General features: G+C 40.9%; 1 protein-coding gene across 4 annotated transcripts; it reads right to left on the reverse strand.

Moving 5' to 3' along the window:
* Positions 1-17,425: 17,425 nt before the first annotated feature.
* Positions 17,426-91,880, reverse strand: LOC126242583 (glutathione S-transferase-like). 4 transcript variants are annotated; one of them, XM_049948100.1, is made up of 5 exons: positions 91,780-91,880; positions 61,149-61,332; positions 40,647-40,814; positions 24,321-24,463; positions 17,426-17,885 (listed from the first exon to the last, which is right to left on the reverse strand). In XM_049948100.1, the coding sequence occupies exons 2-5, from the start codon at positions 61,282-61,284 to the stop codon at positions 17,718-17,720; spliced, it is 615 nt and encodes a 204-aa protein (XP_049804057.1). In that variant the 5' UTR covers positions 61,285-61,332; positions 91,780-91,880; the 3' UTR covers positions 17,426-17,717. The 4 variants fall into 4 exon arrangements, with proteins under 4 accessions (XP_049804057.1, XP_049804058.1, XP_049804059.1 ...); XM_049948101.1 differs by having other exon boundaries at positions 61,149-61,287; positions 91,780-91,845; XM_049948102.1 differs by lacking the exon at positions 91,780-91,880 and adding an exon at positions 82,383-82,394 and having other exon boundaries at positions 61,149-61,287.
* Positions 91,881-144,179: the final 52,299 nt, after the last annotated feature.

The following is a 144,179-nucleotide window of genomic DNA, read 5'->3' on the forward strand; positions in this document are numbered from 1 at the left end:
AGCAATGCTTGTGCCAGGAAACCAATGGTGTTGCTTTTGAAGAACAAATGTCATTCATATACCACTTGGATGCAAACACAGTTCCACCTGCTGGGTATGTAAGGTCAGGCACAGCCTCCAGCAGGCCAGCTGCAGTTCGAATTCCAGTTGCAGTACAGTCCAGTTCAGTTGCTCTTTCAGTTCCAGCCCAGGAACTTTCTGAGACAAGCCATGGTGCTCTACGCTATGCAGCGCAGGTCCTCACAGATGCTGCCGTACAGCAATACAGGATGATGCTTCCCAAAGATCTGATATCACGCAAGTAAACTCTGTCTTTGTTATTTCAAGTGACCTTTAACGATCTTTTAGCTGTTGTTTTTGGACAAACATCATTGTGCATTTGTGCAGTCAATAAAGTGTTTTGTATTGCAACTTGAGATTAATCTTTTAACACAGAAAGCAACCGCCTATAAAGTGTACGACAGGAAACTGGCAACAAGTCTGTGTCCACCTGTGTTAAAGTACTTTATCAAAGTTCTTTTCTCTCCCCTCATCCACCTTTTAGTAAAGAGTTGTTACTGTGGCTTTTTGTTACACTTGCCTTGTCCGCCATAAAGCCCATTGGTGACAAGACTTTTCTCAAGTGGTCTATGGCTCTTGCTGTGTGCTAGTTTGTTTGCTGGAGTAGCTGTCTATTTTTTTTTTTCTCACTGGTTATGAAGTTTCAGCAAATGGATTTTCCCTTGTGTGCTGCTTTGTTTTGAGAGGGCAGTGTTTTCCTGTGTGTGGTGTTCTCATAGCCTGTATTCAGTGGCTTTAGTTGCATTCTGCAAATCTTTTGATGGTACCTTTGTGTCCCACTGGTTGTCTTCCATTCATGTGTTGTTGCCAAAGAAATTCTCTTAGTTGATGCTGTTGGTCTGTATTGTTTACAATGGTTAATTAGTGACTTTTTTTGTATTTCTGTGACAGTTCAAGTTCCAGACTTAGCAGTGTATTTTTGTCTCTGGTTTGAGTGCCCTTTTACATTACCATGTCTATCCCATTAGTGAAGTCGTCTCTGTCTCATGTTGTTCACTAACAGGAGCAGCAAATTCAGAAACTGCTGCAGGGCTTAACACAGCTTTTGGCTGCAAAAGCTGTATCTCAGCACGCTGCTCCTGTTTCTGCAACAAAGTTTCAGGTGTTTGACAGCCAGGAGGAAGACAGGGTCATGTACGATCAACAAATGGGACTGCATTTCATAGCTTACGGCATGCCAAATTCGCAGTGCAGTGGTCACTTCCTTGTTGTTGTTGTGTTGTTTGTGTGTGTGTGTGTGTGTGTGTGTGTGTGTGTGTGTGTGTTGTTGGGTTTTCTTGGACTCTCGTCCGGAAGATGTAGACTACGACTTGTTGGAGAAACACTTAGATGTGCATTTTAATTGTAGTGACAGACAAATGCAACATGTGCACACATCAACACGGTGTCTTGGCCTACCACTCTTCACCAAAGTGTTCCAATGAGTATTCTTGAACACTGTCTGGCTGGGGTGTCCAGAAGTGGTGTACTGGACCACCTTCAGTCAGGTTGTTTGCTACGTTGTTGAATCATGTAACATTCCACGAAAGCAGTCCCACCGCTCTCGGCCCAGCCCTCGCTTGTGACACTGTCAGATGCCACCTCTCTCATCGTTGGTTTCAGTCTTGTCATTGCCCGCTCTATTAAAGCTGTCTCTCTTGTTGTAGCCAAGCCTGTCAGCAGCGGCATTAGACTTGTCCACAGTCCGCAGATCGACAGCCCTGTCACAGTCAGCTCACCAGCATCACCAAGTCTGCCTGCAATGAAATCAGTCATGCAGTCAGTCTGCACATCACCAGCCCTGTCACAGTCAACTCTCTTAGTCATCGACACATCTGTCGCAACAATGTTCGTCCTGTTGTAAATCCTGCAAGCTAACATCCCAAAGATGTTCAGGCTCAAATTCGCTTCCTCTTCATTGAAACGTTTTGGCTCAAACTCGTCTAGGGGTTGAACCACATGTGTCGCATTACACACCCTAAATTAGACACTTGTGACCCTTTGGTTAAATTGTCTGGCTAATGGCAAGTTTGCGAAATTGTATGAAACAAAGTTAATGTAACATATAATAACAGTAATAACAACGTTGGGAACCAAATTAACAACCCATAAATGATATAGGCCACACAGCTGCAATTTGGTTAGAATAATGTTTATTCAGAAAGAAAACTAATAGCAAAAGTGGTCGTATTTAAAATTACTATTACACTCGAGGGCATATCCATTTGACACAGTTCGATCATTCACAATCTCATCGAAAAACGCAAGTCCAATACTCCACGTCGATATTTACACGAAAAGTTAGTGCTCACACCAGGCGCGTGGCTGCTCACTGCTCAGACTAAGTCTCACGATACCACACAACGTGAAATTTTCTAAGTCGTTTCACTTTCTAGCTGCCTAAAGACCGACTGTCCGCTTTTGCATCTCAATCCGAACTGTCCCTCTGTCCGTCCCCGGCCACTTTTTCCAACGCCAAACATCCTCACTCAACTGACTAGGGCAGTTCCCTTTCCTAAGGCTGTCCATCTGATTGGCTACACCTTATTCTAAATTATTTTACATTTTATCAAAGCTTGACCTTTTCACAGTCTAAATAAAGTAACAATAATACCCATTACATAATAAACTCTACATTGTTTTACATAAAACCAATACAATTTCCTTTTAAACTTTGAATGTCATGGGCGACAGTCTCGCACCAATGTGTTTTCTGATAAATAAATAAATAACAAAGTACCTTTTATGCATTCAACTTTACAACAAATATTCTATTACCTAATGATTCAATGAGGTGTCATGCTGTCATCGTTCAATGTGTGTTGTGTGGAGGAAATGATGATGATGCTTAACTGAAAATACTGATAATTTAAATTTACTATTATCTTTTAAACAAATAAAGTTACTGAGTTGATATTCACAACATTTGTCATTTTAGTGATGCACTTCTATAAGAAATGTCAATCGGTAAGACCGACCAAAGTGTTCAGATTTTAGCATTGAGGTCTTTGTTACAAAACTTGTTAATTTCACTTTAACAGTAAATCCTAAACTATTATAGATATGATCAATATTCAAATTTTATTGGGATCACTATGATAATTTACGGAGGATGGCAGATTAAAATTACTTGGCTTCATTCCTTGAATTACTACAGAGTTAAATAGTTTCCATAAATGTTTTCCTTTATGACCGATCTTAGGTCCGCCATATTTAACACTGCTACGTCTCCCTGGCAACAAATGCCTTCTACTGGGTTTCTCTGTGACGTAGGTTCTCATGTGTCTCACTTGAACACTGCAGCGCTTAGGCCTCAGTAGACAACAGACGCCTGTGGGTTTCCCCATCTCATGGTGAATCTGCTCCCTTTGTGGCAGACAGTCCTGGACGACAGGGTTCATTTCACAATTCCTGAAGCCTGACTTTCTGCCATATACTTAAATGAGAGCAAAATGCTCGTTAACTCACAATCCTCACACCGCTGGCCCTGTTTCAACCAGCCATCAGCAGCTCTGTAGATGCTGATGCCAGCTGTCTTGTCAATGTATTCATCACTGGCCTGGCCATAGCTGGTCGTATCGCCACAATTGCTATAGCCAGTCCTGTCGTCTCTACTGGCATTGCTGTGGCCGACCATGTGGCTGTTCCCATTGTTGCTGCCAGTCTTGCCACCTGCTCACCATCCCAGTATCCACCACTGATCCTATTGCGTGTTCATGCAGGCTGTGGCTGTGGCTTCTTTGAGGTTTCACCGCAAGCTCTGCCAACACCCAGAGTTCCACGTCACTTCCTGCAATGGTCATTTATGTTCCCCTACACGGACAAGGCATGCTTGTTTTGTTTGGACCATTTTCCTGTGGTACTTAATGGTTCAATTCTATATTTTCATGCAAATTACTCTGAGCTTCTTGAAGTTGTTAAGCAGTGTTTTATGTACTTTTTCTATTCTTGTGTCTCCAATGTAATGGGCCCTACACCTCAAGCTAAGAAGTCTTGTTCATTGTACCTTCTACTCCAAGGTTTATGTCCAGTCAAGAGATCCTGTCCATAGCCCATGTGTCTGGGCTGGTCCAGCATCTCCCAGTCAGGTTCCTTTGCAACATTAGGCTCCAGTGACTTTAATGGCTCTTGTGCCAGCATCTGTTTGAATCCACAAGCTGCAACTCAAAGGGTGTTCAACTGGATTGTCCTGCCTGGCCATCATGCTCCCTCTCATTAGCTGCACCCAATGCAGCTCTGCATCTTCGCCACAATGCAGCAGCCATGGCCGGCCTCTTTCAAGATGGCTTTGCCATCTCCTCCTTAAGTGGGAAGGATATTGTGTATCATCCGTGGACTGGATATATCCACTGCCAGTCCAATGTCTCTGCCATGAGGTGTTTCCTACCCACTGTCTGCCTGTGTGTGTGTGTGTGTGTGTTCATATAAAATGGGCATTGCATGTCATCTACATCTACATCTACATTTATACTCCGCAAGCCACCCAAAGGTGTGTGGCGGAGGGCACTTTACATGCCACTGTCATTACCTCCCTTTTCTGTTCCAGTCGCGTATGGTTCGCGGGAAGAACGACTGTCGGAAAGCTCCGTGCGCGCTCGAATCTCTCTAATTTTACATTCGTGATCTCCTCGGGAGGTATAAGTAGGTGAAAGCAATATATTCGATACCTCATCCAGAAACGCACCCTCTCGAAACCTGGACAGCAAGCTACACCGCGATGCAGAGCACCTCTCTTGCAGTCTGCCACTTGAGTTTGCTAAACATCTCAGTAACGCTATCACGGTTACCAAATAACACTGTGACGAAACATGCCGCTCTTCTTTGGATCTTCTCTATCTCCTCTGTTAACCCGACATGGTACGGATCCCACACTGATGAGCAATACTCAAGTATAGGTCGAACGAGTGTTTTGTAAGCCACCTCCTTTGTTGATGGGCTACATTTTCTAAGGACTCTCCCAATGAATCTTAACGTGGTACCCGCCTTACCAACAATTAATTTTATATGATCATTCCACTTCAAATCGTTCCATACACATACTCCCAGATATTTTACAGAAGTAACTGCTACCAGTGTTTGTTCCGCTATCATATAATCATACAATAAAGGATCCTTCTTTCTATGTATTCGCAATACATTACATTTGTCTATGTTAAGGGTCAGTTGCACCAAGTGCCTATCCGCTGCAGATCTTCCTGCATTTCGCTACAATGTTCTAATGCTGCAACTTCTCTGTATACTACAGCATCATCCGCGAAAAGCCGCATGAAACTTCCGACACTATCCACTAGGTCATTTATATATATTGTGAAAAACAATGGTCCCATAACACTCCCCTGTGGCACACCAGAGGTTACTTTAACGTCTGTAGACATCTCTCCATTGAGAACAACATGCTGTGTTCTGTTTGCTAAAAACTCTTCAATCCAGCCACACAGCTGGTTTGATATTCCGTAGGCTCTTATTTTGTTTATCAGGCGACAGTGCGGAACTGTTTCAAACGCCTTCTGGAAGTCAAGGAAAATAGCATCTACCTGGGAGCCTGTATCTAATATTTTCTGGGTCTCATGAACAAATAAAGCGAGTTGGGTCTCACACGATCGCTGTTTCCGGAATCCATGTTGATTCCTACAGAGTAGATTCTCGGTTTCCAGAAACAACATGATATGCAAGCAAAAAACATGTTCTAAAATACTACAACAGATCGACGTCAGAGATATAGGTCTATAGTTTTGCGCAACTGCTCGACGACCCTTCTGGAAGACTGAGACTACCTGTGCTCTTTTCCAATAATTTGGAACCTTCCGTTCCTCTAGAGACTTGCGGTACACGGCTGTTAGATGGGAGGCAAGTTCTTTTGCGTACTCTGTATAGAATCAAACTGGTATCCCATCAGGTCCAGTAGACTTTCCTCTGTTGAGTGATTCCAGTTGCTTTTCTATTCCTTGGACACTTATTTCGATGTCAGCCATTTTTTCGTTTGTGCGAGGATTTAGAGAAGGAACTGCAGTGCGGTCTTCCTCTGTGAAACAGCTTTGGAAAAAGGTGTTTAGCATTTCAGCTTTAAGCACGTTATCCTCTGTTTCAATGCCATCATCGTCCCGGAGTGTCTAGATATGCTGTTTCGAGCCACTTACTGATTTAACGTAAGACCAGAACTTCCTAGGATTTTCTGTCAAGTCGGTACATAGAATTTTACTTTCGAATTCACTTGAACGCTTCACGCATATCCCTCCTTACGCTAACTTTGACATCGTTTAGCTTCTGTTTGTCTGAGAGGTTTTGGCTGTGTTTACACTTGCAGTGAAGCTCTCTTTGCTTTCGCAGTAGTTTCCTAACTTTGTTGTTGAACCACGGTGGGTTTTTCACGTCCCTCACAGTTTTACTTGGCACGTACCTGTCTAAAACACATTTTACGATTGCCTTGAACTTTTTCCATAAACACTCAACATTGTCAGTGTTGGAACAGAAATTTTCGTTTTGATCTGTTAGGTAGTCTGAAATCTGCCTTACTCTTGCTAAACAGATAAACCTTCCTCTCTTTTTTTATATTCCTATTAACTTCCATCTTCAGGGATGATGCAATGGCCTTATGATCACTGATTCCTTGTTCTGCACTTACAGAGTCGAAAAGTTCGGGTCTGTTATCAGTGGGTCCAAGATGTTATCTCTACGAGTCGGTTCTCTGTTTAATTGCTTGAGGTAATTTTCGGATAGTGCACTCAGTATAATGTCACTCGATGCTATGTCCCTACCACCCGTCCAAAAAAACATCTGAGTGTCCCAGTCTATATCTGGTAAATTGAAATCTCCACCTAAGACATTAACATGCTGAGAAAATTTACGTGAAATGTATTCCAAATTTTCTCTCAGTTGTTCTGTCACTAATGCTGCTGAGTTGGGAGGTTGGTAAAAGGAGCCAATTATTAACCTAGCTCGGTTGCTGAGTATAACCTCCACCCATAATAATTCACAGGAACTATCCTCTTCTATTTCACTACAGGATGAACTACTACTAACAGCGACAAACACGCCACCACTGGTTGCATGCAATCTATCCTTTCTAAACACCGTCTGTGCCTTTGTAGAAATTTCGGCAGAATTTATCTCTGGCTTCAGCCAGCTTTCCTTACCTATAACGATTTCAGCTTCGGTGATTTCTATCAGCGCTTGAAGTTCTGGTACTTTACCAATGCAGCTTCGACAGTTTACAATTACAATACCGATTGCTGCTTGGTCCCTGCATGTCCTGACTTTGCCCCGCACCCTTTGAGGCTGTTGCCCTTTCTGTACTTGCCCGAGGCCATCTAACCTAAAAAACCGCCCAGTCCACGCTACACAACCCCTGCTATCCATGTAGCCACCTGCTGCATGTAGTGGACTCCTGACCTATCCAGCAGAACCCAAAACCCCACCACCCTATGGCGCAAGTCGAGGAATCTGCAGCCCACACGGTCGCAGAACCGTCTCAGCCTCTGATTCAGACCCTCCACTCGGCTCTGTACCAAAGGTCCGCAGTCAGTCCTGTCGATGATGCTGCAGATGGTGAGCTCTGCTTTCATCCCGCTAGGGAGACTGGCAGTCTTCACCAAATCAGATAGCCGCCGGAAGCCAGAGAGGATTTCCTCCAATCCATAGCGACACACATCATTGGTGCCGACATGAACGACCACCTGCAGATGGGTGCACCCTGTACCCTTCATGGCATCCGGAAGGACCCTTTCCACACCTGGAATGACTCCCCCTGGTATGCACACGGAGTGCACATTGGTTTTCTTACCCTCTCTTGCTGCCATATCCCTAAGGGTCCCCATTACGTGCCTGACGTTGGAGCTCCCAACTACCAGTAAGCCCACCCTCTGCGACCGCCCGGATCTTGCAGACAGAGGGGCAACCTCTGGAACAGGACAAGCAGCCATGTCCGGCCGAAGATCAGTATCAGCCTGAGACAGAGCCTGAAACCCGTTCGTCAGACAAACTGGAGAGGCCTTCTGTTCAGCCCTCTGGAATGTCTTTCGCCCCCTGCCACACCTCGAGACGACCTCCCACCCTACCATGGGTGAGGGGTCAGCCTCAATATGGGCAGTATCCCGGGCAGCTACAGCCATAGTCGGGGGATGTGTGGGACGAGGTGGCCGTCCCCGACAAACCCCCATCCGGACCCCCACAGTGATGCCCATTGGCAACAGCCTCAAGCTGTGTGACCGAAGCCAACACTGCCAGAAGCTGGGAGCGAAGGGATGCCAACTCAGCCCGCATCCGAACACAGCAGTTGCAGTCCCTATCCATGCTAAAAACTGTTGTGCAAAGAACGTCTGAACTAATCTACAGAGAGCACAAACAATTCGACACCAAATTTAAACGGTTATTAAAATACAAGATTGCCTAGTAAATGCAGTAATGCTGCTACTTGCGCACTGCTGACACACTGCTCGGCGGCGGAAGGAGACTTCGCGATTTTACACTATTCAGGTACTAAAACGCAGTGCTACAACTCTCAAATACTATAATACACCAGAAATTTATGAATTAAACAATGCAAGTACCAAAAACACGCAAAGAAATTAAGAATTAAACTATGTAACAAATAAGCTGCTGGCAGCTGCTTATCCAACGGCGGCAGGGAGCACACAATGTCACAACATTGTACTGCATACAAACAGTATGGTTATACGCCATTTGTTCCACACTCCACCAAGGGGCACCAACTACACTTCCGAGCAGTGCGCGCACCAGGAAACCGGCAGCATTGCTACCAAAGAACAACATGACTCACACAACACATGAACACAAATAGTTCCGCCTGCTGGGTGTGTAAAGCCAGACACTGCCTCCAGTAGACCAGCTGCAGCTGCAGCTCGAGTTCCAGTTCTAGTACAGTTGCTCCTGCAGAGTTGGGCCAGGAAACATCTACCTCACTGTCCATCTAACGGAACTCACCGAGACAAGCAACGATGATATGCTGTGCTTTGCATCGTCATTGTGCCTATGCTACTCCTTGTGGTGTGGGTCCTCTGGTAATGTGCCAGTAAACATTGTGTTTCTTATTTCATGTGGTCTTGAATGATGTTTCATTTGTTTCTGAACAAATGTCATTGTGAATTTGTGTGGTTAATAATGTGTTTTGTAGAAAGCAACTACTTACAAAGTGCAGGATAGAAAAGATATGACTGGCTACCAAGATGTAAGTGGTGACAGAAACTGTAAAAAATTGTCTTGTGTTGGTGATAAGAATAAACTGAAGGTGCCACATTCATTAAAAAGATAAGAATAAAATCAGTAATGCAGGTGTAAATTCTGTATAGATAAGAGTTGAGTTGTAAAACTACTGTTGGCTACCCTAGACTACCGTAAGTAAGTGTGGGATATGGTAGTTTTTCTAGAAGCATTCGTCAGTTAAGATCATAACTGTGTTACCTGTAAATTAAGTGTGTTGCATACCTAATGGGCATTATCTCATTTTGATCATTTTGTATGCATATGTGATAAGTGTTTTACTAGACTGACCTAGAAATTGGAAGCCGTGAACTTTCTACAAACTGAGGATATAAAAAGGGCCACATAATCTACAGAAAATTTTCGTTCTATGTAGTTATCATCCTGTCTGTAATTTAAAAATATACAATATTTATAGCAATATTGAAACTGTCAATCTTTAATTCAGGTTTTATTCAAAAATTGTTGATTTGTAACACAGAACAGAATTAAACATAAAAAAACGATACAGATTTATCACATAGCGCTAGAAAATGCAATATCCTGAAGAAAGGTAAAGTTTAAAAAATGCAAAACAAAAACCATATCAGAAAATGTTTCTGTTATTCATAAACAAATTTCACATAATTCAACTACTGCCTTTGACCATGATGAAGGATGTTCTATTGAGTACAAAATACCAATAATAATTCTTTTTATATTTGTGCTTGTAAACTGTACCCGCATCAAAAGTAATTGTTTTGGTTACATTCACACACATAGTTTTTATTACTTATAAAAAGCAAAGTATATTTTGTAAGATTATCATATACACAATGGACTAACACAGAACAATAAGCAGTTCTAATTATGTGCAAAACAAACAAAAAACTAAATGAAATTGTTGGCTCCTAGTTAGTCTCTTACACATTCAACTATGTTTCTTTCCCTATTCAGTTATGTTTCTTTCCCTAGCAATGCTACCAATACTATCGGTAATTCTGCAGTTTATTACATCATTTATGTAACCAAAACTAACAAACTGTAGAGATAAAAGTAAGGAAGTGTATGTGGGTTGTTTTGTATTTGAAAAAGAAATATTTGTAAATGTTTTAGTATACAGGTCCCACCAGGTCAGAGAGATATTTTCATGATAAATTTTGATCACTTATTGTCCAGTCAGGCAAATCAGAAAGATTGCCAATTTGTGGAGATTTCACTGTAAATTTCATAAAAGAATCTGATGGAAAACACGATCCAGAGATGCTGTTTAAGGCCATTGAAATTATGTAGTAGTCATGTGTATCAATACTGGATTAACTCAAGATAATAGCACTCAGATAGTGTGTTCTGACAAGTGGAAGTTAAACACAAGGATATTCTGTTATATGTGTGTTGTTAGAAATATGATATGCTGTAAGTTATATAATAACTTCACTGTATACACAGACCAGAAACACTTAAAAAAAACCATATCCTGGTTAATAATTTATCAAACTTTGATTTCGGAGAAAGATTAAAAATATTAACTGCAATGAAGGTTATGATTTATACAATGCTAGCTTTAAAGATGAATATTTGTCAATAACTTGCTGCCCCTCTCCCTCCACAACTCCTTAAAAAAATGCAACATGACACTGTCTTCAAATAAATCCTGGAAGGCTGTAGACATCAGTGTCTTTTCAGGAATCTGTTTGACTGCTAACAGCTGAGCTTTTTTTTTTCATTTAACTTCATTTTAAACTGCAAAGGAATTAAATAGATATAAATAGCCAGTTACAAACAACTACAGAAATACACTTTACTAAGAAGCATGTCCAAGTTTTAGTCAGCTGACAGTGTCCGTACTGTAATGTTTATGTACAATGTATAAAACATGTAACTAAGAAACTCGTTTCCTACTGACACACAACATGGCATATAATAATAATAATAATAATAATAATAATAATAATAATAATGGCGTGTGACGAGGGCCTCCCGTCGGATAGATCGCTCGCCTGGTGCAAGTCTTTCGATTTGACGCCACTTTGGCGACTTGCGCGTCGGTGGGGATGAAATGATGATGATTAGGACAACACCACCCAGTCCCTGAGCGGAGAAAATCTCCAACCCAGCCGGGAATCGAACCCGGGCCCTTAGGATTGACAGCCTGTTGCGCTGGTTTTTTTTTTAATCTCATTTTGTTTGCTTCTGTTCGCAGCATCTGCTTGTGGCGGGCATCATAAGACAACCATTTAAGTTCGTTACTGATCGATTAACTCAGTTTTTTTATTACAGAGGGCACATAACCCTCTGACCGAACACGCTGAGCTACCGTGCCGGCTGTCACTCAGCTACCGGCGGGCGGACCATGGCATATAATATTCTTGACATATTATTGCAGTACTGTTTTATGGTAGGATGATGATAATTACAAGTGATAATCAGATCATGTATTAATGGTGTAGTGTAGTAATTGAAGTTATTCTTGTGATCAAGACCAGAAACTGATAAGTTTTTTGACACTCCAACTCTAACGTTCTCCATAGTTAATGATATCAAATTATTCTGTGTAACTTCCTGTTATTTATTGTACTTATGCCGAAAGGTACACTGGGCTGTTCAATTCACAAAAACACCACATATCACCTGCATTGGGAAAAGTACCAGTGGGCATACTGCAGATTTCAATCATGAGCTCACTACTTTTCTTGCTCTATGCTAATGATTTTATACTTTATTTAAATTGTTTTCATCACTCTCGGGTGCACAGCTAGATGCAGTTGTTTATGAAACACAATATTTCGACAGCACACCTTGCCGTCATCTTCAGGTGATACCTGAAAATGAGTATCCTCACTACATCACACCTCCTTTCTACTGTTATTCCTTCCCATCCATTCCATCACTACCCATTTGCATGTCGTGTCAGGTGGAGTGGTGGTGTAGGGGGGGAGGGGGGGGGATGACTGCCAAATGATAGGTGCAAACACTGTCCCCTTAGTGCTTCTGATACTACCCATCAGTTGCAGAAGACACACATGGTTGACATTGTAACTACAGTTAGCTGAACACTGGGTTTCATGCTTTACTGAGACTGAAGCCACTGTCTCAGGGTTTGGCCACCCACGTTTCAATAGTCTCCTTCAGAAGACAGTCTCAAAATGACATGGTCCATCTCGGCACTTCCGTTTCTTCATATTTTATTGCATTTCTCGGTAGGCAAGTAATGTTTTGCAACCACAGATTTTGTTGGTTTCTTAAATTACAGGTGTCTCCTGCACTTCTTGCACTTTTCTTCGACTGCCCACAATGTCTGCCTGATGTATGCCTTACCACATTTGTGTGGAATGTGGCGGACCTCAGTTTACAGAGCCCCCCCCCCCTCCCCCCTTCATGTTTCACCATACCTAATAGTGCATGCATTTATTGTTGTTGTGGTCTTCAGTCCTGAGACTGGTTTGATGCAGCTCTCCATGCTACTCTATCCTGTGCAAGCTTCTTCATCTCCCAGTACCTGCTGCAACCTACATCCTTCTGAATCTGCTTAGTGTATTCATCTCTTCGTCTCCCCCTACGATTTTTACCCTCCACAACTAAATTGGTGATCCCTTGATGCCTCAGAACATGTCCTACCAACCGAACCCTTCTTCTGGTCAAGTTGTGCCACAAACTCCTCTTCTCCCCAATCCTATTCAGTACCTCCTCATTAGCTATGTGATCTACCCATCTAATCTTCAGCATTCTTCTGTAGCACCACATTTCGAAAGCTTCTATTCTCTTCTTGTCCAAACTATTTACCGTCCATGTTTCACTTCCATACATGGCTACACTCCATAAAAATACTTTCATAAATGACTTCCTGACACTTAAATCTATACTCGATGTTAACAAATTTCTCTTCTTCAGAAACGCTTTCCTTGCCATTGCCAGTCTACATTTTATATCCTCTCTACTTCGACCATCATCAGTTATTTTGCTCCCCAAATAGCAAAACTCCTTTACTACTTTAAGTGTCTCATTTCCTAATCTAATACCCTCAACATCACCCGACTTAATTCGACTACATTCCATTATCCTCGTTTTGCTTTTGTTGATGTTCATCTTATATCCTCCCTTCAAGACACCAACCATTCCGTTCAACTGCTCTTCCAAGTCCTTTGCTATCTCTGACAGAATTACAATGTCATCGGCGAACCTCAAAGTTTTTACTTCTTCTCCATGGATTTTAATACCTACTCCGAATTTTTCTTTTGTTTCCTTTACTACTTGCTCAATATATAGTTTGAATAACATCGGGGAGAGGCTACAACCCTGTCTCACTCCTTTCCCAACCACTGCTTCCTTTTCATGCCCCTCGACTCTTATAACTGCCATCTGGTTTCTGTACAAATTGTAAATAGCCTTTCGCTCCCTGTATTTTACCCCTGCCACCTATAGAATTGGGAAGAGTATTCCAGTCAACATTGTCAAAAGCTTTCTCTAAGTCTACAAATGCTAGAAACGTAGGTTTGCCTTTCCTTAATCTTTCTTCTAAGATAAGTCGTAAGGTTAGTATTGCCTCACGTGTTCCAGTATTTCTACGGAATCCAAACTGATCTTCCCCGAGGTCGGCTTCTACTAGTTTTTCCATTCGTCTGTAAAGAATTCGTGTTAGTATTTTCCAGCTGTGGCTTATTCAACTGATTGTTTGGTAATTCTCACATCTGTCAACACCTGCTTTCTTTGGGATTGGAATTATTATATTCTTCTTGAGGTCTGAGGGTATTTCGCCTATTTCATACATCTTGCTCACCAGATGGTAGAGTTTTGTCATGACTGGCTCTCCCAAGGCCGTCAGTAGTTCCGATGGAATGTTGTCTACTCCGGGGGCCTTGTTTCGACTCAGGTCTTTCAGTGCTCTGTCAAACTCTTCACGCAGTATCGTATCTCCCATTTCATCTTGATCTACATCCTCTTCCATTTCCATAATATTGTCCTCAAGTACATCGCCCTTGTATAGACCCTCTATATACTCCTTCCACCTTTCTGCTTTCCCTTCTTTGCTTAGAACTGGGTTTCCATCTAAGCTCTTGATGTTCATACAAGTGGTTCTCTTATCTCCAAAGGTCTCTTTAATTTTCCTGTAGGCAGTATCTATCTTACCCCTAGTGAGATAAGCCTCTACATCCTTACATTTGTCCTCTAGCCATCCCTGCTTAGCCATTTTGCACTTCCTGTCGATCTCATTTTTGAGACGTTTGTATTCCTTTTTGCCTGCTTTATTTACTGAATTTTTATATTTTCTCCTTTCATCAATTAAATTCAATATTTCTTCTGTTACCCAAGGATTTCTATTAGCCCTCGTCTTTTTACCTACTTGATCGTCTGCTGCCTTCACTACTTCATCCCTCAGAGCTACCCATTCTTCTTCTACTGTATTTCTTTCCCCCATTCCTGTCAATTGTTCCCTTATGCTCTCCCTGAAACACTGTACAACCTCTGGTTCTTTCAGTTTATCCAGGTCCCATCTCCTTAAATTCCCACCTTTTTGCAGTTTCTTCAGTTTTAATCTACAGGTCATAACCAATAGATTGTGGTCAGAGTCCACATCTGCCCCTGGAAATGTCTTACAATTTAAAACCTGGTTCCTAAATCTCTGTCTTACCATTATATAATCTATCTGATACCTTTTAGTATCTCCAGGGTTCTTCCATGTATACAACCTTCTTTTATGATTCTTGAACCATGTGTTAGCTATGATTAAGTTGTGCTCTGTGCAAAATTCTACCAGGCGGCTTCCTCTTTCATTTCTTAGCCCTAATCCATATTCACCTACTACGTTTCCTTCTCTCCCTTTTCCAACACTCGAATTCCAGTCACCCATGACTATTAAATTTTCGTCTCCCTTCACTATCTGAATAATTTCTTTTATTTCATCATACGTTTCTTCAATTTCTTCGTCATCTGCAGAGCTAGTTGGTATATAAACTTGTACTACTGTAGTAGGCATGGGCTTCGTATCTATCTTGGCCACAATAATGTGTTCACTATGCTGTTCGTAGTAGCTTACCCGCATTCCTATTCATTATTAAACCTACTCCTGCATTACCCCTATTTGACTGTGTTTATAACCCTGTAGTCACCTGACCGTAAGTCTTGTTCCTCCTGCCACCGAACTTCACTAATTCCCACTATATCTAACTTTAACCTATCCATTTCCCTTTTCAAATTTTCTAACCTACCTGCCCGATTAAGGGATCTGACATTCCACGCTCCGATCCGTAGAACGCCAGTTTTCTTTCTCCTTATAATGACATCCTCTTGAGTAGTCCCCGCCCAGAGATCCGAATGGGGGACTATTTTACCTCCGGAATATAAGAGGACGCCATCATCATTTAATCATACAGTAAAGCTGCATGCCCTCGGGAAAAATTACGGCCGTAGTTTCCCCTTGCTTTCAGCCGTTCACAGTACCAGCACAGCAAGGCCGTTTTGGTTATTGTTACAAGGCCAGATCAGTCAATCATCCAGACTGTTGCCCTTGCAACTACTGAAAAGGCTGCTGCCCCTCTTCAGGAACCACACGTTTGTCTGGCCTCTCAACAGATACCCCTCCGTTGTGGTTGTACCTACGGTACGGCTATCTGTATCGCTGAGGCACGCAAGCCTCCCCACCAACGGCAAGGTCCATGGTTCGTGGGGGATGTGCATGCATTTATGGAGATGGTTTGTGTTCTGTTTTCTGGGCCTGTACCTTCTGCCTGTCTCTCAACATATCCATTTTTCTTTAATACATCCTGAAGATGGTTGCACTACCTTGGTACAATTTCTTCATTTGATACTGCACATGCCCTGCGGACCAGTTTATGTTGTTCCGCCTCATATTATGGTGCATGATGACAGCTGGAGGCATGGACATACAGATTGGTGTGGCTGGTTTTCCTTTACACACTTTCTCACATAGAGCCATCCACTTTTTGCTTGACTATGAGTACCAAAAGCAGAATTTGCCATTCTCTTCCACCTCCATAGTGAATCTGATAGTGGGATACAGAGTTCAGATGTTGGAGAAACTCCTGAAGCCTTTCACTCCATGTGGTCACACTACATACACATCATCAACATATCTATAAAAGCACATAGGCTTTGGTGCAGCTATTTAGAGAGATTTTTCTTTGAAATGCTTCATGAGTACCTGTGTAGAGGGCACGCTATGGCAGTGCAATATGCTAGTTCATCCTACTACTACTAATAATAATGATGTTGGTGTGAGGACAAATTTAAAAAGGTCAGTCAATGCCAAGTTGATTTTCTCCTTGATCAGTTTGTGAGAATCAGCAGGTAGCACTCTGGTCAAGAGGAAGACCACCAAAATCAAAGCTCAACATAAGGTGCTAGTTACGCTGCTTTCTACAGGTCATGGAGAAATGTCTTGTTTGTGAATCTTATTTGAATTGTCTGTTTTTCAGACAATACTAGTACAGCTGTCAAATGAAAAATACTGAATAATGCTGGTTTTGCACATATGAACTAGCTCTTCAAACTTGTGGCACAGGGCAGCTTATCCAGTTTTATACTGACAGAAATACACCACCACCAGCTAATATACCAAATCAACAAGGCAATTTAAAGTTCTTGTGTGTTCAATGATAAAAACATGAACTGGAAAAATACACACATGCACACACACCTTCTGTTCGATTGCTAACAGCTGAGGTTTTTTTCTTAACTTCATTTCAAACTGCAAAGAAATTAAATAGGTATAAATAGCCAGTTACAGTCAGCTGACACATTCCACATTGTAATGTTTATGTATGATGTATAAGACATGTAACTAGAAACTCATTTTCTATTTGTGTACAACATGGTGTATAATATTTCTATTTATGTACAACATGGTGTATATTCCCAACATGTTACTGCAGTAATGATTGTTGTATGGTAGGATGATGATGAACAGTCAAAAGTGGTAATCAGACAAGTATTAATGGTGTAGTGTTCAGTAGCAAGAGGTAATCAAAGTTACTCTTGTGATTAAGATTGAAAACTGAAAAGTTTTGTGACACTGCAATTATAACGTTCTCTGTTGTTAATGATATCAAGGATTGCCTGAGTAACTTCCTGTTATTGTATTTAGTGATTATTCACTTAATATTTGTTCGAGACTTGTGGTAATAGTGGACCTATAGAAGATTAATTAAAATAAATATCGTACCAAATACCAGACTACTTTTTTGTACATACAAATTTTACTGAACAAATTAGAACATAAAAAAAGTGTTACATTTGTTACACACGAGAAAATGACACATTGCACCAGTCTCCTTTATAAACTTTAACATATTTAAAGGGTAACAATCAAACTAAGCTTTAGCATTAAACATTACTTTCAAGTTTTCTGCAGCAGTATTTTAATAAGAAACATAAAGACTAACATCTAAGCAGAATTACTTTCTGTTCAACGATTCATAATTTTCTTCATCATTGTAGGCCGTACAAAACAAAGTAAGCAGTCAAACTTATAGTTCTGTATATGGCCTTTTAGCCACCCATTCCTTGACACCTGGTAGTTCAAGGACCTTCTTCCTCAGTGCAATGAGGTTCGGACAATTCTTTGTGATGTCAAACCCAGCCATATAATTGAGGTAGTCAAGTATACCAACAAAATAGAAGTCTGCCCACGAGAGCTGAAATTAATACAACTGCATTAACATCATGTATGAGACACTCAAGGTTGCAAATTTAAACATATTAGGCCTATCAATGAAAACTTGCAAGAAGTGAGTGCAGCATGCACCAGGTTGTTTCAAAATTTCATGGAAAGACTGATGATATTTCTAAAATTTTGACAGTACATAGAAACAAACACACACACACACACACACACACACACACACTCCACATGACATATCTCTCTCTCTCTCTCTCCCCCTCCCTCCCCATGTCACTATCTGGTGTTTCCACAGCTGCATCTTGACACGCCACCTGTTAGTACAAAAATCCGGTGTGCACATTTGCTGTAAGTAAATGGGGGACTGGGCCCCCCATTAGCTACATCTACATCTACATGGACACACTGCAAATCACATTTAAGTGCCTGGCAGAGGGCTCATCAAACAACTTTCACAATTCTCTATTATTCCAATCTTGTATAGTGCACAGAAAGAATGAACACCTACATCTTTCCATACGAGCTCTGATTTCCCTTATTTTATCATGACAATCATTTCTCCCTATGTAGGTTGGTGTCAACAAAATATTTTTGCATTCGGAGGAGAAAGTTGGTGATAGGAATTTCTTGAGAAGATTCCATTGCATCAAAAAACGCCTTTCTTTTAATGACTTCCAGCCCAAATTCTGTATCATTTCTATGAGACTCTCGCCTATTTCATGATAATACAAAACGTGCTGCCTTTCTTTGAACTTTTTCGATGTACTCAATCAGTCCTACCTGGTAAGGATCCCGCACCGCGCAGCAGTATTCTAAAAGAGGACGGACAAGCATAGTGTAGGCAGTCTCCCTAGTAGATCTGTTACATTTTCTAAGTGTTCTGCCAATAAAACACAGTCTTTGTTTAGTCTTCCCCACAACATTTTCAGTGTTCCTTCCAATTTAAGTTGTTCATAATTGTAATACCTAGGTATTTAATTGAATTTATGGCTTTTACATTAGATTGATTTATCATGTAACCGAAGTGTAATGAGTTCCTTTTAGCACTCATGTGGATGACCTTGTTATTGTTATCACGTTTTGTTATTTAGTGTCAACTGCTTGTTATTTGCGGTCAACTGCCACTTTTTGCACCATTCAGATATCTTTCCTAAATCATTTTGCAGTTTGTTTTTATCTTCTGATGACTTTATTAGTTGATAAACGACGGCGTCATCTGCAAACAACTGAAGACGGCTGCTCAGATTGTCTCCCAAATCGTTTATATAGATAAGGAACAGTAGAGGGCTTATAAAACTACCTTGGGGAACGCCAGATATCACTTCTGTTTTACTAGATGACTTTTCGTCAGTTACTACCAACTGTGACTTCTCTGACAGGAAATCACAAATCCATTCACACAACTGAGACGATATTCCATAAGCACGCAATTTCACTACAAGCTGCCTGTGTGGTACAGTGTCAAAAGCCTTCCAGAAATACGGAACTGATCTGAAATCCTTGTCAATAGCACTCAACACTTCACGTGAATGAAGAGCTAGTTGTGTTTCACAGGAATGATGTTTTCTAAACCCATGTTGACTGTCAATAATAGACTGTTTTCTTCGAGTTAATTAATAATATTCTAACACAATATATGTATATTTCAAAATCCTGCTGCATATCGACGTTAACGATAGGGGCCTGTAATTTAGTGGATTACTCCTACTACCTTTCTTGAATATTGGTGTGACCTGTGCAACTCTCCAGTCTTTGGGTACGGATATTTCATTGAGCGAACGGCTGTATATGATTGTTAAGTATGGAGCTAATGCATCAGCATTTTCCGAAAGGAACCTAATTGGTATACAGTCTGGACCAGAAGACTTGCTTTTATTGAGTGATTTAAGTGGCTTCACTACTCCGAGAATATTTACTTCTACGTTACTCATGTTGCAAGCTGTTCTCGATTCGAATTCTGGAATATTTACTTCGTCTTTTGTGAAGGCACTTCGGAAAGCTGTGTTTAGTAACTCTGCTTTGGCAGCACTGTCTTTGATAGTATCTCCATTGCTATCACGCAGAGAAGGCATTGATTGTTTCTTGCTGCTAACATACTTCACACACTACCAGAATCACTCTGGATTTTCTGTCAGGTTTCGAGACAAAGTTTTGTTGTGGAAATTGTTATAAGCTTCTTGCATTGATGTCCGTGCTAAATTTTGAGCTTCCGTAAAAGATCACCAATCTCGGGGATTTTGCGTCTGTTTAAATTTGGCATGTTTATTTAATTGTTTCTGCAACAGTGTTCTAACCCATTGTGTGTACCAAGGAGGATCAGCTCCGTCGTTCGTTAGTTTATTTGATATAAATCTCTCAATTGCTGCCAATACTATTTCTTTCAATGTAAGCCACATCTGGTCTACACTTACATTATTAATTTGGAATGAGTGAAGATTGTCTCTCAGGAAGGTGTCAAGTGAATTTTTATTTGCTTTTTTGAATAGGTATATTTTTTGCTTATTTTTGGGGGATTTGGGGATTACAATATTCAATCTCGCTACAACAACCCTGTTTTCACTAATCCCTGAATCGGTTTTGATGCTCGTTATTAACTCAGGATTATTTGTTACTAAGAGGTCAAGTGCGTTTTCACAACCATTTACTATTTGCATGGGCTCATGAACTAACTGCTTGAAATAATTTTCAGAGAATGCGTTTAGCACAATTGCGGATGATATTTTATGCATACCTCCAGAATTAAACATGTATTTTCACCAACATATCGAGGGTACATTAAAGTCACCACCAACTATTAGCGTATGAGTCGGGTACGTGTTTGAAAGCAAACTCAAGTTTTCTTTGAACCTTTCAGCAACTGTATCATCTGAATTGGGAGGTCGGTAAAAGGATCCTATTATTATTTTATTCTAGTTGCCAACAATGACCTCTGCCCATACTAACTCACAGGAAGTATCTACTTCAATTTCACAACAAGTTAAACTACTACTACTGACAGCAACAAACACGCCACCGCCAACCGTGTTTAGCCTATCGTTTCGGAATACCGTTACGTCCTTCACAAAAATTTCAGCTGAGCTTTTATTTGGCTTTAGCCAGCTTTCACTACCTATAACGATTTGAGCATCAGTGCTTTCTATTGTGGTTGGAGCTCTGGTACTTTCCCAACACAGCTACGACAATTTACAACTGTTACAACTTATACTGTTAATAATGGAATCATGGCAGCTTATCATAGCAGCACTATATGTTACTTTATCCTGTTTTATGCTTGATGTGCACTACTTTGTGAAAAATTGCTGACTATGAACACTGGATCATCCCATTCTCTTTTCTCGAACAGAACATGACTTGATTTTATTGTACCAGATGATGCAGCTAAAATTATGTGAAACTGGTCATGCCTATAAATATAGGACTTAAAGCTGAAGCAGTCTTATCTTTTCAAAATGATATTTTTAGGTTCTGGCTGCCCTGACTACAACATGTGCTGACATATTCATTACTGAGAATTATATGTTACATGAGTATTGTCAAACGCTTTGCACAGAATTACTGGGTGTTGTATGTGCTCCTGATTTATACTTAAGTGGAGATATAGGCTTGTGCCATGGTAGTAAATAGTGGTTATGACGTGTCGCACATCTGATTACAAATTCGCAGTGTACATTCTCAGTTGAATCTGTACTATATTCATGATAGTTTTTGTAATAACTTGCTGTGTCTTGTTTTGGTTTTTTGTTGCATGCAGACACCTGAAGATGTTCTGTTAGTGACAAACCAGTTTTGAAATAAATTGACTTATGTAACTATGTGTGATCATGGATTTTCAACAATTTTTACAAGCAATAAATCACCACTTCCTCAAAACTACATAAATTCAGATGTGCCTGTCACCTTTGCCAACAAGTTTGTATTCAAATATGCTCTCGTCACTGATTATATATCTTGTGTGTGTGTAAGTAGTCACTATGTATCAGCACTGCAGCACTGTATGATAAGGCACATTAATAGCACTCTCATTTGACAATTAAAAAAATAACATAAAAAAGCATTTTTATATGGCAAAATGAAATAATTATGATCTAAGAAAGCAAAACAATAAAACTAGAATGTAAGAAGTACTGGATGACAGGCACTGTTAACTGAAACTGGAGAACAGTGCTAAACTTTAAGGCACACAGAGGTTCACTGGGCACTGGAGAGTACCCTGACACTTTTCAAACTGCATGTATGTATATATGAATGGCTGTAAATGGGAAAGTGCATAGACCTATCACCCTAGCTCATTGGTCTACAATGATGATCACCAACACAACAATCATATTTGATTACTGGTGGAGTATCTGCTGGATTAATAGCAATGCAAGCCACTGACTACCAACATCTGTGTCATGTCAATGATGGTGTATGCTGACAATACACTACTGGCCATTAAAATTGCTACACCAAGAAGAAATGCAGATGATAAACGGGTATTCATTGGATAATTATATTATACTAGAACTGACATGTGATTACATTTTCACGCAATTTGGGTGCACAGATCCTCAGAAATCAGTACCCAGAACAACCACCTCAGGCTGTAATAACGGCCTTGATATGCCTGGGCATTGAGTCAAAACAGAGCTTGGATGGCTTGTACAGGTACAGCTGCCCATGCAGCTTCAACACGATACCACAGTTCATCAAGAGTAGTGACTGGCGTATTGTGACGAGCCAGTTGCTCGCCCACCTTTGGCCAGAAGTTTTCAATTGGTGAGAGATTTGGAGAATGTGCTGGCCAGGGCAGCAGTCGAACATTTTCTGTATCCAGAAAGGCCCGTACAGGACCTGCAACATGCGGTCGTTCATTATCCTGCTGAAATGTAGGGTTTCTCAGGGATCGAATGAAGGGTAGAGCCATGGGTCGTAACACATCTGAAATGTAACGTCGACTGTTCAAAGTGTCGTCAATGCGAACAAGAGGTGACCGAGATGTGTAATCAATGGCACCCCATACCATCACGCCGGATGATACGCCAATATGGCTATGACGAATACACGCTTCCAATGTGTATTCACTGCGATGTCGCCAAACACGGATGCGACCATCATGATGCTGTAAACAGAACGTGGATTCATCCCAATAAATGACGTTTAGCAATTTGTCACCCAAGTTCGTTGTTGAATACACCATCACAGGTGCTCCTGTCTGTGATGATGCGTCAAGGGTAACCGCAGCCATGGTCTCCGAGCTGTAAGTCCATGCTGCTGCAAACGTCGTTGAACTGTTCATGCAGATGGTTGTCGTCTTGGAAACGTCCCCTTGACTCAGGGATCGAGACGTGGCTGCACGATCCATTACAACCATGCGGATAAGATGCCTGTCATCTCGACTACTAGTGATACGAGGCTGCTGGGATACAGCACAGCGTTCCGTATTACCCTCCTGAACCCGCCGATTCCATATTCTGCTAACAGTCATTGGATCTCGACCAACGCGAGCAGCAATGTTGCGATAAGGTAAACCGCAGTTGCGATGGGCTGGGCTACAATCCGACCTTTATCGAAGTCTGAAACGCATCTCAACAACGTTTCACCAGGTAACGCCGGTCAACTGCTGTTTGTGTATGAGAAATCGGTTGGAAACTTTCCTCATGTCAGCACGTTGTAGGTGTCGCCACCGGCGCCAACCTTGTGTGAATGCTCTGAAAAACTAATCATTTGCATATCACAGCATCTTCTTCCTGTCAGTTAAATTTCGCGTCTGTAGCACATCATCTTCGTGGTGTAGGAATTTTAATGGCCAGTAGTGTATAATGAAAATGATAGTTGCTACTCACCATATAGCGGAGATGCTGAGTTGCAGAAAGGCACAACCACAAAGACTACCGGAAAGTTAGCTTTCAGCTAACAAGGCCTTTGTCAAAAACACACACACTCTCTCTCTCTTCGCTTTCTTGGCTGAAAGCTACCTTCCTGACAGTGGTCTTGTTGTGCCTTTCTGCGAGTCAGTATGTCCGCTATGTGTTGAGTAGCAACTATACTTTTCATTATATTTTTACATTCCATCCAGGATTTTCCATTGTATGGTATATGATGACATTGTTACTGCTGCTGCTGCAGCACAGGTCACATCATAATTTATAAATCAAAAGCTTCAGTGTTCAAATGCATGTCTGTTTGGTTACAGATGCACTAATAATATTACATAAAATGGACAAAGTAAGAGATCACAAAAGCATGGTAATGGATCAATGAATTTATGTCTATTGTACATCTTCTTACAACTGTAACTTGGTACTGAGAAGAAAATTTGTTCTTGTGATAAAATGAAACAAAAGATATTGTGTATTTTTAAAACCACTATAGCTGTGGGATTAATGAATCTCAACAGAAAATCTGGAAGTGTGCAATGGAAATGAGCATGTACACTCCTTTGCTTTCAAGCAAACATATTTATACTTACTTTGCCCGCTGCAAGATAACCACCATTTTCCTTAGCCAAATTATCAAGTCTTGGCATAATTATTGTCTCCAGTTCATTAAGAATTGCTGTCTTCTTCTTCTCCTTTTCAACTTCATCAGGTTCATAGAAAAACTTGTCTATCTCTGCATAAAAGAATGATTATTTTAACAAAATGTCCACCATACAGGTAGATATTTGTTGTCAAGGAACTGAAAGTGACTATTATATGGTTCTTAATGATCTTTTTAGGCTTCTCGCTCAGTTTCTTCCACTTACAAATAGCTTTGAAAAACCACATAAATTAATGTAACAAACAGGAACAGGGTACTTAAATGTTTTCAGATTGCATTGGTAATGCTACTTTAATGATTTTTTACTGCAGAGAGATGTTCCTCTCTTTACATGAAGTTACAATAGGACATACTTGAAGAAACATAAATGCTCTTTCCAACAGATACATGGAGTTGAAATGTTTTAAATTATGAAAATATTGTTGGAATGGATGGGATGAGGACTCAACTTTCAGTTTAACTGAGGCAGAACAGAGTTACAAAGAAATAAGAAAAGCAAGGTAATGTAATTTAACTCCCATAGAAGCCAATTATTCAGAGCATTTCAAAGGCATTTCTCTTCATAATTATATATGTGTATGTACTTTAAAATTATAATCCCATTTGAACAGGCATCAGGAGGTCCAATGGTACCAACCAACCAACATGTCATCCTCAGCTGAGAGGTGTCACTAGATGCGGATATGGAGGGGCATGTGGTCAGCACACAGCTCTCCCAACTGTTGCCAGCTTTTAACACCAGAGCCACTACTTCTAAATCAGGAAGCTCCACAACTGGCCTCACAAACGCTGTGTGCAGCCCACTTGCTAACAGTGCTCAGCAAAGCCAGACAGTCACCCCCTATTGGCACTTTGTTTTTCAATAAAAGAACATGTACTCATGGGAACTGCACAAATAGTTAGGCCACATAGCTACAAGATTCCACACTGAGATTTTAACACTATCAGAAACCCTCGAAGAACAATAGGTTCAGACATGCAACACTGACATTTATAATAGATGTTACATCATTGTTCTGGCTCGAGTCCATTTATTACAATAACTTGCAAGATAGCACCTTTTATTGATGTTTTTCATATTGATTATGCCAAAGTACAGAAAATGAATAATTTTGTGAATTTTGTTACAGTCGGCTAACTCCATAGGCAGCTAAAGCACCGTAGTTCAGCTTGGAAGATGTTGACAGAAGTCAACATATTTCATGCGTTCTCACACTGCTGCCAATCCTTGATATCTACAGTGTGTGGCACGAATTATTGGACTTTATGTGTATGGCATGAAAAGTAAGCTGCCACTATTGTATGAGATACTTCCCTCCATGCAACTACTCTCTTCTGTGCATTCATACAGGCTATATTTCATTTGCAGATCAAATGCTGAAATAAGTTACAAGTACATCAGCATGTAACTTCCACATGTAAAAAGCAAAGGTGAAACTACAAAAAGACATAAATGTATAAAGTGTGCAATCATTTTATTAATGCAAATGCAAAATCTAGTTTTTGTGGATTTATGTGCTGCTTTGGCGGCAGCAAGCGCACAGTTTCCGAAACTGGTGAATCCTGCATGCCCATTACTTTTAGAACAGTACATAAAACATAATATCCCAGATCTTACCACCTTTTAAAAGATTTTATTTCAAATATATGCACAAGTATGTAAAAATCAATATTAAAGTCAGATTCCACTTGCACACATTTAAAAATGCAGTGATTTTATCTTTTAAAAATTCTTGAAAGAGGGCAATTTGAACGATTTTCTTAAACGAACATAAAAATTAATTTTATAACTCATCCTGATATCCATATTAATTGTTTTGTCAATTAAATACCAGACTAATCAAGAGCTGCTTTATTAACTGCTTCCATGTTACCTCAGGGTTCCCAGTGACCAGTGACATTTCTACTGAAGCAGATGATTGGCATGAAATGTGTGTTGTCAGTGTTGTACTAAGCGATGGGAACTTTTTCTTCCAACACCACTCCTCACCTTTTGATAATCTGGATGCTAGTTTCCTTCTACTGGCAAACCAAGGGGACTGGATTTGCTAAAACGCTTACAGACTGAACATTGTGTTTTTAAAATGTAGCGGGACGTTTTTGTTGTTTCTTAGGAATAATGTTAGCAAATAATTTCAAATGCAGAAAGGTCTTCTTGTTATGTAATTGTGCCCTGTGTATAACAAAGGCCAGAAATGCAATTAAAATATTTTACTGTAACCTAAAGCACAGTACACGTTTAGCCCATGTGCTGCATCATGCAACTGAAACAGTATATCTAGTATAAGGCAATGTGAACACACTGGTATCCTCCACAAAGAAGATAAATAAGCACATAAAATACAAAGGTTTGGTACGCCCAACAGCATTAATTAAATCATATGCTGACTTTTGTTTCCCTGTATTCTTGAAAGCACCTGCCCGTGTTGCTGCTTTTAGAGATATACCACCAAATTTAGCTTGTCCCCACAATTTATTTTAACTTGATTGATACCTTGATAAATGCAGCTATCTTTTAATATAATAATTTTGATGAAGTTAGGTCTGTAAGAGATCGTAAATTCACACAATTCCATTCACTTCATTCTATTGCAAAGCCTTTAGTTACTGCCCCCGATTTTTTTCACACTTAGGTCATAGACACTTTCAAAGCCACTGATGCAGCTTGCATTAAAGATGTACAAGTGACATTTAAAAAAATGGATTTGAAGCACGACCTGATTTACATCATATTAGGCTTTGCACATTTGTCTGCAGCAACACAAAAGTTGAAAACCACACCCCAGCCACAGGTGAAATCTTTCATAATTATTTAAGATTCTGAAAAACCTTTGCAGTCATCCTATGCGCAAGTGGATGTTGCATCAAAAGGTAATGTGAACAAAGTTATTTAATCAAATCCTGATTCTGAGTTTATGACGTAGATAAAAAAAATGTTTTCTGACAAGAATGCAAAAGATTATATCACAATTGTCTGATATTTATTCACCTAAATATGCATTTGTCACTTCTTGTGATACAGAAAGATAATTTTGTATGTATAAAAATGTTCTGTCAGGTAAATATGTAAGCCTACATTAAATATACATTTTTTAGCCTCAAGTTATACCAAAAACAATGTACAAAACTTGGCAGTGAAAATAATGCAAGATATACCTGAGGATCCATATTTTAAAGATAAGTGGTTAACCATGAAACAAGATGGGGTTGTTAATAATAACACAGCTGAATTGATAATACATGATGATGCTTTGTTTTGGAGAGTAAGAACTATATGACTTTCTTGAGAGTATGTATAATAATGACTGTGGAGACAGAACTTTGGAGTACTTAAGTGCTTCAAGCACATGGTCAAATTCAATTACTTTGTGGGTTTAAGTAGAAAAGTAGTACTAGGTTTAAGATCCTGTGAATTATGCCAGAAAATGAAAGATGATAAAGTTGTGAGTTATAAGTTGTATGCAATAATACCAAATGTTTACATAACCTTACTGTAGTTGACTTTTTCAGTCAACTTCCAATGCGTAGAGGCGGAATAACATAATTTTGTACTACCTGAGTGCTGGTCGAAATATGTAAAATGGTATCCCATAAAAAATGCAAATACAGAAACAGTGAGTCACAGTTTGAAAAAAAAAAAAAAAAATTTCAAAAGTGTAGGAAGATCACACAGATTACTAACAGATAATGATCCACAGTTTTTCAGTCAAGGTGTTTAAAGGGTTTTTGATATGGGAAAGAGTTAAGCATTTATCTATCTCAAAATACGACCAACAGAGTAGCCCTTTTGAATGAATTATGAAGCTTTTACGATTATGTAGAATCTGTTGTCCTACTAAACATACTTCTTGGGCACAATCAATTCCTGAGTTCCATATTATCATCAGTGAACTACACATGACAATGAGCTTATCACCTGTGGAAGTGATGGACAAACTATTTATTGGGGAACCATAACTAAAAATGTTGAAGTGGCCTAAATTGGAAGCAATGTCTATGCATGAAATACAATTACAGGTAAGTGAATTTTGTTTACGCACGGAACTAAGGGCGCGGCAGCATAACTGTCACACAAATGTTCCAGAATTAAAGATAGTCAAATTGATATTGATGCTTGATCACCAGTTAAATCCAAACAAAGCTTTGTTCCAGTACAACCAACTACACAATTGGAAAAAGGATTATATAATGTGGAACTGGTAAAACGTTACAAACAGCCAGAATAACCTTTATGGAATAGTACAGCAAGCTGAGCATAGCTAGTTGTGAATTTTGTGATGCATGATATATCGCAGCAGCATAACAGAAAAAAATAAAGTCTATTACTTTCTTATATTTTCCAATACTAATACCGTATTTACTCGAATCTAAGCCGCACTCGATTCTAAGCCGCACCTGAAAAATGAGACTCGAAATGTAGGAAAAAAATTTTTCCCCGAATCTAAGCCGCACCTGAAATTTGAGACTCTAAATTCAAGGGGGGAGAAAAGCTTTAGGCCGCACCTCGAAATCAAAGCAAAGTTGGTCCATTGTAATATGAGACACAATTTAGGTCGAATGAATGACGATACAGCTACAGTAGTTTGGTTCGAGTCGTAAGCTTAGCAGTTAAGCTTTACCAGGTAGCCATTGCTATGAGTCAGGCGCTCCTTCCGTATTTATACGGGTACCCTTCCTTTTTCACGTGCTTCGTCTGGTTTGAATTGATTGCTTATTTTTCTTTGATATGATTAGACAGCGTATGATAGATGATGTTCTGAACGAAAATTTTTCTCCATTTGAAAATCTTTGCAGGCGCCTCTTTATTACATTAATTCTGCACAGAAATTAGAGTCATCTTAGATTTAAAAATCAAGTCAATTGCCGTGCTTCATTTCTGGCTGTGTCACTATTAGGCATAAGAATACTACGAATATAAACGTGACATGATATGTATATTCTTCCGCGTTTGCTCTTGTCTCACTCTAGTTTCGTAATTTATTAGGCAGACAGGATTTAAATGAGATACCAACAAACACGAAACAATACATGGCAAAATGTTTAAATTCATATTATTCTTATGGTCAAGAGAATACTGCATGTGATTCACAATTCATAAAAGTTTCTTATAGCAATAATCTCTTCTAACAGGTAGGAAAAAATTCAGAACGTAGAGTTGGCCATATTGACAAACATCCCAAACAGTCTTGCCAGTCGGATTTTTCGTAGCACATTGAAATGCTGCTACAGTCGAAGATGAACAATACGGAATTTGTATTTACTTCGTTGGATAATATATGAAAATGCAGTGGTCGAAACTCGGGGCAGAGAATAAAGCTCGTCTTCCGCCCTTTTTTTCTTTTAAATTTACTTACTGACTCAGAGGTTTTGGCGCCAGTATTTATCTTTGTGCCTGCAAAGCATGCTTGTGTAGCGCTACATATATTCGACGGCAGAAGTTAGTTGTGGCGCGGCACCTACCAACATTTTTCAGAACTTCCGCTAGCTTTGCACTCGAATCTAAGCCGCAGGCGGTTTTTTGGATTACAAAAACTGGAAAAAAAGTGCGGCTTAGATTCGAGTAAATACGGTAAGTAATTTCCGTGAATGACAGGATAAGGTTTTCTAACTTTTGTGTACAACTCATGATAATTTATGGTGGGTTCATACAGTGATATGAACACACTCATCATCTTGAATGTTAGCTTAGTCATGTTTTTTTTTCGGGGGAGAGATGGGGCTGAAGGGTTGGGGGGGGGGGGGGGGGGCTTACAACTTGGGACCTTCCTAAGGAGATAAAGAAAGAGATAGCAAGCTAACGATGGAGTGCTAGGAAATGCAGTCACACACGTGGGGAGATGGGAAGGGAATGTGCTGTAGGTAAGCTAAGGAGATGTTGAAACCAAATGGAAGACACAAACAAAATGTACAGAAAACAAAGCATAAAGTCAAAAGTGTTGGTAGGGAGGCACCAGAAGATGTGGCAAGAAGGTTGAAGAGCAATGAAAGACTTAGGATACCTCATAGTGGTAGTTATGTGATGTGGTGCACGGTGAGAGGAGAGAGCGAGAGAAGGGACGTTTATAGAGTAGGTTACCCCATAGATGAGAACCTATGTCAAGTTAGTGTGGACTCAAAGGAGGGATGGCCCAACTGCATTTTTTAGTGTGATGGGAGAAAGAGTTGAGGGTTGCACATTGCATCAAGCTTGTGCACAAGGGGGAAAGAGTAACTATCCCTGGAAAAGCTGTTCAGAATCAAGTGAGGTACGACACTACCTGTGTGTGCAGCCTGAACGGTGAGCAGACATCTCTGCTTGCTGAAGGAGCATGCTATTCCATGCTGCCACCAGTTGAAGGTGCTTTGGAGGAGCTGCATAGAGTATGCAAGCGGACCACTCCAAAAATGTCAATAGAAGTAGTAAAGACACAAGAGAGACTGGATGATTCTGGATGAAGGCCCAGATTAAGAGTTATTGTCATATAGTTGTGAAATGCAATTGTGTAAGTTTATGCAAGAAAATAACAGTGCTTAAACCAAAGTCACCGTTGTAAATAATTTATATAGCTAAAGATAGCAGAAACCACACTCTTTCAGTGAAGCATTCATACTTTTAAAAAAAAAAAAGAGTTACCAAGCAGGCAAGAAGTCAAGTTGGAGCAGACTAGCAGGGTCAGCACATAATAAGCGACCATCAATCAAGTGTTAACATACTGTACATTCAACCAGAAAAAGAGAAGGTGGCATTACACTTGGTGTTAACTATGGTAAACCACAGCAGCATCAGGGAAAATGATAAACGTCACAATGTACACAAGAAAATTACAGAAACACGTTAACTATTCTTTTCAGTGACTACATAAGAATGCTTAAAGTGGCCACTGGCGATTCATTTGACAGTGCAAATATCCTGAAACACACAAGCAGAAACCTTCCCACCGAATTATGGTAATAATAATGGAATTTTTGTTTAATTCTAACACGGGAAAATAGATGATGGAATAATGACAATATTATGTAAAGGATAGATTGCTACTCACCATATAGCATAGATGATGAGTCGCAGATAGCTAGAACAAAAAGACTGTCAAACAAATTAGCTTTTGGCTGAAAAGGTCTTCATTGGAATTAGGTAACATATACATATACACAATGGTAAATCCAGGATGGAATGTAACAGTGTAGTGAAAAGGATAGTTGCTACCCATCATACAGTGGAGATACTGAATCACAGAAAGGCGCAACACAAAGACTGCCAGAACGTTAGCTTACGGCCAGCAAGGCCTTTGTCAAGGACATGGGAGGGCCGGAGGAATGTAGGATATATTGCACGGAAGAGTTCTCACATGTACAATTCAGAAAAGCTAGTGTTGGTAGGAAGGATCTGGATGGCACAGACTGTGAAGCAATCATTAAAATGAAGAACATTGCATTGGGCAGTGCACTCAGCAACCGGGTGGTCCAGCTGATTCTTGGCCAGAGAACGTCGGTGGTAGGGTGACCCCCATCCCAAATTTTGCAGTACAATCCTGCATTTAGATACATTTTAAACTATCCAGAGCAGGATCAGGTTTGTCACAAACAATGTGTTCTAGACTTACTTCAATTTTTTCTGTACGTGTATTTAAATTTCTTATGTTACTCATCTCAACTTTTCAGTTGTTGGTTCATTTGTTATATTGTAGGCTACTCTACACACATTAATTTAATCTGCTGTAATCTGTGGTTGTATATGAAAATGGAGAGTTCAGAAATAAATAGGATCCACAACTAGATAGTGACAAAAAGGAGTAAACTGGTAAGTATCTCCAGAACTAAAGTTTTTTTGTGTATGGAATGGGAAATGAATGCATTATTCTTGGCATCATGTGCAAGTAACAGGTTCAAAGGCATATGAACAATGTGTAATAAGACATTTAGTGTTGGTCATGGAGGCTCTAATGACATTACTAAACTTGCAAATTGGCAAAAACACAAACAAATGTGAGCCTCTCAATCAAGAATAAGGTAACAATTTCATTTTTTTGGTCAAATTCTAAAACAGCATGCAACAGGATAACGTTACAACTTCTGAATTGACCAAGGTGTATCAATGTTAACACAATGTGCCTTACCATTATTATGATCGTGGCCGAAAATTGGTGCCTATGACACTTCCAAATTCAGAAATCATTACAAGCATTTCTTTGGAAAGAACAAAAGCAACATCAAGACCTTGTTGATAGAAATATGTTTTACTCAACAGCAAGTGATACCTCTAAACATTTCCAGTTATGATTATGTATCTAAATTTTAATAAAGGTGTAGTGCATGGGTCATTAGACTATTATAGTGACCATCATGACAAATGCTATTTTTGATCAAATTAATGGCAGATTAACAATGCACAATTTAAGCCTCAATAACATTTCTTCATACTCTGCTGGTAGTGCACATATTAACTTTGGGAACAAACGTTCAGTATTTACTGTTAAGAAATGAAAGTATTTTTTTAATCCCAGCACGTCGTTCAGCTCATAAAATCTGTAACACATCAACACATCTAAGTTTGAAACTGATAAATTTCAACTTTTTGATTTAGAGTTCTGCTACAAAAATTTGTAACTATTTTGCCTGCCATTTAAAAATATTAAGAGGGTTTGAAGGAGTTTTTTGAATTTTGTGATGCTGAATACGTGGGAATTTTAAGACATGTTCCAACAAGATGACTGAGCATTTATGCAGCTGTTGACAGGCGGCTAAACTCCTTTCCAGTCATAAGATGTTAGTTTGTATCACAAAGGGAGAACTGCCCAGTAGTCATACAAACGTTTTTCCAGAATGTTCAGAATGGTGATGAGGATGTTTCTGAAACACATTGCTGTTTTTTTTATAATTGTCTAAAAATGTCAATGTTATTGTGGAGACCTTGGAAAGAGATAATTGTTGGCTGTTGAAGTGTCTTCCATAATGGAATCCCTTAAAAACAGGTAGAGCAAAGAATATCAGAGAGGTTCTTTGGGTTCAAAACTGTGACCTGTCTCAATATTCTGCCAGCAGAAGGTATGCAATCAATGTGTACAGATACAAGGTGGACTTACCTATAGATTAATGTTGTCTGTCAATAGCTGAGTCACTAGTCCTTTAGTTAAAAATGTTTGTGATAGGATTGTATCTCTTAATAAATAAAAAGAAAAGTCCAGCAGTTCTTTTCAACTGTTTACATAAAACCACTTCGCATATTTATTCACAGAGTTTGATTGCTATATCTAAAGACCAGATCTCATTACAGACTCAAAATGTTTATGCAGGTCTCCTCTACTCACATTTGAAAGATAACTTTAAATTATACTCCATTGAAAGGATAAGAATCATGACTTATTTGGCACACAAAGTAATTTTTCCTATAGAAGATTAACAAATTGTCTGCAAGGCACACAGAATGATGATAATAGTTCATTAATACACAGTGGCACGTTTACGAATGTTACTTGTTAAGTCTATTGCTGATTCTAATAGTAACTGCTCATATCCTACAATAATCCCGAGGCTCGTTCAAACAACAACACTGGAGCATACAATGTAGAGAATACTGAAAACCTCTGAGCAAGTTACAAACTGTTAACTCCAAGAAAAATGAGATGTGTAACTATGGAATTCTGCACATTTCGTCCTTACAGAGATGCGCACTAGAATATTATGTGATTTGGGTTATTTAATTATTACTTGAAATTTCCCTAGGTCAAATTATTGTTTTCTAAATAGATGTATTAATGACCGTCAGGCTTCATTTATCAAATTATCTATATGAGCAGAACCAATTTATGCTTACACTATGGGAATTCCTGACTATTAGGTATGGCAGACCACTGATTATGTGGGTATTAAAAATTATGTAATTCTTAATTATGGCAATTACATATTTGCTACTAATGTTATTGGGTGTAGAAAATCTAGCCCATCAGTAGTATGTAAACATATTCCAGAAATTTATAGTGGCTTGGTCATAACATAATCTGAAAGTTTGGGCTGGTTGAAATCTTTAATTAATTATATTTCCTGAACTAATTACATTTGAACTAAAGTAAACATGTCTTGGAAACGAGCAAAAATTGATGTACAGTTTTGAGATAATCTACTTTTCTGAATCTATTAGCTTACTAGATTTTTATGGATGCCTCCTAGGTTGAAAACGTTGGAATAAAATAACTTTTCAAACACGTCATCTCCAGCAAAACTAATTAATACAAAATGTTCAGAACAGTGGATTCCATAATCTGAATGAATAGGTTTCACAGGGGAAATTAACTTGCACCAGCTTGTAAATTCATGTAATGTGTGCTCAGATAACGGATTCTATCATCAAAATTTTTGGGAAGAATAACAGCAAGAAAAGAAAACAAACTAGTATTGATCCTAGCTATTGTAATTAGGAGTGTAAAATAGGGAGGCAGGGGCCAAACTTGCTTTGTCACAAACTGAGTTAATGTTTATACAATGGTATGAAACAGCACTGGAGCATTTGATATCTAGGTTTGATTTTTCAGTAAATAGAGTTATTTATTTGGAGAAGGAGATTGATTTCAACTCTGTTCTAAAAATGCTTTAGGGATTAAATTTAGAAAATAGAAGTTGATGAATTGTATGAAGATTTTTTACTAGTAAAGGACCCAATTAGTGTGCTGGTGTAAGCTGTGACCAGCACACCGGTCGGCAAAGATGTAATGCGAAGATAGATTGTAGGTACTGGATCAAGTGTGTGTGTGTCATGAGAGGGGTCAGGGGGACACCAACAAGCAACACGCTGCCCACACCCTCTAGACAGCCGCCGCCGCTGACCGGAGGAGCACTGACTGACTCATTCAATTGGCGTCTGTCAGTTCATCACAGAGCAGGCTCAGTTCATGTCACAGGCTGCGGCACTATATAGCGATCTGATTAGTGACTATATTGGACTTGTATTTTCCCAGCAGTGAGACTTAAGTTTGTAATAGCAAGATTACAGATATTGTCTGCAAGAGGATTATTACTGATCAACTTGTACCACAACACACAGACTCTATTCAAGTTAAGTATCCATTATAAGTAAATAAAGAACCACGTTAATTCACGTGTGCATTTGTGTTGTAGAAAGAGGACACTGGCCACTCATAACAACATACTCTCTCTTGGTTCCATACAGTACGAGACACTATGGTGGCGATGAGGATACTACATTTAGCATTACAGTAAATAACAAAAGTAAAGAATCTTGTGTAAGTAAATGGATGGCAGTGGAAGAAATAATGGCTCAGTTGTTAGAGTTTTATTTTCAATTCTACCAACAAATGCATTTGTTGAAAGAACTTTCAGCCTGGGACAAAGGTTGTGGACAGATAAGCTTTACATGAACACACTCCAAGCAGAGTTTCAAGTGAAAATATATTGTAACATACAGTGTAAAGACTTTCCCAATATGGTACTAAATGATAAGGAAAGTTTGGCATGTGCAGGAAGCAAAAAGAAATATCCTTTTAAACATAAATAGTATTTGTTATGTGTGTGAATTATATTGCAAGAAATAATACAATGTGTGTTTCTAAAAATGAATCAGTTCAAATAAGTTTATAATTTATAATCCTACAGTAATTTAAATACTGAGTTTTATGTTAGTAAGTGTGGAAACCATTTTTCTATGCATATGAGAAGGAAGAGAACACAATAAGGTCGGATTCAGTGTTTATGTTGTGAATTGCAGTTCTTTCTGTGGATGTAAGATTAGCTTGCATGTTGAGGGATTTGGGCAATGGCAGTGATGTAAGGTTCGACGAAGTTAAGAAGCTCTGGAAAGTTAACAGGGGGTGATTTGGGGAGAGTGGGGTGGATCATGGTTGATGGAGGAGTAAACTGAGTCACAAAGGGTTCAACATTGGTCTTTGGTTGTGTCCGATTGATACAGTTGATGGCGAAAAAGTGTTTCCACAGCTACAGATTTAATTTTCGTGCTGTACTGTGCCCCTCAAAATCCTGAAATCTCTCTCTTTTTTGACACTTGTCCCTCATAGGTGGTTACCCCAGTTGGTGGTCATTCATGTGGACAGACAGCTTGCTGGTTGTCATTCCCAAGTAGAATGCAGCACAGTGGTTGCAGCTTATCTTGTAGATCACATGGCTGGTTTCACAGGTGGCCCTGCGTGTGATGGAATAAGTTATGTGTGTGAACAGACTGGAGTATGTGGTTGTGGCAGGATCTAGGTCTATTACAGGGATACGAGCCATGAGGCAAGGGGTTGGGAGCAGGGGTTGTGTAGAAACCGACAAGGATATTGTGAGGGTTTGGTGGGTGATGGAATACCACTGTGGGAGAGGTGAGAAGGATAGCAGATAGGGCATTCCTCATTTCAGGGCATGATGAGAGATAGTCTAAATCCTGGTGGAGAATGTGGTTCAGTTACTCCAGTTCTGGGTGGTACTGAGCCACAAGAGGACTGCTCCCTGTGGCCAGACAGTGGGACTTGGGGAAGTGGGGTAGACTGGAGATGTAATGCATGGCACATCTGTTTCTGTACAAGATTGTGATGGTAATTCCAGTCTGTGAAGGCCTCATTTGAGACCCTTGGTATATTTCATGAGGGACAGCCACAGCCACGAGTGGCTAGGCCTTATGGATGGGACTTCTTGGTAAGGAATGAGTGGCACCTGCCCCAGTGAAGATATTGCTGGTGGTTGGATGTTTGATACGGAGGAGGTACTGATATAGCCATCTTACAGGTGGAGGTCAACACCAAGAAAGGTGACTTGTTGGGTTGAAGAGGACTAGGTGAAGTGAATGGGGGAGAAGGTGTTGGAAGAATATGTCCCTTGCCCTCAATCCAGATCACGAAGAGGTCATCAAAGAATCTGAACCAAGTGAAGGGTTGACGATTCTGGGTGTTAGAAAGGGTTCCTTTAGACGGTCCATGAATAGGTTGGCATAGGATGGTGCCCATCGCCGTACCCCGGATTTGTTTGTAGGTGATGCCTTCAAAAGAAAAGTAATTGTGGGGGATATAGGTGGTCATGGTGACTAGGGAGGATGTTGTAGGTTGAGAAAAGTAGTGTTCAATAGCAGCAAAGCCACAGGCATTAGGATGTTAGTATAAATGGAGGTGGTGTCAATAGTAACAAGCTGGGCACCACGTGGTAAAGGAACAGCAACTATGGAGAGATGGAGGTAGAAACAATTGTCATCTTTTATATACAAGGGTAGGTTACGGGTAATAGGATGAAGGTGTTGGTCTACGACAGCAGAGATTCTCTCAGAGGGCAACACAGTAACAGGCCACAATGGGGCATCCTGGGTGGTTGAACTTCAGGAAGATCTTGAAGATAGGAGTGCGGGGAGTGGTTGGGGTGAAGAGAGAGATGGACTGACTCCGAGGAGAGGTTCTGGAATTGGCGTAATGGTTTGAGGAGAGACTGGAGATTTCTGGAAAGGGGCCAATGCAGCAGGGTTTTTAGGAGGATGACTGACAGCTGGTGGAGTCTTCCTTCCAGGTAATCCTTGCAGTTCAAAACAACAGTGATGGAGCCTTTGTCAGCAGGTAGGATAATAAGGTCGGGATCAGTGTTTAGGTAATGAATTGCGGTTCTTTCTGTAGATGTAAGGTTAGCTTTCATGTTGAGGGATTTGTGCAATGGTGGTGATGTAAGGTTCAAAGTTAAGAAACTCTGGAAAGTTAACAGGGGGTGATTTTGGGGCAGTGGGGGTGGATCATGGTTGGATGGAGGAGTGAACTGAGCCACACAGGGTTCAACATAGATCTTTGGTTGTGTCCGATTGCTAGGGTTGGTGGCGGAAAAGTGTTTCCACTGTAGGGACTGGGAGAAAGAGAGAAGGTGTTTAACAAGTCCGGCATTATTGAATTTGGGAATTGGACAAAAGATGACGCCTTTGGAAAGGAGTAATATTCTGTGGGGCTAAGGCTTTTGAAGGAAAGGTTCATGATTTTTTGAGGGTGGGGTAAATGTAGTACATCTGCAAGGCAGGGTTTATCAGTTATGAGGGGATGTGGGGAGAGGTTTGGAGGTTGTTGTAGAAGTGGTAGATAGTGATAGTCCAAGGTGGGAGTAAGAAATGAACCGGTTGGAGAGTTTTTTGAGATGGCGTTGTGCATGCTGCTCTAGTTCCTGGAGGGAAAGAGTTTCAATGTGTGATATGGGATACATGAATTTGGGATGGCATAGCAGGAGAATTTTACAGTTGGAGAGGAGGTATTGCGAGAAGGTTTGGGCCTGATTGACATGGTTTTGCAAAACTTCACTGGTGAGGATTAGGGATTGGTGGAATCTGAACAGACAGAGGTCACTTTGGAAGAAGGGGTTGCAGCTAGAGTTGGGTAATTTGATGGTAAGGCAATTTGAGGGGATTCCCTGAGCCAAGCAACAATTTAGGAACAGTATGTGGAAATTGGTTCTGGTCATGGATAAGGAAACTTTTCTGTATTGATACAGATGGATTAGATTAGATTTACTTTCATTCCAATTGATCCATAGTGAGGAGGTCCTCCAGGATGTAGAACACGTCAGAAAAACAATAATACATGACAAATATTTACAACTTAAACAAATAAGCTAATGTACCATTCCACAGGTCCCAAGTGGAATGATCGTCATTTTTTTAATGACCACTATATGAAATTAAACCCTTGTGAAGATTATTCTTATTTCTACATCTACACCTACATCCATACTCCGCAAGCCACCTGACGGTGTGTGGCAGAGGGTACCTTGAGTACCTCTATCGGTTCTCACTTCTATTCCAGTCTCGTATTGTTCATGGAAAGAAGGATTGTCGGTATGCCTCTGTCGGGGCTCTAATCTCTCTGATTTTATCCTCATGGTCTCTTCGAGAGATATACATAGAAGGGAGCAATATACTGCTGGACTCCTTGGTGAAGGTATGTTCTCGAAGCTTCAACAAAAGCCCGTACCGAGCTACTGAGCGTCTCTCCTGCAGAGTCATCCACTGGAGTTTATCTATCATCTCCGTAATGTTTTCGGGATTACTAAATGATCCTGTAACGAAACGCACTGCTCTCCGTTGGATCTTCTCTATCTCTTCTATCAACCCTACCTGGTACGGATCCCACACTGCTGAGCAGTATTCAAGCAGTGGGCGAACAAGCGTACTGTAACCTACTTCCTTTGATTTTGGATTGCATTTCCTTAGGATTCTTCCAATGAATCTCAGTCTGGCATCTGCTTTACCGACGATCAACTTTATATGATCATTCCATTTTAAATCACTCCTAATGCGTACTCCCAGACAATTTATGGAATTAACTGCTTCCAGTTGCTGACCTGCTATATTGTAGCTAAATGATAAGGGATCTTTCTTTCTATGTATTCACAGCACATTACACTTGTCTACATTGAGATTCAATTGCCATTCCCTGCACCATGCGTCAATTCGCTGCAGATCCTCCTGCATTTCAGTATAATTTTCCATTGTTGCAACCTCTCGATATATCACAGCATTATCCGCAAAAAGCCTCAGTGAACTTCCGATGTCATCCACAAGGTCGTTTATGTATATTGTGAATAGCAACGGTCCTATGACACTCCCCTGCGGCACACCTGAAATCACTCTTACTTCGGAAGACTTCTCTCCACTGAATTGAACTGTTGGTGTGAAAAAGTGATATATTTTTAATGACACATTTCATTAAGGAAAAATATATTGGGAAGCAGTAGTTAGTATCCCTAGTTCCCTAAACAGGCCTCTGCAGGATGTTCCTGAGTTCACGTCACATGTAACTCTTACTGCACATTTTTGCACACGGGAAACTTTAGCTTGGCTTGATGAATTACCCCAAAAAATAATCCCATATGACATTATGGAATGAAAGTAAGCAGAGTATGCCCGCTTTTACATTTTTATATCCTCTAGGATCCATGGTGGAGGATAAAAATGTGTAAAAATATATAAATAAAGTAGAAATGTGTGCAAAAAACGATAGGAAAAATACACCAAAATACACTGGGAAAAAAAAATCACAAAAAGAATGAAACGGAAGAAGTATGGGGGGGAAAAGATGAAACCCGAGGGAGCAGGCTCATAGTGAAAGGCGGAAACTAACTGAAATTGACATGAAAACACAATGAGATCAAAGAAAAAATAAACACAAAGATTGTAATATAGGGTGCAGGTCTGTGGCTGGACAAGTGTGAAGAATGGGGACAGCACATGTGACTAGATTAAATTTAAATTTACAAGGAAAAAACTAGTTATGCTTTGCAATAGAAATGACAAGCATAGCAATAATACTAAACTTACTCAGTTTCAAATCCATCGCTGTGTCAGCAACCATGTCAATCTGAAGATCTTCCCAGTCATTGTCACCTACCAGTCCAAACTGCTTACCAAGATAACGGCTTATTGCTAGGGACTGATATATCCTCTTCCCATCTATTTCAAGAACTGGTACTTGTCCGAACGGCATATCTAAATGAAATTTAAAAAATAAACAAAATCACTGCACCACATTTATTCTGTGACATGACACACAGTTATATGATTAACTGTAGGACATAACACATCATCTTCCCTCACTAGGAACAAGTTGCTCAATCCACTGATGTAGATAAGAGTGATAAACGTTTGAATAAGACTCAGTACAATGCATTTCAACATGAATATCAGAGTGAAAACTCAATGCACCTAACACAAAGCTGCAACATCACAAAAATTTCAAAACACAGTCCTGTTTACACCCCTGATTGATTGTGACATGTTATTTGTCAATTATTTTATATTACTGTTCTGCTCTGACTGCAGAAAGTTTATTAGATCTCCAGGACACCATTTTCTTTTAACTAACAGTCTTACTAATAATTTCTGCAGTGGTTTGCACATCAGAAATAGCATGATTACAATGAATATAGTTGCCCATTGTAACGGAACATATTAAAGGCTTTACTTTAATGAAGTATGCGATCCCTTCCAAATTCAACCAGTTTAACGAGTATTTATGATTATAGAAAAGTTATTGTGTATGTTAACAATGATTGCACAACATGTCTCCATAAACAGTCAACCCATTAAATTATACTGAATAACTAACCCACACAAAAGTTTATATCACTTGATCACTGATACAGCAAATGTCATCATGAAAAACACTAAGTTTATCTTAAATAATTAATATGAAGTATGAAAAATAGTGGCCAACTTAGGTATTTTGGATCTCCTTAAATAAAAATCACCCAGTGAAACCTATTTGTTCACTAGGAGCGTTTTCACTCAGTATTCACGTAATCAATCCTATTTTAGAAGAAAACCAATGTAATTCTTCATAATTCACGTTACTTACTTATTTATGCAAATTAGAGAAGTCAATCGACAAACTTCTAAAAAACGACCTTTTTGTAACAAAGAATTATTCTGTCAAGTCAACAAATCTGTCTGTCATTTTAATAACATGTTAAATTATGTCACTCGATGCAAATTAACAACTTTTCTGCACAAATTATGATAACAGATGTACATGTGACTTATAAACTATATCTCTTTTTAGTAGTTCTTTGACAATGTTATAAATACAAGCAGCGAGAAGGGTCGAGAGAGCAGTCAGAGGCAGTCAGGGCAGTCGGAATGTCACTTTGGTGAAGTGTGTTTATGTGTTATTGTTTGGCAAAACAAGGCAAAGAACATGTAAAGGAAGTACTACTTTGTGTTGTGTTATGGTCTTTGGTGGACAGTGGAATTAATATGGCCACTAAAGTAATAAATATTTGATATTTACATATGTGTTGGTTTCGCTCGTTCTTTATCATCAAAAGCACATGAAAAACACGGGACCTCATGTGTTTACCCTAGACAACCAGATTTAGAGCCAGCATCAGCAACGAGACACAGCAGCGATCCAGCAAGCAGCAGCGATTACTACAATACAATACATTGTAATGGCGCCAACCTAACATCAAGTGCTAACAAGCTCCGTAAATGGGAGTGAAATAGTGCGTTTACAGCAATTAGCAAGATATCAACGACTTAGGCGGACCATTACACCATTCACCAAATATTCATAAATGCAGAAAAACCAACTTCCAGGCTGGAACCATAAAAACAGGATTAAGTGATCATAATGAGATTTTCACTCTGCAGCGGAGTGTGTGCTGATATGAAACTTCCTGGCAGATTAAAACTGTGTGCCCGACCGAGACTCGAACTCGGGACCTTTGCCTTTCGCGAGCAAGTGCTCTACCATCTGAGCTACCGAAGCACAACTCATGCCCGGTACTCACAGCTTTACTTCTGCCAGTATCTCGTCTCCTACCTTCCAAACTTTACAGAAGCTCTCCTGCGAACCTTGCAGAACTAGCGCTCCTGAAAGAAAGGATACAGTTTGGAAGGTAGGAGACGAGATACTGGCAGAAGTAAAGCTGTGAGTACCGGGCGTGAGTCGTGCTTCGGAAGCTCAGATGGTAGAGCACTTGCCCGCGAAAGGCAAAGGTCCCGAGTTCGAGTCTCGGTCGGGCAGACAGTTTTAATCTGCCAGGAAGTTTCATATCAGCGCACACTCCGCTGCAGATTGAAAATCTCATTCTGGAAACATCCCCCAGGCTGTGGCTAAGCCATGTCTCCGCAGTATCCTTTCTTTCAGGAATGCTAGTTCTGCAAGGTTCGCAGGAGAGCTTCTGTAAAGTTTGGAAGGTAGGAGACGAGGTACTGGCAGAAGTAAAGCTGTGAGTACCGGGCGTGAGTCGTGCTTCGGTAGCTCAGATGGTAGAGCACTTGCCCGTGAAAGGCAAAGGTCCCGAGTTCGAGTCTCGGTCGGACACACAGTTTTAATCTGCCAGGAAGTTTCAGGATTAAGTGATGATAATGGGCAGTATATTGCTTTCCATACAATACCAATACCTAAAACCTTGCCAAACAGAATTAGTCAAGGAAGAACTAATCCTAAGTGAACACAATACACACTTTTATGACATGATTCATTAATAATAACACCAACAGAACACTGAGACAGCATTTTTCAACTGCACACTTCAAGAACTTCTAGATAAATAAGTGTGAGTACACAATTGTTGGTGTAAGGGGGAAGACAACATTCAGACTTGTATAGGCTTGCAGAAGCAATTGTTAGCCTGCTGAAACAATTACCACAGCACTGTTTGGACAAATAATCATTAGATAGTGTAATGTGGTGTGTTACATTATGCAATTTGTATACTTTATTTGGTTAGCCTACCAGATATCGCAAATGTTAAAAAACATTTTTGACTTCGTGTTTGTAATCTTTTTTCCATAACTTCCAATTGAACCTCAAAGTTGAAATTTATAGTGAAGTTTGATATCATGAAGGTCTATTAACTGTAAAATTTTCAGATTTTATCTGGTCCCTCAACGAAGATATTGCAGGCCACAAAATAGAAAAATTTTAAAAATCCGTTTTTAAAAATTGTGTACTTTTTTAAGTGTAAGCTGCTCACCATTGATACTCTATAAAAAGTAACTATACTATACAGTGTAAAATAACAGAAAAATTATTAAAGCTGAGAAATTAATCTTTCTTTGGAAAACTACTGTTCAAAAATTGAGGTTTTGTTTTTTAATTTGTGGCTGGTAACTATGAGCTATTAAAAATATATTAAAAATACATTCAGCTAAGTGCTAATAATGTTAATTTGTAGGCCCAGAGTATGCTGAACTAAATGCATTTTATCTGAAAGGCTTAGGACAATCCACTACTGAATAATTGTAAAAATATAAATGCTTGCAAATACGAGAAAACACATGCAGCCTGGAACAAATATGGCCGCCAATTCAAAATAATAAACAATAAATTTAAAATAATATAATATTTTTGTGAATAATAAACATGGGGAATTCACCCAGCAAATTTAAAATTCTTCAGAGATGGTCAAGAACCAATTATTTTTTTCTCGGACTACTTTGTATGGATTGATCCCATCATAAAAACCTTAAAAACAAAACAGTCCTCAGGAGTAGATGGTATACCTGATAACATACTAAAAATATATAGTGAACTCACTGTACAACCACTAGCATATTTATGCAATAGTTCACTGGCTCAGGGACTTTCCCTTCTTGTCTAAAAATTGCAAAATTGAAACCCATATACAAAAAAGGAAGCATATATTATTGATCATGAAGCAATCTTGCAGAAATTAAATCAACTACGCATCAGAGGCACAGCTAATGACTGAGTCAAGTCATACCTTTGTGGACAGGAACAAACAGTAGAAATACAACACATTTATTGCAATGAAATCACAAACCATTACTCACATTACCAAGACACGAAATATGGTATTTCCAAGAATCAATACTGGGACCAGTGCTGTGCCTCATATGTAAATGACCCACAAACACACATACATTGCCAAAATGCTTACCAGTTTGCCAAAGAGCTTTCTCATTACTACAAAATCACAAAACTTACTACAAGAAAACGTAACAAAGACAATTGATCAGCAGAATGGCTCACATACAATAAGTTAATCTTAAATGAAGGAAAAACTGTAGCAATCAACTTCCATGATGTCAAGGAAAAAGTTCCACAAACTATCAGTATCCAGCTGCCAAACAAAGCTGTGAATAGAGTTGACTTGACAGTTTCTTGGGCTCTGGATCCAGGATAATCTCACGTGGGAACTCATATTGACAGAGTTGACTTGACAGTTTCTTGGGCTCTGGATCCAGGATAATCTCACGTGGGAACTCATATTGACAATCTCAACAAAAAATTGAATACATCCTTCTACGTGATGAGCTTCCTTGAAAGCTGCTGTAGCAGTGACTGATTATAAAGTGTGTACTATGCATGCGTCCAATCTCGAAATATGGAGTCATTTTCTGGGGAGCTTCTCCAAACACCATCAAGCTATTTAGAATCCAAAAAAGGTTCCTAAGAATCACAGAAGGTGCGAAACACAGAAAATCTTGTAAGCCGCTCTGCAAAAAACTGCAAATCCTCCCACTTCCAAGCCTTCATATATAGGAAACCACAGTATACATACAGCAACATGTGACTGAAAGTACTGCACTCTTCTCAAAAATGAAGATGTACACACACACACACACACACACACACACACACACACACACACACACACACACACACACACACACACACAACACAAAGCAAAAAATGTGTCTCAATTCCACCATACAAAAACCAAGCTCTGCCAAATAAGAGTTCTGCACCTTGGAAAAAAGATATTCAGGAAACTACCACATAACATACAATCAATCAACAACAGGACTACTGAAGAACGGGATACAACCTGTCGGATTTGACAAATGACATTAAAATTTACCAGAGATTTATACAGAATCAACAGGTGAAATGAGTGTTCACAAACAAAGGAATGCAGGAGAGAGAAAACAGATGGTAGACGTATACCACATCCATTAATATTTTGAACATAATGTTAAATATATCACTTGTTTGACTCCTAGTATCCCATTCTCAGTTGTCCTATACAGCTCAACAGAAAAATGGGATACTTCTGTAAAAAAAAAAAAAAAAAAAAAAAAGGACAGAAGTAACATTAGAATGGAATACCTCAGTTGACATACATATGAGCCGTATCCTGAACTTGTCGATCTGTACAGGTTAACTGCAGTATGGGATACAAATTTAACATATGTTGATTTCTTCATTTTCCTTAACGTTAGTATCCTATTCAATAGTACAGGGTCCAAATTTTACAGGCGTTGCTTTTTTCGCCTCTGCTACTACTAGCATTCTGTTCTTCTGTAGATACTATTACTAGCGAAGGCAAAAAGACCTACATACATAGTATTTGTATCCATTACTTCAGTTGACCTATATAGGTCACCTGAAGAATAGGACAACAATGCTAACGAAAATGAAGAAATTGAAGTAAGTAACAATGACATCCAGTACCTCAGCTGAAGCACGCGAGAAAGAGAGACACACTAAAATTTGTATACAATACTTCAGTTATATAGGTCAACTGAAGTATGTGACACAATTTTTTTTGTCTTTAATACTAATAGTATCGACTGAAAATTATCATAGTCTTATTAGATGACAAAAAATCTGACAACAGTAAAATTTGTACCCCATTCTTCAGCTGAGATGTATAGATCAACTGTAGAATAGGATACTGAAGTACTAGCGAATGGGAAAATTTATAACATGTGTATCCTGTACTTCAGTTAACCTATATAGATCAACTGAAGAATAGGATTCTGGTGCTGGCGAAGATGAAAAATAACAACAAACATAACATTTGTATCCTGTTCTTCAGTTGACCTATATAGGTAAATGATACCAATGTTACATGTATCGCTTTTTCATCTTAGCTAGCACCAGTTTCCTATTCGTCAGTTGACCCATATAGGCCAACTTAAGCACGGGATATAAATTTTACACATGTCAGTCTTTTCGTCTTCAGTAGTGCTAGTATGGACTCAAAAAATCATAGTAATACTAGTGATAGTGAAGGGAAAAAGAGCGACAACTGTAAAATTTGTATTCCGTACTGCAGCTGACGAACTCATACTTAATGCAGAACAATATAACACAACAAAGAAATACATGAAAAAAGACAAATTCAGTACAATGTAAAAATAAAAAAACTAAACTTACCATACGCAAACTCCTCCGCAAAAACCAAAACTTGCCTTGGAGAGACAACAAAAATCACATATCCACATATGCCAAGAAACACATCACATAAATACAGACATCTAAAACACATACATACAGACATATAAACCCAGAAGTTCACAGAAAAATAAATAAATTCCACAAAAAACATTAACTAATATAAGAAAATGAAGAATGATGGATCAACCCCAAATCAATATCTTAATCATCCCTACCAAACCCACCTTTTCCTTAATTATCATTTCCCCTATACATAGTGGTACCATACTGTGTTACTATAACAGTAACAATAATAATAATAATTACATATTGCATGATAGTATCATTTATAATTATTTTTTAACGTAAGTACCATGCAGAAAAAGTGTAAATGCTTATACATTATGGTCACACACATATAGGCATACTTCGTAATGTAATTACCGGCTGCCTACTGTCTATCTCCTGTGTATCACTATTTAAAAAGCCATCAATTGAGTAGTATGGCATACATTTGAACTACATTCCTATGGTATGCTTAAAACCATTCATTGGTAGGTCACTCACTTGCTTTGGGAGTTTGTTACAGAATTTCAAACATAGGTATTTATGGCTCTTATGCGTTAAATGTCAGTTTTGAGTACGGAAGATCTAGGTTATTATTTTGGGTATTACAGGCATAGACTTGGAATCTTAAAGATTGCTTATGTTTTCTTTAGCATATATTAAACAGTTGCAGATACACATACTAGGCAGTGTCATTATCTTGAGTTCTTTAAAGTGTTTTGTGCAGCTTTGTCTTGTTGCTAGAACTAACATACATCTACCTGCTTTCTTCTGCCATTTGAAGATGGTACTTGAACTCACTGAGTTACCACAACGCAGTACCCTATACTGCAGTTGTGATTGAAAGAAAGCAAAGTATTAAGAAATTAATAAGTTCTTACTAATAATGATTGCCAGCTTGAAAGAGTACAAGCAAGTTTGCCACGCAGACAATTCGTATGCTTATCCCATGTGCGTTTCTGATCGAAATGCAATCCCAGTAACTTAACACTTTGTGTGGTTTAAATGCCTTTAAAATAAAGTAAATTTAAGATTTTATTTTATTCGCTTAAATATGACTCATAGTTGTAGTGGCCTATCTACAACACCATAATGTTCTAGCTTTTTAATTATTATGTCATGTGTGACAGAATCGAAGGTTTACTTAAATCTAATTGGGTTGCACCCAAGTGAGTTTCTTTTTCTCATCCTTCATATATATTAATGAGTAGCCATTCTGGTGCTGTAGACATTCTGGTGCTTTTATGGTTGATAGGTGAAATGTAAAGCCAAACTGGCTATTACTCAGTAATTTATTGCTTTCAAAATAAATGTAAATTTTCGTATGTATACTGCTTTCCATGACTTTTGATGTAATGAAAACTACTGATAAGGGTCTATAACTGCTTGGAATTTTCCTTTCACCTTTCTTATAAATTGGAAGTTTAACTGTCATTTTCTGACATTGGGGAACACATCTTCATCGAGAATATGATTTACCAGATATGTTCAATCTTCTATCTCATAAGCATCACACTTTAAGTAATGATTTATGTATAGAATATACATTTTTCAGGAAGTGATTTCAATCAAGAACTATCTATTTCTCATTTTCACGACAGAACTTTGACCTACTGTATAACAGGCTCTCAAATGAAAACAAGACAGACAGAAAAAAGTAAGTAAACTGTTTATTATTTCACCATAACTGTTAATACATTTACCTCACTGTGAGATAAGAATATCACTGCCTTCATAGGTTTTTGGTTGCCTATGGAACCATTATTGTACCCAGGCATGCACCTCTTTGGACAAAGTTAAGTCGATGGCCATGAATGTCTTTCTTCAGGGATCCAAAAATATGGGAATCACACGGGGAGAGACTGTGACTGTATGGAGGATGCGTAAGGCCTTCTCAGCAAAACTTCTGCAGCATAGTCAAACCTATATGTGGGCAGGCATTGTTCTGCAACACAATGATGCTGGCCATCAACTTTTCTGGGTGTTTTGGAGTTGATGGTGCACTTATATTTTTTTCAAAGTGTCGATATACCACTGTCGTTAACTGTGATACCACATTCCAGAAAGACAATGAGCAGTGGCTCCCTGCAGCCACAAAAAGTCATCATGACTTTCCCAGAGCGGGTGTGCCTACAGTGACAAGAACTCCATTCTCCAGTATGCTGAAGGTCCCACAAAGGGATTCAGAAGCAGGCACTATCCCCCAGACCTAGTCTGCAAACATGTTTCCCATGCCATATCCCCATACACTCCCAGTCTTCCCACCATCCACAAGAACCAGCCACAAAGAAGCATTCCTTTCATCACCCAATTCCATCCCAGACAGGAAAAACTGAATCACATCTTTCATCAGGGTTTTCATTATCTATCATTATGCCCTGAAATTTTGGACACCTTCATAACATCCTAGTATATCCCTATGCCACTCCAAACCCCATCCCTTGACACAGGGATCATAACCCTGTGCAAGACCTGTCCAATGCACCTACCCATCACTTCCTATTCCAGTCCTGTCAAAGACTTAGCCTATACCACTGAAGGGCAGGTCACCAGTGAGAAAGCAGCCATGTCATATACCATCTCTGCTGCAATCACTGTACAGCTTTTTATACTGGTATGACTACCAACTAGCTGTCTACCAGGATTAATGGCCATCACCAAACAGCAGTCAAGAACGAAATGGACCACCCACAACTTGCAGCTGTACATAACATGCCCGATTTCAACAGCTGCTTCACAACACCCCCCCTCCCCCCAATCTGGATCCTCCCTCCCACCACTAGCTCTTCTAAACTGCACAGATTAAAGGTATCTGTGTAACACATTCTCCGTTCTCAAAATGATTCCAGCCTTAAACTAACGTAACCTACTGTCCCCACACCCTCCACCCAAAAATTTCTGCCCCCTGTCCTATCACCTTCTCCCAGTTCACATTGTCTCACCCTCATTATGCACCGCACTCTGCCAATGTGCACACCAGCTCCCCCCCCCCCCCCCTTTCCCTTCTCTGCTCTGCTCCTCTCCTTTTTCACTCAGCCCCCTCTCCCACTGCCTCCTGATATTGTACCTGCCATCTAGCCCCTGCACACTCCACTAGGCAGTGCTCTTCTCCCCCTACCCTTACCCTGCACTCCCTTCCCCACCCCACTCCACTTTGCTGCTTTTGTTGCATTCTGGCCAGAATGTCCAGAGGTAGCGGTCATCTGTGCATGAGGTATGCTTGCTTGTGTGGACGTTGGATTTTTCTTTTCTTTTCTGTAGAAGCTTTGGTGGAAATCTCAATGTACAACAGTCTTTTCGTTGTGCCTATCTGCAACTCAGTGTGTCATTTTTATGGCTAACAGTCCTCTGTTCTTTTTATAATATTGTTGATATTTCAACTTGGGCTTCACAGGGGTAGAATTAACATGTTATTGACTCATACTGTAATGTAGGCACTCAATGTTAAGAGTAATGCTATCAGCAGTGCACCTGCTGTTTAGACGGAACCTACGATAAAGCATGCAACTCTTTGAATTTAGCTGATAGTACCTGATCAGCCAAAGCAAGCATTAGGACAATTATGTGAGAAGCCTTCAGTGCATTCAGAAGCAGTTTCTTACCTGCTGCATTGTCAAAAATTCTCTCTCTTTTTTTCCATTAATCCACCTTGGTAAAGGCTAAAGACCGATGAGTGTTATTTAAGGATTGACTGAACAAGGTTTTTGTTAAGTGATCTACATGGGTGGATGAAACAAACTTCTCCACAACTCTTCCAATAAATCTGACCTAACATCTGGCTTTCATGTGTTTAGATTTAGGTCATAATTGTGTCATCTTAAATGACCCCAGACACCTACTTCAAGATACTTGTTGGTTGTGATTAATTCTGATTACACAGTCAAATAACATTAGTATTTTCATCTGTTTATACATATTTATTTATTTAAAGTGCTGCATCCAGTCCTGTTATCTACAAATAACTTCAGGGAAATAAAAATACTACCTTCCAGGTGTGTGTGTGTGTGAGAGAGAGAGAGAGAGAGAGAGAGAGAGAGAACAGTAATGGTCCTACCACATTTCCTTAATTACATAGGACACTACTGATACTTCTGGTGGTTTCTCCTATTAAGAACAACGTACTGGGTTATATTATCGAAGAGGTCTTCTCTTTGTACACACAACAGTTAATATATCCCTTAAGCATATAATATTATGTTTACTAGGTGATGATCTGGAACTATAAAAAGGGCTGCTAATGTCTGCTGCTTGCAGAATCTGTGCAAATTAGTACACAAACCTATGATTCACTGTGAACAAGCACAAAATGTGTTTCAAAATTCTGCAAGCAAACTGTTCTCTGTGAGGTAAGTCTCCAGTTCAATCCCTATGTTCTGTGACCCCACTTGTCAACAATAATATGTGCCTTTTTCAATTAATGTGATAGATTTGTTTCAACAATTTCTGGAGGGGGGAACTGTCTCGTACTTTTTGTACCCTGTCAATTTCAGCAGATTTATCTCAACTGATTGTCTTTCATTTAACGCTGAATTTTTCTCCTCTCATTTTCACATCCATGTGACAACCAGAAGCACAAGACGTGTTGTGATCCATGAAATTTTTGACAGCTTGGCGGTAAATAAATTGAAACTGAATTCATGAACTGGTTCTGACACAGCTTGTTTAGAGGTTTAGGTTTCATGTGTCAGAAAGTTAGTTTTTTTTTTTTTCCATCTTGTTTGAAACTTTTAACAGAAATCCCTACGCCTTTGTAACAATATTCTAATATTTTTATTGCAAGTCCTTGTTATTCCTCACTGTCTTCTAACAGCACAAACACACCTAGCATGTGGCCTATAGTATCTTCAAATTTCTGCCATACACACAACACACATTATCCTTCTCGGAGGTAACGTTTATGGTCAGTTGTTCAAGTAGTTTCTAATCATTGCATTGTCGCACTTGTTAAAGAGAATTCTCTTCCCACCTTTCTTAACTTTTCATTTGATACTAGTGTTCAATGATGTTATAATAGCCTTGACATCACCAGTTCCTACCTCTGCATCCAGTGGATCAAAAAGTTAGGGCATTTCTGTTGACAACAGACCTGATGTTTCCCTCTTGGATAGATTGTCTAACCAACTGCCCAATGATGCCCAATTCTGGAAAATGAGTTAACACAAAGTCAAAAGAATATCTGTCCCAGCCTCCCATTCTGAATGGATGCATCTCCCATTCTTTGCTGACAGAACAAAATTTCCTCGTATCACTAAGGCACTGTCAGGGAAATATAAATTTTTGAAGCTTTCAGTACATAATGTAGGTGGGGGCAGAAACATCTGACATACTTTTGACGCACTGCTGATGCATGTCTTCATTCGGATTTCTTACATTTTGCTCCTCTATTTATCTCATTATACATTATTGAGTTATCTGCAACAACAAGTATGTCACAGCCAAAGGTGTCCATTTTAAGTGTATTTCTAGCAGGTATTCTCTTTTGGATTTTGATATTACTGATATGTAGTTCAGCCAGCTTTTTAGTTTAAGTATCTCATTCATTATCACAATTAATAGGTGGGAATAATTATAGAAAATTATCTTCAATGGTTCTGTTGTCGATTAATGATAGATTTTAATTTTATGGTTTTTCTGGCCTGCAAGTAATGTAATAAGTTGGGTGAACTCGAAGTCTTGTTAAGAGACAGTTTTAACCAAGTATCTGTTGTATGTGTCAGTGAACACTGGTTACAAAACTTTCAAATATGTACAACAGCCCTTCCCAAATTTAAAATCATAAGCAGTTTTTGCAGAGAAATGTACAGATATGGAGGTGTTTGTGTTTATGTTAGAGACAGTCTTAATTCTAAAGAAGTAAAGTTAAGCAATGTAAAGTGTATAGAAAAAGAATTTGAATACTGTGTCTGTGAACTGACTGACTGTGGTTTGGTAATTGTCTGTATATATAGGTCACCTTCTGGGAATATCACTTTATTTTTAAAAAATCTTGAGGATCTAATGAATGAATTGAGACTTAGGTCAAAATCAACAGTTGTATTGGGGAATTTTGACATCAATTTTAGAAGTAATATAAAGCACGCAAAGATCAACTGCTAAATATCTTCACCTCATATAATTTAAGAAGCCACAGTAACTGATGTCACCATGTATGGAGATGTGTGTGAGACGAAAATTGATCAGGTGTTTATTAACAAAGAGACCTGTAGTTATGAGGCTGAAGTAACAGATACTTGTTTCTCTGACCACATGGCAATCAAGCTCTTACTAAAAAATATGGCTAGGAAAAAAACATGGCAGTGGAAACTATATAGAAACAAGATACATTAATGAAAGTAGCCTTAGGAATTTTCATAGCATATTGTACAGTGCCGAATGGGACAGAGATCCAAGTAAAGCTGCAGACTCTAAATATGAGCCATTTTTCTCCGATTATAAATACTGCTTTGATGTCGCTTTCCCCCTTAGAAAAGTAAAAATCTCTCTCAAATCTAATTCATGGTTAGAATAAACAAATCTTAGGTACTCTTAGAAATCTGGGTTGGCATTAAAAATGTAATGCAGCATTAAAGCCACATCTTAGATGCTACACAAAAGTCTATAGAAAAGTTATTCATGCGGCAAAGAAACTGAACAGTGATTTGATTATCAGGAAAGACAGCAATAAAACCAAATCAGTTTGGAAGGCCATAAACCATAACATTGGTAAATCCAAAGTGACATACAATAATCTTATCATAAACAATGGAGGAAAAGTTGTTGAAGACCCTCAATCTGTTGCCAATATGTTCAATGACTACTACATTATCAAGAACCTGGGTAACTCAAAAAGTAGTAAGTAGTAAAAGTTCCCACAAATGAAAAGACAATGATTTAGTACCCAGTTATGCATTGAGAAGTAAGAAACGCAGTTAATAAGCTGCAAAATAAAATGTGCTATGGATGTGACAGTATTCCTCATGTCATAAAACATATTGCAAACAAAATAATAACTGAATTAGTTGATATTAGTAATATATCAATTAAAACTCGTGAATTCCCTTCTGCACTTAAAAAATCAATATTAAAGCCACTTTACAAAAAAAGACTGTCCATATACCACACAAAATTATAGACCATTGTCACAACTGTCAGGTTTTGCTAAAGTAATTGAGAGGATTATGTATGAGAGACTGTTGAGTTTCCTAAACAAATGTAAAATTCTAACCAATGCACAGAATGGCTTCAGGAAAAACAAGTCTAGAGAAACAGCTGTATATCACTTCTTGGAATGGGTTTTAACTGCAATGGATAATGAGGACTTCAACTGTGGAATATTTTTACACCCATACAAGGCATTTGACTTCACCAGCCATGGTATTTTGCTAGAGAAACTGTATTGATATGGAGTACATGGAAAAGCATACAGCTGGTTTCAATCGTATCTGTGCAACAGATATCAAAGTGTTGAAATAATACATAATGCCACAAAATATTGTTCAACATATCTGGAAGACAACTGTGGTGTATCCCAGGGTTCTGTTCTAGGCCCTCTGCTCTTCTTAGTTTTTATTAATGATTTTCCTAACCATCTAACAAGAACAGAATCAGTACTTTTTGCGGACGAGTCTTTTTAACAAGGGAGTTAGTGAAGCTGACCTACAAGAAAAAATATCTTCAACAATGAATGAGGCAGCTGAATGGTTCAAAGACAATTACTTAATTATAAATGACAAAAAAACCACTTGGATGAATTTTAGACACATAAGGAACAAAGTAAAAAATAACATAAGAGTAGAGATTGGAAAATGTCTGATAGAACAAACTTCTTGTACAAAAGTTTTAGGTGTATGGCTGGACAATAACTTGAGATGGGAAAAACATGTTGAACTATTGAATAAAAAACTTAGTAAATACTGTTATACATTAAGGAAACTACAAGAAACAGGACTATGTGCCCACTACTCTTACATACATAGTAATATAAGATAGGGTATTACATTTTGGGGGAATACAGGTTTCACAAAAAGTTGTTTTAAGCCCCAAAATAGAGCTACTTGTATTCTGAAGGGTGTTGTCTACAGAGATTCATGTAGAGGACTCTAAGAAGTTGGAAATTTTGATCATACCTAGTTTATTCATGTATGAATCCCTATGTTTCCTGAAGTCAAATCAAGAATTCTCTCCTCTAAACAGTGAAGTACACGACTATCAAACCAGAAACAGGCATGATTTCCTTAGAAACATACATTCAAAGTCCTGTACCAAGATAGTGTGATGTATCTAACCAAATTAATGTTCAATGCCTTACAAAAAGAAATAAAAAGTGTTTGTAACTTACATACATTTAAAAAAGAATTAAAGAGGCTACTATTAGGTCAAAGTTTCTATAATGTTGATGAATTTCTTTGTGTCTAAATAGATAGTGCTCATCTTTTGATTTTTCTGCATAAACTTTTTTTTTCAACTTGCACATAAAAAGAAGGCAAAATATGTAAAGTGTAATTAAGAAAATGTTATTTCCCTTAATTGCTGAAAACATAAATCTTGCTCTTCCTCTCTCTCTTTCCTATATCATGTATATGATAAATTGAATTGAACTGAAGTATGTATATTCTCCTTTATAACAAATACAGGAGACCTGATCTTCGCTGTTTGATGTACTACATGTAACCACTTAGTGACTCTGTGGAGAGGTTTTTCTAACTTTTAATAGATTTATGTACAAGCCGTCAATACTCTGGTACCTGTGGATAGCGATTCGTAGGTCAAGTATTTTTCACATGAGATCAGCACAGCACTGATGGGAGCCTTGGACATGGTTACAAACCAGAAGATCACAGTTAGTTTAGGAACAATACTACAGTTGGGAGCTGGATTCCCATCTTGTGAGAGAAGGTAGCTGTCTTCAGCACTTCAAAAAGTTGGTGGAAGCATTTGAGAATAGCATCAGACCCCAGATGACAGATATTATTGATTCTGACAAAAAATGCAGCTCTAAACTGGCTGTACACAAAGCATTTATCAACTTCTGGTAGAGCCACCTCTACATTCCTTACAAAAATAAAAATAAATTTAATTTGCGTAAATGCTCTGTCATAGCTGCCAATGACTGCACGTGTACAGTAAAAGTATTTCTGCCATCTAAGAAACTTATTTTGTAAATTTCATTGTATGTGTTTCTCATGATCTATGCTTGCTATGCAAATTTGTATGTGCTGTGGACTGTCAGAAAATTGGGATTTTAAATAAAGCACAATAAGTTTAAAGCATCGCCAAAATCTCAATGTGCTATTCAACGTTTTATAATCAACATGCCCTCTTCAGAATGTCTACAAGAACAGACAGAGTGCATCATAAACTCAAATCTATACAATACAGACATTGTAAAATAAAAACAGGTAAAATTTAAAAACTTAATAAGAAGATGGGATGTAATAGAATACAAAAACAGCAATCACATTCATCCATTCCATTGGCTAAATATATATTTTCTGAAGTTATGCAAAAGAAGAGATGACTTTAAAACTTCCTGACAGATTAAAACTGTGTGCTGGACCAAGAATTGAACTCAGGATGCCTGACTTTCATGGGAAAGTGACCCATAGACTGTGGTACCTAAGCATGACTCCATGACCCATCCTCACAGCTTTACTTCCACAAGTACCTTATCTCCTACTTTCTAAACTTCACAAAAGTTCTCCTGGAAAACATATATGTCACACAGTTTTTATCTGCCAGGAAGTTTCATATCACTGCACACTCCACTGCAAAATGAATATTTCATTCTGGAATAAATAACTTGTTTCCATTTCCTGAGGAAATTTAAGATTAAGGATCCAAGATTACCAGAACAAAATTCCAAGTAAAAGACTATAAAAAGAAGCCATTTCTCCAGCAGTTGATAATTTATGTAAGTCTCATAATAAAATTAACAAAAGACTGACTTCTAGAGTGAAAGGAGCATATTTTTCAAAAGAGTGTCCAGAATATATTACTGAAAAATTTAAGACGGGATATTATATGCATATGAGGACAAATCCTCCACTCGTTTGACAATTTCTTCCACCCCTCAACAATAAAATTTATTAGATTCAATATATTTATGTCTCAAGAACTCAAAAAATCACTGAAGAACATAAACACCTACAACAAATTATTATTATTATTATTATTTCTTTACTTTCTCAGACGTTAAGTCTGGTTGAGAATGGAAAGTGACGCGGACCTTGATCAAGCGTCACTTCCTATTAACTGTACGGTATGTGTTATATTGCATTTAGGAACTTTCGGGTAATTGAACATGTATCAATAATTACGGATTTCTGTAGTTGTATATATATGTTTGGATGTAGCTGTATTGCATTGATGTACTGGTGGATATTGTGTGGTATGACTCCTGTAGTTGATAGTATAATTGGTATAATGTCAACTTTATCCTGATGCCACATATCCTTGACTTCCTCAGCCAGTTGGATATATTTTTCAATTTTTTCTCCTGTTTTCTTTTGTATATTTGTTGTATTGGGTATGGATATTTCGATTAGTTGTGTTAATTTCTTCTTTTTATTGGTGAGTATGATGTCAGGTTTGTTATGTGGCGTTGTTTTATCTGTTATAATGGTTCTGTTCCAGTATAATTTGTATTCATCATTCTCCAGTACATTTTGTGGTGCATACTTGTATGTAGGAACTTGTTGTTTTAAAAGTTTATGTTGTAAGGCAAGCTGTTGATGTATTATTTTTGCGACATTGTCATGTCTTCTGGGGTATTCTGTATTTGCTAGTATTGTACATCCATTTGTTATGTGATCTACTGTTTCTATTTGTTGTTTACAAAGTCTGCATTTATCTGTTGTGGTATTGGGATCTTTAATAATATGCTTGCTGTAATACCTGGTGTTTATTGTTTGATCCTGTATTGCAATCATGAATCCTTCTGTCTCACTGTATATATTGCCTTTTCTTAGCCATGTGTTGGATGCGTCTTGATCGATGTGTGGCTGTGTTAGATGATACGGGTGCTTGCCATGAAGTGTTTTCTTTTTCAAATTTACTTTCTTCGTATCTGTTGATGTTATGTGGTCTAAAGGGTTGTAGAGGTGGTTATGAAATTGTAGTGGTGTAGCCGATGTATTTATATGAGTGATTGCTTTGTGTATTTTGCTAGTTTCTGCTCGTTCTATAAAGAATTTTCTTAAATTGTCTACCTGTCCATAATGTAGGTTTTTTATATCGATAAATCCCCTTCCTCCTTCCTTTCTGCTTAATGTGAATCTTTCTGTTGCTGAATGTATGTGATGTATTCTATATTTGTGGCATTGTGAGCGTGTAAGTGTATTGAGTGCTTCTAGGTCTGTGTTACTCCATTTCACTACTCCAAATGAGTAGGTCAATATTGGTATGGCATAAGTATTTATAGCTTTTGTCTTGTTTCTTGCTGTCAATTCTGTTTTCAGTATTTTTGTTAGTCTTTGTCTATATTTTTCTTTTAGTTCTTCTTTAATATTTGTATTATCTATTCCTATTTTTTGTCTGTATCCTAGATATTTATAGGCATCCGTTTTTTCCATCGCTTCTATGCAGTCGCTGTGGTTATCCAATATGTAATCTTCTTGTTTAGTGTGTTTTCCCTTGACTATGCTATTTTTCTTACATTTGTCTGTTCCAAAAGCCATACTTATATCATTGCTGAATACTTCTGTTATCTTTAGTAATTGGTTGAGTTGTTGATTTGTTGCTGCCAGTAGTTTTAGATCATCCATGTATAGCAAATGTGTGATTTTGTGTGGGTATGTTCCAGTAATATTGTATCCATAATTTGTATTATTTAGCATGTTGGATAGTGGGTTCAGAGCAAGGCAGAACCAGAAAGGACTTAATGAGTCTCCTTGGTATATAACACGCTTAATCTGTATTGGCTGTGATGTGATATTATTTGAATTTGTTTGGATATTAAGTGTGGTTTTCCAATTTTTCATTACTATGTTTAGGAACTGTATCAATTTAGGATCTATTTTGTATATTTCCAATATTTGTAGTAACCATGAGTGGGGTACACTATCAAAAGCTTTTTGGTAATCAATGTATGCGTAGTGTAGCGACCTTTGTTTAGTTTTAGCTTGATATGTCACCTCTGCATCTATTATCAGTTGCTCTTTACATCCTCGTGCTCCTTTGCAACAGCCTTTTTGTTCTTCATTTATAATTTTGTTCTGTGTTGTATGTGTCATTAATTTCTGTTTAATGATTGAAGTTAATATTTTGTATATTGTTGGTAGGCATGTTATGGGGCGATATTTAGCTGGGTTCGCTGTGTCTGCTTGATCTTTAGGTTTCAGATAAGTTATTCCATGTGTAAGTGTATCAGGGAATGTGTATGGATCTGCAATGTAACTGTTAAATAATTTAGTTAGATGTGAATGTGTTGAGGTGAACTTCTTTAACCAGAAATTTGCTATTTTATCATTTCCAGGAGCTTTCCAATTGTGAGTAGAATTAATTGATTGGGTGACTTCATGTTGCAAAATTATCACTTCAGGCATTTGTGGTATCATCTTGTATGTGTCTGTTTCTGTTTGTATCCACCGTGCATGCCTGTTATGTTGTACCGGGTTTGACCATATGTTGCTCCAGAAGTGTTCCATGTCTGTTATGTTTGGTGGATTGTTTATTTTAATGTGTGTGTTATCTATTGTCTGGTAAAATTTCTTTTGGTTTGTGTTGAATGTTTGGTTTTGTTTCCTTCTATTTTCACTTTTTTTGTATCTTCTGAGTCATTTGGCTAATGCTTGTAATTTCTGCTTCTTTTCGTCTAATTGCTCTGTTGCTTCTTGTTGTGAGATTTTACCTAACCTTTTCCGTTTTTTTTTTTTTCCGAGATTTCATTTCTTATAAATTGTGTTAGCTGTCCGATGTCTTTTCTCAGTTTTTCTATTCTGATCTGTAGCCTGTGTTGCCATGCTGGTTTTGTGGGTTTCTTCTGTGTGTTGGTTGGTTCTGATCTCTGTCTAGTGTGTATATTTAGTGTAGTGAGTGCTCCTATATAAACCAGTAGTTGTAACTCTTCCATAGTTGTGTTTTCATTTATTTTGTTGTGTATGATTGTGTTTATAGTTTTTATTGTTGTTTCGACTTGTGGGTTATTTGGTGGTCTATGCAAGAATGGTCTAATGTCTGTATTTGTGTCTTTGTATTCCATATATGTTAGCTGAAATTTTTCTTCTATATCTAGCATCTGTGTCACTTCGTGTTCTATTTGTGCTTGTTCTGGTGGCTGTCTTAAGATTTCGTTTTCCTCTGATTGTTTAATTGGTGCGTGTTGTTCTTTGTTTGTTTGCTCTGGGATGTTTGAGTCCATTACTGTATTTTCTTCTTTTTCTGATTGCACATTATTTTGTTCCAGTATTTGTTGTACTTCTTGTTTGATGTTTTCTAATTCTGACTGGGGTATCCTGTTATTTTTGATTATTACACGGATCTGATCAGCTAGTCGTTGTTGTGTTAAAAATTTTAATTCTGGGTATCTGGTAATAAATGTTGTGTATACTTGTGATCTGTATCCAGTTGTGTTGGTTCCTAGGTTTGTTGCTTGATAATAACAGAACATGAGGTGTTGATTAACTTCATCTGACCATCTCATCCTCTGTCTTTGTTTTCCTTCTAGGGTGGTTGCAGGAAGCATATCCTGCAAAACACCTCTATTTGGATTTAAATCATTTTCCAGTTGGCTAGCAGTGTCGTTACCATTGTGGGCGGGCATAGGGTTCAAGCGTCGTCCCCGACCATGACGGCGCTTGTCCGAGGCTTCTTTAGTTCTGTCCTGAACCAACTAATCACACTAAAAGGGGGGTTAGCCCTATTAGTGGTTTGTTCTTTTCATCGCCTTTTACGACTGGCAGAACATACCGGGGGCCTATTCTTTTCCCGGGCCTCCACGGGGATTATTATTATTATTATTATTATTATTATTATTATTATTATTATTATTATTATTATTATTTTTGAAGAAAGGTCCCACTGAAAAAATTTCTCTCTAACTTCTACGTACGTAAGTAAACAAGGAAAGAAAAAGAAATAATACACAGTATGTCAACTTATTATAAGAGAAAGGTGAGATAATGAGATACTCTTATTTTAAAACTTACTCTGTTTTATTGAAGGCCAATCCTTTCTATCAAAACGGTCATCCTCAAACTCTATCTTGCCATAAGACAGAAGCAAACGGATAGGTTCTCCTATTGCCTTGGAGGGATAGTAAGTCAACTTGTACTTTGGTGCCATCTTCTGCAGTGGAAGGTGAGCAAATTGACACTCTAAAAAGGCTATGCACTACATAGCAGAAGAAATAGTATCATAAATACAGTAAAACAAAACTGGAAAATTGATAAACAGGATATAAACAAAATGTTATACCTCGGCTTATATAATACATTTATCTGATAGAATGAAAGTCTTTATACAACAGGATGCTATACAAGTACAAACATGGAGAAAAAAATAAAATGTAGATACGTACAAACGTACATTTCAAAACTGGTTTATATTTTGATACTGTATTACATTTCAAACACGTACTTGCAATAAAGGACATGGACTGTAAAATTTTAAGAAATTCGCATATCACCTTATTAAAGACAAATGTTTTTCTTGTCTGGAGTTTTCTCCTCATAATCAAAAGCTGATGACAATGACAATAATACATTTACACCATGGAAAACACTTCTCGGAAAGGGGGGGGGGCTCTGAGATATGGCAATCGGTAATTTCTGGCATCGGTTCACTACCTTTCATCACTCCCACTTACATTAAATGACATACTGAAAAGTGAACACAAAATAAATTGATTCACTTTGGATTATGTTAAATTTTTACCAGCTGTCAATGAAGGGGATCTTTTAAGATAAGTGGGATGAATCATTGGCACGGTTTACGACAAGTTTATTTCAAACAGTGGCTGGTTGTGGATTAAGATTCATCAATATCAGTTATTCAATGATAATTATTCTGTAATAATTCATGGTAATGTACAAAAACATTCTGCATTATTTGTACATATTATTATTTATGGCAATCTTAAAAGTGATGGTTTTATCAAGGATATTGATCAACACTAAAAATATTAATACATAATAAAATGTGTCATCAGTTGTGGTACCACATGAAATTTATGGCTTTCATTTTTTGTGACTACGCAGTTTGCAACACCTATTCAGGATAACTTCTATAGTGTGAAACATCCACATATCCATCATACAATTAGTGGTTCAGTATGCAATTTTCAAGATTATTATTTGAAGGGATAGGTTACATTTTAATGAAGTCTATTGCATGTAATAATGCTGAATGACGAATAAAGAATCTGAATCTGAAGAGGTATCAGCTAGTGAACATCACTGTTATGTGACACCATCTTTCTGGTCTTATTGACCTGTAAATGAAGACTCAGAATGAACTTCCAGGCTGCACTGTTATTTTCTTTCACAATCACATAACAAGATTGAAAACAGAAATGTGGAACATAAACATAAATTCAGTCAGTATGAGAAATGTCTATGGAAAGAAGGATGATAATGGTTTAATATTCATTACGAGTATTATGAGAAGAACAGTTGCTACTCTACTCACCATATAGCGGAGATGCTGAGTTGCGCGCACACACACACACACACACACACACACACACACACACACACACACACAGAGAGAGAGAGAGAGAGAGAGAGAGAGAGAGAGAGAGAGAGAGAGAGAGACAACAAGTTAGGGGCGACACAGCTGGTTCTTGTATTGGTTTCCGATTTTTGACGTGGTGGCACATCTTTACTTTCCAGTTCTGTATCTAATTACTTCCAACATGGGATCGCTGAGCAATTTTTATGGCAGTTGCCCAACTAGAGGAACCTGCGTCATTATAGGAACTTCTTAAGTTTCACTCAACTGGTGGACAATGTGACATTGCTGTTGGAGGACTGACAGCTTCTGCAGAAAACCCTGCTAACAAGCGACACTCATGCTGTTGACAAAGGCAGCAGACACTGACTGGTTCTACCGTTCTGCGAGGTCAACACTGCCGGAGAGGAGTGGGTCGAATACAAACTGAAGTTGGCACGGATACCTTCTGCATTTGCGTAAAGCTTTTGCCCCTCACTCAAGTCTGAATCAATTCCTTTCCCAGAAGTCATTGCACCTCTCGATAAGTATTTCAACTCCCAGGCCGTCGTCGCACGGTATAAGTTCTTTTGAACTATGCACCATCCTACCCAGACCTAATGGCAATAGCTCAGAGTTAAGAGGCATTACAAGCACCTTCAAATTTTTATGTCCCCACAGTAAGTCATACATGGACATCATGCTATGGGAATCATTTTTTGAAATGTTACTGACTCCAGACGTCGGTAAGCAGCCCATAAACTATTCGATAATTTGCCTAAGGAAGTAATTGGTATAATTGAGGTACACAAATTTTTTGACACTGCTCATTTGTAAAAGTCACTGCCTCTGGTGGCCACTCTTAACATCCGTCGGTCTTCTTCACATGGGTCCTCTGTTTCTGCCACACACCAGGCACCATAAACAACCTACCGTGCACCCGAGGCAGCCGCGTAATGATGGCAAATAGCAGTCCTGCCCTCAGCGCTACACTCTCATGGCAGGGACACTTGTCATTTCTACCAAACCAAATGTTTGTTTTCTAAAAAGATTGGGCACATCCAAGATGCTTGCTCACAGAAATTAAATGACTGTTTGTTAACATGGCCACTCATGATTCTGAGGCAATAGATATCTATCCATCAGGTCAATATTAATGAAACCGTACTACTGAATCCATCAGTTTTTGAGGAGTCATTCCTGGCTCAAATCTGATATAGCATTTCCACAACCCATAAATCTTCCCAGGTTGTTGGTCGTCCTCAGCATCCCTCTGTGCTTGTATATGAGCCAAAAAAACTTTTCTTTCAATATGTCCAATTCCAGACGATACTGGTGCTTCTATTACATTGATCAATAAATGCACATTTGAAAAGCCTGGCTCCTAACAACTCTGAACTCTGACACAAGCCCTCACTACATACAAAGGAATCACTGAGCTGTCCTCGCCACTTGTCTTCTACAGATGCAGTACAGATCTACAACTAAGGCAACTCCAGTCATGGTGCTTCACTCTTATGACAGTCCTAACATTTTCGGCCTCAATGCCTATGACATCTTTGGACTCCAAATATTAGATAATGTGGCTACGATCAATCCCCCCCCCCCTCCCACAAAATAATAATAATAAAAAACAGCAGCATCACAAAGCTCTGTGTAAAGAGTTAGCTTTTTGAGGACTCTCTGTATGCCGAAAGACTTTTCTGGCAACATTAACTTGAAAGATACCACCTAGCAACGATTCATCAAAGCACAGCAGGTCCCTTGACACAATTCAAGATGACGCTGCAGGACCTGGGGTTTATCGTGCCTGTATCTGCCAGTCAGTGGGCGTCATCTCTTGTCATAGTCAAAAAACTCAACAGATAACTCCACCTTTGTGGAGATTTTTAATCCAACGTCAGTGCTTTGCCTATCATGGATTTGTACCCTTTCCCTGAACAGTTAAGGGAAAATTACAACGGGGTGTGTGCTTCTCGAAGATAGATCTCAAGCACGCCTTTTTGAAGCTCCTATTGGAAGGCATAATGAAATACTTCCTCATTATCAACACTCACAATGGGGCGTTCCAGCATGAGCGTCTACCTTTCAGCAGCGCTTCTACCCAGGCCATCTTCCAAAGCTTTTTAGAGGAGCTGATGTCCTGCTCTAATTGTCTGGACATCATCATTATCTCAAGCAGTACTACAGAGACGCACATCCACAATCTGGAAAGCTTCTTATAAACTCTCACTAACGCAGGACTCAGATGAAACTGGGAGAAATGCGATTTTTTCTGTATTCAAATCGAATACCCCAGTCACATCAATGACTTCCAACATGTCCACCCTTCCGCCAAACACTTTGAGGCTATTTCGAAGCTCCCTTTCCAGAAAAATCTCGCTGATCTCCAGTCTGTTCTCGGAAAGATCTCATATTATCTTCACTTCATACCTAATATTGCTCAAATAGCGGCACCTGTATGTGCTCTCTGGTGGAAAAATGTTTCCTTCGTCTGGTAACCTGAGCAAGAAACAGCTTTCCAGACAGTAAAAAAAGTCTTGCTTAAAGACAGATGTCTAGTCCACACTGATCCTGCAAAACCTATAATCCTCGTGGTGGATGTCTCCTACTATGATACTGGGCTGGTCCTACCCCACAGGATCAGTACCATGGGCTGTCCAGTTCCTTTTGCCTCAAAACTGCTTAACAAAGCTCAGGTACCTTTCAGTCGATTAGAGAAGGTGGCCTTGGCAATTGTCTGTACGGCATTTCCAACTTTCATCTTTAGGGATGAAAATTTTTCCTACTAATGGACCACAAGCCTCTCATTAGTTTACTCCACCCAGCCAAAACTGACCATCCAGATGGCACAAAAAAGCAAATGATGAGCGCTTACCCTGGCCAATTATAGCTGTGAGATTCTTTATCATTTCTGGGCATATCTCGCCAATGTGGACACTATATCTCATCTTCCTCTCAAATCAGATGAGGAATTTGATTCTTTTGACGAAGCTCTTGCTTTCACATTGACCAGATAAATGAAGCCACAGTGGTTACCCTTGCAATTGATCACTATTGAACGAGTCCCTTTGGCATTGGTTTTCCAGCAGAGTGCCTTTTCGGTCCAAAATGATGTGCTCTTACACACACCAAACAAAAAGACATGGGTGCTGATACTGGTATCTCTGTGGTAGCAGGTGTTGCTATTACTTCATAAAGGACATTGGTGCATCATTCGTATGAAACATTTGGCTAGACAGCACTACAAGTAGCTGGGGATAGGCAAAGTCATTGATCACATGGTCATGCTTGCAAGGAATGTGCTGAGAGCCTGCCTGCTCCTCACCAACAGTTTTGCAACTGGCAAGACTATACACCCCCTGGCAACAAATTCACATACATTTAGCTGGGCCATTTCACTTCCTTTTGAGGTCCCTCTGAGTTCCACAACATTGACCAGCACAATCTGAGCTTTAGCAACTATATCATGACAAGAGGAATTACCAACTACCATTGTACCTGCTAACGATATACAACTGACTTCAACAGAATTCGCATCTTCTGTAAGGCAAACGGGCATCACCCAGATCAGATCAGCATCTTTCTCATCACAAGTTGACGATGAAGAAGAATGATTAGCGCATACCTCCAAAGCGCAAATGTCGAAATTAAGGCAGTCACACTCCAACAGAAATGCTCTGGTTCTGCTCCTATCGATATACCATATGACGCCTCAGGGAGATATGTTCGGCTGAACTTCTGCATGGCAGGTCTTCCCTATCCTTTTGTGGGTCTTTCTGTTCTGTGTGTGCTCAGGCAGACATCATCTCCCCCAAGCAGTAAATCTCGGCAAGTTTCGTACCACTTGTCGTGCACTACCAGCGGAATTCTCACAGCCTTTGGAGCCTGGGTCAGCTCGGCCAAGGGCACCACTCACCTCGCCACGGCAGCACTGGCGTCACAGTCTCTGTCATCACAAGCTGTGGTGCTGCCGCTGCTGTAGTCACTGCCACAGTCGCTGCACCTTCTGCCACCTCAGCTCCAGCCACTGTTCTCTCTGCACATCTACTGTGGTGTCCACGGACCTGGACTTGCCTCTGCCATTGTGGGATTCCCCACACCAGGACAGGTAGGAGGTGCATTCTGCCTCCAGTTTTTCCACATACCTATGCAACAACTATTAGAATGTAGGTCAGTCAAGTCCACATCCAGCTTCTAGTCTGACCTCAACATCCTGCCTCTGGTCAAGATCTCTCAAACATCATCGTGGTTCATCACAGTGAGTCATTTTGAGGGGGAAGTCTACGGTAGCAACACTGTCTACACCTTGGCGCCTGCCGTCACATGGTCACAGGTCAGATTCACACACCCCACGATCAACTATTTCTGGCTAATACATAGTGTCGCCCAGTCGAACAGCGCAATTGTGGCCCATGCACGCAGCTGCCTCTGCGGTAATGGAGCAACTCCTGGCCAGTGTACCCATGTCAAACAACTGCACGACGGTATCACACGAATCACACAGTGCCACGCCACCCTAGACTCTTCGACAGCGTGCATCTTCCAACCCCGCCAGGGTTTTGTAGGTGCACACAGCACCTCATGGCAGTAGTCTCATCTTTGACTTCACTGCTGCCAATACCTCAGCGCCACACCGTTCAGTTAGCAGTCCTCTGGATATTGACAATGGATGGAACTGGTCTATTCATGGATTTCTACCACTTGGCATTCTAGACAGTGGGTTCAACCAAGGACTTTGCTGATCACTGTCCCAATGGCAGCACTAGCTCTATCATTGAAGCATTGTATTCTTCCATTTGTTTTCTGTCTTCACTTGTGGAGGAATAAACCTTGTTGATTACTCACGCCTCCTTTTATTTCTTGTTCCACCATTCACGAATACAACAGTTATGAATTCATTAAGTTAGAAAAGTATTTATACAACTGTTCAATTTCACAAAGTAGTATATGGTCAGGTTGTAGTATATGGCCAGTTTGACAAGTATTCAGAATAATAAAAATTGTCATGTGGCATGACAGCCTAGTGCAAGTCTTTCAACTGAATGTCACTTGGGTGACTGGCGCGTCCTTGAAACCACCGGCACCGTTTTCCCGGACGATCACTCACCACCCTGTTTCGGCCTCTATCGTCAGCATATGGAAAAAGGAATCCCGAGGCAGCTTCTCACTCCGCATGGCAGGCGGCAACAGCCCCCCCCCCCCCCGGCCCTATCCGCGTGTGGGTGTGGAACGCGCCGTGTAGAGCTGGCAACATGGCAGACAACCTCCAGCACATCTCACATAACTTCTCAAGAATGGAAAGATGTACTGCTCTCCGTTCACAATTAAATGCAATTTCGATGTAGGCTAATAGCTATATTTCGTACACAGCACTGTACGACCAAACACCCATCAAACGTAAACTCGACAACGACCACAGTCTTCACTGCAAATTTTTTTTAAATATGCCGGGTAGTTCCCTCAGATATAGTGAATCTAACATCCGTGATTTTTAATTGTTACAATCTCTGTTGTGATACAGTAGATATATTTAGTAGGTGTAGGTGTCATATCGCTCGTCTCAGTTTGAACCAGTTAAGTAACTTCAACTAATTTTTTATGCACTCCACCAATGCTGGGTTGCTTCTGCTTAGTATCTTGAGTCGCATCACACATCGTACTGCCTCGGTGAGAAACGCTCCTTCCAATTAACACACTGAAAGTTCTCAATGAAGTTTTACTGGCTAAGCAGCAGTAAAATGAACCAGTTTCGAGACATCTTTCCCATTCCAGTGTTGAAGGCAGCAACCAGCCTGTGTTCATACTCGGTAAACTTTGGTTATGACTTTGCCGAAAACAGTAGTTCATTAGTTAACGCTATGCCACGCCTTTTCAGGAAACGTCCCAGCCAGCCTGGATTTGCAGGAAATCCAGTACACCATTTCGATAAGATTCTAATAACGGGGCGTTCGGAAACGTAGCTATTTTGAACCAAAAACGCAACGCAGTATATATTTTGGTGATTGTGGTGTCACCGCCAGACACCACACTTGCTAGGTGGTAGCTTAAATCGGCCGCGGTCCATTAGTACATGTCGGACCCGCGTGTCGCCACTGAGTGATCGCAGACCGAGCGCCACCACACGGCAGGTCTCTAGAGACGTACTAGCACTCGCCCCGGTTGTACGACGACTTTGCTAGCGACTACACTGACGAAGCCTTTCTCTCATTTGCCGAGAGACAGAATAGCCTTCAGCTAAGTCCATGACTACGACCTAGCAAGGCGCCATTAGTTACTTCATGACTCTAAAGAGTCTCACTTGTATCATCAAGAATGCTGTATACCAAAGGACGATATAAAAGTTAAGTGTTCTAGTAGCTACGTTCTTTTCTTCATCACACTCATTACGAATCCTGTTCCAGACTTCGCGCCAGTCGGTGTGTGTGTACGCGTGCCCTTTCGGCTACCCGTCTCTGGACTGGCTGCCTTGTCAGTCCACTACAGTGATTATATATGTTGTCATACGTTTTCTGCCTTGCTCGAATGTAATCTGGTCTATTTTTAATTATTTTTCCTATGTCCATCCCTTAATCGGGCAGGTAGGTTAGAAAATTTGAAAAGGGAAATGGATAGGTTAAAGTTAGATATAGTGGGAATTAGTGAAGTTCGGTGGCAGGAGGAAAAAGACTTCTGGTCAGGTGACTACAGGGTTATAAACACAAAGTCAAATAGGGGTAATGCAGGAGTAGGTTTAATAATAAATAGGAAAATAGGAACGCGGGTAAGCTACTACAAACAGCTTAGTGAACGCATTATTGTGGCCAAGATAGATACGAAGCCCACACCTACTACAGTAGTACAAGTTTATATGCCAACTAGCTCTGCAGATGACGAAGAAATTGAAGAAATGTATGATGAAATAAAAGAAATTATTCAGATAGTGAAGGGAGACGAAAATTTAATAGTCATGGGTGACTGGAATTCGAGTGTTGGAAAAGGGAGAGAAGGAAACGTAGTAGGTGAATATGGACTAGGGCTAAGAAATAAAAGAGGAAGCCGCCTGGTAGAATTTTGCACAGAGCACAACTTAATCATAGCTAACACTTGGTTTAAGAATCATGATAGAAGGTTGTATACATGGAAGAACCCTGGAGATACTAAAAGGTATCAGATAGATTATATAATGGTAAGACAGAGATTTAGGAACCAGGTTTTAAATTGTAAGACATTTCCAGGGGCAGATGTGGACTCTGACCACAATCTATTGGTTATGACCTGTAGATTAAAACTGAAGAAACTGCAAAAAGGTGGGAATTTAAGGAGATGGGACCTGGATAAACTGAGAGAACCAGAGGTTGTTCAGAGTTTCAGGCAGAGCATAAGGGAACAATTGACAGGAATGGGGGAAAGAAATACAGTAGAAGAAGAATGGGTAGCTTTGAGGGATGAAGTAGTGAAGGCAGCAGAGGATCAAGTAGGTAAAAAGACGAGGGCTAGTATAAATCCTTGGGTAACAGAAGAAATATTGAATTTAATTGATGAAAGGAGAAAATATAAAAATGCAGTAAATGAAGCAGGCAAAAAGAGATACAAACGTCTCAAAAATGAGATCGACAGGAAGTGCAAAATGGCTAAGCAGGGATGGCTAGAGGACAAAAGTAAGGATGTAGAGGCTTATCTCACTAGGGGTAAGATAGATACTGCCTACAGGAAAATTAAAGAGATCTTTGGAGATAAGAGAACCACTCTTATGAACATCAAGAGCTCAGATGGAAACCCAGTTCTAAGCAAAGAAGGGAAGGCAGAAAGGTGGAAGGAGTATATAGAGGGTCTATACAAGGGCGATGTACTTGAGGACAATATTATGGAAATGGAAGAGGATGTAGATGAAGATGAAATGGGAGATACGATACTGCGTGAAGAGTTTGACAGAGCACTGAAAGACCTGAGTCGAAACAAGGCCCCCGGAGTAGAAAACATTCCATTGGAACTACTGACGGCCTTGGGAGAGCCAGTCATGACAAAACTCTACCAGCTGGTGAGCAAGATGTATGAAACAGGCGAAATACCCTCAGACTTCAAGAAGAATATAATAATTCCAATCCCAAAGAAAGCAGGTGTTGACAGATGTGAGAATTACCGAACAATCAGTTTAATAAGCCACAGCTGCAAAATACTAACACGAATTCTTTACAGACGAATGGAAAAACTAGTAGAAGCCGACCTCGGGGAAGATCAGTTTGGATTCCGTAGAAACACTGGAACACGTGAGGCAATACTGACCTTACGACTTATCTTAGAAGAAAGATTAAGGAAAGGCAAACCTACGTTTCTAGCATTTGTAGACTTAGAGAAAGCTGTTGACAATGTTGACTGGAATACTCTCTTTCAAATTCTAAAGGTGGCAGGGGTAAAATACAGGGAGCGAAAGGCTATTTACAATTTGTACAGAAACCAGATGGCAGTTATAAGAGTCGAGGGACATGAAAGGGAAGCAGTGGTTGGGAAGGGAGTAAGACAGGGTTGTAGCCTCTCCCCGATGTTATTCAATCTGTATATTGAGCAAGCAGTAAAGGAAACAAAAGAAAAATTCGGAGTAGGTATTAAAATCCATGGAGAAGAACTAAAAACTTTGAGGTTCGCCGATGACATTGTAATTCTGTCAGAGACAGCAAAGGACTTGGAAGAGCAGTTGAACGGAATGGATGGTGTCTTGAAGGGAGGATATAAGATGAACATCAACAAAAGCAAAACGAGGATAATGAAATGTAGTCGAATTAAGTCGGGTGATGTTGAGGGTATTAGATTAGGAAATGAGACACTTAAAGTAGTAAAGGAGTTTTGCTATTTGGGGAGCAAAATAACTGATGATGGTCGAAGTAGAGAGGATATAAAATGTAGACTGGCAATGGCAAGGAAAGCGTTTCTGAAGAAGAGAAATTTGTTAACATCGAGTATAGATTTAAGTGTCAGGAAGTCATTACTGAAAGTATTTGTATGGAGTGTAGCCATGTATGGAAGTGAAACATGGACGGTAAATACTTTGGACAAGAAGAGAATAGAAGCTTTCGAAATGTGGTGCTACAGAAGAATGCTGAAGATTAGATGGGTAGATCACATAACTAATGAGGAGGTACTGAATAGGATTGGGGAGAAGAGGAGTTTGTGGCACAATTTGACCAGAAGAAGGGATCGGTTGGTAGGACATGTTCTGAGGCATCAAGGGATCACCAATTTAGTATTGGAGGGCAGCGTGGAGGGTAAAAATCGTAGGGGGAGACCAAGAGATGAATACACTAAGCAGATTCAGAAGGATGTAGGTTGCAGTAGGTACTGGAAGATGAAGAAGCTTGCACATGATAGAGTAGCATGGAGAGCTGCATCAAACCAGTCTCAGGACTGAAGACCACAACAACAACAACATGTCCATCCCAGCGACTGATGGTCTGCGGGATATCAGTCATTCATTTACGTAATAAAATGAAAAACCGGCAGCCGTAGTTTTGATGTCGTTATATTGCATCCCGTTTCGGTGGCTCAGTACACCATCTTCGGGATTTAAGTGATGCTGAGCGGATCCCATCAGCGGCCAACATCAATGAACTGGCTTTCGTAGGATACTGCAAAAGCAATGTTGTGTCTGCAACCATGTTTGCAGTCACAACCTCGCTTGTACAGACAGATATGCCAACTTTCAAGAGTTAAAAATCAGGAGAATTTTAGCGGTGCACCATTGTGAACTACAACACATCCCTGATGATTAAAGTTGCAATAATTCAATACCTGTAACAACTCAGTTACATTTGCTTTATTATTTACATGTAAATACTAAATAATGGACATACCTGAGCCTTCGGACTGTATAATTTATCATTCAACATGCTGAACAACATAAATGATGAGCTCAGCAGGCTTCTTTGGATTCACACACATTCAAGTGAAGCACTATCGAGAGAACTACAGTTCGAAATTACGATCTGAGAAAACAAATTAACGTCTATTAGATTTCTGTTTTGACATTAACACACTTATTGCATGAATAAATCACTGTTTAATGATGACACGTTTTCATTTCATAATGCAACCCCTATTTGCATCGCATCTTATATCCGTAAGACATCTTTCCCAAATTTAAATCAATTTTATGCAGGATGTACCTGTTACGCTTAGCAAATAATCTGAATAGTTTATCAGTCTGAATTTGTCTAATTACAGTAGTTACTTATTCAGCACACCCGTAGGTCACTTAGCCTTCTTAAAAAACCCTGAACTAAATTTCTGCTCAATGCACTTGCCTTTTTGAGATGATTTTAAAATTAAAAATTTCTCCAAAGACGTTTCTGGAAGCATGGACCTGAACTGAGTTTTGTTCTTAGTAACTGTGTTAAAAATTCTCTCACATTCCGCATTACCATGTGGAATTGACAAAATAGCCAGCATCACCTTTGCAAATTATTGAAGAACCCCATCAGCTGATTTCATATGACCTACCAATGCCCACTGAATATCAATTCTCTCTGCTGCCAAGTTGGTTACAGAACTGAGAGTGGAGAATATCAACTTCTGTGTCTAAGTGTTCACTTTCGCTAGTCAGAATATTAGTTAACATACTCAACTAGCAGCAATACCTTGTCATCCACCAATATATCGAAGGCGCAGGATTTTCAAATAGTAAGGAAAGTATTGAAACTGCTCTGAAAAACGGGAGATCAGTCTTCACGGTCGGGAGATTGGGAGGAAGAAGGAAAAATTGGGAGTCTCCCGCTTATATCGGGAGAGTTGGCACGTCTACAGTATTCTACGAAAGCCAGTTCACAGATGTTGGCCACTGGTGAGATCATGTATACAACTGCAGTTCAATCACTCAGCATCAGTTAAGGCCTGAAGATGGTGTATTGAGCCATCGAAACTGATTACAATGTAATAACATCGAAACGACTGCTGCAAATGTTTCCTTTTATTACATATTTTTAATCATTACTACCGACCCAACAAACCGGATGTGTGTAGACGCTTTGGGCAACCGACCGACCAACCCCCCCCCCCCCTCCTCCTCCTCCTCCAACTTTAACCAACAAATTATGCCGCGTGTACTGCTGCTGGACCAACGGCAGGACAAAAGTTCTTCTGTCACCGCAGCGCTGTAAACACTGAGTAAAGTCCATTGGAACTCGTCTAGGCTGCAACGGAATTGGTCTATTGGTCGGTTGGCCGATAAAGTGGTGTGTGTGTAAAGGCGTGTAGCGGTAATTTTTTGTAAGGGGTACTGCGCGGTGCAGTGACTGAAAATCAGAAAACGACATAAGGTAACTGAATATCATCACTTTACCATAAATTAAACGATTTAAACAGCACTCGCCACTTCCGGCACACAGCAGTACCTAAAAGCTTTCGCGGACAACCCGCTAACAATGCGAGCTTTGCATCCAAGGCTTTGCAGCCGCTCATTTGTCGATGGGGCACTTGCGCAAGTGTTCTGGCAGCATCAAAATCCGTACAGAGTAGTCTTAACATACAGGCAGAAAAACGTGGCTGGAGACAGTAATTCATCATGGTTTAGTCAATTTGCACCAAATTTTTATAAACGGAATAGACCAACTTCCTCGTGAATCCCTATACCTGTTAATGAAAACTTTGTCAAAATTACTAGGATTAGCCTTCATATACAGGATGCCTCAAACCTTTGAGGTCAAACCGAAGCAGATGACAGAGTCCACAACCGATTATACTTGTATTGAGACAGGGAGCCAACGGTTGGAAATGTGTATTTATTGTGTTATGGGAACACACGGCGTACACAGCATCACAACAATGTAGCTCAAAATAAAGTAACGACCGGCAGTCTCAGTGCATGCTTGGCAACTGTGCCTAAAGTTCTTCCACACTACCTCAAAGATCCTTGGGGTCTGTTGTACCAGGACACTGGCAGCTTCGACACTAGCAAGCAGGTCTTCATCCGTTTCTATGGGGGTTCAATACACCAATGTCTTGATGTAATCCCAGATGAAAGTCCTGGAGTTTGAAATCTGGTGATCGGGCTATGGGACAGGACCTCCCTTTCCAATTCAACAATGGGAGTACACGTTGTTCAGGTGCTTGAGGGCATTAAAATCAAAGCGGGCTGGTGCACCAACCCGTTTCGCTAATAACAAGGAGTACAATCTCCAAGAATTGTGGCAGCACATCTCACAGGAACACTGGGTAACGTGGACCAGTCATAGAGGCAGTAGATATAAGATTGGTCCTAGCAGGTGATCTTGGACAATGCCCGCCCATACGTTGACAGAGAATCGATGCTGGTGGTCACCGACGTGGGTGGTGTGGGGACTGTCCTCACTCCAGACATGGATGTTGAAAACATCCATCATAGGTGAATGATGAGGTCTTACTGGTGAAGAATAAAAGCTGTACAAAGTTCGGCACTACAGCACTGCGGTGGATAATCCATAGACAGACGTTAGTGCGCGGCTCAAAATCCACTGACCTCAGCGCTTGCACACATTCTTTATGACAGGGGTGTAATACCTATTCCACCAGTACTCTGCATACTGTATCCTTTGAACTGCATGTTTCATGGGCTAGTTGGTGGGTGCTTATTGCCAAGGTGATCAGCCACACGATCCAACACCATATCCTCAAAGTCTGGTGTTCGGACATGTCTTTGACAGGCATTGGTGTGAACTAACCCCATCTCTATTAAGTTGGTAAATAAACATTTTCCAATTAGGATTACACCTATTGGAAAAGCGTTCTCTGCTTTACGGGCACTACATCCTGCCGCAACGTATATTACATGCGTGTCTGCCAACTCTTGTGACGAGTAACGTTCCATCTTTGACTACGTTCATGCACAACACACAGTAACACACCTCACCATGGACACAGCACAAGCTGTTTGGTGCGATGGACAACAGTCAAAAGGAATAGTGGTGTGCATACGGCACAAGTTAATGCGCCAGTGCGATGCATTCGGTTGTCACATGACACATGTGCTATGAGTTAAGTTGTGTATGGTATGTCTGTTTGGTGGTCATCTCGGGTATATGCTGTTTATCACCCACTGCTTGTTCCAGTGCATAACACACTCGGGATCCTTGCGAGAGACAGGCAGAATTGCATGCGCTGTTGCAGTACATGCATTGAGCCTGGCAGTCGTCGCTTTGAACAATTACTATGGGCTACATCATTGTGTGGTGTATGCTGTGTATGTCCGTAACACAATAAAGATACATTTGCAACCATTGTTTCCATATCTAAATATCAATTTGGCCCAAAGGTTTGGGATACCGTTTATAGGCAAAATAGGGACTTAATTAGAAGGAAAATGTATGTATATGTACAAATTCTTTTGCATGGCTCAATGTCCTTGTGTAAGTGTTTCAACTGGAAATCACTTCGGCGTATTCAGGAGGACGACGGTTCAATCCCGCGTCCGGCCATCCTGATTTAGGTTTTCCGTGATTTCCCTAAATCACCCCAGGCAAATGCCGGGATGGTTCCTTTGAAAGGGCACGGCCGACTTCCTTCCCCGTCCTTCCCTAATCCGATGAGACCGATGACCTCGCTGTCCGGTCTCTTTCCCCAAAAACAACAACAACAACTTCGGCGTATTGTGTCTTCCTAGCCAGTTGCCCAAACGGGAAAAGGTCATTCACTGTTTAAATATTATTAAGAGGTGATCACTAGGTTAAGAAAGAAAAACAAAACAATTGGTTGTAACAGCCAAGTAACTACCTACTGTGTGAATGATGGACATATGGAAAGCAGATGTAAGTCTTAATCCTGTAAATAGTGGAAGTTTAATTTTAAATCTTGTACATAATCTGACTGTTCTTAACTGACGATCATTGAAATGAATAATTTACTTTAATTTTTGACAATACTTGGTTGTAATGGCCAAGAAACTAGCAAATGTCTGAATGATGGATTTAATGAAAGCAGATGTAAGTATTAAACCTGTAAATATTAGAAGTTTAAATTTAATTCATGTACATAATTTTACTGTTTATTGACTGAGGATCATTAAAAGTAATGAAACTCAAGTTTTTCTAATTACATTTTTGTAATGTGTTTATCTGACATGTTCCACACCCAGGACGATTCCCTCTTTTATGGGTCTATGGAGTGAATAATTAATCTAATCTAACCTAATCATTGGAGACAGCCGGGGTTACCAAGCATGCCACTTTACCACTAGACCTCCAAGCTCGACTTCAACTCTACTCTTGAAAATACACTTACAATTTAAACGGAATCTGCTGGCTATGTCCACATAATTAAGAGGTGAATGATACATTCCAGACTGTGAAAAATCCGTATCCAGCCAGGATTCGATCCCGCGACCTTTCGGTTGTGAGACACGCATTTTACCCCCAAACCATCAGGCGCGGCTCGGATTCTGCCCAGTTCTGTTGTTTGGAGTCGCGGCGTCTGCACAGCTAGATGGAAATGTCACCGTTTCCACAGCGGTGGCGGACCTCAATTCATCATAGTGCAGCCAATTTCCAAGAAATATTTACAAAACTTTCTATACGACCTTCCTCGTGACTCAGTCTATTTATTATTTAAAGAAATAAGAGATGATATTTAAAAACAAAAACCACGAGACGATTTTGAAAAAATAAAAAAATACACATTTCGAACACCCATCACGAATTCCAAAATGACGAAACGAGCTCTTGAGACAATGGCAATACCCAAACAAGCTGTAACGCTAAAACAGTTTTATATTATAGAAACCAATATGTACTTTGTTCGGTCTAACGGAAAAAAGTATTAAGTCACAACATTGTGTTACGCCTTAACCGCAAACGAAGGCTTTTTGTTCATTCGAAAAGCGAAGTCTCCTCGTCTTAAAGTATTTTTGTTTCCTTTCAAATGAATGTGAAATGTATTAAATTACACGGTATTTTTTATGGTCTGCAAAATTATTTTGTGTTAAGCAGCTTGTAGTTTTACGCGATTTCATGTTAAAACTTTGTTCACTGTACCTAGATATTTGCATACATAATCACAAATCGGTGATCATAATTAGACTCATTTCTTCTATGAAACAGTATAATGTCTAAGATCAGGAGTTCAGAACGTCTTTTTTTATCTGTTCCATTCTATCCTTTATTTTTCTGTCCAGAATGTGTCCACTGGCCCAGTGCCCAATTTCTAAAATTTTAGGTGGCGGAAGGAACCTCCTCAATTGTACAACGCCCCCAAGCTGCAAAAATTATAAGTTTCAGTTTCTAAAAACTTGTGGTACGGCCGTTTTTATTAAAAAAAAAAAAAGAAAAAAAAAAGAAAAGATACAAATACTTTTGTAAAAAAACTTATTTTCTGATTCTACTCTTTTACCTATTTTTCTACATAGTTGCCTTGTTTATTTAAGCACTTGTCATACCGTACAACTAAGTTTTTAATTCCCTCTTCAAAGAATTCGGCCGCCTGCTCCGACAGCCAAGAGTTCACGGCCGCTTTCACTTCATCGTCGTCACTGAAGCGCTGCCCGCCAAGATGGTGTTTCAGGTACCGGAAAAGGTGAAAATCGCTAGAAGCAAGGTCGGGGCTGTATGGTGCATGGTCCAAAACTTCCCAGCCAAAAGAATCAATCAAATCCCGAGTCTTTTGAGAGGTGTGAGGCCTAGCGTTATCGTGCAGGAGCAAAACTCCTTTTGTCAGCATGCTGTGCCTTTTGTTTTGAATTGCTCTGCGGAGCTTCTTTAGAGTTGCACAGTAGGCATCTGAGTTGATTGTCGTTCCTCGTGGTATAAAGTCCACTAGCAAAACACGACGCCGGTCCCAGAACACAGTTACCATAATCTTGTTCTTTGACAGCGTCTGTTTGGCTTTGACCTTGACGGGTGAGGTTGTGTGTCGCCATTCCATCGATTGTTGCTTGCTTTCGGGAGTGATATGGGATACCCATGTTTCATCTCCAGTGACAATTTGACTCAACATGTCATCCCCTTCTTCCTCGTAACGAATCAAAAAGTCCAATGAAGTGGCAAATCTCTTCCCTTTGTGGTCCTCGGTGAGGAGTCTGGGTACCCACCGAGAACACATTTCTTAAAATTTAGGTTTTCAGACACAATTTTGTACAAAACCGATCTTGAAACTTGTGGAAATTCCAAAGAAAGAGTGGAAATTGTGAATCTTCTGTCCTCACGAATCTTTGTTTCGACTGCAGCCACCAAATCATCAGTGATCAGAGAGGGCCGGCCTGAGCGTTCTTCGTCATGGACGTTTTGACGGCCATTTTTAAACTCTCTAACCCATTGACGCACTTTACCTTCACTCATTGCATTCAAGCCATAAACCTCTGTTAACTGACGATGAATTTCTGCAGCTGATAGGCTTCTCGCGGTCAAAAAACGTATCACTGACCGTATCTCACACGCGGCGGGCGATTCAATAATCGTAAACATTATAAAGTAGCACAGCGATGCTACAGAGCTGCAACTTGCATCAGTGTGAACTAGTGATGGGGAGCTCGTGAATGAGTCGTTCAAATGAACGCTTCACTCCAGTGAAGTGTGAACTAACCACTCAATTTCAATGAACTGGTACTTCAAACTCTTCACAGATAGCACACTCCACACTTTTTTCTAGTTAACTTACTCTCTTCCCCTCTCCCTCTCCCACTACATCGGCGCTACGTCACTCATCCTCCCTTCACTTCAGTCCTCCCTTTACTACCTGTCGACGAATCGTGCGGTGTTTGTTGGGAAAGATAGGTTTACGTGGGCTTGCGGAGGGTGAGGGGCGAGGGGAAAGCAGCTTCAGTTGCTTCCTGCAGTGCTGACATCATTACCCGTGACTATTTGTGCAGTTAAACTTCGTGTCTATGGGTAGCCTACCGTTGGCAGCGCTTGCAGACAAATGAATATTAAAGATACAAACGAAGAGGCTGGCTGTGTGAGCACGCACAGCCAACATGAAAATAAATGTTTGTTTATAACACTGAAAGAGGGATTTTACTTGAAATCGTACCAATGACTACAGGTGACACTTTACGTTTTGAATCTGGAGGGTTATTATTCTCAACAAAAATAAAATCTACAGGAAAACTTCTGAATAATTACTTAACGTAGGTATATAGACTTTGTGACAGTGGTAAACATACTCATTCTATTTTGGATTAAATTTTAAAAGGAACATAAAATTGGACTGCATTTCGTTGGTAGTCTTAGTTTTCAGTCCATGAATTCAACAAATAATGTTTCATTTAGCAGATAAAGACTTTTTTGGGCGCTTCATGAGAAAATGTCGAGCAAGATTAAATGTAATACCTTCTTTATATGTGACAGGCTTCTCTGTTTATCTTTCCTTTGTCCCCTTCGACCATGCTCTATTTAACTCAGACGCTATAAGAGCGCAAAACGTTGCGTGCACGTTACTGCATAGTTCGGCCATCTGTTGGTAAAATTATGAAGTATTACGAAGCTACGAGCGAGGCGAAGCGAGCGTAGCCGCAGCTGAGCGGCGAACTGGCAACTTCGCCAGGCTTCCGTACTTCATGAATGAACTACTTCATTTGAACGCTTCACGGCAAAGAGTGAAATGAATGAAGTAGTTCACGGGAATGAACGAGTTCGACCCATCTCTAGTGTGAACGGGAAGGATGCTGGCAAATGGCGCGGTGGCTTGTTGCGGCGTCCGCGCGAACTACGGGACTATACGCGCGAACGGCCCTTACTTAAAAAACAACCCTCGTACAATGAAAAACAATTTTTTAACATAATTCTGTTCCGAAATTCATGTTTTTAAAATACAATTTCTTACAATAATAACAAAAAACTACAAGATTTAATATAAACAATATTACCTGAAGCAAATCTTACACACACACACACACACACACACACACACACACACACACAGAGTCCCTAGCCCCAAGAACCTGCCCATCCAATCACGTTGGCCCATTGCCGTGCTCACTGGTGACGGCACAGAGGCAAATTATAGTTACATTGCATACATGTGTATTATTTAAAATCTCCGGCGCAGACTTGTTCCAGTGAGTCCAATAAAAATTCCCTGGGAGATGCCGGAACGCCGTTCCGACCGAAATTAAAGTGGGGTGATCTATTACTACTCGTATATCCACTTCTATGCATGTTAACATGCACAGAGATTAAACTGCTCGACAAGAATGAACTCAGTCCTCCCATGAGCGCAGCCATCGCCGGTTTGAAGCACGCATGTTTACCGTTACTACGCACTGCGTCGCATTTAGCCACAGGCAACTAGCCAAGAGCGGCCAACAACTTGTGGCAGAGCCAAAACAGACTGACAAATTACTGAAAAATTCAATCATTTAGGAACACTTGCGAGAAAATAAACGCACACTTGGTAATTATCAGGCACCGTGCAACGCAGGAATTTGCCCTTATTACGCATAATGTGAAAATCTATTTATTGAGTACTCGCGGTTCACTAACGTCAGACAATTGTTGGACATATACCTTGATTTCATAGTGTGAGAAAGATAATTGACTTTCAGTAAAATAATCAATGCTCTGTAAACAGGCAACTACTTAACACAGAAACAGAAAAAAATACAATAAAAATTCGACAACGACATTAGAACGTAAAGTAAAATGAAGTTTTCAGTTTATTGGTGAGCATATTGGATACGAACTTCTACTGAAAAAATGAGGCGTTATAGATGCTATTACATATTTCTATTTATTCAGCAACTTCGTCCTGTGTGTTTGCTCCTTTTGGGGATCACAATTTCAGAAGTTTAGTTACCATACCACAGACCCTACTTCCAATCATTAACATTATAAGAATCAATATTCGGTGGCAATTCTGCACTGCAACATACTGTGTTCTGAGCACAATGTATTATGGGCGACGTACATTCTCAAGCACTTTGTTAATATACGGGTTTATGGGGAGCGGAGGGATCATCATCATCATCATCGCCCTCCAGAGTTGTTAATCAGTACAGAATTATCATACAATTCAGATCTTTAGAATACCTATAAAATTTAACTCCTATGGTGTGACAAGCCTGGATGTTGTAATTTTGAGTACATTTTTGCTCAGACTGGAGAATATTTTGTAACTTCCTATTTCTTAGTTAAAGGGTTGAAACTTATTTTCATCACATTAAACACACGAAAGACAGCAATAACAATTACCATACATGATACTAGTTAAAGTTGTGCGAAGAATTCCTTTTTATAGTTCATTTTAAATTTACTTTCGAAGTAAAGATATTTTGAAATAATTAAAAGAAACGAAACGACTCACGACGCGCCCCCACAGCTTTCAATTGTGTGGGCCGTAATTTCTAAACTGTATTTTGCGCATTGCTCGTCTAGAATTGCTAGGAAGGTATGGCGGAGTAGGCTGCTGTGAAATTTCCTAAACACGTTTCAAAGAAAAATATTCATTTTAAAAAAATGATTTTGTGGCTACGTCAGGAAGTTTCGCGACAGTTCGCAATCCGCTGTATAGCAAGAGTCATCCATCGAGATAATTCTGTTTATTCTGCAACTCTGATCACTAAGCTTGATCGTTATGGACGCGTATGCGTCAGCTAGCTTATTCACTGGGAAACACACTAAAGGCAGAGGAATTACGCTTCTAAATTCCATTGTTCGAAAAAATGAGGGATGAATGACGAAGAACGGTCAAACTTTTCTTCATTGGCATGCAACTTTTTGACATTTTTATAATGGAATTGCTTGTTTCACATATGAACGCTGCAACAATATTTTGGCCCGGGGAGGAAAGAATTAAATACATACCTTACAGCACGCAGTATTGTGCTTTATAGAAACTAAGTTAGACGCCACTGAAACACCGCTTCTGCTGCGACTACGTGTTTACTGACCGCTTTGGTATTCCAGGCTCGCTGTCCACTTCCGGCGCCGGTAGCGTATACTGGGTTGTTATTGGCTGTTCGCTAACCAATGAAATTTGAATACGCAAGCAACATAACGCATCTCTTCAAATAAAAAAATGACAGAAATCGGGTTACATAGTTTTCGTATAGCAATTAATTATGCTGTTTCGACGGTAACAAGTGAGCTAAAACTACTTATTCAGTTTGAGTTACCACGAGTTGCGAGTAAATGCCGTTCGGTAAAGCAGACAGAAAATAAACAGTATGTCCTTCCAGCAACTGTAGAAGGGAGGCTACGCAAACATACTCAGCTCTCTTTGTAGAAGCGCCCTTTTCAGCTATTATAGCAATTCGCACGCAAGGGAGGGTTCTGCTGCATGAGTTCGAGACTGCTGCTTGATTTACCGCTCTGTTAACAGTATGAGGGCGATAGCAGCGCCGCTGACAAACCCTAGTTCAGAGCTTAGCAACTCGCTGATTTTGATGTGAGAATGAGCACTGGCGCAACGCCACCTATGTGGCGTTGACTGGCGCCAGCTCAGGCTCTTGCTCGCGAGTAGAGGAGTAGGGGAGTGGGGGAAATGCGCGCGCACCATATGGTCAAGACAATGTAGCAGAAACGCCAGCTAGATACAGGGGACGATCAGATTTGACAGCGGTGCTACCTAATAGCAGCAATGGCGAGCCGGCACCGAAAATTTGTTCTCATTTCAATCTGCAGGGCGAGGAATGTTGTCCTTTTACTCTCAGGAAGTTAAATTTACAAATACATTATACAGGTTGAAGAAAAAATGCCGCTCGGGGCAATCGGTATGCGATTCCTCATCCCAATTCAGGACGGTGTTCAAAGCGATCACCGTGCCTTAGCAAACATTTCACCACTCGCTGGGTCATACGTACGTATGGTAGTAGCACTTACGTTACATAGTAACACGCCTATATCTACCATTGCCGAAGCGGCATGCACGCGAGCTTTTTAGGTCGTGTGGATCACTATAAACATGTTCGTTTATGTGTCCTCAGAAATAAAGATCTAATGCATTAAGCTCCTCCGGGGAACGTGGAGACCAGAACAAAATGGTTCAAATGGCTCTGAGCACTATGGGACTTAACACCTGAGGTCATCAGTCCCCTAGAACCTAGAATTACTTAAACCTAACTAACCTAAGCACATCACACACATCCATGCCAAAGGCAGGATTCGAACCTGCGACCGTAGCGGTCGCGCGGTTCCAGACTGAAGCGCCTAGAACCGCTCGGCCACACAGGCCGACAGACCAGAACATTGGACCACCACAACCAATCCATTTCCCTGGAAACGCTTCATTTAAATAGTTACGCACATTCACTTTAAAGTGTGGCGGAGCACCATCATGCTGAAACCACATCTGACGCCGAACACCAAGTGGAACGCTTTCTAATGCGTCAGGCTAACTATTGCAAAGAAACATACGATACAGGGGCGCATCCAACACGTCCGGCAACAGGTGAAAGCACTCCTACCACGATTCCAGACCACAGGTTTATGCCAAAGCGTGCCTGAAGGTCACGTTCACGGATGACATGTGGGTTGTGTTCCGACCAACAATGGGTGTTGTCGATGTTGAAGCTTCACGAGTAACGCTAAATTCATCCGTACAAAATGGTTCAAATGTATCTGAGCACTATGGGACTTAACTTCTGAGGTCATCAGTCCCCTAGACTTAGAACTACTTAAACCTATCTAACCTGAGGACAGCACACACATCCATGTCCGAGGCAGGATTCGAGTGTGTGTTGGGGCTTATGGGCGCTCAACATCGAGGGGCAGGATTCGAACCTGCGACCGTAGCACCAGCGCGGTTCCGGAGTGAAGCGCCTAGAAACGCTCTGCTACAAAGGCCATCTCATCCGTACATATCACGTTATTTATAAAATGTTCGTTATCTTGCACTAGGTTCAAAAGGCATTCACAAAATTTTACTCTTCGAATGCGGTATTTTGGCTGTTGGTATTAACATGTAATAATATAAATGCAACTCTTCATCGTGCTATACTTCCACAACCAATCTTTGAGCTATCTGGAACTGTCTTGCAATATCAAGGGTTCTTCACAGAAGTGACTAGTGAACGGTTTCATGAATCGCGTCCTCTGTGGAGTATGTCTAGTCCTTAGACGATTTCTGTCCGTTACTTCTGGACAAAGGTTGCCGGCTTCCCGAAGTTGTTGCTCCAGGCGACGAGAACCATTCTTATCGGGATGGCGGTTTTGAAAGTACCGTTAAGTAAACGCACGAGCAACTGCAGCAGCTTGGTTATTGGATGCAACCAGCACCGGTAAGTCGGTATAGTTTTCAGAATGAGATTTTCACTCTGCAGCGGAGTGTGCGCTGAAATGAAACTTCCTGGCAGATTAAAATTGTGTGCCGGACCGAGACTCGAACTCGGTCCGGCACACAGTTTTAATCTGCCAGGACGTTTCACATCACCGCACACTCCGCTGCAGAGTGAATATCTCATTCTGGAAACATCCCCCAGGCTGTGGCTAAGCCATGTCTCTGCAATATCCTTTCTTTCAGGAGTGCTAGTTCTGCAGGGTTCGCAGGAGAGCTTCTGTAAAGTTTGGAAAGTAGGAGACGAGGTACTGGCAGAAGTAAAGCTGTGAGGACGGGGCGTGAGTCGTGCTTGGGTAGCTCAGTCGGTAGAGCACTTGCCCGCGAAAGGCAAAGGTCCCGAGTTCGAGTCTCGGTCCGGCACACAGTTTTAATCTGCCAGGAAGTTTCGATATAGTTATCGTTTGTGCATTCCATCGGGAAGCCGCTCTATATACACTTGACAGGGTCTATGATATTAGAACGAAGTCTCAACGACTGCCTTCAAGCCCGTACTCGGGGAGACTGGAAAGGAACGCAATGAACAGCCATCTACTTCGGCAACTACTTGCCGACTAACTTGCAACTCAGAAGTGAAAAACTGCAGCTGCCGTGTGCATGAGTGAAGGAGAGGGAGTACTGTTTGTCGCACCCGAACCTCTTTTTTTGGTTAGTCTGGGCATGTCGAGTACATATTCAAGCTCAAAGGAAGATGCGATCCTCTATTATTATTATTATTATTATTATTACACAGGAATAAAAAAACAACCAACGAAAATTCTGGATTCATCCGGAGACCCAAAAAAGTATAAACTGCAGGCCGTTTGTAGCCGCCAAGGATCTGTAACAGGCAGATTCGAAATTCGTATTTTTTTATAGAACGAACAAACTATGCTACAGTGATATAGGGCAGCTGACTTCTTCCCGCCATAACATATCGTTACTTTTCTTTTGAAAACCAAATATCCTGAGATTAATATACATAGAATTGTGGTGATAGTTGTTTGTGCTCGTTAAATTATTTGTATGTTAACACCACTGTATTTACACGTATCGGAGATTTGTAGCTTTTCACTGTTCGTTTCCACTCGACAATGAAGTTTTATGGAATGACAGAAGCTGAGTCATACAAAAGGATATTGTCGGTATCGTTTACAATTGTTTGTACATTGCTTCATTGATGTACGGATAATTTTATTTTAAGCAATAGATAAACAGATGCGAACTACACATGTAATATGAAATTCTTTTCCCACTTCACTACCCCACTTGTCATATCTCTCCTGCAGTAGCCTGGGAGCTTGTAATCGTATAAAACGAGATGTTTTTAGACTTTCCGGAGAAAGTTAATGTTCACAACCTGCTCTTTCATCTTTAAATGAAACAAATACAGAGCTGTGTGCGAGGACTCGGCGCAACTCAAATCGCTTGGCAGCGCGGGGGCTGATTCGCAACGATCTGTAAAGTATTAACTGGTATGTCACTCAACAGTGGCGCCGTCTGACTAGCCATATTTTAACTACACAGGAAGCGATTCGCTCCCGACACTTTACCAGCTCACGTCGGCGACGAGTTCCTTCTGACAAGGGAACCTCCCCATCGCAACCCCCTCAGATTTAGTTATAAGTTGGCACAGTGGATAGGCCTTGAAAAACTGAACACAGATCAATCGAGAAAACAGGAAGAAGTTGTGTGGAACTATGAAAAAATAAGCAAAATATACAAGTCCATGTGGAAGATCTACAACATCAATGACAATATCAGCTCAGCAGTGCCGTGGTACCGTGGTTAGCGTGAGCAGTTGCGGAGCGAGAGGTCCTTGGTTCAAGGCTTCTCTCGAGTGAAAAATTTAATTTTTTATTTTCAGTTTATGTCACAAACTCTTATGTTTTCATCACTTTTTTGGGAATGATTATCACATCCACAAGAAAACCTAAATCGGGCAAGGTAGAAGAATCTTTTTACCCATTCGCCAAGTGTACAAGTTAGGTGGGTCGACAAAATATTCCTGTCATGTGACGCACATGCCGTCACCAGTGTTGTATAGAATATATCAGACGTGTTTTCCTGTGGAGGAATCGGTTGACCTATGACCTTGCGATCAAATGTTTTCAGTTCCCATTGGAGAGGCACGTCCTTTCGTCTACTAATCGCACGGTTTTGCGGTTCGGTCGCAAAACACAGACACTAAACTTATTACAGTGAACAGAGACGTCAATGAACAAACTGACAGATCATAACTTTGCGAAAATAAAGAAAAAAAATTTCTCACTCGAGGGAAGACTTGAACCAAGGACCTATCGTTCCGCAGCTGCTCACGCTAACCACGGGACCACGGCGCTCCTGAGCTCAAGGTCTCCTTGTTGTTAGCTATGTTGCACATGGACTACTCAGGTAGTATATTTTGCTTATTTTTCCATAGTTCCACACAACTTCTTCCTGTTTTCTCGATTGATCTGTGTTCAGTTTTTGAAGCCCTATCGACTGTGCCAACTTATAACTAAATCTGAGGGGGGTGCGATGGGGAGGTTCCCTTGTGAGCATCTCCGTGTACGGAGAGCCTAACATTTTAGTGCTGCAGACACAACATATGACGTTTCGGTCTACAGTTGTGTTCTCTGCTTGATGTCACCGCCATCGGTTCACTTCTTCCGCCCGCCTTTATAGTTTTCTGCAAACTCAACAGCTGCTCGGTGCATAGCAGTGTTGTGAGGAATGAGACTAGAGTTGTGCTTTTGAACCACAGTCAACGATTCACCAGAAACCGATGAGGTTGAGACATGAGGATGAGAATCTGCGTGTACATCAAAATTGTAAACGTTTCTAAGCCCATCCAATAAAATTATAACACATTTCTGTACATATTGCAAGTGTTGTAAATAAATGTCGTATGTTTCCCAGTGATAGTGTTACCACACGTCCGTGATTATTCCGGATATAGCTGGTTTTGAGTGCTGTCCGAGTAATGTCCGGGGTTGTAAAATGTTCAGGGTTTGAGAATTCTACGACCAGCGGAGATTGCTTTTAAATTTTAGCGCTATATGTTCGACATTGCGTTTTTAGACACGGTCGTGGCTCTCTTAGCAGGTCTTGGAGCAAGCGGTGATTCGATGGGCTCCGCCACAAATTCTCAGTCATTCGGCAACACAATGTGTTCATTTTGTTTTCTCATGCGGAGTGACTTGTCTACACGTTTTCCACCATTTTATATCTACTCGTTTTTGGTCTCATCGTTGAGCAATGGGCAAACGAAGTGCGCGTTTCATGTTAACCTGCAACAGGAATACAAATTTTGGGTTTGCTTCGACAGTAATAATGAACGTGGTTTATTGTACACGGTGTACTGGAAAATAAATAAAAGGAAAGGTGAAAACAAAAGAGTGTTGTTAATGGTACTCCTTCACCAAAGATTAAAGAATTTCTTAAATCCAAAGACGGGACAACAGAAATCATAAGTGTGCTGTACTTGCCTGGGGCGCCTGCTCTAGCTGAGAGCTTTTTTTCAATTATCTGGAACATCTGGTCTGCAGAAAGGGACAGACTTTCAATATCACTGTTAAACATTTGCTAAATGTTAAAATTAATTCGGAACTTTCTTGTTATGAATTTTGTGATGTAATTAAAACAATTTCTGAAAAAAGTAATGACTACTGAAAAGTGAAACTGAATAAATATAATTTAATGTTCCCTTACGCAGTTAAGCCTGTTAACCAAGTTAAAAAATGAACGCCTACTCAGTGCCTATCCGAAGCTCAGAATCAAAACAGAGAGGATAAGCAGTATCAACAGCGTCCCAACTATGTATGCAACAAATAGATGAGGGCCAGCGGTTCGACAAAAAAGTGAAGAAAGTTAAGAGTTTAGCGTCCCGTTGACGACGACGTCTTTAGCGACGGAATACAAGCTCGGATTAGGGAACATATACGCCGTGCCCCGAACTCTGCATTTGCCGTTAGCGACTGACAGAAAACCTAAATGTGGATGGGCAGACCGCGATTTGAATCGTCGTTCTCCCGAATGCGAGTCCAGTATACTAACCAATTTTTTTATCTGTTTCTTGCTCGTCATGTCGCTAGTGTTTCTTTGCTTATCTAGCACGACAGCTATCAAATTCTGTCGATGAGAACTTCACTCAGTTTTTTACTACAGAAGGTGGACAGTCCCTAGCGAACACACTTGAGTTTCAGTGCCGGCACCACCTTGCCCCGTGTGGTTCGACATGCAACGCCCTAGAATGTACTCTCGGAAGTGTCAACCATCGCTGCCAATGGATTAAGTGAAAAAGAAACCAGCTTTTAAGCTCAAGTGAAAATGTTTGAAAGTATCTACCACGTAAAAACCAACGAGACTGAAGTTACTACAAAAGAACACCTGCAAACGTAAACAAAAAATCAGAGATTCCGTTTTAAAAATCAGGAGGTACGAATGATCAAGAACCACGGCTCATTTTCAGTGTACTCCGAGACAAATGATTTGTCTATGACGTCACAAAGCGATATAACCGCTATAAGAATAGAAATGAAAACAGTAGAACCACCCAAAACGTTGATTCTGTACCAGGTGTCTGTAGCGTATCTCAGGTAATCGGTACTAGGTTGGATGTTAACTGGTTTTAATAAGAAAGTGTGACTATGCACCGAAAATAGTGCGCCACATTGTTTTGTGCTCCCACCTGGACTCGCCATGTTTGCGATTGCGACTAGCGCTGACTATCGGCAAATTACCAAACTACGCCGTGGCGGTTACATCGAAAAAAACTTTCTGGGTTTCTCTTCAAGATGAGATATGTATATCTATGCAGTGTTTCGTTCTTGTTCAATAAATAATCGAAAGCGTTTCCGGACTTCATGAACACCGTGTATTTACGAATCTGGGGTCCAGTTTGCTTAATTTTTTTAAAATATAACTCCCTTTACTTACATATAATATATGAACGTAACGTCTAATAACATTTTATTTCAATAGTAGATGTTACCCATTTTGACTTTTGAATCATTATCTGAGCAACATAAGAAATATTATTCAAAATTTGACGTTCATTTGCTTCGTTAACAAAGCAAGGAATTTAGATGAGTGAATAGTTAAATGTCATCCCACATTTGTTCCTCTCTCGAATAAGAAATTTTTTATACAGTGACGTAAAAAAGTTCTCCAGGTCGTTTCAAGTTGGTCCTCTTGATGAGATTCAAGGTGGTTTTCGGGCAGTTAGTCTTTATACGAACAGAAAGCATACGAGAAAACGCCTTATCATGGGACACTCACACACAGAGGGATTTAAGCACTCATACATCCACGTGAAAATCTATTTATTAGTAAACTTGATAAGACAAAACATACACAAGAAGATATTTATACAGAAAACGGCCGTATTGCAAGTATTCAGCACTGTATTTATGCTGTGGAAGACGACAATTTTAGGGCACGTTAATTGTAGCCGAACACTGTCAAAAGTCACAATACTTTATTCGGCCTAACTTTTATGAATAATACGTACTTCCATCATAAAACAAACAAAATTTTACATCACTACTTAAGACAGTGTATATAAGGGCTCTGACCAGGGCGTTCTTACTTTTGCTTTTCGCTAATTGGAAAGAGGGGATTAACCGCTGTTCCAGGTTTTTATCGCCGCTCAAATTACCACAAAGCGGAACTGACTGTTCTCCGTCGCAGCAGATACTGTCTATTATAGATTTCTCGATACTGATAATAAATTAAAACCTAACACTGCGACATTCTGCGGGAAACCATCACACTAGGTTAAACATTAAAGCTTGGATGAAAATTTTTGCGGAAATCTGTTGAAACATATGGTAGCGGATGAACATTAAATTAATGGAAAAGACGTGCTGTCTTTTATAAATTTCTCGATACTGATAATAACTTAAAACCTAACACTATGATAGCGGCGGGAAACAAAAAGCTTTATTCTATGTTCCTTGCAAAAAGCACACTAGGTTAAATATTAATCACCCGTGAAAACTTTTGCATAAATGTGTTGAAACATCCGGTAGTGGATGAACAATTAGTGGAGATAATAACTTAAAACCTAACACTATGATAGCGGCGGGAAACAAAAAGCTTTATTCTATGTTCCTTGCAAAAAGCACACTAGGTTAAATATTAATCACCCGTGAAAACTTTTGCATAAATGTGTTGAAACATCCGGTAGTGGATGAACAATTAGTGGAAAAGACGTGAAGGAACGTAAAAATAGCTCTAAGTGAGCTACATCAGCACTAACTTTCAAAAACAAGTCGCCAAACTTAGCAGCTATTTTGTTTCGCTTAAGCCTAAGTCGTTTGACGCGATGATACATCAACGGTTTTTAGGTGCGCTTTCTTAACAATGATTAGCGAACCATTTCTGTCGACAATGTTGTGATACAATTTCAAATAATGAACGGCAGACCAGAGTGGAACACAACATGCAAATAAAATTCTTCTGCCTATTTGTTCCACGAGAAATATGATGAACTAAAGTATCATACGCCAAAACATTTCAAAACACGAACTATTTTATGTAAATGACCTACTACATGTAGTGCTTAAAATGCTGAACAGCCATGCATACATAATCCAAAAAAGTACTGTTTTGAATTCAAAACTGTTATCAGTTAATTTCCGCCCAATGTACTGGGCAGTTCAGCTGCGGGGCCCGTAACACGTGCTACATGGATGTACCGCGCGATTATAATTATGATGATATTCCAGGAACACATTGTTAACTGCTTTACGTCATAAATTTCGTTTCCAGTCGTCATTAATATTATAACGTGAAAGTGCATTATGAGTTATCGAAGGACTTAAGGTTACTGGCATACGCAATGAAATGGATTTGTAGTGGAAAGTGTAGAAAGACTGGATTCAATTTATGGAAGTATATCTTCAACTGTCATTGTATGTACACAGGACAGTCATACAACACAGATTATTGCGTAATACAGACCTTCGAATACAACAGCAACAGCACCAATGCTCTACGCCGCGAAGCTATGCACACACTGAAGGACGCTTCCAGAGATTCATTTATTTAGCCTTGGCGTGCCCCTCCACACGCCGCACCGCAGCAACCTCATCCAGAGCAGTTTTTCACCGGAAATTGTGCAGTTGATTTCAGACTGTCTAGAAGATGTATAAAATGTATATGAAACTGTGTTATGTATTGATGTCCGTAATCAAAAGATAACCTGATGCGAGATTCTCAAAAATGATACATTAATGTACTTAAGCAACTGAAGTTTGACGTCATACCTGCTACTAAAAGCGAAAGAAGTGAATATGAAGAACAACATAATGTGTCCATTAAATTTAATGTGCCCGAAATTTAATGGACTATTCATTACGTCGAGAGAAGTTGAAAATGCTCATCAACATAATGTGTATCTGTTAAATATTTATTATACACTGGCGATTTCAAATTTAGTGTCTCGTTTTATTCTATGTTATATAATTTGTATTCGCGCTCGTCTGCCAGTCGTGAAATCTAACATGGGAGGAAAGAAAATGACAGATACTGAAATCAGCATTTTAGTCTGCAGCGCACAGCACGACCGTGAACATCTGTACTAATTCGCTCATTTGTCGAGGCGTAAGTCCGATTGACGCTTGTTGTTACAGCAATTTCTCGATGCAAGAAGCCAAGACGAGCCAGGATTTTGTCGGAAAGGGGGGGGGGGGGGGGAACCGAGCGTTAAAAAGCGCCTTAAAAAGGCTCGCGTTTTTCATTCTATGCTGAAAGCATATTTATTTATTTACTAATTATATGAACATAGATTGCTTTCAGCAGGCCTTCACACAAATAGTACATGTTCTATAAAATTAGCCAAGAATAGTTTTTCTTAAAGAATTAAATCATAATTGAATCGTGAATTTGCGAAACGACTTAAGTCCCTAGAGGTACATTTTCAGAAACAACAAAAACCGTCTATTATCTTACTGAAACGAATATTGCATTAAATTATTGCATATGTTACATACACCGAAACTACATAAGACTGTCATTAGAAAAGCATGATCTTGTACTTCCTTCATGTTCAAAAAAATGGCTCTGAGCACTATGGGACTTAACAGCTGTGGTCATCAGTCCCCTAGAACTTAGAACTACTTAAACCTAACTAACGTAAGGACATCACACAACATCCATGCCCGAGGCAGGATTCGAACCTGCGACCGTAGCAGTCGCACGGTTCCGGACTGCCTGCCTAGAACCGCGAGACCACCGCGGCCGGCCCCTTCATGTTCAAATTTTGGTTTGAAAAAGAAGGACTTAAGTCGTTTTTCAAATTAACTTCGGTTTTGCTTCTTATGTAATAAAATTCATGCATATAAACACATAATAATGTATTTTCTTTATTGAAAAACACATTCAGAATACACAGAACAGTAAATCATCCAGGGAAATAAACATACAGGACAAAGTTTCCAGAACGAAACGGCAATTTTTCTCATTTGTCTTTGTTTCCCAAGCTACAATTTTTTCATAAAATGCTTTGAATTCATTACAGTCGGGAATGTACTTGAGCATTTTGCGTATATCTTTAATTTTATTTTCATTGATTGGACACACACCATTTGGATAACCATGTCTATGTGATAGTTATGGGATGTGTGGATATGTTGGCCCAAGGATGAAAGAATGTTGACTATTTCTCCTATCAATGGTTTTGCCACAACTATTCCGATCTGTTCTGCAGAAAAGCAGAATTCCATAAAAGTTGAAACAATGAAAGATACCTTTTTATAACTAGAAACGCCCTTAACAGGCGTCTCTATGGAATTTGCGTTTCTTTTGTAATAATGTGCCCACCAGTTGTTGTAATCATAAACATCCTCTTTCAACGATTGTAACTGTAAAATTTCATTTGGCGCTAGAGCTGACTATGTGTTCACACACGCCCTTCATTGTGTAGAGTCTGTCCACACGCCTCAATCGTCTTTCCACTACTGCCAAGTCCCTATCATTTGGCAGAAAGGAGTGTCCTCTGATAGGGAAAACAAGTCTGATGTTCAAAAAACGCCTCTGAGCACTTATAGCCATTAAAAACCTGATGAGAGTATTGTTCTTATTCTGGCCTGGACAGCCGTCACAAAACAACCAGAGTTCTCTAACACTAGATGAGACACAGGTATTGAAATAATGGAGGAGAAAACTTCATACTTCATTTGGACTTTTCTTAGCTTGCCCCTCATGGTAGATGTAGAAGGATACTGAATTAGTCTTCATGTTATGCACAGAGAAAACTGGAATTGTCAGTTGACGATAATAATACATGTCCTGAATTGGTATTTTAGGCAAGCATACATTTTGCATGCAGTCAAATGTTAGAGCAAGAAAATTCTCTCTCTCAGTGCATAACTTGGTTGCCTCTTCTAGTGTTTTGTAGAACTTTTTGCTGCGATGTTTGTGAACAAGGAGTTCTGCTGCAGCCACACGTTTAACACAATCATAAAATGCATTGCTTTTCACTTTAACATTCAGTTCTTCACATGTAATGCATGTGTCTACACTGGACGTATCAAATCGCAAACAGAAATGGTTATTGAAATATCTGTGATAATAGCGGTAAGACACATTACTATCAGGATATTTGACAAGAAACATTTCATGCATAGTTTTCAAGTTAGTTCGCTGTTTAAGTAGAAAACATCTGTGTTTCCATAGTGGGTTTGTTTAGTTGGAAATGACGTAATATGGGCATGAATAAAAGCAACTACACTCCTGGAAATGGAAAAAAGAACACATTGACACCGGTGTGTCAGACCCACCATACTTGCTCCGGACACTGCGAGAGGGCTGTACAAGCAATGATCACACGTACGGCACAGCGGACACACCAGGAACCGCGGTGTTGGCCGTCGAATGGCGCTAGCTGCGCAGCATTTGTGCACCGCCGCCGTCAGTGTCAGCCAGTTTGCCGTGGCATACGGAGCTCCATCGCAGTCTTTAACACTAGTAGCATGCCGCGACAGCGTGGACGTGAACCGTATGTGCAGTTGACGGACTTTGAGCGAGGGCGTATAGTGGGCATGCGGGAGGCCGGGTGGACGTACCGCCGAATTTCTCAACACGTGGGGCGTGAGGTCTCCACAGTACATCGATGTTGTCGCCAGTGGTCGGCGGAAGGTGCACGTGCCCGTCGACCTGGGACCGGACCGCAGCGACGCACGGATGCACGCCAAGACCGTAGGATCCTACGCAGTGCCGTAGGGGACCGCACCGCCACTTCCCAGCAAATTAGGGACACTGTTGCTCCTGGGGTATCGGCGAGGACCATTCGCAACCGTCTCCATGAAGCTGGGCTACGGTCCCGCACACCGTTAGGCCGTCTTCCGCTCACGCCCCAACATCGTGCAGCCCGCCTCCAGTGGTGTCGCGACAGGCGTGAATGGAGGGACGAATGGAGACGTGTCGTCTTCAGCGATGAGAGTCGCTTCTGCCTTGGTGCCAATGATGGTCGTATGCGTGTTTGGCGCCGTGCAGGTGAGCGCCACAATCAGGACTGCATACGACCGAGGCACACAGGGCCAACACCCGGCATCATGGTGTGGGGAGCGATCTCCTACACTGGCCGTACACCACTGGTGATCGTCGAGGGGACACTGAATAGTGCACGGTACATCCAAACCGTCATCGAACCCATCGTTCTACCATTCCTAGACCGGCAAGGGAACTTGCTGTTCCAACAGGACAATGCACGTCCGCATGTATCCCGTGCCACCCAACGTGCTCTAGAAGGTGTAAGTCAACTACACTGGCCAGCAAGATCTCCGGATCTGTCCCCCATTGAGCATGTTTGGGACTGGATGAAGCGTCGTCTCACGCGGTCTGCACGTCCAGCACGAACGCTGGTCCAACTGAGGCGCCAGGTGGAAATGGCATGGCAAGCCGTTCCACAGGACTACATCCAGCATCTCTACGATCGTCTCCATGGGAGAATAGCAGCCTGCATTGCTGCGAAAGGTGGGTATACACTGTACTAGTGCCGACATTGTGCATGCTCTGTTGCCTGTGTCTATGTGCCTGTGGTTCTGTCAGTGTGATCATGTGATGTATCTGACCCCAGGAATGTGTCAATAAAGTTTCCTCTTCCTGGGACAATGAATTCACGGTGTTCTTATTTCAATTTCCAGGAGTGTATATCAGCCTCTTTTTTCCACGCTAGTCTTCAGGAGACTTGCCACGAAGCAGCAACTGTCACAATCTCTTCATCCTGGATTCCGTAACACAATAAACACTGAGGAAGGCTTTCTTACATACCTCTATCTGCTTGTCTGGATCTTTTACATAATACTTGAACATAGCTGCCCTAGTACCAGGCTCGTCTTTCCTTCCGCTTCGTCTTTTTATGGCAATACTTTCAGTTTGTCCCTTTAAGACATATCTTGTTCGTTCTTAGTGTAAAAAACATTCATGTAATTAACTGCTTCTAACAATGCATTTTCGGAAATCAAGTTGAGACATTGCTTCCTGCATCTGAAATATATGACAATTTTTTATAAACAAGAGTCTGCATTATTAGTAATAACCGGTCTCAGTAAGCTACAATGATGTGTACAAGAATATTGTGTACAACAATATTGTGAAACGAAATTAAATCAAAACTGCTTACCCGCAAGCAGGACCTGTTTGTCTAGCTGAAACTAGCTTACCCACGTGATTTACGTGCTCCAAACCTTTAACCTTAGCACGCTTTATCGTAGCTCTCTTGTATTCTGCAGCCCTTTTTATTCCTGTTCTCCTCTTTTGCGCATTATTTTCTTCATTTTCAACAACGCCAATACATAGAGAACTGCTGTTAGACGCCATTTTCATTGTCAACTAACGTATCGCAGGCCTACCACACAAACAAAAGTAATATAGGCGTTTTACCAACTTAAAGCTATACACGAATCTGTTAACAATTATCATTACCTGACAGGCAAAACAACTTAAGTCCTGGACTAAGGCTGTTTTGCCGGTAAACACGAATGTTCTGTTACTGGAAATAATGTACAGAAGTTAGGGACTATAGTCTCTTTGGTATTAAGCGATGCATGTTGGCTATTGGAAAATCGCTGTGCCCATAACTCAAAACCATGAAAATGTGAACTTAAGTCATTTTTCAAATCCAAGATTATTATATTATCAACAGTGTACCTGAGGAGACAAAAGTCATGGAATATCTTCTAATACCATGTAGTGCAGCAACTCGGCGTGGTATGGACTCAACAAGTCGTTGGAAGTCCCCTGCGGAAATATTTAGCCTAGCTGTCTCTATTGCCATCCATAATTAGGAAAGTGTTGCCGGTGAAGGATGTTGTGCACGAACAGTCCTCTCGATTATTTCCCATAAATGTTCGATAGAATTTATGTCGGACGATCTGGCTGGCCAAATCATTCGCTCGAATTGTCCAGCATTTTGTTCAAATTAATTGTGAGCAATTTTGGCCCACTGACACGGTGTCGTTGTTAGGGAAGATTACGCCTATGAATAACTACAAAAGATCTCCAAGTAGCCGAACATAACCATTTCTAGTAAATGATCGGATCAGTTGGACCAGAGGACCCAGTCCATTCCATGTAATCACTTCCCCCCCATCATTACAGAGCCACCACCACTAGACATAGTGCCTTGTTGGCAACCACGGCTTCTGTCCCATACTCGAACCCTACCATCAGCCCTTACCACATGAAATCGGTGCTCATTTTACCAGGCCAGGGTTTTACAGTCGTCTTGGATCCAACGGAAGTGGTCACGATCGCAGGGGAGGCGCTGCAGGCGATGTCACGCTGTTAACAAAGGTACTCGCGTCAGACGTCTGCTGCTATAGGCCATTAACGCCAAATTTCGCCGCCGTGTCCTAGCGGATACGTTAGTAGCACGTCCCACATTGATTTCTGTGGTTATTTCACACAGTGTTGCTTGTCTGTTAGCACTGATAACTCTACGTAAATGCCGCTGCTCTCGGTCGTTAGGTGAAGGTCGTCGGTCACTGTGTTGTCCCTGGTGAGAGGTTGTAGTTGTTGTGGTCTTCAGTCCTGAGACTGGTTTGATGCAGCTCTCCATGCTACTCTACCCTGTGCAAGCTTCTTCATCTCCCAGTACCTACTGCAGCCTACATCTTTCTGAATCTGCTTAGCGTATTGATCTCTTGGTCTCCCTCTACGATTTTTACCCTCCACGCTGCCCTCCAATACTAAATTGGTGATCCCTTGATGCCTCAGAACATGTCCTACCGACCGATCCCTTCTTCTGGTCAAGTTGTGCCACAAACTTCTCTTCTCCCCAATTCTATTCAATACCTCCTCATTAGTTATGTGATCTACTCATCTAATCTTCAGCATTCTTCTGTAGCACCACATTTCAAAAGCTTCTATTCTCTTCTTGCCCAAACTATTTAACGTCCATGTTTCACTTCCATACACGGCTACACTCCATACAAATACTTTCAGAAACGACTTCCTGACATTTAAATCTATACTCGATGTTAACAAATTTTTCTTCTTCAGAAACGCTTTCCTTGCCATTGCCAGTCTACATTTTATATCCTCTCTACTTCGACCATCATCAGTTATTTTGCTCCCCAAATAGCAAAACTCCTTTACTACTTTAAGTGTCTCATTTCCTAATCTAATTCCCGCAGCATCACCCGACTTAATTCGACAACATTCCATTATCTTCGTTTTGCTTTTGTTGATGTTCATCTTATACCCTCCTTTCAAAACACAGTCCATTCCGTTCAACTGCTCTTCCAAGCCCTTTGCTGTCTCTGACAGAATTACAGTGTCATCGGCGAACCTCAAAGAGGTAATGCCTGAAATTTGGTATTCTTGGCACATCCTTGGTACTGTGTATCTCGGAATATTGAATGCCCTAACGATTTCCAAAATCGAACGTCCCATGCGACTAGCTCCAGCTACTAGTATCGTTCCACGTTCAGAGTCTGATAATGCCTGTCGTGCAGCCTTAATCACGTCGGAGACCTTTTCACATGAATCTCCTGACAACAAATGACAGCTCCGCCAGTGCACGCCCTTTTATACCTTGTGTTGTGATGCTACCGTCATATGTATATATGTATGTAACTATCCGATGATTGGATTGGATTGTTTGGGGGAATAGACCAAACAGCAAGGCCATCAGTCTCATCGGATTAGGGAAGGACGGGGAAGGAAGTCGGCCGTGCCCTTTCAAAGGAACCATCACGGAAAACCTAAATCAGGATGGCCGGACGCGGGCTTGAACCGTCGTCCTCCCGAATGCGAGTCCAGTGTGCTAACCACTGCGCCACCTCGCTCGGTATCCGACGACTTTTGTCACTTCAGTGTGTACGAGGTGTGGCTAGAAAAAAACCGGACTAGTACTGGTGAAACAATAAAACGAATGCAATAAGGCTGAAAGTCGCGTGGCCTGTCACGTGACTCTCGCTCCGCCTACTGCTCGAGTTTCATCTGCCTCCTGCACTCAGTCTGCCCGTGGCGTCTGTTTTAAGTAGTTGACGTTTTGTCTGTGCGTTGGAAAATGTTGAGTGTACAGAAAGAACAGCGTGTTAACATCAAATTTTGTTTCAAACTAGGAAAATCTGCAAGTGAAACGTTTGTAATGTTACAACAAGTGTACGGCGATGATTGTTTATCGCGAACACAAGTGTTTGAGTGGTTTAAACGATTTAAAGACGGCCGCGAAGACACCAGTGATGACACTCGCACTGGCAGACCATTGTCAGCAAAAACTGATGCAAACATTGAAAAAATCGGTAAACTTGTTCGACAAGATCGCCGTTTAACAATCAGAGCAGTGTCTGAGTTAACAGGAGTTGACAAGGAAAGGGTCGAACAAGTTTGCCGATTTTTTCAGTGTTTGCATCAGTTTTTACTGACAATGGTCTGCCAGTGCGAGTGTCATCACTGGTGTCTTCGCGGCCATCTTTAAATCGTTTAAACCACCCAAACACTTGTGTTCGCGATAAACAATCATCGCCGTACACTTGTTGTAACATTACAAACGTTTCACTTGCAGATTTTCCTAGTTTGAAACAAAATTTGATGTTAACACGCTGTTCTTTCTGTACACTCAACATTTTCCGACGCACAGACAAAACGTCAACTACTTAAAACAGACGCCACGGGCAGACTGAGTGCAGGAGGCAGATGAAACTCGAGCAGTAGGCGGAGCGAGAGTCACGTGACAGGCCACGCGACTTTCAGCCTTATTGCATTCGTTTTATTGTTTCACCAGTACTAGTCCGGTTTTTTTCTAGCCACACCTCGTATATTGTATTGATGCCTAATTTCGTTGCGTTTTTGTTTTACAAGCTGGTTTGCTAAGGGTTTACTTATTGATTATCGCTTTTTGGAGTTCACTGTTGCTATTTGAGTTTATGTAGTGTCATTTTGTCATTTGGAGGTAGTGAATGGAGCTGTGGATGCTGTAAAATGGACTGCCAAGTGGAGAAATGGGAACGTTTCAACAATTTGAAACTTTCCCTTTGTATGTAAAGAATGACAATGCTGGAAAAACTCTTACGTTATTTGATTTTCAAACAGCTGAGCAAACTGAACTTACTCAGACAGTTCTCTCTTTACTTATTCTGATCATCACTAAACTGACACACAATATTTTTAGCGCAACGCAATCTGACTTTCAATAATCCCTACAAAAGAATGGCCTTACTAACAATAACCTATACCTTTCAAGAATCACTTACCTCACAAAAATCTTCGCTACTCGAACTGCTGTAATACAGAGAGCGCCAATACTGCCAGATAAATAAAACATTCTAACTACTGAAGGCACTAACTATTGATAGCCATAGTTAGCAAATGAAAGATTTTGATGTAATGTACACCGCCGGCCGGTGTGGCCGTGCGGTTAAAGGCGCTTCAGTCTGGAACCGCGTGACCGCTACGGTCGCATGTTCGAATCCTGCCTCGGCCATGGATGTGTGTGATGTCCTTAGGTTAGTTAGGTTTAATTAGTTCTAAGTTCTAGGCGACTGATGACCTCAGCAGTTGAGTCGCATAGTGCTCAGAGCCATTTGAACCATTTTTGTAATGTACACTACTGGCCATTAAAATGGCTACACCACGAAGATGACGTGCTACAAACACGAAATGTAACCGACAGGAAGAAGATGCTGTGATATGCAAATTATTAGCTTTTCAGAGCATTCACACAATGTTGGCGCCTGTGGCGATACCTACAACGTGCTGACATGACGAACGTTTCCAACCGATTTCTCATACACAAACAGCAGTTGACTGGCGTTGCCTAGTGAAACGCTGTTGTGATGCCTCGTGTAAGGAGGAGAAATGCGTACCATCACGTTTCCGACTTTGATAAAGGTCGGATTGTAGCCTATCGCGATTGTGGTTTATCGTATCGCGACATTGCTGCTCGCATTGGTCAAGATCCAAAGACTGTTAGCAGAATATGGAATCGGTGGATTCAGGAGGGTAATACGGAACGCCGTGCTGGATCACAACGGCCTCGTATCACTAGCTGTCGAGATGACAGGCATCGTATCCGCATGGCTGTAACGGATCGTGCAGCCACGTCTCGATCCCTGAGTCAACAGATGGGGACGTTTGCAAGACAAAACCATCTGCACGAACATTTCGACAACGTTTGCAGCAGCATGGACTATCAGCTCGGAGACCATGGATGCGGTTACCCTTGACGCTGCATCACAGACAGGAGCGCCTGCGGTCGTGTATTCAACGACTAACCTTGGTGCACGAATGGCAAAACGTCATTTTTTCGGATGACTCCAGGTTCTGTTTACAGTATCGTGATGGTCGCATCCATGTTTGGCGACATTGCGGTGAACGCACATTGGAAGCGTGTATTTCATCAAAGCCATACTGACATCACCCGGCGTAATGATATGGGGTGCCATTGGTTACACGTATCGGCCACCTCTTGTTCGCATTGACGGCACTTTGAACAGTGGACGTTACATTTCAGATGTGTTACGACCCGTGGCTCTACCCTTCATTCGATCCCTGCGAAACCCTACATTTCAGCAGGATAATGCACGACCGCATGTTGCAGGTCCTGTATGGGCCTTTCTGGATACAGAAAATGTTCGACTGCTGCCCTGGCCAGCACATTCTCCAGATCTCTCACCAATTGAAAACGTCTGGTTAATGGTCGCCGAGCAACTGGCTCGTCACAATACGACAGTTACTACTCTTGATGAACTGTGGTATCGTGTTGAAGCTGCATGGGCAGCTGTACCTGTACACGCCATCCAAGCTCTGTTTGACTCAATGCCCAGGCGTATCAAGGCCGTTATTACGGCCAGAGGTGGTTGTTCTGGGTACTGATTTCTCAGGATCTATGCATCCGAATTGCGTTAAAATGTAATTAGATGTCAGTTCTAGTACAATATATTTGTCCAATGAATACCCGTTTATCATCTGCATTTCTTCTTGGTGTAGCAATTTTAATGGCCAGTAGTGTATTTACCTTAATAGTGTTCAAAGGTCATAATATATATATCAGTTCATGACATCCAGTCTTACAGATTTCCTTTTTCAGACGGACACACGTCCAGATCCTCCGCTCGTAGTATCCTCTCAAAACTCTGGCATCTCTCCCCACATTCACCACTGCTAGCGACTCACCTCCAACTGCCCAACGCTACGCGCTGTTCACATCCAACTGCCCAACACTAGACAAGCGAATATTCCAACAATGAGTCCAACCAGCCACAGATTGCATACAGTGCAGTCAGAGATTTTTATACAGAGCCCTACGTGGCGTTACTAACATAAAAACCTAAACAGCCTCTTTACAAATTCTAATCCAGTTCAATAGAGGGGTGACAGCAGTGGAGGCACCCAGGAACATTTGCGCCATGTATGGGGATAATGCCATTGGACAAAGCACAGTAAGAAAAAAATGGCTCTGAGCACCATGGGACTTAACATCTGAGGTCATCAGTCCCCTAGAACTCAGAACTGCTTAAACCTAACAAACCTAAGGACATCACACACACCCATGCCCGAGGCAGGATTCGAACCTGCGACCGTAGTGGTCGCGCGGTTCCAGACTGAAGCGCCTAGAACCGCTCGGCCACAACGGCCGGCGCACAGTAAGAAAATCATTTTCTCGCTTTAAGTAAGATCCTTTCCACATTATGACTCTCCGCATTCAGGAAGATATTCAGAGTTTACTAAACAATGTTTAAACGCATTAATCGAGAATGATTCACATCAGAGTAGTCGAGAGCTAGAAAAGTGATTAACTGTGATCATTCTGCCATTGTGCGGTATTTGCATGCAATGAGGAAGGTTTAAAAATCGGGTTTATGAGTATTGCATGATCATAGAAGCTGAACTCACAAAAGCTGGTGGCCCTATATTCATTTACATTTGCTCGTCATCAATTGGCTCGTGAACAACACCGACCACTGCTATCCTGTATCGTTACTGGTGACGAGAAACGTTGTCTTTATGCTAATATAATGAAAAGAAAGGAATGGTTGAGCACAAAAAAAGCAGCATCTCATGACACAAAGACCTGCGAGCATCCAAAAAAGATAATGTTCTGTATCTGGTGAAGCAGCGACGGTGTTGTGTACAACGCATTACTTCCTCGAGGTATAACCGTTATTGTTGACATACACTGAAGAGCCAAATAAACAGGTACACCTGCCTAATATCATGTAGGGCCCCAGTGAGCATGCAGAAGTGCTGCAACACGTGTAGCATGGAGTCGACTAATATCTGAACAAGAGTTACGTTGACATTAAATAAAAGTGCTCTCCTTTGCAGAATAACAGGTCTATTGGAAGCGTTGGAGGCTGGCCGTTCTGGCCAAGCGGTTCTAGGCGCTTCAGTCTGGAACTGCGCTGCTGCTACGGTCGCAGGTTCGAATCCTGCCTCGGGCATGGATGTGTGTGATGTCCTTAGGTTAGTTAGGTTTAAGTAGTTCTAAGTCTAGGGGACTAATGGCCTCAGATGTTAAGTCCCATAGTGCTTAGAGCCATTTGAACCTTTTGAAACGTCGGGAGTGTGCCTACTCTGTGGGTGGTCGCCCCCTGACTATGGGGGCTGCGTGTGGGGACAGGGCTGCGTCGGTATATTTTAGACGAACAAGTTGCACTTGGGGTGGCCGACCTTTTATGTCCTATTGTTTTGTTGACTGTACATGCTATTATGTCGGTGAAGGAGCATCGCCTCAAGGCGGCCAGTGTTCAAAAATGGCTCTGAGCACTATGGGACTCAACTGCTGTGGTCATTAGTCCCCTAGAACTTAGAACTACTTAAACCTAACTAACCTAAGGACATCACACACATCCATGCCCGAGGCAGGATTCGAACCTGCGACCGTAGCAGTCGCACGGTTCCGGACTGCGCGCCTAGAACCGCGAGACCACCGCGGCCGGACGGCCAGTGTCCAAGAGGGTATATCGAAAGGCAGAGTGTGGTTAGCGAACATGAGGAGATGGCTGTTGGCCTCAGAAAAACTACAATGTGCTTGGCAAAGCAGTTGGCCATTTGAAAAAAACCTGTATACCCCCACCCCCCTGTAGGTGGATGGATGAAGGGAGAGAGGGAGGGGGAGGCATGAGGGAAGGTAAGAGGGCCTCAGTTTTCGACAGTTTGTTAACGCCTATTGATGAGAATGAACGTTCAACTACCGCCTGCACTACAATCTTTTGGGAGGACGATTTTCCACAGTACACGCGCTGCATTATGACCCATTCACTACGAGTGCTGATTTTTCCACTACAATTTTGAAGTGTAATTAGAACTGTGATGCATTTTTTCCATCAGTTATGGTATCATGTATTGGCTTTGGCTACCTCGGCTGCAGGATGTTCTTTGAACAGGCATCTGTAGCGAACTCTGACATCAAACAACAATAGATACTATCCTCAGCTGTATGCTTACAGGTAATACAATTTTTAAACTCCTCTCTGTCCAACACCAGCATCTCGCCAGTTGAATATATTCCCAGCCAAAAAGAATAAAGATAGTACCTTACACCTCTGCCTTTTTCCCGCCAGCTTGTACGTGATGGGTAGAGTTTGAGTGTGTCTGTCACTAATTCTGAGCAGATTACGAAATTTTTTTCCCAGCAGCATAACACCAGTTGTATGGTATCGTCCGTTTTTGACTGTATTGCGATTTTTAGCCCCAATCTTTATGATTAATTACATAATTAGGACTTATCTTAACTTCATTTTCCTGACCAAAATACAGGGTGATTCAAAAAGAATACCGCAACTTTAGGAATTTAAAACTCTGCAACGACAAAAGGCAGAGCTAAGCACTATCTGTCGGCGAATTAAGGGAGCTATAAAGTTTCATTTAGTTGTACATTTGTTCGCTTGAGGCGCTGTTGACTAGGCGGCAGCGTCAGTTGATGCTAAGATGGCGACCGCTCAACAGAAAGCTTTTTGTGTTATTGAGTACGGCAGAAGTGAATCGACGACAGTTGTTCAGCGTGCATTTCGAACGAAGTATGGTGTTAAAACTCCTGATAGGTGGTGTATTAAACGTTGGTATAAACAGTTTACAGAGGATGGGTGTTTGTGCAAAGGGAAAAGTTCTGGACGGCCGAGAACGAGTGATGAAAATGTAGCACGCATCCAGCAAGCATTTGTTCGCAGCCCAGGAAAATCGACTCGCAGAGCTAGCAGAGAGCTGCAAATTCCACAATCAACTGTATGGAGAGTCCTACGAAAAAGGTTAGTTATGAAACCTTATCGTCTGAAATTGGTTCAAGCACTGTCTGCAGCTGATAAGATTAAAAGAATCGATTTCTGTGATTTTATCCTTGCTCAAATGGAAACAGATGAATCTTTCGTTTCAAAGATTGTGTTTAGTGATGAAGCAACTTTCCACACTAACGGGAAAGTCAACCGTCACAATGTCTGTATATGGGGCACTGAGAATCCGCGGGAAACAGCTCAGTATGAACGTGACTCGCCTAAGGTGAACGTTTTCTGTGCCATTTCAGCCAATAAAGTTTTTGGTCCCTTTTTCTTCGAAGGTGCTACTGTAACTGGACTACAGTATCTGGAGATGTTAGAGAATTGGCTGTTCCCTCAGCTCGAACAAGAAGCACAACAATTCATATTTCAGCAGGATGGAGCGCCACCATATTGGCACTTATCTGTCCGTAACTACCTGAACGTCAACTACCCGAGGCGATGGATCGGCCGCCAGGCAGCCCGTGACAGAGCACTTCATCACTGGCCTCCAAGAAGCCCTGATCTTACCCCCTGCGATTTTTTCTTATGGGGGTATGTTAAGGATATGGTGTTTCGGCCACCTCTCCCAGCCACCATTGATGATTTGAAACGAGAAATAACAGCAGCTATCCAAACTGTTACGCCTGATATGCTACAGACAGTGTGGAACGAGTTGGAGTATCGGGTTGATATTGCTCGAGTGTCTGGAGGGGGCCATATTGAACATCTCTGAACTTGTTTTTGAGTGAAAAAAAACCTTTTTAAATACTCTTTGTAATGATGTATAACAGAAGGTTATATTATGTTTCTTTCATTAAATACACATTTTTAAAGTTGTGGTATTCTTTTTGAATCACCCTGTATATAAAGTGCATTAACCTCACCTTCATCTCCTGCATCTGGACAGTTTCCATGTGTTGGGGGAGCACATAGGCTTTCCATCCAGTAGAAACAGGGTTCGAGTCCCAGAAAGGGCACCGCCATTTTTAATTTCCCGCAAATTCCTGGGTGGGGGATGGGATGGGATGTTAGCAGATGTAGTAATTCAAAAGAAGAATGTACATTTTAAGTTAATTTTCGTGTTCTCATTAGTATTTCTCTAGCTGAGCTTTCATTTTTGTAAGCTTCATTCGTGATAGTGAGTGAGCTACAAATATCAGCAGCCAATGGTAGTAATAGAGAGATGGCGATATCCGAGCAAATTTTGATATCAAACTGATATGCAAATTAATTAAATTGATCAATAATTACCTCAGTGCCCAACTATGCCCACCCCCACCCCCAGATGATGTCACGTGTTTTTCTCAACCTGTACGAGGGCCCCAGGCCACTATCCTCCTCCCCACACCACACCCTCCCCAACACCTATCCTAATGAGGGGAATTTCGAATTTCGGCGGGAATTTCGAATTGTGGTTGGAATTTCTTTGTCCCTGGCTTGTACTGACATCCCACCCCATCCCCATCTGTGAAATGGCAGGGAATTAAAAATGGTGATACCCTTTCTGGGACTCGAACCCTGGTTCTGGATGGGAAGCCCAAGTGCACCCCCTCCCCCCACCCCAACACACGGAAATGTCCAGGTGCAGGAGACAAAGTTTAGGTTAGTGCACTTTATTTATAATGGTCGGGAAAATTAAGTAAAGATCGGTCCTAATTAAGTAAATAATCGTAACGGTCTTAATTACATAACCATATGCATAGCGCTACACAGACTGCCTAAAATCACAATGCAGCTCAAAAATTGACGATATATTACAATTGGTGTTATCCTGCTGCGAAAAATTTCGCAATATCGCTGAAAACTAGAGACAGACACTCTCAAACTACACTTCACCTACAAGCTGCTTGAAAAAAGGTTGGGGTGTAAGCTACTATCTTTTTTCTTTTGGCAGGAAGTATGATCAACTGACGAGATGCTGGTGTTGGACACAGAGGAGTGTAATAAGTGAAGATTGTATCTATTGCTGTTTGACGTCAGAGTTCACTACAGATGCCTGCTTGACAATCACCCTGCAGCCTAGATAACTGAAGCCAATCCACTTCCCCACAACTGATGGGAAATGCATCACTGTTCTAATTACACATTGAAATCATCGTGAAAAAAACGAGCACTTGTAATGAATGGGTCATAATGTAACACATATACTGGGGAAGATCGTCGTCCCAAAAGACTGCAGAGGGGGTGGTAGTTGAACATGCGTTCTCCTCGATGGGTGCTCACAATCTAACCAACTTGTTGGTGGTAGTCTCCCCCCCCCCCCCCCCCCCCCCGCCATTCACATCACATCCCTTCCTCCCTCCCTCCCTCTCCTCACTGTAGATACGGATAGATGACTGTTCTATCTTACCACTGGTGGTGTACAAAGAGATCCTGTCTCCAGTCTGCGGAAATCAGTCACAGGTAGACAAAAGGCAAGAAGAAGAGGAAAAGTCGGCTACTTGGAAACAGGAAGCCTTCCGCCTAAAGCGCCACAGACCCCAGTACAGTGTCTTCAGTACAATGCATCTCCGCGAACATGTGGCTGGGTGGTCAGAATTATCGACACTGACAAAAGCTACACATACAATAGAGTGCGGCAGCTACATCCATCAGAATAAGACCATGATAAAAGAGGGCTATCCTTACAGTTACTTATTTATCGGAAAGACCAGCTGTGACCTCCTACAGCACTCGGCCACCACACCTCTAGTAGCCCAGCCAGCATGCGCACGTCGTTCTGAGCACTGCTCTGTAACAGTTATATTTAGCCGGCCGTGGTGGCCGAGCGGTTCTAGGCTCTACAGTCTGGAACCGCGCGACTGCTACGGTCGCAGGTTCGAATCCTGCCTCGGTCGTGGATGTGTGTGATGTCCTTAGGTTAGTTAGGTTTAAGTAGTTCTAAGTTTTAGGGGACTGATGACCTCAGAAGTTAAGTCCCTTAATGCTCAGAGCCATTTGAACCAAGTTATATTTAACTTCAATGCATCTCCTATAATCAAGCATCTATTAAGAAGGAAAACACAATTGCGACGATAAAAGACGACCTCTTTCCACCAGAATAGGCACAGTCCATTTTCTTTTAGTTTTATGAGCAAAATCGGTATAGTTTTTACCTTCAACTCCAGGATACAATTCACATCTCATTATTTTGTGACATCCAACAAAGTGTACCGCCGTCGATTACAGATGTTCAGCAGACATGTCCACCCTGCGTAAAATAAGGGAAAAAACTTCCACATTTGATGCGAAAATTACTGATCACCACAGAATGTCCTTGTTATTTCGAAACAGTGATCGGAATAAAGAAAAGCGAGAATTTAAACTCTGAAGAAAAATTTCTCTGTTAAGGGGGGGTAGTACGTCAAACGGGCCGACTTGGAGCAGGAGAGGCACCACTGAACATTTTAATTTCCACTGTCTATACTTTTACAAATAAATTCATAAAACTTTGTCAGCATGACCAGGAAAGATTCAGAATTCACACTCTTAGCAGTGGAAGTTCGGAAACATAGGAAATAATTTTTTTATATGTGAAATTTGTTCATTTTTTTCACTTACTAATGGCAGCATTTGTTGCTGTGGTACACTTTTCTTCATAAGTAAGAGAGATTCTTCGTTGAATGTTGCACATCATACAAACCATACTTAAAGGTGTATGAAACTCTAGAATTTTCCAAATCTATTAAAAACTGTGGTAAAAATGGAGGTAATTAACTATAAAATTTGTGTTTTTTCTAAACATAAAGTTTAAAATATAACAGTTCATTCGTTTTTTCATAAATTAAATAAATTCTAGAGTTTCATACACCTGTGAGTATGATATGTATGCTGTGCAAAATTCATCGAAGAATCTCTCTAACTGATGAAGAATAGTGTACCTATAGCAACAAATGCAGCCATTAGTAAGTGAAAAAATGATGAAATTTCGCACGTAAGAAAATTTATTTTGTTATGTTTTCGAACTTCCACTGCTATGGGTGTGAATCCTGAATCTTTCCTGGTGATGCTGACAAAGTTTGATGAGTTTATTTGTAAAAGTATAGTCACTGGAAATTAAAATGTCCTGTGATGCCTCTCCTGCTTCAAGTCGGCCCGTTTGACGTCCTACCCCCATTAAACAATTTCTTTAAGCTTGATGGACAAATTACACTACCTGAGAGCGTCTCTCGCATTCAAATCTGTCTGTAAATAAATTGTCATGTATGTGTGTATTACAAACATTTTAGACACGTTAAATAATATTAGAGAATACAATCTTTAACGCTGTTGGCTCATGTGTTGCATAAAACACAATCCTTTTACATTCGACAACAAGAAGCTGTAATTCAAGAGGATGTAGCTGTTTTGTACACTATGCCAGGTCTCGTTCTACCAATGTGGTGGCATATCATACCAGCGTTTACGAAACAAATCATGAGAGCCAGTCTCGCCCTGTGTAGGTGGGAGATTGAAAATTTGTTCAAAGATTTCGCCGCAACAAGAAAAGAAACAAAACATCTGTCAAGAACCCTTCCATGTGGTGTCCTAGCCATCTCTTCGACCCACCAGGCGGCAGATCATTGATATTAACTTGATAGGCAGATTAATAAATTGATCACGAGAGTCACTTTGCATGGTGAGTAATTTTCTTTTCCAACAGTGGGATTACGTTGTTCTTTTTGAGGAACACTACTGAGAACTGACATTTGAAGCTGGCCACACAGGGATCTAAAGCTCACAACATATTTGTCGTGTAAGGATCCCCCTATCAAAAACGCGATCATAACTACTGCGTTGTCGTCACCCTGTATAAAAAGTGGTCTTGGGCCTACAGGCACACACTAGAGTCGCTGATAGTATTACGCTTTCTGGTAGAAATGCTGTCTGTGATTTGCAATCAAGTCTATCCGTTCAACCAAATACTTGTGTTGGATCCTGTAGAAACGTCTTTTAACGATCACAGCTACTGGTGAATCATATTTGTGCCACTCCCATATCTCGAAACGAGTCACATTTTTCGAACTATCTGCTAAGGATCCCATACAGCAAAAACTCCAGTGCAGTTTCTTAGACAGTCCCTCTGTATCTTGTAACTGTTCCTCAGTCTCTGCCGCACCCTCCCTGCAGCTTCGTCCATGTGATCGTCCCAATTTAAGTTGGACCTGAACGGAAGTCGAAGAGCACTATATCTAAGACCTTCTGCATCCCATGGAGAAACGGGGCGAGCTCAGTTAATGTGAGAGGACGGCATTTTGACCACTCCGTGGAAATGGGAACATGTTATTGTAGGTCTGCCAACTGTGTACAATGTGTAAGGCCAGCACCAAACGAAGCTTTCCCCTGCAACACGAAGTAGTAGAAATGATAATATCAGCAGATAGGATGGTGCATCTTGCTGGGAGAATTAGGAAGACTCCACATCGTGCAGGACATGGAAGAAGTACGAGCATTTTTGCTAGTGCATTGTGGCACCTCTCCAAAATACATACAAGTACTGCAGTCCGAAGGAGCTCTGCATCTCTCAAGGTGCATTCATGCCTGTCACCCAAACACTCTCTTCTTCCGCTTTATTTTGTACCACCCAACAGAGAAAAACTACAAACTATAAAAACTCCACTAACTTCAACTGTTAGAGAACTCAATAAGATATTACCGCATCCCTGTCTCCTCATGTATTGAAAACAAATATCGTCTGTGTGGCTGAACTGACCATAGCCTATGTGGCGATCCTATTAAATACACAGGTGTTGGTTCATTGGAGCTGGTGGCTCGTGACCGAAGTCACTTCCATAGATCAGGGTAAAGTTTCGTCACCTATACTGTGGGAGGGCCATATCCTACATACTATCAATTGAAAGAGAGGGTCCCTGTGTTGTTGTTTGATACATTGTTTTTTTTTTCAGCTGTAACATATCCAAGCAGTGCATGAATACAGCTACATACACCACCATCATTTTGTTTCTTCCACCACGACTTTGAGGTCCGTGTCAGGTGCTAAACCGACGTTAACAGGTCTCCATCCATTGGTTCTCACAGAAAACTTGACATTGCACAGTATAAATTATACTGCTGCTGTTCCCACAATACACACAGAATGATTGAAATAAAAGACAGATGTTCTATTTCGTACTGACAAAAAAAAATGCAAAAGACATCGTGACATGGAAACTAGTAGAGTTTAGTGGTGTTGTGGGGAGTTGCCAAACAGCTTCCTCGGGGTGATTGATGACCTCTACATTTTAAAGTTATCTTTCACAATGACGTGGTAGCAGATGTCTAGCTGTCCCGTTTCGACTGATCCATCATATTGCAGTCATGTACGCTATCACTGCTTTGGTGCAGGCCATCCTCGGAGGGTGTTGCTCGCACTAAGGCTCTCTCTCCATCTCAAACAAGTGATGTCAGTCAGTCATAATGTGGTAATCAACAGTGACGTTAGTCAATCATCATGTGGTAATCAACAACGTACAATTGAACAGATAGGATGGAAAAGACTCACTACTGTTGATAATGCGATCAGTTTTAGCAATTTTACAAGTTCTTCCATAATTTCAAGACTGACCAATGAGGCGGCAGCTTGCATCCCAATTTCTGTATCATTGCTAAACCACCCCTCACTGCTTTGCGAGTACCATATACAAGAGTGTGAATGTAGCTAGATGACAGTGCATTAAGTCCATTCATATGTTTCCAACATATACGAGGGCTATCCACAAAGTACATTACGTTTTGGAATTAAAAATAAATAAAGTATTAGAAATTTTTTTTATTATATACAGATGAAAGCCACACTTCAATACTACTTTTCTACATAGTTGCCATTTAAATTAAGACACTTATCGTAGCGATGGACGAGCTTGGAAATTCCTTCGTCGTAAAATTCGGCCGCCTGTGCCTTCAACCACGTGGTTACCTGTTCTTGAAGCTGGGCTTCGTCATCAAAACGTTGCATAGCCAACCACTTCTTCATTGCTGGGAATAAGTGGAAGTCGCTCGGTGCCAGGTCGGGGCTGTACGGCGGATAAGGAAACAACTCCCACTTAAAAGATTCGAGAACTTCACTAGTGGCATTTGCCGTGTGGGCCCGGGCGTTGTCGTGAATCAGCAAGGTCTTTGATCCCAACTTTCCCCTGCGCTTGTTTTGTATTGCTCTTCTGAGGTTGTGCAGAGTTTGGCAATACCTTTGAGAGTTTGTTGTAGTGCCTCTTTCCAGGAAATCCACAAAAATCGTATTTCTACCGGGTTACTGATTAACCACGTGGTTGAAGGCGCAGGCGGCCGAATTTTACGACGAAGGAATTTCCAAGCTCGTCCATCGCTACGATAAGTGCCTTAATTTAAATGGCAACTATGTAGAAAAGTAGTATTTAAGTGTGGCTTTCATCTGTATATAATAAAAAAATTTCCAATTCTTTATTTATTTTTAATTCCAAAACGTAATGTACTTTGTGGATAGCCCTCGTATATCCGACAGTATATCAGACAGCGTCCTATACTGATTTACATATTTATAGTACTTCGATCTTATTCCGTTATTTACGATTATGATTTCCCATCTTTCTACATCTACATCTACATCTACATTTATACTCCGCAAGCCACCCAACGGTGTGTGGCGGAGGGCACTTTACGTGCCACTGTCATTACCTCCCTTTCCTGTTCCAGTCGCGTATGGTTCGCGGGAAGAACGACTGTCTGAAAGCCTCCGTGCGCGCTCTAATCTCTCTAATTTTACATTCGTGATCCCCTCGGGAGGTATAAGTAGGGGAAGCAATATATTCGATACCTCATCCAGAAACGCACCCTCTCGAAACCTGGCGAGCAAGCTACACCGCGATGCAGAGCGCCTCTCTTGCAGAGTCTGCCACTTGAGTTTATTAAACATCTCCGTAACGCTATCACGGTTACCAAATAACCCTGTGACGAAACGCGCCGCTCTTCTTTGGATCTTCTCTATCTCCTCCGTCAACCCGATCTGGTACGGATCCCACACTGATGAGCAATACTCAAGTATAGGTCGAACGAGTGTTTTGTAAGCCACCTCCTTTGTTGATGGACTACATTTTCTAAGCACTCTCCCAATGAATCTCAACCTGGTACCCGCCTTACCAACAATTAATTTTGTATGATCATTCCACTTCAAATCGTTCCGCACGCATACTCCCAGATATTTTACAGAAGTAACTGCTACCAGTGTTTGTTCCGCTATCATATAATCATACAATAAAGGATCTTTCTTTCTATGTATTCGCAATACATTACATTTGTCTATGTTAAGGGACAGTTGCCACTCCCTGCACCAAGTGCCTATCCGCTGCAGATCTTCCTGCATTTCGCTACAATTTTCTAATGCTGCAACTTCTCTGTATACTACAGCATCATCCGCGAAAAGCCGCATGGAACTTCCGACACTATCTACTAGGTCATTTATATATATTGTGAAAAGCAATGGACCCAAAACACTCCCCTGTGGCACGCCAGAGGTTACTTTAACGTCTGTAGACGTCTCTCCATTGAGAACAACATGCTGTGTTCTGTTTGCTAAAAACTCTTCAATCCAGCCACACAGCTGGTCTGATATTCCGTAGGCTCTTACTTTGTTTATCAGGCGACAGTGCGGAACTGTATCGAACGCCTTCCGGAAGTCAAGAAAAATAGCATCTACCTGGGAGCCTGTATCTAATATTTTCTGGGTCTCATGAACAAATAACGCGAGTTGGATCTCACACGATCGCTGTTTCCGGAATCCATGTTGATTCCTACATAGCAGATTCTGGTTTTCCAAAAACGACATGATACTCGAGCAAAAAACATGTTCTAAAATTCTACAACAGATCGACGTCAGAGATATAGGTCTATAGTTTTGCGCATCTGCTCGACGACCCTTCTTGAAGACTGGGACTACCTGTGCTCTTTTCCAATCATTTGGAACCCTCCGTTCCTCTAGAGACTTGCGGTACACGGCTGTTAGAAGGGGGGCAAGTTCTTTCGCGTACTCTGTGTAGAATCGAATTGGTATCCCGTCAGGTCCAGTGGACTTTCCTCTGTTGAGTGATTCCAGTTGCTTTTCTATTCCTTGGACACTTATTTCGATGTCAGCCATTTTTTCGTTTGTGCGAGGATTTAGAGAAGGAACTGCAGTGCCGTCTTCCTCTGTGAAACAGCTTTGGAAAAAGGTGTTTAGTATTTCAGCTTTACGCGTGTCATCCTCTGTTTCAATGCCATCATCATCCCGGAGTGTCTGGATATGCTGTTTCGAGCCTACGCAGATGGGAGTCACAGGGCATTCTCGTATTCTTAGCATAAAGTTGGAGATTGAGAGATCTCCTCGCATTCTCTTTGACCAACACTCCCTGAAACTCTATCACCGATTTCAGTTGCAGCCGACCTGAAGTAGGAGGCTACTATATGCACTACATTCCACGTCTCGTAAAGGAACAGAACAAACCGAGTCTGTAACTGCTGTTCTTCAAAAACTGTTCCTCACTAATCTTACTCACAGCTCCCATCCAAGTGTACAAGAGCTCTCCAGATGCGCACATGTGGAGTAAGTTATCACCCCTTATCGGTGTTTAATAAATATGGGAGTGTTGTGATAATATAACACATGGTTACGAAGAAGAAACGTGAGGTTTTTACATGATGGAGCTCCAGACGGACGTAGTTTGAAGCTTTTTACATAAATCAATTGCGCAATCAATTCAGAAATATTGGTGCAGTGTCTGGGGTCAGTTCCAAGAAGGTTCTGGTAAAAGGGAAATGATCGTGGAACATAAACACATCACATACATTCCTAAAGCTACACGGTTCTGCACTTAAAACCCGTTGTAATGCTGGAGCGGCTCGGCTTCCGACCTATTAGTCGTGTGGAATGCAACGCTGTTAATATTCCAGTATGAAAAATATATTCCCAGCGCATGACACACATTCTCCCTGCAAGTTTCTTACGATAAACTATGGTGACAAACTGTAAAGTATAAAACTACCACCTCGCACAACAAAGAAAACATCGATTCGTTGTAACACAAACACTAAATAGGGTTGCAGAGATGTATGACGCCTGACCTTTACGAAGTTCAAGCCCGATTACGGTTCGGAAATTATGGTATGCTCACAACAGTCCTATAAAATGATCGTCGACAGCCGAAAGTGCATACGAAGAAATAAACACCACGATCTGTAGCCAGGGGACCTGAAACACTCTTACCGCAGTTTACCACCGCCATGGCCTGATGGTAGGTTGTATTGCTCATGTGCAGGATAATATTACCGTTTCGCCTTGACGCCACGTCTCCAGAATGGCACCTCTCTCCATTATTAAGGTGTGTATATGTAACATCAATCTACTCTCCTCCTACAGAATATGCAATTTTATTGATTTTTCTCAGTACTCTTTTCATGGCATTTGTCTTTACTTTTATGTATCCTCGGTCAGTTTCTATAAGTTTACTAGGTTTTCGCCATTTTACACGTTACTTCCGTGAATTTTTATGTCTCTAACATAAATTTTTTACCGTTTTTTACGTCATTTTCTAAACTTTTTCCACAGTTTTCCACATGTATATGGTCATATGGCTGACATACTCATGGGCTGTTTGCTTTTCTACAAGAATATTTGTGCATCTTATATACCAATCAATTAAGAAGTCCTGCGCCCTCCCCAATGATCCACTTGAATGAATTTTGGATAGGACGGACATGAAAAGTATAGTACGAATGAAAAGTATAGTAACAACAAATAGTAACAAACTGAACACTCGACTTATGTCCATGATGTGACCGAGAAATGGAGCACATCGCATACATCTTCGTTTGTCTAGACGAGGGCGCAGAAACAGGTTTTTCATTGATGGTTATGTTTCATCATCACACATGCGTTGGAAGCCCTCTGATGACTGTGGTATGGAGAGATTTGCTGTTAATGATCGCAGGTAGATAGTGTTCTAAGTCACACACAGAGAACACGAAATTGTATAAGAGTCGATCGCAAGTTACACCACAGAACTGATACACCCCGAGAGGACAACGGAAAAAAGGCCACACAGCAACTGTTTGTAAGGTTATTGTCATCTCAAATCGCGTGGCTGTGACTGATGGAGACCACAGAGAAGCACATTGTAAATAAAGTTTGTTAGGGTTTAAAACACTTAAACAATCCTGCACTGGTTCAAACAAGCGATCCATTCTGTAGTCACCCCAGCTGGTAATACAACGCTCTTTAGGTAAGGACACTTTATAAAAATTATAGACGGTTGCTGGTAACTATGGGGTCACAGCTGGGCTTGTGGCGCGACATATATAACTTTACTGCTCTACATTTGGTGGTCATCCATGTTAAACATTCTATCCCAATCGTCTTAGCGCTGTGGACAAAAAAGTTAGTGTTTCCCCTGGTTCCGGGTGCTTTCATGTCAACTTTTTCTCGTATACCTGTTGCTGTCGCATACTCGTTCTCATGCACAAGAATTTTCCTGCACCAAGCAGAAGACATGCAAGTACACATGCATTACCCTCAATTCTCCCCCCCCCCCTCCCCCAGCATTTTGGCGTATTTTCCCCCAATTTATAAGTATTTTTCGTCATTTTTCTTAATTTTATCGATTTTATGTCGCTGCTATCGATAGGATCATGACCACTTCTCGCACGTACTCTAAAATTGCTTGTAAATGTAGTACAATTGTTAACAAGTAGTGCAAATTCGCTATTTTTCTGGTCAGATGGTGTAGTATAGCACTGTTCTCGAATGCTTCCAGTCACCATCAACTACATATTCTACAGCTGCATTGCGTTTTCTCTGTTTTCTGCATGTCTGCGTCTGTATATACACTACTGGCCATTAGAATTGCTGCACCAAGAAGAAATGCAGATGATAAATGGGTATTCATTGGACATACATATTGTACTAGAACTGACATCTAATTACATTTTCACGCAATTTGGGTGCATAGATCCTGAGAAATCAGTACCCAGAACAACCACCTCTGGCCTTAATAACGGCCTTGATACGCCTGGGCATTGAGTCAAACAGAGCTTGGATGGCGAGTACAGGTACAGCTGCCCATGCAGCTTCAACACGATATTACAGTTCATCAAGAGTAGTGACTGGCATATTGTGACGAGCCAGATGCTCGACCACCATTGGCCAGACGTTTTCAGTTGGTGAGAGATCTGGAGAATATGCGGGCCAGGGCAGCAGTCGAACATTTTCTGTATCCAGAAAGGCCTGTACAAGACCTGCAACATGCAGTCGTGCATTATCCTGCTGAAATGTAGGGTTTCGCAGGGATCGAATGAAGGGTAGAGCCACGGGTCGTAACAAATCTGAAATGTAACGTCCACTGTTCAAAGTGCCGTCAATGTGAACAAGAGGTGACCGAGACGTGTAACCAATGGCACCCCGTACCATCATGCCGGGTGATACGCCAGTATGGCGATGACGAATACACGCTTCCAATGTGCGTTCACCGCGATGTCGCCAAACACGGATGCGACCATCATGATGCTGTAAATAGAACCTGGATTCATCCGAAAAAATGACGTTTTGCCATTCGTGCACCAAGGTTCGTCGTTGAGTACACCATCGCAGGCGCTCCAGTCTGTAATGCAGCGTCAAGGGTAACCAAAGCCACGGTCTCCGAGCTGATAGTCCACGCTGCTGCAAACGTCGTCGAACTGTTCGTGCAGATGGTTGTTGTCTTGCAAACGTCCCCATCTGTTGACTCAGGGATCGAGACGTGGCTGCGCGATCCGTTACAGCCATGCGGATAAGATGCCTGTCATCTCCACTGCTAGTGATACGAGGACGTTGGGATCCAGCACGGCGTTCCGTATTACCCTCCTGATCCCACCGATTCCATATTCTGCTAACAGTCATTGGATCTCGACCAACGCGAGCAGCAATGTCACGATACGATATACCGCAATCGCGATAGGCTACAATCCGACCTTTATCAAACTCGGAAACGTGATGGTACGCATTTCTCCTCCTTACACGAGGCATCACAACAACGTTTCACCAGGCAACGCCGGTCAACTGCTGTTTGTGTATGAGAAATCGGTTGGAAACTTTCCCCATGTCTGCATGTTGTAGGTGTCGCCACCGGTGCCAACGTTGTGTGAATGCTCTGAAAAGCTTATCATTTGCATATCACAGCATCTTCTTTCCGTCGGTTAAATTTCGCGTCTGTAGGGCGTCATCTTCGTGGTGTAGCAATTTTAATGGCCAGAAGGGTATGATTGAATAAGTAGTCTCTAGTATGGAAACGATGCATTTCCGGTCATAAGTTCATTAGATATTTTTTGTTCCGTAACCTCTCATCCATCAGTCTCTAGAGTTTTTACACGGTGGAAAAAATTGTATTTGTATCAGTTCTTCAACAACTGTTTCAACAGACTTATTTCATACAGTTTATGCTAACATAATTTTAGTTATTAACGTAATATAATTAATGCACATTTCCTACTATAGTCAGTAATACATATGCCTTTTTAAATATAAATTAATCAGGTCTTAATTCCTTGCGGCAGCAGCTACGCATGATTAGCTCTGGTCGTGATTTCCGTCAACGTGTTAACGGAAACCTTGTTCGATACGTGGTCCATTTGGCGGCCTACTCAGACTTCGGCGAGACGAAGCAAATTTAAGTGTTCTGCCTCAACTGAAACGTCCTTGGGACCGAATGCGATTGCGGAGGCGGCTCTAACAGGATGATGACCAGCACGTGAACAATTCGTGATCCTGCTCATTGGATACGCCGCCTAGACGCTTTAACGCAGGGGCGGCACAGCCTTCAGCGTTAATAAACAGTAACATAAAGCATGTGCCTTGGGGCCTCCCAAAATTCAAATCTCAACTAAATTGCTTGGCTGACGTTTGAAAATTTGGTGGCGAATCCTGAAAGAAATGTCTAAGTACATGCCTATTTCAGCACGTTACGTGTCAGAAATGTGTACGCTACTACTTAATCATGTCGTACTTATTCGATCCGTTTTCTAAAGAAGAGAGGTAGATACATCAATATCGCAAAATTAAAAGAGCGGAAGTGTCTGGTCAAAATACACTACTGTAGCACCATGAAAGCAGTATTGGCATTAGTAAGAGGACATTGTTGTATCTTGCAACACTTTCCATACTTTCGCCTGTAACAGAAGTTTAATATATTTTGGCAGTCCATTATTAAGTGATGGCATTCACTTTTTATGTGCTGTAGTCTTTTTCTGTGGTTACAAAAATTACTCCGGAAAATCAGGGTTTTTGCAAATGCGAAAACATGTTCCAAGGTACAAACAGTTTCATGTGACTAGGAACATACCGGGTGATCAAAAAGTAAGTATAAATTTGAAAACTTAATAAACCACGGAATAATGTAGATAGAGAGGTAAAAATTGACACACATGCTTGGAATGACATGGGGTTTTATTAGAACAAAAAAAATACTGCTAGGCACATGAAAGATCTCTTGCGCGCGTCGTTTGGTGATTATCGTGTGCTCAGCCGCCACTTTCGTCATGGGCCTCCCAGGTCCCCAGACCTCATTCCGTGCGATTATTGGCTTTGTGGTTACCTGAAGTCGCAAGTGTATCGTGATCGACCGACATCTCTAGGGATGCTGAAGGACAACATCCGACGCCAAGGCCTCACCATAACTCCGGACATGCTTTACAGTGCTGTTCACAACATTAATCCTCGACTAAAGCTATTGTTGAAGAATGATGGTGGACATATTGAGCATTTCCTGTAAAGAACATCATCTTTGCTTTGTCTTACTTTGTTATGCTAATTATTGCTATTCTGATCAGACGAAACGCCATCTGTCGGACATTTTTTGAACTTTTGTATTTTTTTGGTTCTAATAAAACCCCATGTCATTCCAAGCATGTGTGTCAATTCGTACCTCTCTATCTACATTATTCCGTGATTTATTCAGTTTTCAAATTTATACTGACTATTTTTTATCACCCAGTATATTCTATTGAAATTTAAAAGTGCAGCAATCGATAAAACATTGTCAATACTGATTCAATAGTCTAACTGTTAAATTATTACTCTACAGCACACCAGCAATCAATAAGTAAAATCAAATTGAGCGAGAACATTACCAAAAACCAATTACAAGTTAAATAAATTTTGAAATAAAAGCTACTGGAAACAAAAAGAAATTTCCCTTTTAAAGACAGCTAAAACAGTTAAAGAAATTAAAGAAACTCAGTTCATTCACAAGTATCGCATGTTGTCGGGTGAAAGATGTTCTTCTGTTTCTACCTTACAAGATGGTGCATGACCAACGAAGGATGGCCAAACTGTCCACATGTTATATAAATAGTTCTAAAAATTTATAGAATCAACTCACCATAATATTTTGTACTTTCAGAATTAAAAATATATTATAAACCAATTTCATATACACAGTGTGTTGGGGGAATCGTCAATATTGTGATATATGACAGACACGATTATGTGAAGCGAAAAAGTTAGTAAACATGGGCTCTAATATGCATATCTTAACAGCTTATGAGCACTTCATCTTCGATATTTTGAAACAAATCTCTTCTACTGTGAGCTCTTTGCTTTTCATGTTTTGCGAGGAAGTAGTGTCCACCGAAACAGGAAAATACATTTTCTAGTAAAGATTGGCTCCAAAATGCATGTCTTAAGAGCTGCGAGTACTTGTTCAGCAGAAGAGATGTGTTTCACAGTGGCAAAGGTGAGCAAGTGCTCGTAACTCTTTAAGATATGCACTTTAGAGCCCATCTTTATTAGACTTTTTTTACTTCGAATGACTGTTCCTGTAATATCCCTGAATACTGACCATTCCTCCTGGGACGCCCTGCATTATAAAGCACTTAAGTATGTAGAACAGGAAATATTCACAAATGTTGTGCAAAACGCAACATCGTATCTAATAACAACAAAAGCTGTAGGAAATGGAGAAAACCGCCTATGGCTGTCTCTAGTGCGCATTCCTTCATGTGATTCCAAAATGAGTCGCTAAACTGAAGTAGCGACAAAAAACCATCGCGTGTTCCTAGTCTGACCCATTCCTTGCTGTACTGACTACGATAATCGAAGTACCAAGGAAATTAACAAATTTCTTACTTTTCAAGCATTTGCAAAATTAAATAAGGTATAATTAAAGTCCATTGTTTCTACTTAATTTTGTGCTCGTTGATGCTGTAATTTTTGTTTGGTTGTTCATCCAATCCTGCATCCCATGCCATTTCCATCTCATTACTCCACAACAGACAGATAGATTCCAGCAATTTGCTGATTATTCCAGCGCTACATAAATTTCACACACAAAGATATGCATATACTATCGATATAATTGATAATTGTTAACCAAAGAGATACAGATCATTGTTATTTCATAAGCTGAAGCATAAATATCAATTTTATTTCCTTGAATGATTACACCATTAAAAGATTATGTTTGATTTCATTTTTTATTGATCCTGATGCAGTTTGTTTCAAAACAGTATGTAAACACATTGTGTCAAGTGGGAAATTGCTTTTAAGGAAATGGCATCGATTTTCTTAATTTTTAGGAAAATGCATTTATTTGGAGCAATGAATACTCGTTTACATATACCCTTGAAATGAAACAAAATAAATTCTTAAATACCAGGTTTAAAATGTATATGCAGTAATTACCTATGACAAAAGTGTTAGAGTACATGAAAATGTGTTGCCTTGCCGGCCGGTGTGGCCAAGCGATTCCAGGCGCTACAGCCTGGAACCGCGCGACCGCTACGGTCGCCGGTTCGAATCCTGCCTAGGGCATGGGTGTGTGTGATGTCCTTAGGTTAGTTAGGTTTAAGTAGTTCTAAGTTCTAGAGGACTGATGACCTCAGAAGTTAAGTCCCATAGTGCTCAGAGCCATTAGAACCATTTTTTGTGTTGCCTTCCTGCGTTTCCTCTTGTAAGTTACATTTATTTATTTTTTATTGTATTTTTTTTGCATGGAGACACCAACTGGTGTCTTTTGCAAACGTCATAGCATTTTTTACAAGTTTAGTACAATATATACATATATATATATATATATATATATATATACAATAACTTATTTTAGTTTAATATTAATATTCACTTAAAGAGTATAAACATTTGTCAATCAAGAAATGTTTCAGTTTCACTTTGAATAAGTTCCCTTTGTGGCACCCTATAGAGCTCGGTAATCTGTTGTACCATATTTGACCACTAATGCATGGACTATGGTCTGTTGTTTTTAATTTTGTTCTTTGTCTGTAGTAGCAGTCTTTATTTCTTGTATTATAGGCATGCATATCAGAGCACTTTGTTTCTTTGTTTTGATGTGTCACAAAAAATATAATTAATTTGTAAAGATACAGTGAGTAGACTGTTAGGTATTTATGATGGACAAAGATTTCCCTGCATGAATCTCTATACCCTAATCCATGGATAATTCTGATTGCTCTTTTCTGTAGGGTTAATATTCTGTTCATATGTATGTCGGCAGCACAACCCCATATCTCTATCCCGTAATTAATCTGTGGAAAAATGGTTCCATAATAAATTGATTTTAATGTCTGATGTGGAACTACCTTTGATAACTGGCTGATTAGATGTAATGAACTGCTGATTTTATTGCATAAAAATTTGATATGGTTTACCCATCTTAGATTTTCATCTAGGTGAATACCTAGAAATCTGCAGCCTTCTGTGTCCACTACTTCAATTCCACCTATGTTACTGATAGAGGTTTGGTGTGAGTTTGTAAGTTTAAATGGCAATAACTGAGATTTACTGATATTAACTTTCAAACCTTGATCTTGGAAATAAGTAGTTATTTGCTGTAGTCCCTCAGTGGCTACCAACGTTAACTCATCATTTTGTTTACCAAGAAATAACAGTGAGGTATCGTCTGCATAGGTTACCAATTGGGAGTTGAATGGTTGCTCTATATCATTTATGTACACTAGGAAAAGGAAAGGGCCCAAAATTGAGCCCTGGGGTACACCTTGTGTGACTGTCTCATATTTGTACTGAAAATTAATGATCTGATTATTGATTTTGTAGGTCAGCATTGTACACTGCATGCGGTTAAATAAATATGTAGCCAGCAATTGCATGGATGCGGCATTTACATTGTATGACTCAAGTTTACTTAAAAGTAACTCATGGTTTACCGAGTCAAAGGCTTTAGTAAGGTCTAGAAATATGCCAGCTGTTTGCATTCCTTGATCAAGGGCACCATACGTTTTGTGAAGAAATTCCGTAATTGCTGTCATAGTACTATGATCTTTTCGGAATCCGTGTTGTGTCTCTGTTAGGAACTTATTTTTCAAGAAATAGTCACTAAGTTGTGTCAGCAGCACAACTTCAAATACTTTGCTGAAGACAGGTATTAATGATATGGGCCTGAAATTTGAAACCTCTTCCTTGGATCCTTTTTTGTGCACTGGTTTAACTCTGCTCCATTTCAATACATTTGGAAATGTATGTTCTCTGATACTGCAGTTTACCAGGTGGGTGATTATTTTAACTAATTCCTTATTACACTTTTTAATCACGATACTACTCAAACCATCCCATCCAGTTGAGAACTTATTCTTTAGGTTATTTATTATCCTGCCTATTTCTTTTTCACTTACTTGTTTGAATTCAAAAGGCGGCTCTTCAAATGGGCAGAGCTTTACCTCACTACTCACAACTGTGTTATTAATTGGACTAACAGCTGCAGATATAAAGTATTTATTGAAAACATTGCAGACTTTATTAGGATCTTTAATTGTGTTTCCTTCATGTCTTATAATTAAAAATTCAGTTTCTGGCTTCGGTGTGGCTTTGCGAAATTGATTTACAATTCTCCATGAGGTCTTAGCTATATTGTCTGATTGAGCTATTTCACTGCTGTATATCTGTTTTCTTAGATTTGAAAGCTCTTTCTTAAAGATTTTCTTGGCTTCGTTGTACTTGGCCTTAAAAACCTGCAGGTTTGTTGACTTGTGTAACACATCCAAGTCCTGGATGTTTTGCCTGAGTTTTATCATATTTGCTGGAAGTATCAGTCTGTTGGTTTTTGCACTTTGGTTATGGGTGAACACTCTTTGTATTTTCTTAACAGGGCAGCATCTGTCAAAGTGTCTTAGCATAGTATCATAGAATTTGGCCCATTTGTTTTCAGATCCTTCAGTCTGGTAAACCAGATCCCAGTCCTCTATAGCTAATTTATTTCTTAAGGCAAGGATGTTACCCTCTTTTAGGATTCTTTTATTTTCGATAACTTTTGTCATTTTTGGGATGCTTGAGTTTACATACTCTACAAGCTGGCATTTGTGGTCAGAGTAGTGAAAATCCATATTCCAGCACCTAACACTGTCTTTAATATGTTTACATAGTATAACATAATCAATTCTGCTAGATGTGGACTTTGTTACCCTGGTATCACTGTTTACTACATTTACGAGATTATATGAGTTAAGAGTATCTATTAACCTCATATTACAGAAACTGGAAGATTTTGCCTCAATATTCAGATCACCAAGTATAGTTAGGTCCCTGGGACCACAACGTCCCACTACTCTACTAAATATGTCTATGAAGCTAACTACATCAGCCTTTGGTGGATGGTAAATCCCAATAACTTTATGTTTTCTCATAACCTCTCTACACTCTTTGGTGTGGACTTCAATGCCTGTCACTTCAATCAAGCCTTCTTTGTTATACTGGTCTAGATAGTTTATTTTCTTGTACTCGAGATTCTCACTAATGTAAACTGCCACACCACCACCCTTATGTTGCTGTCTACAATAACTATTTGCTAGGGAGTAGCCCTCTAGTTTACAGTAAATAATTTCATCAGATTTTAATCCATGCTCAGTTAACACTACTATATGAGGTGACTGTTCACTTACAAAAACCTGTAATATATTAAGCTTATTTCTAAGGTACTGTATGTTTAGGTGCATGAGCCTTAGTGGTATTTTTAACTGGTCACTCTGATTATCTTCCTTTAAAATGCACTGAGTTGGTTCACTTACATAAGTTCTGGATCCAGGCACTAAAAGTGTTCCTGTTCTTTGGCGATCTTGCGTTTCTTGATCTACTACCCAACCTGGCTTCTGTCTGTCTAGTTGTCAAGGTAACTGCTGAGGTGCCTTCTTGCTCCGTACAGTCCGAGGAGGTGCCGAGCTGCCTGGTGTTGCAGTAACTGGAGTTGTATACTCCACCACATTTGATTGAGTACGTGATGCTGAAGAGTCTGCAGTTGATGCAACAGCTTCTGTTGTTTTAACTAGCTGGCTTGGCCAGTTGTTTTTACCCAGTCCTGGGAATATGTTAGTTGCTTTACTTTCCCACAAAAACATGTCACTTTGAACTCTGGGTTTTATTGGTCTTGAGGATCTTCTAGGAGCACAATGTGTTTCTGGACTTTTGAATATCCTGTTCCTGCAAACTGATCTTCCTACTCCATTGTTCGTTACTGTCCTCTTGACAACATTGTGGTTGATTTCTGGTACTGTAATTTTTTCTTGCTGTGGTATTATTTGCTCAGTTCCATCTGGATCCTTCCACTCAAGTGATATTGCAGGCTTTAGTTGATTTTTTGGAGAGATGGCTGCAAGTAGAGTTCTGGCCATTTCTTCCTTGCCCTTAGCATTTAGGTGTAGTCCGTGAGAAGTGTACCATTCTCTGTTCTCAGGAACTGTTACAAACTGAGTGTTTTGGAAAGATTTCACTATTTTGGCTATTTTCCTATTTGTTCGCCTGGTTTCATCGTTCACACAAGACCAGCTTTCAAGATCATATCTATGGGGTATCCCTACTATGATTACATTTGTGTGCTGAAGCTTAATTAATGCTGATGTTATAGCATTTAATGCCTTGTCTGCTTCGTTTTTGGCTACATCATTTGTGCCACCCCAGATTATAACTGTGTCATTCATTGTGTGATCTTGTAAGTTGTTACAGCTTTCAAGTATTGAAGTTAATGGTCCACCTGGTATAACATTTCCTTGGATTACGAAATTATTATGACTTTGATGCATTAAGTTAGCTGCAACTGATCGGCCATGGCTGTCTGCAAACACTGTTATTCTTTTTTTGTGTTTAGGTGAACTTTTTGTGTTAGTGCTGTGTCTGTTGTACGAATGTTTCTTGCTACTTATGCTGTTTTCTTGAACTTTTTGAACTGCGTTCTGTGTTGTGGTATGCACACTGTGTTGTGAATCGTGATTTGTGTTGGGTGCATCAAATCTGTAGTTTTTGCACATTTCTATCTTGCCTGATTCTCGCTTCTGTAGTTCGTTTGTTAGCAAACATATAATTGTTTTCGAATACTTAAGTTCCTTTCTTACTATTCTGAGTTCATTCTGTAACTTTTCGCACACACACGTTTTTAACGGGTCTGTTTTGCTTTCGTCCATATCGTCACCGTCAGTACGAAAACAATCACTGCATTTCCAGCTTTTCACTCTATTCGTTGAATTTACACACGAGTAATGGAATTTCCTGTTGCACTTTACACAACACACGCCTTTTCTTGCTGTTTTGTTACAGGAACATGGTTTATTCCACGCTTCCTCACTTATTTCGTAAATAGAATTCAAATTTTCCGAACTGGTCGCGGCCATTGTCCACTAGTTAGTTTCAAAGTACAATATGTCCCTGTTCTTTCAACAGATCGCCGTATTTTTAGTTACTCACCGAGAACAATTACTAATCCGCATATACACACCATAAAATGTTTAACTTAAGCTCGTTAAACGATCAAAGTAACTTATTTTGTTCACACATTTATCAGTACACACTATACAGCCATTCCAAAGCACTCCATTCAATACATCACTCTCACTGATCCGTCTCCAGATGTAATCACCAAGCATTCGCTCATTATACTGCCTCAGTACCTTCTTTCAAACAATTGAAAGTCCTGATGGAACCTTTCACACTCTTCCTCTGAATATGCACCCACATGAGACTTGAAAACGTCTGTGTGTGAGTGAAGTATATGCAACTTCAGAGACATTCTGCACTCCATTGCTTTGTAGTTCTACAAAAGACCCTCTACCACATACCTGCAACCGTCCTCCCTGTGATTCCATAGGAAACCATTCACTACATCCCAGACGCTCTTCCAGGCCTTTCTTTGAACTGCTAGAAGCTTGCTGAATATGTCGACACGAAGTAATTTTTTCCCTTGGGGCCCCGCCAAATTCCACCCTTCTCCTTAGTGTCTAATAGTTCGGGGAACACATTCTGGAGGTAGCACATTGCGTCTGATATTGTGTCTAATGCCTTTACAAATTGCTTGATAAGTCCAAGCTTGATATGGAGGGGAGGCATTACAATCTTTTCATGTTTGACAAGGGGTTCCCACTTAATGTTTTTCTGGCCATACACAAACGCCGTCCTCAATGGACACTCAACAGTCTCAGTGACTGCCTGTATCCCTGCTATCCCAAAGACAGAGGAAGCAGTATTCTTTGTGTTCCTCCTTGCAATCCCACCAAAAATGCCATCATTTTGAAATCATCAGTTACATCCGTTTGATGCTCAACATATTTTACCACCAGAGAGAGATGTTGAACACTTGAATAATCTTCCTCTAGGTGATTTGAATGAGTGGTTGGAACTGAGGAATACTTGTTTCCATTATGGAGGAGAACAGATTTCAGACAACTGCAGAAGCTATCGATGAAGAATCGTCAGTTCATTGGATCATAGTTAAACTATATTTCATTGAAAAGGCCTAGCACATTGTGGTAATAGCACAGTTTGTCTGTCCGAGTGAACTACTGTGAGAAAGTTTCACGGTGTTTCCTCTGGTTGGATATTTTGCAACTCTTTCCCAATAGGTTCCACTCCTTTAGTCTCGACATTAGGATTTCTGCATTATATTTTGTAAGTCCGAGATCCGTGACTTGAGTTATTTAAATCATTTTGTGTGGGGTAGTGATATGTAGCATCCTCTAAGAAGTCTTCTTCGGCATTTGATTCACTACTGCAATCTTCACACTCTTTCAGTATTGGAGGAGGAGGAGGAAAAGGTAACTGCTCACTGAGTGAATGGGCCTAAGAGATGATGCAAGTATGATACGCAGAAACATTGGTTTTCATGCCCATCTTATAGTCTATTGGTTCTAACCAAATTCTAGGTACATTAAATTTCGTTTTTCTGTTTTCTCCTATACAGCAGGCCTCGGGAATGGATCTGCAACACCCAAACATGACATGTGGTGACCAGTTCTTGTCTTGGTCCCTCACAGGGATACCAAAATAAGAGCTGTATGCTGAGCCCAAGTTGCTAGCGTCCTTTATTCTACGCTTTACTGCTTTCGATCCCAGGAAGACGCCACACACATAACAAAAAACAGTCGGGGTGATGCTTACAACAACTGGAAGATGCTACTCTTAACCAATAATGTGAATCTGAAGCAGATAACATATAGTTGAACCGTTTATTCATCCCATATATAAAGTATTCTTAGCTAATATAATTGTAACCATTAATTTCATATAATTGGGCACAAAAAACAAAGAAACTATTATATAAAACTACGATTAACCAGTGTAGTTTAGTTGTGACCTGATTTATTCAAAGCACGCATAAAATTCATTAAAAAGCAGAAAGACTGGTTTTGTTACATACGAGGTCTGTTCAAAAAATTCCGGAACATTCGTAATTTCGCGCCAATGGTGTGTTAGAGCGAATGCGGTTGGCATCCCTGCAGACGCCTATGTTTAATGTGTAATTGCCGGAAGTTTCATTGTTGTATGTCTGTTAGCTATTGTTCGGTGCTGTATTGACTAGAGCGTTGTGTCGCACAGTTTGGGAATTTCGAGATGGCAGAGTTAGAGGAGCAACGCGACTGCATTACAATTAGCGTGGAACTCAGGAAAAACTTTTCGTCCGCAGCTCGTGGTCATGCGATAGCGTTCTCACTTCCCGCTCCCGGGTTCCCGGGTTCGATTCCCGACGGGGTTAGGGATTTTCTCTGCCTCGTGATGACTGGGTGTTGTGTGATGTCCTTAGGTTAGTTAGGTTTAAGTAGTTCTACGTTCTAGGGGACTGATGACCATAGATGTTAAGTCCCATAGTGCTCAGAGCCATTTGAACCAAAAACTTTTTCTTGATGCTGGAAGCCTACGGTGATGAATGCTTAAGCCGTACTCGGTGCTACGAATGGTTCACTCGGCTTCAAAATGACCGGATGGAAGTTAGAAGATGACCCTCGTTCAGGACGCCCTTCGACGTCTACCGACAACGCTCAAGCCAGGAACATGAATGACATTGTGCATACCAATCGAAGACTGACTGTCGGACAGATTACAGAAGAATGTAACGTTTCAGTTGGATCATGTCATGAAAACCTGTCACAGCATCTTGAAATGCATAATGTTGCCGCCAAGTTCGTCCTACGGCTCATGAGTCAAGACCAGAAAGACCTTCGCCGGCCGAAGTGGCCGTGCGGTTAAAGGCGCTGCAGTCTGGAACCGCAAGACCGCTACGGTCGCAGGTTCGAATCCTGCCTCGGGCATGGATGTTTCTGATGTCCTTAGGTTAGTTAGGTTTAACTAGTTCTAAGTTCTAGGGGACTAATGACCTCAGCAGTTGAGTCCCATAGCGCTCAGAGCCATTTGAACCATTTGAACCAGAAAGACCTTCCCTTCGCAGTCTGTGAAGAGCTTTTGGATCGCGCAAATGAGAACGAGATGTTCCTCAGGAGAATCATAACTAGTGGTGAGACGTGAGTCTATGGTTATGATGTTGAGACCAGGATTCAATCTTCACAACGGGTCGGGAAAGGTTCTCAAACAATATATATGAATGTAGTACCTGTTCCCGAAAGAACAGATACCATTGATGACCGTGCAGCTTCTCTAGAATCAAATGATAATTAAATCTACACCCTAGCTGCAAACAGGCGTTGATATACATCATTGGGGACATGTTGAAAATGTGTGCCCCGATCGGGACTCGAACCCGGGATCTCCTGCTTACATGGCAGTTTGAGTCCTGGTCGGGACACACATTTTCAACATATCCCCAATGATGCATATCAACGCCTGTTTGCCGCTAGGGTGTCAATCTAATTATCATTTCATTCTAAAGAAGCTGCACGGTCATCAATGGTATCTGTTCTTTCGGGAACAGATACTACCTTCATATATAGTTAAAATACGGCTTCCCGGCCATTGACCTTCTTGTGCGAACGCACATGCTATGCCCCAACTCGTGAGGGACTTGGTAGATTAATCTGCCACGAGTAATGAGTGTGATAGGCAAACGTCTATTAGGCGCACTACGAATGTAGTGGTGTGGACATGTTGGGAATGTCGGTCTCACGAGGAACGTGCAAGGGATGTCCCTGCAGGCACACTATCCTCTGTGCCCTCGGTGGCTCAGATGGATAAAGCGTCTGCCATGTAAGCAGGAGATCCCGGGTTGGAGTCACGGTCGGGGCACACATTTTCAACATGTCTCCAATGATGTATATCAACGCCTGTTTGCAGCTTAGGTGGCGATTTAATTATCAGTTCTCCAACACCAAAAAAAGCTCGTCAGGTCAAGTCAAATGTCAAAGCCATGCTGATAATTTTCTTTCACTTTGAAGGATTAGCTCATCATGAATTCGTGCCACAGGGACAGACTGTTAATCGAAGCTACTGCAGCGACGCGTTGCGACGCTTGCAAGAAAACGTGAGAAGGAAGCGGCCTGGAATGTGGTTGGACAATTCGTGGCTCTTGCATCACGGTAACGCACCCGCACATTCATCACCTGCTGCCTCAGCCTCCGTACTCTTCAAACCTGGCCCCTGCGGACATTTTTTAATTTCCATAGTTTAGAAGCCTATAGAAAAGACAAAGATTTGCAACGATAGACGAGATAAAAGAAACTTCGTAGACGGCGTTTATCGCGATCCAGCAAGAGGCGTACGAACACTGTTTCCGGAAGTGGAAACGGTGTTGCGAGCGGTATATCAATTGTGGAGGAGAGTATTTCGAAGAAGCCCATGCGTAGTAAGTAAAAGGTTACCGTAGAAAAATTTTATGGACTAAGTTCAGGAATTTTCGAACATACCTCGTGTGTTACGGAAATCAGGAAGTGTGATTATAATAGTGAATCGCAAGATTCATAACTACCTATAGTATATCCTGCTCTTCTACACTGCGCGAAAAAAAGTGTGAAGAGCAGTTCCTTTACACTCTGTACACTATGTATACTATCCCCTAGGTACACCACTCCCTCCTTCTACATGCTTGGATTTGCAAATAATTATCATTTCAGCGCAGTGGCACAAGGATAAGCAGCCATTTTCTCATTCAGAAACAGAATCTGAATGTTACTCGTTTGTGGGAAGATCGAGCACGAAGGAGAAACGTCTGCCATGGCCTGTAGAGATTGTGGTTGGCCCAATTGTACCTCGCGTTAGTCAGTATGACTCGACCATCATGCGAATACAGAGTGTTCAGTGTTACCCTCCATCTCAAAGTCCCTGTGCGACTAGCGCCAGAGAGGATAGAAGCATTGTTCACTCGACCGAGAAGGACCATACAGCCATGTGACGTGCGTGGTTGGACTTGGCGCGACGACGTCTGGGTCACTGCGGACTTCCAGCAAGGCCCCCATCACAGTGGCTTCCCTTGAGGCTGCAGCGAAGAGAGAGAGAGAGAGAGAGAGGGAGGGAGAGAGAAAGAGAAAGAGGAGCGGTGACAGTGGGACTCAGGAACAATATTGGACACAGTACCGGCGTAAAGGCGTCTCTTCATATGAGTTCTGATCTTTCGTACAACATTACAATGGGCGTATCCAGCGTGACAGCACCGAGGAGACTGCATTAGCCGCCGTCGTCGTACGGGGGCTGCACTCGGCCTGATGGTGTGGAGTATCGTTGGATGCGCAACACGGAGACATCCGGTTGGCGTAATCCGTAATTTGAACGGCAGGCGTCCCATTCTAGCCAAAAGAATGCAGAAGGTTGTTCTTACTAATTCAGCAAATGTAGTCCAGGGACACTACTCTGAACAGGAGAAGTCACATATGGGGTTCCCCAAGGCTCAACATTAGATCCACTGTTGTTACTCATGTACACTGACGGAAAAAAATCGCAACACGTTAAAATAATTTATGCGGAGTAATGAAATTTCGGGAGTGCATTTGTGTAGGTAAAATATTTAAGTGATTAACATTGCAAGATCACAGGTTAATGTAAGTGCGAGATAACCGATTGCAAATGTGAAATGCTGATACATTAATAACTGCTGTAACCGCCAGAATGCTGTATGCAAGCATGCAAACGACCATGCACTGTGTTGTACAGTTGCCGAATCTCAGTTTGTGGGATGGAGTTCCATGCTTGTTGCACTTGATCAGTCAATACAGAGATGATTAATGCTGTTTGTGAATGACGTTGGAGTTATCGTCCGATGATGTTTCGCACGTGCACAATTGGAGACATACCTGGTGATCGAGCAGGCCAAGGCAACATATCAACACTCCATGTAGCATGTTCGGTTACAACAGCGGCGGTTTGTGGGCGAGCGTTATCCTGTTGGAAAGCACCCCCTCGAATGCAACTTGTGAGTGACTGCACAACAGGTCGAATCACCAGACTGATGCACAAATTTGCAGCCAGAGTGCGTGGGATAACCACGAGAGTGTTCCTGTTGTCATACGAAATCACACCCCCCAGACCATAACTCCAAGTGTCAGGCCAGCGTGTCTAGCACCCGGGTTGGTTCAAATGTGTGTGAATTCCTAAGGGACCAAACTGTTGAGGTCATCGGTCTCTAGACTTACACACTACTTAAACTAACTTATGCTAAGAACAACACACACACCCATTCCCGGGGAAGGACTGGAACCTCCGGCAGGATGTGGCCGCGCAAACCGTGCATGGCGCCTCTAACCGCGCGGCCACTCCGCGTGGCGCGGGTTGGTTGCAGGCTCTCAACTGGCCTCCTAACCAACACACAGCCATCACCGGCACAGAGGCAGAACCAGCTTTCGTGAGAAAACCAAACATACCTCCTCCCTGCCCTCCAATGAGCTCTTGCTTGAGACCACTGAAGTCGCAAATGGCGGTGGTTTGGGGTCAGTGGAATCCACACTACACAGCGTCTGGCTCGAAGCTGTCCTTGAGGTAACTGGTTTGTAACGGTCCGTTGCGTCATGTAGTGCCAACTGATGCTCACATTGCTGCTGTAGGTGCAGAATGATGCGCCAGAGCCATACACCGACACGATGGTCTTCCCTCTCGGCAGTGCCACGCGGACCTGTCAAGTCTTTCTGCAGAATAAACATCCCGCTTCTCGTAGCCCTAATACACGACCTCGGTCAAACTCAGTGAGGTGTTGATAATGACGTCTTTGTCACCTTAAAGTCATTCTTCACTAACATCAACTCACCCCGTCCAGTGTCCACCCGCAGTAGCTGAGTGGCCAGCTCGACAGAATGTCAATCCTAAGGGACCCGATTTCGATTCCCGGCTGGGTCGGAAATTTCCTTCGCTCAGGGACTGGGTGTTGTGTTGTCCTAATCATCATAATTTCATCCACATCGACGCGCAAGTCGCCGAAGTGGCGTCAAATCGAAAGACTTGCACCCGGCGAACGGTCTACCCGACGGGAGGCCCTAGTCACACGACATTTATTTACCACGTCCAGTCTCAATGGTATCTAATGCTCATGACCATTACGGCGTGTATTTAAAGCAAACCTGATTTGCATCCTCATATTGGCTCTACTGGAGCCAGTCTTATGGGAATGGCGCGAAATTTGAACAGACATAATATTGCAGAAATACGCCTACCAACTTTCATTTATGTGGGAGAACTCTTTCTTGGGGTTGTGATTTTTTTCCGTCAGTATAAGTTTAAACGGTCTTCTGTATAATGTACAACAAGCGTAATTAGATTAGAAGATGACACTATTACTGTAATCAGTCCGAGCATACGGAATAAATGCTGATCACGGTCCTTAAAAGTAGCATTTATTGGCTTTCAAATAGTCTCACTCAGGATCTTGTCAAAGGGGGAGGGGGGGGGGGGGAGGGGCTCGGATTTGTTTAAGAGGACCATAGAAAGACTTATGATTTTATTTGCTCTGAAAACAAATTTATTTATTTTTTAACCTATTATACATAATTTGCTTTCTGGAGGCCTTCATTCGAATAGTACTCGGTCTATAAAATTAAACCAGAAAAACTCTTCTTAAATAAGCATAATATATATTCTCAATAGTATTTAGGCTGAGCTGACAGTATATAGAAGATTGAGTTGGAATTTTTTAGCAAAGAGGCAATACATTATATTAGAGTTTTAATTCGTTTGACAGTAAAGTGCATCTGGGTATTTCTTGTATACTGTATATACGTTTAGCAATATGGTAACTGCTCAGTCTTCTAATATAAAGATCACTATCGCAGAGCAGAAGCATCTTACCCTCGTATTGAATAATTTATAATGTTAAAGGGTTCAAATCTGTTTTGACAATAGCTGTCTTTCTCCTGCTTCAATCGTGTATTTAAATTTCCAACTTACTAGAATCCGCATCAAAATTCCTTCAGCACATCAGAGCTTTCCAAGTTCCTCAATTCAGTCTCCTATTAAGTATTCTTCACTACATTAAAATTCTCCAATATCCTTAGGTGACCAAGAACTTCTGCTTAAATAATTATTTTAACTGTTAAATTGAAACTATAGCAATCAAATTTATTTATAAAACAAATAGAAATACACAAATACTATGAGATACAGGTTTAGGATCTCAACATTGATTCACGCATTGATTTCAACTAGACGTCACAAATGAGTTTGCGTTTATCCGTCATAATAGGGTTATACAACCTTTCACGCTAATCAACTCCTCTGTAATGTACAGCATACGTTACTGCTTATATGATATTTACTTACAAATACGATGGAGTTGTGATGGCTGGAATCACTCTTCCAAGGATATTACGAATAAGACATTTCACAGTAGATCATCGTCCTTGTAGTAAAACGTGAAGCCATGATACATCGCCATTCTACAATCGAGCCATCTTCATGCACAGATGCATAGTACAGAATGACGATCGCTAGTTGCATTCCAATGAAAATATCACTGAACCAAGCATATTGTCGAAACTTTACACAGACCAGTATTAAAATTAAATACTGCCTGCCCGAGAAATAAATAACTATTCCTAAAATGAAGTTGAGTACTCTTACAAAAGTAACGAAAAAATTATTTTTGTATAATTGTTTTTACAACTTAAAAACGTTACAGTCTGAAGATAATTATTCAACATCTGTTATTAAACTGTTACAAGATCGTACAGCCTTTGTGCGTGGAATCATACACGCACATTAACCCGGCCCAGGGTGCTTAGAGCCCCCTCCTCTAAGCGCACTTGGGTAATTCTCAGCAGACGCGTCCATGTCGCGGGGGTGGGTCCGGCTTTCGAGCTGGTGGCAAAGTTCTGCTGGGGACCCAGTATCGCGGGGCATAACGCGTTACCCATGCCCAGGGTTACGGGTGAAGACCACATCGGCAAGGAAGGCGAAGAAGATGGACTTCGGTACGGCGGACTTGGCGTAAGTGACACCTCATTCCCAGAGGAACCCAAGGGAGGGATAGACAGAGTCCCAGAGCCCAGAAAGGCAATCGTCTAGTGGAAGAAAACCATGAATAAAAATCACCTGGTCCTCCAAGTTGGCGGTTTAGGCGTTGGACCTGCACTCCACCCTAGCAAAAGAAATCAAATGCTAAACCTCCCAATTTAGCCTCGGAACGGAATGGATCAAAACGAAGACGACAACAGGCACGAAAAAGGACAATGAGAATTGCAACATAGAATATACAGGGAATTTCTACAAAGAAACGTGATGTCTTTAAAAAATAAAGCCCCTTGATGTCGACATAGTGGGCCTAACAGAAACCAAAGTGAAAGGGCATGGTGCAGAACAGACAAATACATTTATAGTGGCGTACCAAAGGAACAACGAGCTCAAAGTGGAGTTGCTATTGCCATAAAGAAACAACTCAAGAAAAACCTAACCACCTGGGAATATGTCAGTGATAGAATTCTGCAAGTACAGATGAAAATAAAGGGCCATCCTGTGGTGATTATTGTGGTCTATTCACCAAACAACGACGCTGATGTAGCGAAGAAAGACTTATTCTACACTCAACTGACAAGATCTCTTGAAGATATAGAGAATCGCAAAGAAGTCATTTTACTAGGAGACCTAAATGCCAGAACAGGATGGAAAGATAATGACAACACAGTGGGACAATATGGTGAAGAAACCATAAATGATAATGGTGAAAGATTGATAGAATTCTGCATGCAAAATGACTTAAGAATTATGAATGGATGGTTCAAGCATAAGGACATCCACAAATACACATGGATGTAACCAAGCGTTAACCTCAAGTCCATTATAGACTATGTCATAATAAAGCAAACAACAAAGCTAGTAGTACAAGACGTGAGGGCTATGAGAGGTGCAGAGTGCGGATCAGACCATTTTGTGCTAATGTCTAAGATATTATTCAAGTTTATCAAAGACACAGAAATACAAGTGGAAGCCAAACCAGAGAAAGCCAATAATATTCAATATAATTTACAAAGCCCTGACCATAGTTCTACCCGCTTCTTGTACCAGCAAAGGCTAGCAGAAAAACTTGCTGCCATTGAAGAACCCTCTGCAGATAAGATGTATGAGATGGTTAAAAAAGCCATCCATAACGCAGCTTATGAAGCACTGGGAAAAAAGAAATCCAAAAGAGTAATAGAATATGTTGTGGCATAACAAGACAGCTACACCACACTGAAGTAGCCGAAAGGCACGCGTTACTGACGCAGGCTAGAGATAGGTCTGAAACAGGATACGTAATGAATGCTATATAGAAAAGTACGTAGCTGCTATAATACTTAACTTTAATCCATCATTTGTATACAGCATTCTTGATGATACAAGTGAGACTCTTTAGATTCATGAAGTAACTAATGGCGCCTTGCTAGGTCGTAGCCATGGACTTAGCTGAAGGCTATTCTAACTGTCTCTCGGCAAATGAGAGAAAGGCTTCGTCAGTGTAGTCGCTAACAACGTCGTCGTACAACTGGGGCGAGTGCTAGTACGTCTCTCTAGACCTGCCGTGTGATGGCGCTCGGTCTGCAATTACTGACAGTGGCGACACGCGGGTCCGACATGTACTAATGGACCGCGGCCGATTTAAGCTACCACCTAGCAAGTGTGGTGTCTGGCGGTGACACCACAGAATATATGATGAGTGGTGGAACCACTCGGTACAAGAGAAGGTAGAAAGTAAGAAGAAAGCTTATAATAAATGGTTGAACTCAAGATCGGACAATGATTGGCTGGAATACAGAGAGCGGAGGAAAGATGCACAGAAAACAATAATTAAGGCAAAAAACGAAGCCTGGCAGAAAACCGGTGAAGAGAGAGAAAAAAGCATGGGGAATACACGAGTAAATACAGCCTGGAAGGTATTAAAAACAATGAGAACACAGAATAAAGATAAAGCAAATATAAACCTCATTAGCATGCAGGATTGGGCATAACACTACTAAGGACTACTAACTGAGAAAAGAGCTGCATTCACTGAGAACCCACCAGGCATTGAAGTCAGGAATGATAATATACCACCGATAACCCCAAAGGAAGTCCAAAATGCAATTAATGCCATGAAAAACAGAAAGTCGCCAGGTCCAGGATTAATTTATATAGAACTGGATAAAGCAGCACCGCAAAACTCTTTGAGATATTGGCAGTGATTTTTGACAAATGCCTTAGAGGTGACGAAGCCCCAAAGGAGTGGAAAAAGGCAACAATTGCATCAATATTTAAGAAGAGCAACAGGAGGAATTGTGCAAACTATCGTGGTATTAGTGTGATGCCATCCATGGCGAGAGTCTATGGCCGTATGCTAAAAAAGAGGATAGAAGAGGAAATAACTGAATCTGAAGAACAAAATGGATTCAGATCTGGTCGCTCCTGTACTGATGGAGTATTTACCCTCAAAAACCTAGTGGAGAAAAGGACAGCAAAGGGCCTTACAACCCACCTTGTCTTTGTAGAACTCCAGAAAGCTTATGACACAGGTCCACAGAACAAACTGTGGACAATTCTAATTGATAATGGTGTGTCACCGAGCTATGTGAAAGCTGTCAGACTCCTCTACCAAGGTTGTACGGCAATCGTCAAAGTGAGAAATCAACTATCTCAAGAGTTTGAGGTGACAAAGGGACTACGCCAGGGAAGCACACTTGCCCCTACACTCTTTAAGATCTACCTAGAGGTGACTAAAATCATGGAAAAGGATATGCGGAGGAATGGGTGTCCCTATAGACGACGAGATCTTGTTCACTCTATTTTTTGCTGACGACCAAGTGTTAGTAGCTGGAGATGAGGAAGATGCAAATTACATGCTCCGCAAATTAAAAGAAGAATATAAAACAGAATATCTGAAAGTGGGAGAAAATACCGTTAACGATTTACAGCTCGGTTCTGATACTGTTGCCGGCCGGAGTGGCCGAGCGGTTCTAGGCGCTACAGTCTGGAACCGGGCGGCCGCTACGGTCGCAGGTTCGAATCCTGCCTCGAGCATGGATGTGTGTGATGTCCTTAGGTTAGTTAGGTTTAAGTAGTTCTAAGTTCTAGGGGACTGATGAACTCGGCAGTTAAGTCCCATAGTGCTCAGAGCCATTTGACCCATTTTTCTGATACTGTTAAAGGGTGTCATAATTTTAAGTACTTGGGAGTGACACTGTCGTCCAGTGGTAGAAGTATGGATGATGTAAACAATAAAACAGGCCAGGGCAAGCGAACCATAAAACAACTAAATGGTATTCTCTGAAACAAAAACATAACACGCAGAACAAAACATACCATCTACCATACAATTATTGAAAGTAGCACAACATATGGTGCAGAGTTGTGGGAACTAACTCAGAGGCAGAAAGATCGCCTGCTGGCTGTCGAGATGGATTCTGGAGACGGAGTTATGGATACTCCAGATTTGACCATATTGGAAATTATAGGATCAGAGAGGTTATGAATGTCAAAAGCACAATCCTAGACTACATAGAAAGGAAGCGCCTACTCTGGTATGGTCACTTACAGCGTATGCCAGACACAAGATGGCCAAAACGGGTATGGCAATGGACTCCAAATCAAAGAAGAAAGCGCGGTAGACCTGCGAGATGCTGGAAAGACGACGTCAACGAAGCAGTGACGACGAGAGGTCTCAATGAAGGAGACTGGAATGACCGTGAACGATGGAGATTGGGATGCGAGAGGCGGCGGCAGCCGTAGAAACCTCGCTCATATATATATATATATATATATATATATATATATATATATATATATATATATATATATATGCTCCTGGAAATTGAAATAAGAACACCGTGAATTCATTGTCCCAGGAAGGGGAAACTTTATTGACACATTCCTGGGGTCAGATACATCACATGATCACACTGACAGAACCACAGGCACATAGACACAGGCAACAGAGCATGCACAATGTCGGCACTAGTACAGTGTATATCCACCTTTCGCAGCAATGCAGGCTGCTATTCTCCCATGGAGACGATCGTAGAGATGCTGGATGTAGTCCTGTGGAACGGCTTGCCATGCCATTTCCACCTGGCGCCTCAGTTTGACCAGCGTTCGTGCTGGACGTGCAGACCGCGTGAGACGACGCTTCATCCAGTCCCAAACATGCTCAATGGGGGACAGATCCGGAGATCTTGCTGGCCAGGGTAGTTGACTTACACCTTCTAGAGCACGTTGGGTGGCACGGGATACATGCGGACGTGCATTGTCCTGTTGGAACAGCAAGTTCCCTTGCCGGTCTAGGAATGGTAGAACGATGGGTTCGATGACGGTTTGGATGTACCGTGCACTATTCATTGTCCCCTCGACGATCACCAGTGGTGTACGGCCAGTGTAGGAGATCGCTCCCCACACCATGATGCCGGGTGTTGGCCCTGTGTGCCTCGGTCGTATGCAGTCCTGATTGTGGCGCTCACCTGCACGGCGCCAAACACGCATACGACCATCATTGGCACCAAGGCAGAAGCGACTCTCATCGCTGAAGACGACACGTCTCCATTCGTCCCTCCATTCACGCCTGTCGCGACACCACTGGAGGCGGGCTGCACGATGTTGGGGCGTCAGCGGAAGACGGCCTAACGGTGTGCGGGACCGTAGCCCAGCTTCATGGAGACGGTTGCGAATGGTCCTCGCCGATACCCCAGGAGCAACAGTGTCCCTAATTTGCTGGGAAGTGGCGGTGCGGTCCCCTACGGCACTGCGTAGGATCCTACGGTCATGGCGTGCATCCGTGCGTCGCTGCGGTCCGGTCCCAGGTCGACGGGCACGTGCACCTTCCGCCGACCACTGGCGACAACATCGATGTACTGTGGAGACCTCACGCCCCACGTGTTGAGCAATTCGGCGGTACGTCCACCCGGCCTCCCGCATGCCCACTATACGCCCTTGCTCAAAGTCCGTCAACTGCACATACGGTTCACGTCCACGCTGTCGCGGCATGCTACCAGTGTTAAAGACTGCGATGGAGCTCCGTATGCCACGGCAAACTGGCTGACACTGACGGCGGCGGTGCACAAATGCTGCGCAGCTAGCGCCATTCGACGGCCAACACCGCGGTTCCTGGTGTGTCCGCTGTGCCGTGCGTGTGATCATTGCTTGTACAGCCGTCTCGCAGTGTCCGGAGGAAGTATGGTGGGTCTGACACACCGGTGTCAATATGTTCTTTTTTCCATTTCCAGGAATATATATATATATATATATATATATATATATATATATATATATATATATATATATATATATATATATATATATATATATATATATATATATATTCTGGAGGGAAGGGTGGGGCAGGGGGGGGGAGGGGGGATCCAGGGCGCAGTTGGCTCAGGCGAATTGAAGTAGCCTGCTTTCTTTTAGAAATGAACGAACTATCACATACGCCTTCCGCTCTCCACAAACTCCTCCACGTCTTACCATATCGGTACTGGTTTTCATAATTGAGTACAGCCCAGGTGACTGTACTGGGAAATATTTTGCTATTTGGGCTACTAATGGTAGATTTTTCAACAAATTTATAAAAGAAATGCAATCGTCGCCGTTTGGACGATATTTTTGTTGATCAGTACGATTTTTTGGCGACACAAGCAAATCCAAGCGTATTTATAAGCACTGACTTGAATTTAATGTCGTTTGTAGTTATGTTTACCGCTCCGTTGCCTTGTGAAATACTGAAATATTGCAACCTCAAGTTCTGCCAGTCTCCAACTAACATCAAACATTAAAAACACCAACATTACGTTGCTATAGAAACTTGATTACGCGATCAAGGCAGCACGTACATATTTTTAACTTACCATAACGCTATTGGACGAAACGGAATCGGGTTTTCTCTCCTTTCTTGTTACAATCTTAACAGTAACTAGAAACTATCACAACAGCACACAGAACAAAAGCAGTAAACTGCAACACGTACATTACATCCAACTGCAAGTAAGAACTGAAGAACTGAACAAAATAACAACCGGGTTCAAAAAAATGATTCAAATGGCTCTGAGCACTATGGGACTTAACTGCTGTGGTCATCAGTCCCCTATAACTTAGAACTACTTAAACCTAACTAACCTAAGGACATCACACACATCCATGCCCGAGGCAGGATTCGAACCTGCGACCGTAGCGGTCGCGCGGTTCCAGACTGTAGCGCCTAGAACCGCTCGGCCACTCCGGCCGGCAACCGGGCTCAAGTAAGGCCAACGAAGCGCAGTAGTTACTCTTAGGTGAAGTATGGACGGGCGATATTCGGTATCGATATATCGGTAATTTAAATCCATCGATGGTCTTGTTGATTATAGACAGTTCGTATCCCTTTTTCGTCGTATGTTTGAAAATCAATATATCTTTCAATTTCACTGCGCGACAACTAGATCGTGACAATTTTATTTAGATGATAAGGGTGGAGGAGATGTGGACCACTGGACCCTGCCCCCCCTTCCCCCCCCCCCCCCCGCCCCTCTTTAGCTACGTCTTTGTCTCACCCTCTATTTTAAAAAGGCAACACATTTTACTATGCACATCTAGGGTACTACACCAATTATAAATGTAACACACGGTGAGGAAATAATAAATAGGGTCGAAACTTACGATTTCTTCGGTATGTATATTGATGAGAATTTAAACTTGAAAAAGTACATTTTTGAACTTCTAAAACAACTTAGTTTAGCCATTTGCACTTAGAATAATTGCAAATCTTGGGGATAGACGAATCAGTAAGTCGACATATTTTGCATATGGAATAATGTTCTGGGGTAACTCATATTTATGAAAGAAAGTCTTGAGAGGCACCCACTTGCCTTACTCATACTGTGGCATCAAGCAGTCAGGCCTGCAAGATGAGTGGTTTGCCAAGCGAGTGGATTCTTCCTTAATTTATCGAGTAACATGAATTCTCGTATCTTACTATTTAGTTACAAATTATCCTCCTGTATGAATACTACGCAACGGAAACGCATATCTGACTATCAGTGAATTACAGAACTCTGACTGTACACTACGCACTGGCAATACCACATTTTCTTTTTGTCTTTTATTTAACGGCTTTTATCAACACGTGGCCACCGCACTGAATGTGAATGGCGCACACATTATAAATTCGGGGCATCATGACAACATGCAATTCAATGGAAAAATCCACCAATCTTTTTCTTTTCACTATATTATTTATTCCAAAACACACAAATTCTATAACCTACACAATATCGCGTGAGAAATTCCGCCCAGTGGGCCTGGCTTTACATTAGTGAATCTCTATATTATGGTCTCGTAATTTATTTAACGCTACAGTGCACTTTCTGGATAGGATGGTGGATCTTTTATTATACCTCACACTTCGACTCTCACAATCATCACGTAACTTTCCTCCTGATCGAGCGATGCAGAAGGAACAAGCATAACCCACAAATCTTTTGAAACTACCTTGCTACTCCCCCATACAAACCACACATACCCAAATTACATGACATACACCACACAACAATATGAAATACTACACAAAGAATGGTTACAACATTATCACTTTCTGCTTTCCCACTTCAATCAATATTTATCCCAGTTTCACACGACACTGCCCCACTTTGTAATTCTACTTTCCTACTGTGAACTCTGGAGATAAATGCACGTCTTCATGTGCAATGCAAGCCAAGTGGCGTTGCTGGATAGACGGCCGACTCACCTTGATTCTCTCTCAGAGTTTAAATCTAGCGTCACCCGGAATCACATCATGCAGTTTAATGCTGAGCACACACGCGAGTCCTCAACTGATACCATGGACGAGTACTTCTCTTTATCCTTTGTCTCATACACAGATTGAGACTCACACAGTACTCACCACGTGGAAGTACTCGTCCCTAATTTCAAGTCCTACACACGCTATTTCTTAAATATTTCAACTTATTGTACACACGCTAGTAATTCAGCTTAACTTAAGCACACGGAAGTATCTCAACTTATAGCTACACGTGGTTTCATTGTGACCGTTGGTCACTTCCGAAGATTACTACAATCCCCTTAATATTACCTGCCTGACATTTAATTCTCCCCACAAAAGTTCCTGAGAAAGAGAAATTATTAATTCAAACTACTCTTAAATATTC

The sequence above is a fragment of the Schistocerca nitens genome, chromosome 1, assembly GCF_023898315.1.
Source record: "Schistocerca nitens isolate TAMUIC-IGC-003100 chromosome 1, iqSchNite1.1, whole genome shotgun sequence".
NCBI lineage: Eukaryota > Metazoa > Arthropoda > Insecta > Orthoptera > Acrididae > Schistocerca > Schistocerca nitens.

Excerpts from the sequence above, each read along its gene's own strand:
- LOC126242583 (XM_049948099.1), bottom strand. The coding sequence starts at position 72,524 with ATGTTGTTCAGCATGTTGAATGATAAATTATACAGTCCGAAGGCTCAG. Across the intron at positions 61,333-72,476 it reads TATACAGTCCGAAGGCTCAG|TGCATAGCCTTTTTAGAGTG; the intron begins GTATGTCCATTA and ends TCTGCTATGTAG. Across the intron at positions 40,815-61,148 it reads TTGGCCTTCAATAAAACAGA|ATATGCCGTTCGGACAAGTA; the intron begins GTAAGTTTTAAA and ends AATTTCATTTAG.